The following is a 128867-nucleotide window of genomic DNA, read 5'->3' as shown; positions in this document are numbered from 1 at the left end:
CATCTGAAAATTTTCGTCATCCTCGTAATAATTCTCACAATCAGGTTGTTGTTCAATTTCCGCATTATAATATTCCGTTTCATAACATTCAGGATCATCATTCTCGGTTTGAACATTAAATAATTCTTCCGAATAAAATTTTGGTTGTTGTGATTGATCTGGATTTCTTTGGAATGTTCTGGTTGATATTGACATGGGTGTTTGTTGTGGTTGTTTAGAAGTATTCCTAGTCGAAATTGACATAGGCGTGGGTTTTGGTTGATTTTTGTAAATATTTGAACCGGGTTTGATTCCAAAAACTTCGCGATTCGTGGGGAATCTTTGATTGTTTGAAATCGGTTTATTTATTGAGTGGGGGAAACTTGGTGGGTTTCTAGAATTGTTATTAAATTGAGAATTTGTTGCTGGATTAGTAAAATTTGGTGGGTTTTTAAAATAATTTGGAGTGAAATTATTGTAATGATTTGAACGATTTGGATAATTTGATGGTTGTGGGCGTATGTGAATTGGTTTTTTAGGCGTTTCTTGTGATTTTCGTAGGAATTCACAATATTACCATTCTTGTTTTCTATTATCAAAAAATTTACATCTATTTATACATTCTTCGATGGTCTTTGAATCGAAATTACTTAGATAGGATCGATAAGGTTCTAGAATTCCAATTTGAAATGTTTTGAGGGCTAACTTTTGAATGTCCTGCTTTTTGTACAAGAGATAATTTGGGTCTTGAATATTTAAGGTCAGATATTGAAGGAGATCATTTAAATTTTTTGATAGCCTACTGTAAAAATCTAAATAATTTTCACTTCTATGTTGTACGCATTGACTTAATGATGAAATTAATAAATCTTCGTTATGTTGGTCTCCGTACCTTTGCAAGAGAACTCTTCTGATTGTAGGCCAATCAGAGGCATTTTGGAAAGCAATGAAATCTCTGGCTTCATTTTTCAATTTTGATCTTATAGAAAAATTAAACGCATAGTTCAAGTCAGGATTTAATCTTCCTTGCACATGTAGTAGTAAATTATCGACTTCATTGATGAATATCGATAGATTTTGACCAGGTGAATATTCTGGTATGGAATTCAATAGTAATTGTAAGTCCTGTCTGGACATTACTTCGGTAGGTATAACGTTAGTTACTTCGGTAGGTATAACGTTAGATGAAGTTTGGTTATTCATTTCGGAATGTGTTAAAGTTCTTCTACGATAAGGTTGAAATCTATTATTTCTAAACGATTGATTTTGTAAAAAATTTGCTCCTAGCTCTAGAATTTCTGAGTCTTCAGCGATAATTTCTAATTCTTGAGATGAGTTATCTGTCATTTGAAATTAGGACTGATGTGGAAAAATGAGGGAAAAAGGGGTTGATGGACTTACACCAAGATTTGCATCCTATAGTGGCTGGTCCTTCCTTCTGGATCGAAGTAGTTGGCTTCCTTCTGGGTTGAAGGGGTGGTGCTTCCTTCTGGATCGAAGTGGTTGGCTTCCTTCTGTGTTGAAGGGGTGGTTGATGATGGTTCTGGATATCACATCAAGAGTTGAAACTCAACGGGAGTTCCTTGGACACAATCCGTAGCGGACACTTATTTCAGTTTCGAACTAAAATCCCGTTGCGATATCCTGTTCGCAGCGCCAATTATGTTTTCCGTATCTTAAAGTCTGTTTTCAAAAAGGATTTATTCTATTTTGAATTAAGAATTACAACACTTGGATAAATAATTAATAATTCTACAGATTAAGATTTGGGAAAAACGTGAGTTACAAAACGAAGCTTGATGTTCTAAATCTGATTCATAACTAACTAAAGTCTGTCCTGAAATCTACAAAGAAAGCTTTATGAGTTTACAGAGAGAATTTGCACTTCAGCAGTATCGCGTACATTTCCAAGAACGGCGTTGGCCGAGCTTCTTCTATTATGTTGACTTGTGCTGTTTCGGTCGATGTGGATCTCATAATAATATAAAACCAAAACTGAACTGAAATTACATTCAGAAAAAACATTAATCCTGAAATGAATGCTTTGTGGAATTCGTAGTAAGAATAATGGAGAATCCAAAATAGATTCCTCAAGCGCACCTAAACTTCCTGAAAAGTTCGATGTTATTTTACCTTATTCAGTTATTTTTCCTATGTGACCGACAAAATTCCGCTGAAGTTTCTATGTAAATATGATCATTTTAATAAATAAGACAACTTACTTATTTAGTCATCTTTGTCTAATTTTCAAAACTTTTATAATGATATACCTACATATCAATATCTGCGTTCAGTTTCAGTTCATTTTGGGATCAAGCAATTCAATTTTAAGTTTTGTGAAATCCGTGGAGGTTAAAAATTTGATATTCTATTTGATAATCACTTCAATCATCTAGGGTGTATTCCAATTTGAAAATTCAGAATATCAATAAATGGAAATATTAACAAATAAAGAAGCGATAAATGACAATTGGATCAAAGAAGTGTCAATTGGATCAAAGAAGGGTCTAGATTTCATTACAATGCCTCAAATTGCTCGAAAAATTCATAAAAAAATATAAATAAGAATCAATTTTTATTCGGTATGGAATCTATTCATAAAACTAAACAACAACAAGGGGTTCAGAATAAGTAACATATGGTGAATAAGCGGTGTAGGCAGCAGCATATGGGGCAACATAAGGAGAGTAAGCGCTATAAGCCAATGGAGCGGAGTACGCTGCAGTATAAGCAACTGCCGGTGAAACAATTGGTGCAAAAACACTAGGTTTTGCTTCAGCTTTTGCTTCTGGTACTGGCTTAGCTTCTGGGAAAGCCAGGGCACATCCAATGATGAAGAAGAGAGCGAACTGCAAAATGAAATAAAAATATGAAAAAGAAACAATTGAATGAAAATTTATGTTGATTCTATTAAAGAGTAAACACTTCATATCCGTCTATATAATATGAGCGGAAATAAAGTGTTTCACACTTATATGAAAGAAAACTTTGAAACAAATTAATGGCAATTAATCGATATTTCGATATTTACTTACGTATTTCATCATTTTGATTTGATTGTTGGTCAGAATAGGACAACTGATGGTTCCAAATTACAGGTACTGGCTTTTAAATCTTTTCGTATCGAATGAATTAGGTGGAGTAATCGTCATTGACTCAATTAGGTACGTGATATGTTTCATTCTTTCATTGAGTACATCTCATTTGTATGTACAATTGCTCGTCTTCATTACCTTGTAGTGTATATAAGTATATGCATGATTTTAACAAGGTGTTCACTCATTTTCGGAAAGTAATAAACTGATCATAGTATTCGAGGGAAGGGTTGTTGAAAATTCGTACCTACAATGAAAGTTTTGAGAAAATGTGAATTTTATCACTTTATTCTTGTACAACAAAAAAATTATAGAAAAAGTTCTTCGGAAAGTTGAAAACACTTCTATAGAAAAATTATCTCGAAACTATGCAAAAATAATCTATATCACTCATATTATCATCAATGTCACGCTTCGCAGTTTTGATTAAAAATTATTCGTTCTGATATAGGAATAGGATTTTATGTCATCTAGTTTATTAAAAATGAATTGATTCTATTTGATTTTTTGATTTTTAATATTTAAAATTAATAAATTCGAAAAGGTCAATGATCTGAGCACGGTATTTTGTTCCAAATATCATTAAAATCACTACAACATTATCAGAGTGAAACTCAGGTCTCAAGTGAGTTGAACATTCAGATAGTGAAAAGCTAAAGCATATACTTTTCAAAGATGAGACAACAAAAAAATTTGTAAACTCAAATCAAAGAAGTATCCGAAAATATTGCTTAGCAAGAGAAGTACAATACTATTGATGGTTTTAAGATTTTCATCAAGGGTCAAGGGTCTAGATCTAGACTGTAGGTGCACTACTTTTCTCACTAGATTCCTCAGTGCAGATTCATTTTTATTCTGTGCGGAAATGGCTTCATCGATTATTCCAATTTTTGAAAGAAACCTTTGTATGACAGTTTAGAATAAACTCAAAGAATTTTTTTTCACAAACAAATTTGAATCACTTTAAATATTGAATAGTTTTTCAGTCGTATCTCGATTATGAATTCCAAAAATTTTTCATTATCATGGAACTACCAATTTTTTTTAAAACACTTCCTTGATCCAATTGTCATTTATCGCTTCTTTATTTGTTAATATTTCCATTTATTGATATTCTGAATTTTCAAATTGGAATACACAAGAACGTGTAATTTTTTTAAACTCTAAATGGCATGTTTTTATGTTTTCATCAAAAAGTATAAATTTCAAAAATGTTGAAATTTGTCATTCAAATAATTGAGACACGATTGATAAACCTTTCAAATGTAAAAGTAATATAAAACAAAAATTATAATTTTTTTGTAAATAAAATCAGTGAATTAAATCTAAACTGCCGATGCCTCACTCAGATTCTAATTCAAAATTGACATTTCCATTTCATTTTTTCAAATATGTTCTGTTTGGTAAATCGACTAATATAACAGTATGCAATACCATTCAAATTCCACATTCAGTGGGTCAATATGATGACAACCAATTGTTTACATTGATTATATTATGGTGAAACTCGTAAAAAAATCCACAGTCCAGAGAACGTTCATGACGTGATTTCACAGCTAAGCTGAATAGTGAAGACTGGGGACGGTTGATACATTTTTCACAGAGTTGTTAATAAAAATTAGTGTTGAACATATATACATCCATTTATGTCAGAGTGAAATTTAAGGACTTCGCTTAAACGTTTAGCAATATTTGATAACTGAAAATGGAAATTTCAACCTTGATTATGAGTTCTTGAAATTGTTGGTGCAAAGTGTCTCAAACCTCCCTATACATGGGAGGCTTGATACACTAAAATGGAGGTTTGATACAATAAGAAATAAGGTACAAGCAATAAGAAGAAATCAATTTTTATTATCATAACACAACCTAATTCCTACATAATTCGCAAGTAAACATTTTTATTTTACTACTGACACTTGCACAGGCTGAATGGCACTACATTTCCTGATGAAGATGACGATCCAGCTTGCATCTACTGCAATTTATTATTTTCGACGTTCATCAGAAAATTGATCTTCTTCATTTTCGTCCTCATGATCCAAGTCATCAAACACATTATTTTTGTTTTTGCATTTCTGTTTAAAACTTTTCTTTTGAGGTGAGATTTACTGTATCAAACGTCCCTAGAAGACTAATTTAGAAAATATAGGACGTGAACATAATGATATTCGATTGAAGATCTGTACTATATTCTAAATGAAATGCGCATCAAGAATAAAGTGATGAATTTCGTTAGTTTTTGTTGATGAAGAGATAAAGCCTTACGTTTATTATGAAAATTCTTACATCGAATATGTAGAAAACACACTTTGTTCGTGACGCGATCGTTGCTAGAATCAGACACTATTTTCACACTCATAGAGACACACTGCACGTGATAAGGCCTTCTTTGAAGAACCGAGGCGGATAATTTGAACGTGTATCAACCCTCTCCAGTCTCCCCTACTATTTAAGGATTTTCTAACCCTTCCGAAAATTCTGTTGCACCCTCTCACGTGCGTTATGTTCAAGTCAGATTTCCATCACTTCCAGATCAATTTCGGGACCAATCTCAAACTGACAGATACCTAAAAAAGAAATTAAGAAGGAAGCGAAATATAATTGCGGAAAAATTATAGTTCGAGCCAGGTAGTCAAGACGCATTTTGGAAACCTTTCACCTACTTCTTGCTTCAACGTGAAATTCCTACCAACAATATACAGGTTGTACCGTAAAGACCACGTCAAACCGAGGGAGAATGTAGATCAAAGGATAACCCACCTGCTATGACAAAATTTCCATTATAAAAATCTTACCGTTTTCGAGATATTTTTTTTTGAAAATATTGAATTTTTACCCCTTTCAATAGTTTTGTCCTTACGGTTGGTACAATTTTACACCTTTTTGGTTCATTTTTTCAGTAAATTATTGCTGAAGAATGATTTTAACGTTTACATTAAAAAAAATCGCGAACATTTCAAAGGGGGGCTGTGAGAAATATTTTTATTGAAAATTTTGGTAGCGGATTCTTCAAATGTACTGAGCTACTGCTGCACATTACACCAATAAATTGTCGATTTCATAGTGATTTCATAAAGGTATCACACAAGTCATTTGTTATTCAAAGAAAAAAGATATGGCTGTTTTTATCCAAATGGGTACGTTTCTGACAAAATAAAGTCTGTCAATTCTGTTAAGAAATCTTCGATGTTGCATTAACTAGTGAACAGTGGCAATTGTTTACGTGCAAAAATATTACTCGCATAATTATTCATCCCCACGAAAATTATTCCTCACATGCGAGGTGCAGCGGTACACCGGCCATTATTATTATTTTCAAAAAAAAAATATATATATCTCGAAAACGGTAAGACTTTTATAACGGGAATTTTGTCATAGCATTTGGGTTATCCTTTGATCTACATTCTCCCTCGGTTTGACGAGGTCTTTACGGGACAACCTGTATAAAATCATCACATCATGTTTACAAACATTGCGAGACAAATAATATAATGATAGCACAACAGAAAGGATGTTCCAAGAACGCACTAGGATCGTAGGAACTGCTGATAATAGATTCCATCATATGCAACCAAGCCTTCAAAAAACACAGACATGACATATTTTGACTATAAGAAGGCCTTCGACTCTATTCCACATGGGTGGCTGACAAAAATTTTGGAAATATACAAGATTAAGATTAATCCAAATTCAATAAACATGCAATGAAAACTGAAAAACGAATATCGAACTTTCTACGTCGAACATAACTACTAAACAGATTCCAATAAAAAGGGGATTATTCCAAAGAGATTCATTGAGTCCCTTATAGTTCTGCTCAGTCCAGAAAATGTTCATGATGTGATTGCACAGCTAAGCTTAATACAATTTCAGGAATTCTCTAACCCTTCCGAAAATTCTGTTGCCCTCACGTGTATATTTACGTGGAAATGCATGCGTTATGTTCAAGTCAGATTTCCATCACTTCCAGACAGATACCTCAAAAAGAAATGAAGCGAAATATAATTGCGGAAAAATTATAGTTCGAGCCAGGTAGTCAAGACGCAGTTTGGAAACCTTTCACCTACGTCTTGCTTCAACGTGACCGCGTGCGAACTTGTTTTTACCCCTGAAAGGATTCGCGCTTAAGCTTCGAATGACGCTCGCAGGGTGGGCGAACAATCAAAATAATGCGAAAATTAAATTAGGTTGGTGATTATTTGAGTCTTTGTACGTAGAAATATTAGAACTCTGAATAATGTTTTCTTTGAAAATGTCGGTCTCGAATGAATTAGATCCAAATTTGGAATATAAAAATAACAGCTTTTTGCTTGACTTATATAGGATTGTTTTTGTTGTCTAGGGTAATTGAATAGGAAACAGATGCAAACGAATAAATTTATTTTGGTGAGAAACACGAAATATTGGCTTAAACACTGGCAACTAACTAATCGATAATTATCATCCTCACTGAACAAAAATATACTTCGAAATACTAGGATGTCGGTTCACCTTTCACGTGATCGTTTATGTCTTCACTTTTATTAATAATTGCAGCTGACTGCCGATTGACTTTCCTCTTTTTTACCGTCACCTAGCAATGACGGGCTAATTAATGTATTGTGATATAACAGTACCTCTATGAAGTGGAATATGAAAAAACACACAAGAAACACCATCCGACAATTATTTTTTCATTTATTTTGTGCACTGAATAAAAATAATATTACAATGCATATTACTTTAAAATACGAATTAATAATAATTGCAATTCCTATTTTTAATATTATTGTAAAAGCCTTGATATTACTTGAGCTTGATATCAAGTCAAGCAGTAAATATTTCAAAGCCTTTGTTATTTGGGGTTATGGAGATTCATCAAGTCAAGTAGCTTGATATTTTAACCAACTACTTAACTTGAAAATTAAGCTCGTGAAAAATCACATACTTGAACTTGATTTGAGATATTTATTGCTTGAGCTTGACAAGCACGAGTCGCACGGTGAATATTTTTGCAAGCTCGTGCACGCTCAGACAAAATAATCATTTGCAAATGAAAAATAGGTGAGTTTGACATCGATTTCTTAAGTTTATTTAAGAAATCTTCTGTAAATCGAGCAGATGGAATGGCTTTACATTATGAAATGGACAAATCCCTGACCAAAACACCTGTTGATGGTCGTAGTTATGAATATATTTTAGAATGGTGGAAGAGGCACGAAAACGTTTTTCCAAACTTGACTAAAATGACCAAAGAGTTGGAAAATGAAAATGGCTAGAAATTTTTTGGATAATACTTTATTATCGGTCTATTTAGAAAATACTGTTCTGAAGAGCATCTTTCGATCACGTCATCAATTTTATATTTTCGAAATTATAAATTAAATATTATTATTATTATTAATTTATATTAAATATTATTAAATATACTAAAACTTTAATGTTGTTGTTCGCATGTGCTTAAGTGACCTACTAAACGTGGATCTGTTAATATTCAACCCATTGATTTTTTGTCACAGAGAAAAATTTATAATCCTGCAAACAGTTCGTTCAAATAGAGATATTCAAGGATATTGGACATGACCTAACCTGATTTGCATCAACAAAGTATTCGAAGTACTAAACTGTAGATTGCTTACATTATCGAAATAATTAAATCCAAAACCATTTGTTCAACTTTTAATTTTTCTTTATGTTTTGAGAAAAATATTTCTCTCATTAATATGAAAAATCCTATGTATTTTGTAATTGGAGTGAGGGCAAAAGACTGTTGAAAACAAGAAAATTTCATTCATTATCGTAGAGCTCTGATGAACTTGGTGAAATACGTAATCGTTATAATTATAATTATGTTTATTCGAGTTTCAGTCGTTATAAATGATTATTTATATGTTTATATACAACTTGATCCTGACGTTTTCATTTTATTCGCATAAATATAAATCTTTCACGAAAAAAAGAAATGGACAATATAAGACTTGAATCTTTTATTATTTGATATAGGTAAATCTATTTTTAAAACTAAACAATAACAAGGGGTTCAGAATAAGTAACATATGGTGAATAAGCTGTATAGGCAGCAGCATATGGGGCAACATAAGGAGAGTAAGCGCTATAAGCCAATGGAGCGGAGTACGCTGCAGTATAAGCAACTGCCGGTGAAACAATTGGTGCAAAAACACTAGGTTTTGCCTCAGCTTTCGCTTCTGGCACTGGCTTAGCTTCTGGAATAGCCAGGGCACATCCGATGATGAAGAAGAGAGCGAGCTGCAAAATGAAATAAAAATATGAAAAACAACCATTGAATTTATTCTTTGATATTTCAACGAGTGAATATGCACTAATGCACTTACGTATTTCATCATTTTGATACGATCGTTGGTTCTAAACTTGAAGAACTGATGATTCCAATTCATTCACACTTCCTTTAAATAGTTTATATCGAACGAATTCTATTAACTAAGAGCCAATGGCAATTACGAATATTTTATTTGTATTCAGAACGGAGCTTCAACTCTACCTCAATTATCAATGCATTGGAATATTCGAAGAAGTTGTTAGTTCATTTTTGGAGCATCATAATCATGAAGGGTAAACATTCTTGTTTCCTTGAAAAACAAGAAACCCAATACCAATTATTTCAGGTCAAGTCGAAGGTGATTAAGTCAATTTTCTCACGTACCTGTGCTAGGCGTACTCAGCACTCACTCTCTACTATCTTATAAGATTGAGGAAATCTCATTTGTATGACGTAGGTTGCAGTGGTAGTTGGAATCAGATCTCATTATCTGAGCTAGAGATTAAAAGCTAGCGGTTCTTTCCCACAAAGCTAGAAAGTGTTTGAATGATACTTTATTATCGATCTATTTAGAAAATACGGTTCTGGCGAGCATCTTCCGATTACATCATCAAAATTTATATTTTTGAAATTATAAATGAAATATTTTTTCAACCCTATATACAGGGTGTCTCGTAAAGACCACGTCAAACCAAGGGAGAATGTAGATCGAAGGATAACCCACCTGCTATGACAAAATTCCTCTTACTGTTATCGAGATATTTATTTATTTTTTGAAAATAATGATTTTTGCCCCTTTCAATAGTTTTGTCTTCACGGTTTACACCTTTTTGGTTAATTTTTTCAGTAAAATATTGCTGAAGAATGATTTTAACGTTTACATTAAAAACATTCTCCGAACATTTTAAAGGGGAGCTGTGAGAAATATTTTTATTGAAAATTTTGGTAGTGGTTTATTTTGTTCATGAAGTTTAGCCCATCGTAGTGGAAAAAAATTGTACCGAGCTACTGCTGCACATTACACCAATAAATTGTCTATTTTATAGTGATTTCAAAAAGGTATCACACAAGTCATTTGTTATTCAAAGAAAAAAGATATGGCTGTTTTTATCCAAATGGGTACGTTTCCGACTAAATCAAGTTTGTCAATTCTGTTAAGAAATCTTCGGACCTAGTGAAGTACTTGCCATCTCGCGTATTCATCCACCTGGCTTAGCCAGAGAACTCAACAGATGCAGTACAGCTGTGGGTCTGTGGTCTGTCATTCTTTGGCGCTCTGTGGACTCTGATCTGTTAATTGATTTTGACGTTATTCTGCAAAATGGCGGAAGCAAACGTTCCGTATACGTCGCGGGAATACGCTGACATGCATTTAATTTACGGAGAAGTGCGACTTAATGCTCGAGCTGCGGCAAGGATGTATTCAGAACGGCACCCCAATCGCCGACATCCCAACTATGAAGTGTTTATCCGTACACACAACGCTATTGCCGAAGGCAGAGTTCCTGGGCGTCGTATCAGTAATGGTCGGCCCGCAACGGTGGATGATGACATCGTTTTGGATGCAGTCGAAGAAGATCCATCAATTTCTACTCGAATGATAGAACGCCTTACAGGTATACCCAAATCAACTGCCAGTCGAATCTTGCACCGGACAATTATCACCTCTTTCACGTCCAACGAGTTCAAAGTTTGCTACCCAGGGATTATCCAACGCGAATTCAATTTTGACGGCAAATGTTGCGAAAGCATCATGCAGATCCAGATTTTTTTGATAAGATCATTTGGAGCGACGAGTCGTCCTGTACCAAGGATGGGTACATGAATATCCACAATTTGCATAGCTGGAATATTATAAATCCACACAAGATGAGAGAAGATAGATCACAATTTCGATTCAAGGTCAATTTTGGGCCCTATCGAACTGCCGCCATCACTGAACGCAAATAATTATTTGGAGTTTTTAACCGACCAGCTGCCCATTTTATAGGAAGATGTGCCACTGGCGCTACGACGTAGTTTGTGGTTTCCACATGATGGATGCCCAGCACATTACTGACGCGAAGTTACCGCACATTTGAATCGAACTTATCCCCACCGGTGGATTGGAAGAGGAGGTGAAATTTTGTGGCATCCTCGTTCACCTGACCTAAATCCTCTGGACTTTTTTTTTGGGGCTGCCTAAAAGAAAAAGTATACGCAACACCCATACGTCATGAAGCAGAATTAAGAGAACGCATCCGAATTGCTGCAGCGGAAATATCCGACATCAATTTGAGGACAGTGAAAAGGTCCTTTCCCAATCGATGCAGAGCCTGTATACGCGTAGGAGGTCGCCGTTTTGAACATGTTCTCTGATGAGTGTAAATGCTTTTCATTTCATTAAAAATATTAGTACCTACCCTAAATAATAACCGTCAAATTATAGTCAGAAACGTACCCATGTGAATAAAAACAGCCATATCTTTTTTCTTTGAATAACAAATGACTTGTGTGATACCTTTTTGAAATCACTATAAAATAGGCAATTTATTGGTGTAATGTGCAGCAGTAGCTCGGTACATTTTTTTTCCACTACGATGGGCTAAACTTCATGAACAAAATAATCCACTACCAAAATTTTCAATAAAAATATTTTTCACAGCCCCCCTTTAAAATGTTCGGAGTATGTTTTTGATGTGAACGTTGAAATCATTCTTCAGCAATATTTTACTGAAAAAATTAACCAGAAAGGTGTAAAATTGTACCAACCGTAAGGACAGAACTATTGATAGGTGCAAAAATTCATTATTTTCAACAACAAAAAAATATCTCGAAAACGGTAAAACTTTTATAATGGGAATTTTGTCATAGCAGGTGGGTTATCCTTTGATTTATATTCTCCCTCGGTTTGACGTGGTCTTTACGGGACACCCTGTATAACTCACAAGGCCACAATTTTGATATGTTCTTATTTACATATTGCTACCTCATTTTGAGGGTTGCAAGTATCTGTCAGAAGACATCTAAATTTGGTCAGAGTAGGGGTGTTTTTTTGACTAGCATATTTCCCACACAGCTAGAAAATATTTAAATAATGCTTAATTATCTGTCGGGGAAGAAAATTCTCTCCTAGCTGGCACCTCGCGGTAACGTCAACTTTAAAATTTTTGAAAATTTCAGAAAATGTTAAAAAAAATGTTCAACCCCCTCACATAAGGCTAAAATTTCAATAATGTTGTTTGCATGTGTTTAAGTGGCCTACTAAATGTGGATCTGTTAATATTTAACCCATTGATTTTTTGTCACAGAGAAAGATTTATAGTCCTGCAAACAGTTCGTTTCTAGAGATATTCACGGATTATTGGACATGACCTAACCTGATTCGCATCACCAAAGTATCCGAAGTACTAAACTGTAAATTGCTTACATTATCGGAATTATTAAAGTCAAAACCATTCGTTCAACATTTAATTTTTCTTTATGTTGTGAGAAAGACATTCCCTCATTGATTAAATATGAAATGTTTCCATAAATTTTGTAATAAGAGTCTGTTGAAAATAAGTAAAATTAATTTCAGCACTTAACAACTAAATATTCAGTGAGTAAATAAGAATGTTATAGGTTATTTGGTGTAAACAAGAATCATTAATGTAAGGCTTTGATGATAAACTTGGTGAAATTCGTAAGTTCTCCTAAAAAAAATAGTTTTTCTTCGATACCTACCATAAGCAAACAATTTCTGATTTTTTTCGGAACGTAAAATCGGTATAATTCTAGTTGTGTTTTTTGAATTTCAATCGTTATGAATGATAATTCATATATTGATATACAACTTGAACCTGACGTTTTCATTATATTCGCATAAATCTAAATCTTTCACGAAAAAAGAAATAGACAATATAAGAATTGAATCTTTTATTATTTGATATAGGTACATCTATTTTTAAATCTAAACAATAACAAGGGGTTCAGAATAAGTAACATATGGTGAATAAGCAGTATAGGCAGCAGCATATGGGGCAACATAAGGAGAGTAAGCGCTATAAGCCAATGGAGCGGAGTACGCTGCAGTATAAGCAACTGCCGGTGAAACAATTGGTGCAAAAACACTAGGTTTTGCCTCAGCTTTCGCTTCTGGCACTGGCTTAGCTTCTGGAATAGCCAGGGCACATCCGATGATGAAGAAGAGAGCGAACTGCAAAATGAAATAAAATATAAAAAAGAACTATTGAATGAAAATTTATTTTAATTCATTGATAGTTTAATGAGTGAATATGCATTAGTGCACTTACGTATTTCATCATTTTGATACGATCGTTGGTTCTAAACTTGATGAACTGATGATTTTACATCATTTACACTCACCTTTAAATAGTTTATATCGAACGAATTCTATTAACTAAGAGCCAATGGCAATTACGAATATTTTATTTGTATTCAGAACGGAGCTTCAACTCTACCTCAATTATCAATGCATTGCAATATTCGAAAAAGGTGTTAGTTATTTCATTTTTGGAGCATCATAATCATGAAGGGTAAACATTCTTGTTTCCTTGAAAAAAGAAAGAAACCCAATACCAATTATTTCAGGTCAAGTCGATGAATTCTTCAATGTTCTCACGTACCTATGGTAAGCATACTCAGTACCTACTCACTTTCCACCATCTTATGAGATAACTAATGAGAAGTACTGAAATAATTACCTATGTAAGTTGTTGATATGTTATCATTTGAAAAATTATTTAAAAAATGAGGAAAGCACTGACGTGAATTCAGGAACTTCAGAAAGCTATTCCGCTCTGAAATTCTAGGATGGACCGTTATTGAAAAGAACAACAAGAAAGTGATCAATAATTTTCATATTTTCAAAAAATATAAACGAGAGTAAAGACTACATGTAATCCAGAATATTGGAATCAAAAACTGAATTTTGCATTCCTTATATCAACCCTTTCTTATTCTATGAAGTATTCCATTACATTGTTTTGTTTTTGTTTAATAAAAAATAAAAAAAGGTTCTGTCATTTGACATTAAATATTTCTGTACTCGTGCAATCGTTCTGTGTTATGAAAGAATAAAAGTTCATACAGTCCACTCTATTATAATTTCAAGAACCAGCTATATCTCCATCACTATAAGATATGGACAAAATCAATTCTGAACACTGAACACCACTTACAATACATTAATATTTATAAGTTGAACCTCTACATCTAAGCGATGAAGAGATTTTTAAAAAAAAACTATCGATAGTTTCCTATAGAATATGTTCATTTTTTTCTCCGTAGCATTTTCAATAAGTGCTTGGTTATTTCTGAGTTGATTATTACGATTAAAAAATGGCAACGTCAAATAATAATAATCCTTTTTCCATGATAGAACGACTTTTGTTAGTTACCGCGTTTATTGCTAGATCTGTAGATAATTTTCACTCGTTGCTAAGAAAAACAAAAAAGTAAGTGAAGCACTTATCATTTAGCAAACGGTAAGTGAGAATGACTAAATATTCATTGAAATGAATGAAATAATCCAAAAAATTGTATTTTATTCGTAGAACGAAATAAGCATCAACAATACTTTCCATTAATTTATCTGCCTTTTCCTTGATTCCATTTCTTCAAAGTCTTGTATGTACCTACCCTAGTAACGAAGTTTTGATTTCTCGGGAATAACTGCAGAACAGCCGATTTCCCCTCATCAAAAGAGGGATAAAATCATTATGTATTTGACAAAGACGAAAACAACACTACTTTCGATTTCGAATTATTCAAAATCCGATGTTGACACATTCAACTAATGGAAAATTCCTACAATTTTGCATTCAAAACTAGTTAAATCCCAAATTTTTACAGCGAATCACATGTTTTTAATGCCAATTAGTTTTCGAAGCAAAACTGAAACTTTGCATGCCCTATTGCCCTTTGAATCTTGTGATAGGTCTTGGTGTAATATTAAATATTGAAACATTTCAATATTCTTCATTCACTAAAATTTATTTTTTTTTACACATGGTTGCAAGATCAGCGGGGGGTTATGTGGGGGGTCATGTTGTTATTGATCCTTGTTCAATAGGGGCGACGGAAAATTATTTGCTTCAGGCACCAAAATTACTTGCGCCTGCCCTGCATCTACTGCATGACTGTTGTACCTAATACGCTTCATGAAATCTTAATTAGAAGAATGGACGATCAAACAGTGAATATTTTTGAAACAATATAGAAATTAAATTCAAAACAAAAAAACGTGTCCATCATGAGTCTCTTTTCTTCAGAGCGAAAATGAGTATCAAAATTCAATTTTTTGGATATATAATCAGTTATAATGATAGACAATAAAGACAATCTTCTTTATTTCAAGTTTTACTCAACAATAGCTATTTAAAAGATGAAATAACGTCATAACAAAATATATGTTCATCACAGGAGTATAGACAATATTCGATTATAGACCGATTCACGAGACAGTACATGTAAAGAGGCATAAGTGAGTAGCGCTCACAAGTAACCCTCTTTTCAACATACGTATCCAGCAGAACGAGAATAATCATAGCCCAAAACCAATAGGGAAAATCAAACTTTCATCACATTGTTGTAGTTGGACTTGACAAAATTTGTTCATAATGTTTCATTTTCTTCAATGAAGAGCACTGTTCTCTTTTCCGTCAATCAGCATCAGTCTTGATAATCTCTTGCCCAAATATCTTGCCAACGAGCAGATTGTGAAAAAAGCCGTAAAGGCTTCCTTGGAGCAACGTTTTATATGTCTCTTGTTTGAATTTATTCTTGATTAGGTAGCAGTTGACATGATTTTTGCTCTACGATTTCGTGATTGTATAGTACCGATGCCATAACCCTTCTATAAAGCAATGGAAAATTCATGGCGTGATGTTCTCTAAAGCTGAGATCTAAGTGTTAATATGGTTCCTGATTAGCCAGTACTGATGAGCAGTGAATGAGCAGTACGTTCATCCATTATTTCAGAGCCCTGACAATGAACTTAGGAAAATTTGAAACATCGTCTTGAAGAAAATAGTTTTTTCTCCGATTGAGCGCAAATATTAATTTTGCAGACATATCAGCCAGCAATTTATTACTTTTCCTGCCTAGGCATCAAAATGATTATTCTCAATGGGAGTAAAATTTCGAAATATCGTTTAACCTACATTTCTTTTCCACCTCCCTTATTTCTGGAGGAGGAAGTACTTCTAAGTCGCTATCACTATCCGTTATATTTATTCATTCGATATTTTTCCAAGAAACTGTCAGATATTTCATGAATTGTCAAATTATAATAATTATGGACATACATATCAATAGCAACCAATCATTCCAAAAATTTTTCTGTCAAATTTCCTTTCAATTTATCACTATAGGAAAAATAAAAAGATTGTGGGAATTGTAATAATTTGCAAATACAATATTCTACATTGATCATTATAATCATTCGAAGAAAATATTATACGTTCAACTCGACAGCAAAGTAGATTAACTATTTGTCTGAATTCCTAGCTGAGCGTAGCGAACTATCAGCCGCGGCAGTCAATCTAATACTTTACTGCCTAGTAAAACAAATAACTATTCTTCGATAGCTCTAATCCATAAACAAACCATTCCCTATTTTTTTCAGATTCCTCTGTGAACTCTGTATAATTATAACACTGTTTTTTCAAGTTTCAGTTGTAATGAATGATACTTTTAGGATATCACATAATCCTTACGATTCCATTTCACTCGAATGAATGAATCTTTTTTATAAAGACAAATAGTGATATTAGAATCGAATCTTCAAAACCAAAACTATTTGTTCAACATTATTTTTATTAGGTTAGTACAAAAAAATTCAATATGAAATGTTTTCATATTAGTTGTTTATATTTGTAAATAAATAAAGTGAAGTACAATACGGTTGAAAATAAGTTAAATTAATTTCAGCGCTGAACAAGTCGATAACTAATGTTATGCGGTTGGAACAAATATTCGTTATCGTATGATGAACTTGCTAAAATTCAAAACGTCACCTCAAAGAAAAAAGTATTTCTTCGAAACCTTTCATCCATAGGCAAACCATTTCTGACTCTTTCATAATAGCTATGTTTTTCTGAGGTTTAGTCGTAACGTAATAAATGATAATTTTAATATTTTTGAACCTGAAGATTTCATTCTACTCGGATAAATTAAATGTCCCTTAACAAGAAAAAATAGTCAATGTAAGAATTGAATTTTTTTTTATTTCACACAGGTAAATTGATTTGTAAAACTAAACAACAACAAGGGGTGCAGAATAGGCAGCGTATGGAGAATAAGCGGTGTAGGCAGCAGCATATGGGGCAACATAAGGAGAGTAAGCGCTATAAGCCAATGGAGCGGAGTACGCTGCAGTATAAGCAACTGCCGGTGAAACAATTGGTGCAAAAACACTAGGTTTTGCTTCAGCTTTTGCTTCTGGTACTGGCTTAGCTTCTGGAATAGCCAGGGCACATCCGATGATGAAGAAGAGAGCGAACTGCAAAAGAAATAAAAATATGAAAACAAAAACATTGAATGAAAATTTATGTTAATTCGATTAGAGAGTAAAAGACTCCATATCCGCTGATATAATATAAGCGGAAATAAGGTGTTTTATTTTTTAATCATATTAAGATGAATTTTTGTCAAGTAGAGACCGAGACAATCAAGAATTATGTCAATTCATTGATATTTCAATCAGTGAATATGCACTAGTGCACTTACGTATTTCATCATTTTGATTCGAACGTTGGTACTTAACTTGAAGAACTGATGGTTTCATATCACTTACACTTACCTTTAAATAGTTTATATCGTAGAATTGTACCTATTAACTAATAGTCAATGACTATTACGTTAGATATTTCATTTGTATTCAGATCGGAGCTTCAACTCTACCTTCATTATCAATGTATTGCATTATTTGAAAAAGATGTTAGTTCATTTTTTGAGCATCATAATCTTGAAGGGTAAACATTTTTGTTTCCTTGAACGAAGAAAAACCCGTTACTAATAACTTCAATTCAAGTCGCTGAACTCTTCAATGTTCTCACGTTACTGTGTTTAGCATACTATTTTATAAGATAACTTATGAGATTTTCCTATGAAATGTATTATCCTGTTATAATAAGGAAAAACATTGAAAAAAGAAAGCACTGACCTGCATTTAAGAACTTTTGGACGTTTTTTTTGTTTATGAGTCAATTGCGCCTTTGGCGACCACATATAGGTAGGTATCCATATGCGATTGACTCATGAATGAACAAGCGCTCAAAAGAAGGATTCACGTCAGTGGTTTTCTCATTTTTTTTTAACATTCTTCTTTGTTCTTTCTATGGTTTTGAATTCTGATATCCACACATTCTAGATCCAACCGAATTGATCTTTTGCAAGTAACTATGAAATTTCAAGGCAGCTTTTAATCACACAAATTTATATTACTCACTATATAAAAACACTTTTCTTACTATACGGATATCAAATAGAGAGAGCTTTCGATTAGAATGCTAATTCTTTCGAATGCTTAGGGTGCTTTCAAGAAAAAAATTCCTATGATCCTATGTTTTAAACCATTCAACTTTTGAACTGAAGGAACGATATTTGTGTTTTCCAAATTTTGAGACTCCCTTATGACAAATTGGTGGTCAAAATTTATTCTGTCTGTCCGGTCCGATAGACGATAACTCTATGAACATGATACGATAAACCTACGAACATAAAATTCTCAGCATAAGTTGGTATGGGCATATCAGACAAGGGGTTCCGAAAATGTGCAAGAAAAATCATGATTTTATTCTCATGATATATGCAATGAGATCGATTATTTCATACAGGACCTCCACCAGGTCCGGCATACCTAAGATTTTGTCAGGGCGTCAAATAATATGGGTGCAAAGTCAATTAAAAAATCAAGACATACTATTTGACAAAAAAATGTTTTCTCAGTGGAAATACCTCTCTTCGTCGTAAAAAAAAATGGAGAGCGCCAATTTTATTGAAATGGAATAGGCACTCTCATCTAGTTATGAAAATACAAAAAAATACTAAATGCAACTCCGCGTATTTTACTAGAGAGTGTCGTATTTTTAAAGAATTCAGGACTTTTTTGACGAAATCGACAAAACATCCTTCGATAAGGGACTAGGCACCTGAATGTGTGAAAGATGGTTCCTGGTTAATGTCAAATATATTAGTGCACTTGTTTTTCGAAGACCTTCATGCTCTCAATAGAAAAAACTAATCAGAAGGCACTGATCCCAAGTTAGAGGGTGTTCAAAGTAAACATAAGGATAACAACTACAAACGTAAATTTGTCATAACTTTTGAACCAGGGAACATATTTGACTAATTTTTCATTACTTTGGAGCTGAAAAGTCTATTTATTATTCATTGATCGCTAAGGTTTTTCAATTTTTAAGAGTAATTATCGTCTTGTGCGTTACATGACTAGGCGAAAGATGTATCTGCTTATCTGTTTCGTTCATACAATGTTTAATTTTGATTAGGTATTCATTTATTATTTCGCCATTTTACTGAAATATTAAAGGCAAAAGAATGTAATAACATCATTCTTGAATGGCACCCTATATTTTGTAGGGGTACTTGTATTTATTGTCTTCACTTATATGAGTAAAATGACTAGACCGAAAACGTGACTGCTTATTAGCTGTTTTGCACATACAATATTTTATTTAAAATATACGTTTATCATTTCGCTATTCACATTGGAAGATTAATAAACATTGAAGAATATACTACTAGCATTCTTGAATAACACCCAGCAAGATTCTCTGCAATGAAGAGGGATTCAATCTGTATCGTCGGCTATACAATTGATATGGGTACCTTTGTTCCTTTTTGAAGCCTTTTCCAGATATATGCTCAAATTTGATGAGGCTTTAAGGTTAACTGGAGTATAATTGATTTTATGGAAAAATTATGTGGAATCAGGACATGTTAAATTGAAGAATAACTAACAGCAATATTTCGACCATGTGTTATGTGACATTTTTTGTGTGTAATAACTTGTATGATTTCCCCTTGAAGTTTGGCATTTTTGAAGAAAGGCACCTTGTATATCTTATTGAATCGTGAAACTTTGAGAATAAGTGCGGCGAAATTTTATTCTCATTCATCCCATTAGTCTGTCTTTTACTTCCTAGCTCAACTGAGTTGATTGAACAAAACACCACGAGAAGTATAGGAATGTGTGAAGCCCCTGACTTCACTGCAGTTATTTTCTCATTTTTCAATAATAGTTATTTATTTTACTAGGCAGCGAAATTTAGCTAAGGCAGTCAAATCTACTTTACTGCCGAGTTGAACATTCAATTTTTTTTCCGATGGTTTATAATAATATATGTTGCAAAAATAATAATAATAACTCTTTATTTAGTGAAAAACACTAGTTACAACAGAAAAAAGAAATAAAAATAATTCAAATCAGTAATATTTCCGTATACGTGCAATTAACATTCTCCTGAAAGTCCTATAATTAACTGAATCTTTAATCGTATGGGGTAGCTCATTGTAACAAACCAGACCCCTCGCCAGAGTGGATCCTGTCATCTGTCTGTACGGTAAGTATCAAGAAAAAAATTATCTCTGGATCTTGTATTGTGATCGTGAATTTCATGAACATATGTTAACTTCTGAGATAAATAATTTGGTTGCATGTTATTTCTAATTTTATGAATTAAATCCAAAGTTCTGAAGAAAAGTCTCTGTCTAACACTCATCAAATTGATAGCCTTTAACATCAATCTTATTGGGGTTCTTCTGCCACATTTTAAAACCACTCTCATGCCCCTATTTACAATTTTCTGCATTTTATCTATGCAACTGGATGACAAATTGAAGAAAAGGGATGTACAGAAATCTAGATGGGGCAACACAATGGATCTGAACAATAACACTCTAGCTTTCATATCAATTTTGTTACTGATTCTTCTAATAAAGTGAATCTTTTGCGCCATCTTTTTCATAATATAATATTTGATATAATATTTGATTACCCACAACCTTATTTGTCTTGTGGTGGTGAATTTAAACAGAATTTGATAAAATCACAATTGTTGGAATGGTTGATTGCCATGGAAATGTAAATTTCCATAATAATTTTAATTTGACATTAATAACAATCATTTTGCTACCTAGGCGGGAAAGTCTTCACTGTACTGCCTAGACAGGAAAAGTTATACTTTGCTGATTGATATGTGTTTACAAAATTAATATTTGCTGTCAATCGGAGAAAAACATATCGACTAGATTACGTGTTTTTTGGAAGAAATGTAACAATTTCTACTATATATTGCATATTCATTACTTCCGAGGAAGGAAATAATGAATCATAATAATCAGAGACGCAATGGTTCTGATGGTTTGTTAAAATCGGCAACTTGATACTTCCATGATGTCTTTAGTTTTTTTTCTTATATTTCTAATCGACTCCATATTTCACCAGAAGAATATCCCAATAAAATCAAAAAATTCGCAAGAATATTTATTTATTTGATAGAAGTCACTTGAAAAAAATTATGGGTTCAGAATAAACAGTGTGAGGATAGTGCTCGTACACTATGTGAGAATCAACATGAGTATCGAAATAAGATGGAATATAGTCCACATGTCCGGTGTAATCATCGGAATAGGCTACAGCTGGAAGAACCACACTCTCCACAAAATGAGGTTTAGCCGCGGGTATTGGCTGCGCCTTCGCATCAGCTTCTGGTACCGGGCTTCCTAATGTACACCCCAAAAATGCAATGAAGAGAACCTGAAAAATAAAAAAGATATAAAAATAAAAAAAATTCAACCTACTCTGGGCAAATTTTCTATGGTTCTTGTGGTGCTATCAACATAAAATTTTGTAAGAATTTCTGGTCTAATGGACAGAATTGAAAATGAGCAATAATTCACTCAAGTCGAACCTTATTGTTTGAGACAATCGCTTGTTCAAAATTCTAAAAATTAGGCGTTGTGACAAAATTACATAGCACTGTGTTCGGAAAATGAGAGTTAAAAAACAGCTAACAAAACAATGGAACAAACATATTTGAAGCCTATTATTATAATCAGTCTTTTTATATTACTAGGCCTATCTGTCCCTTTTTTTAACGCTCAATTGTACGATTAATGTCAAATGAAAGAAGAAATTGTTGTGAAAAATGATGTAGAGGAACGTAAGTACTCACAATTTTGAACATCTTTGTGTTTTGAGTATATGACAAAACTGATGATGATGTCTTGATAATTTCGTAATATATAGCTCTTGGAGGAACTGCTGAGAAGGGATTTGATATCCAAAAATTGTATCAAATCGATAAAGTTTGATATTGACACGTTTGAATATTGTCCCTCACGTAGATACCTAATCCGATGACCTCTTGGAGTATTCATAGGAATTTATGCGTTGCGCATACTAATATTCTCCCGAAATTCTTCGAATTGGATTTGACCAGCTCAAGAAGTACTTAATTATTATACCCAAATCAAACTAAGATCATTAATAATAAGAGTAATAAAGATATTATCTTTTTTGAGCGTTCGTTTTTCGAACTGTTCGCTCTATTATTTCGCCCTAATGAGCCGAAATTTGCCAAATTTTGAGGGTATAGTCACGAAGAAAAGGTTTGAATCACATAAAATAGCAAATCCGTCCTCAATTTAAATGCTGTCCATATGCACGATAACTTTCGAATGAAAAGACCTATAAATCTGAAATTTCAGAGTAGGCTCGGATATTGAATTCAATTCGTTAATAGATAGAATCTAGAATCTGACAACGGTTCAGAAAATATGGTCGTTCAAATGTTGTGTTAATTTCAAAACTGCAACTTCGATCACAATGAAAATTTGAATGTGTAATGACAATTTAGAGCCAACTTAATGCGAAATTCCATGTTTATCTCGAAATCAAATCATAGTAGGTAAATTGAAATATCTAAAAATTTCACTCAATATTTCCGTGACCGCAAAATCTGCGCAGTTGAGATTTTGGGTTTTGATAGAAAATAACAATATTAAACAGAATTTCCAGCTGATCACATCATGAGAACCATGGAAAATATGTGACAAATATTGGAAAAATTATACTAAATGTTGAATATTTCTATAATTACAGATAAAATAAACTTGAGTTATTGCGTATAGAGGTTGCTTTATTAGCTCACTGACAAGGTATGCCATATGGAAGGTCATTTAATTTCAACAAAAAAACATTATGAGAACATATGTCCGATTACAATTATTGAAGGAAATAAATGGCTTCAGAAATTTAATTCATGTCTAATCAATTGATAACAAGAAAGCAGGATTAAAAACAAGTGTAAATACATTAAACATTAATTCTAAGCTCCACGCTTTCAAGTTTATGGCATCATCAAAACCCCAAAAAATCTAAGAAGAATATTAATTGTATAACAAATACCTACCTACCCATAATATTTACACTACAGATCCGATCAAGTTGATAATCTTCCTATCTAGCGGGTTTTTCACCATAATTTGACACCCCCTTTAACTTTGTTACTAGAAGAGGTACAAAAAAAATGTTTACTACAAAAGTTTCACGAAATCGACAAGTGTTTTTTGAAATGATTTCACAAAACAAAATATGTACAGAGTGGGCAACATATTGATAGCAACTTCATTTTTTCAAGGCAACACCCTGTATATTTTTCTATATTTGACTAGCTCTTTTTCCCCTGATGTCGAATTTATAACATATGTTTGGTCTATCTCTCTTATTCTGAGTACCACAGAGTTTCAAATTCTAAGAACCACCTGACAAGCTGAGTAATTGTTTTCAATTGGAAGGCTGCGATATTCAAAATGCCCTTTTTTGAATTATCTCGTTGGCTACGAACATACGTTTTTCATTGAATAAAACTATTCATCGAATATGCACTAGACAGAAGCGGAAAAATTTGAAATATTTTCGCGTTATGTGGAGAAAATAAAATAAGAAAGCTACAAGGAGAGAATATATGGAGTTGCATCCAATTCCAATTTATAGTGAAAAAAGTATGTCATATCGTTGCCAACGAGATCACTCAAAAAGGGTATTTTGAGTTATCGCAGCCTTCCACTTGAAAATTGATTACTTTTGCCAGGTGGTTCTTAGAATTTGAAACTCTGTGGTACTCAGAATAAGAGAGATAGACCAAACATATACTATATATTCGAAATCAGGGGAAAAAGAGCTAGTCAAATATAGAAAAATATACAGGGTGTTCCATTTGAAAAAATGAAGTTGCAATCAATAAGTTGCCCACTGTGTATATATTTCGTTTTGTGGAATCATTTTAAATAACACTAGTCGATTTCGTGAAACTTTTGTGGAAAACATTTTTTTGTACCTCTTCTAGTAAAAAAGTTGAAGGGGGGGTCAAATTATGGTGAAAAACCCGGTACATTAAATAACCATATCAAGATTAGAAAAACATTACGTGTTGGTATCGTAACAACAAAATCGAAATAGAAAATTGAAGAAAATGTTTAAAAAAATTGCCTAATATTTTCGTTACCACTCAACTCATAGATTTGAGATTTTGTATGTTCATATCATAGAGTAATAAACATAGATAGAGGGAGTATAAGCAATTTTTACATGTCTCCAACATGTTTAGATTACATTGTTGGATTGTGATATATTTTCAAATCCACAATTTTACTATATCGTTATGAATGCATGTATATTATATTGAATGAAATATATTTATTTGAGCGATTCCCGATTGAATATGCAAATTTGATTATTTGGAATCCGATATTTTTATCATAATAATTTGTCGAATTTATAGTGCGCAGAATATTTATTATGTATTATATCTGTATGTACCTGCTGAAATCCTAGGTTTGCTCTCCTAGTGTCATCGGTTGTTTCACTTCATTTGGTGCGCTTGAAGTTTGTTTTCTGAATTTCTGATATATTTAGGTATTTATTTGAATATATTTCGAGTTAATATGAAACGTTGATTCACTATGGGACATAAAAAGTGCGCTCTTTGTGGAGAAATTCGCGAATTGAGTGAAATATTGTATCACTGATATGTTTTCACTTCCGCGCGCTTCATGTCAAATTTGATAGTTCATGTTGGGGACAAAATTTGCTTACTGAAAATGACACATGTTTTCTCTATCTAAAAATGTTTATTACTCTGAAGTTCATATTATAAATGAAAATTCAAGCAATGTGCAAAATTTCGATCATATAATCAGAACTATGAAAAATTCAAAAAAAATTTATTGGAATATGGACGTTCTGAATTTTCAATTTATGACGAAGAAACGATTTTTTGTGGAAAGTGATATATGAAATTTGATGCTCTTCAACTTTGTACAAGAAAAATTCTTCCGTTCAATGAGTTTTATAGTTAGAATAATAGTTTTCTTCCTCCCGAAGATATCATAAGGGCCAGGAGGTTAAAAACTGATTTCTTTTACTTCAAATTCCTTTTCAGCTCGACCTGTTTTTTTTTTTGACTTGGCACCTGAGGTATAAATAATGAATCCAGTATCATTTCGCACATATTGCATAAAGAATGACTTAAATATTTGGTTTCAATTGTAGAGGATCCTAAGCGGACCAGGACAATAACGAAAAACAAAAGACAACGCTCCCATTGAAAACAAACAGTAATTCGAAGCCATATGTTCAAAATGAAATTAAAATCCACTCATTCCTGAAAAAAAAATCAAAACGACCCACAATAATCCAGCAAGATTTCAAATTGTAAACGTGATGAAAAAACTGTAAAAATGCGTATGTATTGAATGTAAGAAATATGTATTTCCATCCACAGATCAGATATCCGCTGGCAACATTTATGTGTGCTTTTTCGTTAACGTTATAAAATCTCAAATTTGACGATGGATCGTTCTCAATATTTTGTTTTTTCAAAGAATTTATAATCATAAATATAAGAGATATGAGCATCATATTTCTTTCATCAAAATAATAATTTGGGTAGACTGAGTAGGTACAGTTGAAGTTGAAACAATTCTGCCTTCATTGGCTATAGCATTGTCATCACCATACCAAGAGCGGTTGAAACAGTGGTTGGGGTCAATTGAAACATACACAAACTTCACAAAAAATTATATTTTAACAAGTTTTATCATTTACGACCGTGAGAAGTTGAATGATGCCACTTTAGAAGCATCTTCAACTAGACCCAATTTGCTTTTCCTCTACTTAGGAATGTCATGCACTTTTCTGCATAGATCATGACGTTTAGTTTCGAATGTTTAAATTTCAGTAGATATTCTCAAACAAAAGAGATTCAATCTCTACAGCAGTATATTATGGACAGCATTAATTCATTGTATTCATAATTTTGAAGAACTCACCAAGAAGTATTTTCATAATTGCCTATTCAAACTTGCCTTCTCAACTTATAATGCAAAGGATGCTTCAAATTTCTTCCTCGCTTTTAAACCAATTCCAATAAATACCTTCTAGTACCTATCCACTTCTCGAAATATGTATAATTTTTCTTAAGATTAATGAAAATCGATAGGTTCATCAAAGTTTATTTACACATTTAAGATAGAAAGGAGTTAGGTCTCAAACATATATGAGAGGGGCAGAATATGCATCATAAGGTGAGTATGCAGGGTAAGTAGCAGCGTATGGAGAAACATATGAGCTGTAGGCAAAAGAAGCTGGAACATTGGCTGTATAAGCAACAGATGGAGCTGCAAGTGGGACCAACAACTCAGGTTTAGCCGCAGCCTTAGATTTGGGGGTTGCCTTAGCATCCGGTATAGGAGTAGCAATAGCACATCCAATGACGACAGCCAATATTAAAACCTGTCGAAAAATCAGTCAGAAGTGAACATTGAACATATAACCATTAAAGTAGTGTACATTGCAAATTTAATTTATTCAACGAAACAAGAAAGTTGATGAAAATCTGGGCGTACGCCAATGCGTATCTTCGTGCAGTGAAACTGTCATATCATTTATTTTCCTGTTTCTTTGAATGAATGTCGATAATTATCGCAGCGAAATTTATATAATTCCTCTCCTCTATTATATTCGTGAAACCCTCCAAAAAGGGTTATTTTTTGTATTCTTTCTTCACTAAATAAATTGGTGTTTGAAAGTTTGATTATTACATTGAGAGTCTTCCGTCAAAAGACAGCCCAACATCATTGTCAATTCTCAGCTTACAAGCCGAAGTATTTTACTCTCCTTGCTGTCAGACCTTAGTTCTTATCAACTTCGGTGCAGTAAGATTGGCTCAGCATAGAGCTAGGACTTATCTCTTCAGGGAAGTAATATATGAATTTGAAAAATTACATTCTTTATTCTTGAAAATTTATAAATTTCGGATTCACTTAAATAGGTATATTTCTATTTTGCAAAATATTGTATGTCAATTTTTCTGGTACCAGATATTTTAAAGATTCAAATTGGGAAATACTTGTGTAAATATAAGAAATGTTTGATCGACCTGGGTTTTTGTCCCTTCCATTTGGTGAATTCAGAGATCAGAACCAGGACTGAAAACAAACGACTTTTCTCGGGCATTTTGAGTTGTAACAAAGAGGTTACAGTAGGTTCACTTGACAAGCACTCAATGCGCGTTTTCAAAGTGTACACAAGCTAAAGCGCGTTTTTATGAAGCGCGCGTTGGACGCTGCAAATAAAATGCAAGCATTTGTTAACGTCCGTTGAGCGCTTGTCATGTTAATCTGCTCCTATTTAACAGTGGTTTCGTGATCAATGAGTAATAAGACGAGTCTTTCAAATACCATGTAGTACAGGCTGATTTCGAATCAGCAAGTGTGCACTCTGTAAAACTGCCTGATAAAATTATCGTTAATTAAATACTTATAGTTAAGTCTACAGATTTCTGCAAGTTTTTATTCAAATTAAAAAAAAAAGGAATAAAAAGACAAAAAAGGATATAAAATTTGGCAGAGCTGTGGTGAGTGCTAGACTCCTTGTATTATTTGAAGAATGATATTCAAGAATTACATAGTTCACTTCGATTATTCACAATTTGAACCGTGAAAATTTTGAAATAGATTCGATAAGAATAATCCAGGTTTTAAAGTTCAGGTTGAAATTTAAAGAATATAAATGAAATGATTGTTTAAACAATTCAATCTGAATGATATTCAATTCAAAATATGAAAACTCACGTTCTTAAACATGATGATTCTCTGTGTTACTCGAATGACAAGATCGTCTATCAATACCTACTGAGTAAATTTTTCGTTTATATAACTACAAGCAAGTTGATAAAAATACCGGAGGATCATTCTTCAAGGACAACAAATATTTTTGTATTCATAGACAGTTTCAGTGATGCAATGTTCTAAATTATTCGTCTAGATCAAAGGAAAAGATTGCATGTATTTTGGTAATCATTTACAATGCAGACTGTTAAGAGAAACATGGAATTCGTTTATATTCTTAGGGACTCGCTCTGCTCGCCGAAGGGGCTCCGCCCCTTGGACCCCGTCACTATGCCGGTAGATCCTTCACTGGGTATCCCTCTAGAAAATAAAAGATTTTTTTCGGAAACCTTGTATCGTTAGCTGATTTCAGACGATTCACTCGGTATACTATGCTGATTCTAGGGTGGAATTCTATATGATTTTTTTTCCTAGAACATACCGTTTGGCCCTTAAGCTCACATGAAAATATTTGATGCAAATAACTTTCCATGACGACAAATCAAGGGCGGTCCTAGCCTTAAATTTTGAGGGGGTTCGCCGTTATGGGCTTCGAGTATTTCTATAGGACCAAATCCCAGATTATACCGATATCAAGCCTTACCTCTCAAAAATATTCATATTTAGGTATTCATATGAATATTTATATAAGGCGTACAACTTTGCGTCCGCCGTTTTGCAATAGATGGCTGTAACGGTAAGTGGTAGTAGAAATAAATATATCGTAGATGTCATACAATAAGTTTAGGTATTTGTGAACATAACGCCATTGACATGTTAGCCGATTTGTGTCTGCATCTTAAAGTTATTCACGATTAACCATGTTAGCTTACGAGCCAAATTCTCGTCATTTGCGGAAGTTTCAATTTTCTACTAAAATATGAAAAAATCCGCGGCTGAAGTTCATCGAATGCTTTCAAATACCTATAGTGAGAACGATATTGGTGGAAGAACGTACCAACGATATTGTTTATGTCTAGGTTTAGTTATTTTCTGGTACATCTGTAAAATGGCTTGTTCCGTTTGATTAAATAAATTAAGAAATAGATGAGTGGTTTCAACGCTTCAAGAATGGTGATTTTGATGTCGATGACCAGCATCGCGGTGGAAGAGAGAAGTTTTTTGAAGATGCAGAATTGGAGGCAATAATTGATCAAGACTCATGTCAAACGCAACAATAATTGTAGGATCAATAGGAGTGACACTAAAAGCCATTTCAAAACGCCTGAATGTCATAGGAATGACACAGAAACAAGGAAATTGGGTGCGGTACGAGTTGAAGCCGCGAGGTGTTTGAACGACGTTTATTTACTTGTGAACAGCTGCTTGCAAGACAAAGACGGAAGGGGTTTCTGCATCGGATTGGGACTGGAGACGAAAAATGGGTTCATTACGATAATCCCAAGCGCATAAAATCATGAGGATATCCTGACAATGCTTCCACATCGACGGCCAAACCGAATATTCACGGTTCTAAGGTCATGCTCAGTATTTGGTGGGACCATTATTATTATTATTATATTATTATATTACCAGCTCGGCGTAGTGTATTATGACTGAAAGAATCACAGGCGATCTTTATCGAACGCAATTAATGCGTTTGTACCGAGCATTGAAAAACAAACCGTCGAAATACAACGAGAGAGAAGATGAATTGATTTTACTGCATGACAATGTTCGACCCCATGTTGCGAAAGTAGTCAAGATATACTTGGAAACGTTAAAATGGGAATTCCTATCCCACAACCCTACCCGACGTATTCTCCAGACGTTGCTCCCACGGACTATCACTTGTTTCAATTAATAGCAAACGGCCTGGCTGACCAACACTTCCGATCTTATGAAGAAGTAAAAACTTGAATCGATTCGTGGATCGCTTCAAAAGATGACCAGTTTTTTCAATTCGTACGCTGTCCGAAAGATGGGAGAAAGTAGTGACCAGCGATGGGCAATACTTTGAATTATAAATGTATAACCAGTTTTTTACAATAAAGCCTCGAATTTCGCAAAAAAAAGTTGTATCCTTATGTATTTGTTGTATTATAATAGCATTATTTACTAATCAGGGTTTTAACCATTCGGGTAGAAATTTTAAAAAAATTAGATTGTTTAATATGAAAAAAAGAAGACAATTGGCAACTACATCACAAAATCTAATTTGGTCTTTAAAACTTTGAACCCTTTGAAAACCTTGTAATCACAGCGTCCTCGTCAACATCAATGTCCCTATAAATATTCAGGACGTCAAAATACTCCATAAAAATGGAAGCAAACTACTAAATATGTCGTTTTCCACTGAATCTTGTCATCTGAATCTTATTATTATCCTCTATGATAGAAAAACTTTATTCAAATCAACAGAATTTTCTCACACCAAAATATCACAGCGATATATATCGATATTTTACTCTTACATATTTCGATACATTTCGATAGTGTCAGAAAATATCTATACAATATATAGATATCGATTGTTTTCTGACCTTTGCCCATCCCTAGTGTGGATTTGCCGAACGCAGTCATAACCATAAACAAAGATTTCTCTATGATCATAATTGTCAGTCAAACCGTCAAACGCATGTCTTAAAATTTTGTTCAAATATAAATCGTATATTGTATTCTTTAATAATGAATAAAAAATAACCGATATCAACCAAATTCTCAGATCTCATTTTTCCAGAAATGGCAATTTCTTTCTTTGAAGAATTTGGGAAAAATGAATAATCAAAATGTGAGCGTCAGTCTTTCAAGAAAGTTATTCATGCTTATAGGTTTGTAAAAAATTTTTAGAGAATATTGAATAATAATATAATCCCAACATTAAGATTTTAAATTAGCACATTTCTTCTTTATAGAGACATGTATGATGCATAAGTCCAAATTTAATTGATGATTGGGTGGGAAAAATTGACAAAAAAGTTTATGTTTGTTAGTTAAGTTGTAATCCTTTTTATGGTCCTTTTTTTTGTTTATTTAATAGTTACAATAGACAATTATTAGCATATTTTTCTCTGAATTTCAACTTTGAAAGAAAATTTGTCGTTTTATGTCTTGCCGATGAAAATATTGATATTCTTGTGAGTCAATTCGAAATGAATAATAGATATATTTTAAGGGCTATCATTCCATTGGATATTTACTTGTGAGGCCTAAAATGAAGTTACATTCATTCCATTGACTCATTAATAGAAATACTACCTGAAATAAAGAAATTGCATTCAATGTTTATTTTCAGTTTTAACAAATATTGAATTTACATAATCGTTTGATAAGATCTATGAAAAGACCTACAGTGAGATTTTGTTTTAGGAATATTCAGTATAGCTGTAATAAACAAACTGAAAAGAGGCAGAATGAATAATAGATCTACCTTTCGGATACCCATATCTGAGAAATCAGGTTATAAGAAGTCCCTCATTTCCAAGGTTTATCAATACATTTTTCAGTTGAGCAGCAAATTATTCTTCTATTCCATATTTTGTGAAGAAATACAATATAATTGCAACAATTTGAAGGACCTATTGGAAATTCCTGACGAACTAAGGAGTTTTTTAGTATCTGAAGATTGTATTGATGCTATGTTATAGAACGAGACTTGTGGCTCTGGGTTTTACTCAGAAGTGAATTAAACAGGGCAATTTATGTCCTATATAGTAAATAAAATTTTGATAGATATAAGTTTCAAAAGATCAACAATATTGATCATAGTATTTACATAAATCAAAAAATAACTGGCTTACTATTGTTGCATTGTACGTGGATGACTTTTTTGTTTTAACTAATGTTAATTCTGAATGAATTTTCTGATAGAAAATTTTATGAAAAAGAAATTAGGGGAAGCTAAAAAATGATTAGGGATGAATATTACTAGAAATTATGGAAAAGGTAGTAAAGCTATCGATTATATTCTTCAAATATGTATTGCAATAATTCAACATGTCTGATTATGAACATGTGAAAACTAAATTGAATTTTGATTCAACAAAAAAGAGTTGTAATGATGAACCATATAAGAAATTAATAGGTTTATTAACATCTTTAGCAGTATTAAGTAGTCCTGATATAGCATACTCTGTTAATTTCTTGAGTCAATTTAATAATTATCTCATTGTTGAACACTGGAAAAGTGCCAAACTCATTTCAAGATACAAAGATCATTGTTCAAATTTTACTTCAGTCAAAAGGAACTGAGTATTTGAAATCGGTACTAAAATTGTATCGGTCAATACTATTGACCCATATTAGTGGGTTCGATGAAATGGCCATATAGCACCTATTCCTATAACGATTAAAAGATTGGAAACTTTAGTGAACAAATAGGTAGGTATCTACATTATACAAATTTGATCATTCATGAAATGGAAATTTTCAATAAATAGTTGCTTTTTAAAGTATTTTATACCTTCATTGAATTGCTGGAAAATTGATATCAATTTCGAAAGTGACTGCCATGTTAAAATTCTTCATATACTGAATGATCCTTCAAAATTTATTTCTGTCGTAACATTTTGACTAGTATTTCAACTGATATATTCCATACGTTATTGAAATCAATATCTTCAAAGTACTATTCAAAAGACTTATAATGGAATTTAGAAGAATATGTCTTTCTCAATTTCATAGTCATATATGATATGATGCATAAGTCCAAATTTAATTAATTCACATCTAAAGTGAATGTTATTTTTAGAAATATTCAGTATAGCTATAATAAACGAACTAAAAAGAGACATAATGAATAGACTTGCCTTTCAAATACCCATGGCCTATGTTACCTCATAAGCAATTACCTATAATATCTTATCTTGGTGAAACCTTTTTGAGAAATCAGGTTATAAGTTTGAGAGTCTCTAATTTCCAAGGTTTATTAATACATGTTTCAGTTGAGCGGAAAATAATATAACAGGGTATATATAGTTGAAATTATTAGTATGAAAGATTTGACTTATTCATTATAAATTCAACAGCACTGCACTCAAATTCTTCAAAAACGGAGTGGTTACTTATATTTTTGCACTCCTCTGTCGTAAAAGTGTATATTTTAGATATTCAAAAAACACATGGAAACTTTTGACTATTATCTGACTAACTTGGCTCTTTTTTTCCAGTAATAAAGCCAATTGTGAATTATCTATAAGGAGTTTTTCTATCTGTTTAATACTGTTTCATAGTAGCATAACTTTTACTCCAATCCAAGACTGAATTGATGAATGAAGCTTCTGTTCTCTTTGGTAGTTCCATCTTCTGTCGCAATAAATTCAAATTCTCACGAAAGGGAATGTAGTTTTATAGTTTGTGGAAAATAAACGAAAAATTCCTGATATAAAGTAACATTCAACCAATTAATTCCAAATAATACAAACCCTTCAAACGAACCTGAGTTAAGGAAAATGCATTCGATGATGATATCAATGTTCATTTGCAAATTTTGACAAATATCTATCGAATTTTCGATTCGCCGAAGATTTTGCATTTTATCTGTCGGCATGTATTTAAATATTGAATAACAATTTTGGAAACTGCAAACTTTTTCAATAACTTTCATATATCGAAATGGAATATTTATTATTAACATGACACTGACAGCCAAATTGTCCACAGATACCACAGAAATATGGGACTTGAAATGTCAAAATGATCCGAAACACCCCGTATACTCGAAAACCGCGGGGAGAATCGAAGGTTTGGGATTTTTCCCGGGATCTCCAGACGATTTTGAGGGGGGTCTTATTCTTGTCATTTTTGCTCTAGATGGTCCCGTTTGGGCTGTGATTTTACGTTTAAAGTTTGACGTATATGTGCAAGCGGTTTTATATATACTTAGATACATGCCTGAAATATTCATTCCAAATGCCTCCATTCGAATACTTACAGAATAAGATCATCAAATGAATTATGAATTCGTTCTCAAAAACCAAAATTCAGCACATTCAGAGTTTTATTTCACACATAAAAAAAATTGAAAAATAAAACGTGGTCCAAAAAAGTCTCTTCCAGGAGATTTTTTAATCATAGAAGAGAACATTTTACAGGTGGTGTACATTATACAGGGTGTTTCCTAAACATGCGGCAAAAATGCAGGGGGTTGTTCCTTGGACTATTCTAAGAATATTTTGTCCTTTGATGATTTTTGAAAAACCTATTTGTTTCGAAGATATAGGGGAAACAAAATTTCAGATAATAACATTTTATTATGAAAAATTACATGAAAATTCAACTCAACCTACAAAAACTGTTGAAAATGACCACCTCTAGCCAGCATAAAAGCATCCAATCTTCTCCTCATTGACTGCCGAACCCTTTCAAAAACACCAGGATCATTTCTTATTAAGTTACACCCAGCAATGATCCGATTTCGCAAGTCTTCCACATTTTCTACTGGAGTGGTATAAACTAATGATTTTAGATGGCCCCATAGGAAATAATCTAAGGGTTTTTAGTAATTGGAATGTTGTTAAATAAATTTAAAAATGAATTGTACCTACTTAGTAAACACAGTGCGGTACGCATTTTTATTTAAACTATTATTAATTTTAAAAATATGAAAAATGTTGTTCGCCCTGTATCTTCGAAACAAAGAGGTTTTTCAAAAATCATCCAAGGACAAAACATGCTTAAAAGAGTCCAAGGAACAACCCCCTGAATTTTTGCCGCATGTTTAGGAAACACCCTGTATAATATACCATAGGTATAAAAATTTTCACCTTTATATTTCGTTCGAAAAATATGTCTCAATGACTTTTGAGAACATTTCAGCACACTTCAATTATTAATTTATGTGGGTCACATAATTGCCTCTTCATTGCTCAGGAGTCGAGCGAAGGCAGCAAGTTTATGATATTCTTTGTCTCAAAGTGTATTGAAATAAAATAAATAAATAATAGTTTATTGTGACATAAACATAAATCGCAGAGGCTGAAGCCTGTACGCGATATACAATTAACATATGAACAATATTACAATAGCCACATTTGAAATAAATCTAACTCTGAATAAAAACTGAATAAATAATGGAATTGATCGAATCATATCAAAATGAGGATAACTTGAAGTGTCGAGAACTCAGTGATGACTCTTTAGTGTTGTAACCTTGGTGACATGCAGTTGAGGATTACCGGTGCATCATCTAGAGGCCGATCTAAGGTAGGCAGGAATTCTTGGATATGAGGTTTCATCCATGATTCAACCATTGATTATGGATTGAATATATTTTCTTCCTTTTTCAAAAATCCATTTCCTTATCATAATTTGTTGTTTCTTATTGTGTCTTATGTCTTTCAGGTTCTTCGGGATCATACTATAAATGCGTGGAGCCAGGTATGTGAAGCATCTTTGTCCAATTCGCTTTTCTGCTCTAGGAATCACGTGAATTATCTTACTTCTTGTTTCATAACTGCAATCGGTTTGTCTTAATGTGAGTTGTATTCTTCTAGAACAGATGGCCGTTAATATCTGGGATACAAATAACTGTTGAGGATTCATTGCCCGCGATAAGAAGTATAATTCGTCTGAAGGAAACAAATGGGGCTTTCCGTAGATTACACGGAGCAACCATTTCTGGACCACTTCTACTCTTTTTATATGACATTCGTATGCTCCACCCCAGGCAATAATTCCATACTTTATCAGCGATTGGCATAGAGCATTATATATCTGCATTAGCCTTTCTATTTCCAAATACTTTTTAAGGTATCTAAACTTTGATAGAAGGCATCTAAGTTTTCTTACCAAATTGTCTATATGTAAGTTCCATTTTAGATGTCTATCGATGGTAATGCCGAGATACTTGATGGAGTCAGTTTCGGGTATGATTGTGCAATCGTTGACTTTCAGAGGACCCAAGTTCGGAAGACCTGACTCATAGGAAGTAAACGGTAAGTACTTTGTTTTTTTCACGTTCATTGTTAATTCATTCATCTCAAACCACTGTTTTATTTTGAAAAGGTCTTTTTCAGACTCAGATTTCAGTTCTTGCCAAGAATTTCCCTCGTACAATATGGCAGTGTCATCCGCAAAACTGATAACCTCACCTTTCTTCTCCATTTGTAATAAACCATTCATATAAACTAAGAACAATATCGGTCCCATCACTGTTCCTTGGGGTACTCCACATTCGATGTTCCTCACCTTACTAGAATAATCCTTTATTTTTACAAATTGGACTCTATCAGTTAAATAGCTTTTCAATAATTCATATGATTTACCCCGGAATCCGTTTCGGTAGAGTTTATCTAAAAGTTTTTTGTGTGAAACAGTATCGAAGGCCTTTTCAAGGTCTACAAAGACACACAGACCAGTTTTTCTACCATCTAACCAACCGTATATCCTCGCTATCATTCTCCTAATCGCATCTTCAGTCGATTTACCTTCTCTGAAACCGTACTGGTGTTCAGATATAATTTTATTTTTTTCTAGGAACTTGACAATTCTGATCTTCAATAATTTCTCTACAATTTTGGCTACATTCGATATAAGACATATCGGTCTATAATTTGTCATCTTGTCCTTTTCTCCTGATTTAAAAATTGGTTTGATAACCCCCACTTTGAAAATTCTAGGAAACCTAGCTGACTCGAAACACATATTCGTCATTAATACAAGGGGTTCAACAATTTCTTCTTGAATATTCTTCAGCAGTTCTGATCTAATTCCATCAACGCCAGGAGATCCTCCGTTTTTTTGTTTTTGTATCACTTCTTTCACTTCATTTGGACTTGTTGGGAATAGAAAAAATGTCTCATTACAAAAAATTTCACCCTCTTTCTTTTCTAAACTATAAGGTATATTATCTGCTAGCTTTTTACCTACTTCGTTGTAATATCTTCCGAATTCCTCTACAATTTGTTCCGTGTTTGTTACTTCCTGTCCTTCATTATTAATGATAGATTTTATTTCTGTTGCAGGTTTGGATCTACCGCAGAGGTTATCCACGTAAGACCAAAGTGATTTTGTTGCTGAAGTGTATTTCGTGACAAAGGTGTTCATGTAATCTCTTTTAGCATTCCTGATCAACTTGTGTAAAATATTTCTGTATCTTGCATATTGTTGTTTCAACTCAGTATTGTATTGATATTTCATCATTTCCTTGTATAAATAGTTTTTTCTGTTTATGGCTCTTAGTAATCCCTGAGTGATCCAGTTGCTTCTCCCAGATTTCCTATGGCTCAACTCAATTTTTGTTGTATGTTTCTGTGTGTAATGTTTTAATAAATCAATAAACAATTCTGCGAATGAGTCTACATCTTTATTTTTCATCAATTCGTGCCAATCAATTTCCTTTAAATCATTTTTTAATTTCTGATAATCAATATAAGTTTTATATTTAATAACTTTTTCGGGAGGTTTTTCTTTCAGGTTGAGGCATAAACTAATTGCATAATGATCAGTGATGTCCGTACGAATAATAAACGATCTATTCTGATTTACAACAGATTGGCGACATCTCAGAAATATATGGTCAAGGCAACTACCACTAGAAGGCCTAGTTACATTATTTATATAGGATTTATATCCAAAAAAACTGAAGACATTCATGTATTCATCAACTATTTCATTATTCGATAAAAGATCAATGTTAATATCTCCTACAATTAAATGATAATCCCACGTGCTATCATTACTTGTTGTTGTTCCAATGTATTCAGCTAAGTCTCTATTGAACTTTTTTGGACATCCTTTTGGAGAACGATAGATTCCTGTTATTTTAAGTTTTTTCATTTCGAATACAAGGTCTAGTTCCACCGCTTTAATTTCTCCTATACTTATTATCTTGCCGTTAAACATCAAATCGTTCCTGATATATATCACAACCCCGTCATTTTTGTTGAAAGTTCCATAATTATACATGTATGTGTATCCTTCGATTTTATAAAGATCCACGTTATCTATCATAAATGTTTCCGTTAAAACAATCACATGAAAATCATCTGTATATGTTCTCAACATTAATTTGAACTCGTCAAAATTCCTGTCGATACTTCTGATATTATTGTGAATGATTTTAAATTTTGATTCTATGTTATAATGTTTGAGATCCCCAATATAATCTATATATTCTGCTTCATGTGTTTCCCCCTCAAAATCCCTCAAGAATTGATCCATGTATATACAATTAAAACTTAAAATAGATGAATAAAGAGTAGTTTACCTTAGCTTTTCTAACCTCCCTTCTTTCCTTTCTTTCCACTGTTATCAGCTTTTTGTTCTTTCTTGGCAACTCCACTACCTGATGACTGCTTTGGTTCTGTTGTTACCAGTTTTTGCTCTCTCCTGGCACTACTACTCCCCGAAGACTGTGATCTCGTTCTGCTCTTTATTTCCCACTCCTTGGTCCTTTCCAGCACCTGATTAATCGTTGAAATCTCCTTGCTGATCTTAGAGTCCTCTTCCACTGTCAAGTGTTCGTGTTCAGTTAACATCTGTGTAATACGGGATATGGGGGCCGGACTATTAGGTGCGCTGCTTACTAAATCAGTTGGTATGCTAGATGGATTTTCCTCAATATGAGTCTGTAGTTCCAATACAGTTTGAGTCTTAAGTTGCTGCACAGAAAATTTCTCACCATTCACGACAAGGAGCTTTTGCCAGATGTATGCCCTCTGATTGTTCGCTCTTGCCAAGTTCAGTTGTTGGCGCAGTATTTTGAAATCGTCACGATCTTCTTCACAAAGGTCTTCGTTTATGAAAATACGGGATCCCTTTAATTTGTGTCGATTCTTTATAACCTTAGACTTGGCCAGGAAGGATACAAATTCGATTTTTACCACTGGTTTAGTTTTTCCCAATCTATATATATTATTAACTTCTGTTTCTAGCAGATTGATATTCAAAATGGCATTCAGTTTGGAGACAACGCACTTTACCAAATTGGAACTATCGGGTTCCAATCCAGAGATGATGATATTATTCTTCAACGATCTTCTCTTTATCTCCAATATCTCGCTTTCTACTCTGGAGAGTCTTTGTTCACAGTTTTCCAATCTTTCACCCGTGTCTATCCCCACCTGCTTTATTTCTTCTCTTAACTTCGCAAGTTCCTCCTTGATAATGATGGTTTGATTGGCAAATTCAGTCTTTAAAAACCTCGCTAGTTCCTCATTTACTGCCATCCTCCTTTTTCGATATCTCGACGTGTATGTTACGCTTTATAACTCTTGCTTGTGATACCTCCAGATGTCGTCTGATAATCAGGATATCCCGGAATGAATGATAAATTTCCACTCAAATAATCGCAAATACACGCGAAAAAAAATTAAATTGATTTGAAAATCACTCAGCCAAATATGAACTTTCTACTTGTATTTACTCTTTTATAATTTCGCCAATATTTAAAATATATTGCGTCTTTAATTCACGAAATAATATGGAGCACTCGAATTCACAACTTCCCATATGGCTACTATATTGACATCATTGAAGAGTCAATTAAATTTTTGGGAGTATATTTGGATGGTTTCCTTAAATGGTCATATCACATAGATTACCTGTCAGGGAAGCTATGTCGTGTAGGATTTGGAATCAGAACATTATCAAAGTATTTGAGTCTAAATAATTTAAAAACAGTTTATTTTGCAAATTTTGAATGCCTTTTAAGATATGGAATTATATTTTGGGGATCAAGCTCAGAGGTCAATAAATTGTTTGTGTTGCAAAAAAGGGTGATGAGGTATATTTTTAAAATGACTTCAATTCAATCATGTAGGGGATTATTTAAGAGAAATAAACTGTTAACAATTTTTGGTATTTATGTATTAGAATGTTTGCTTTTTTTTTCAAGAACAAAGATATTTTTTCAGTTCACACAATTAGAAGTAATTACCCTTTAAGATCGCAGAACTTACATTATCCTATACATAGGTTATCTCTATCAGAAAAGCACCCATCTCACATGTGTATTAGATTGTATAATAAACTACCTGATAGGATTAAACTGGTGAATGATTTTAAGAATTTTAAGAAAAATGTCAGAGATTATTTGATTTGTTTGAAACCATATTCTCTTTATGATTATTTGAGTTAATTTTAGTATTTTTGTGGATTTTGGCAATTTGACACTATTTCTTTTATGTATAGTACACTGTACAGACATACTATGAAATAAAGAGTATTATTATTATTATTTCAGGCTATCTGCTTGTTTGAATCTTCAATTTTGTATCTTTGTTACTTAATCTGAATACGTTGAAATATCAAAAAATTATCGAGCATTTGTTTTCGAGAAGAATGCAAGAAAAACATCACTGTAATTTTTGACGAACTTTTGTTCATTTTCTCAAAAAAGAGAATGAATATTTACGGATCCATAGGCAGTATCGTAAAGTCTTTTTTTCAAAAACCAACTAATCGCAATTCCTTCCTTTAGTATGCATCTTTGGAGGGAGTAGTTTCATATAAATTGAAATTTCAAAGTTGATACCTCGATCTACGAAGGGGTAACAACTACAAAATAAATCATGATGTAAGTCCCAAAAAAAGTTAATAATCGGCACAATGACAAGTTTTAAGCATTGATATCTCCAAACACTGATACATTCCACCCTGACTACATCCAGTAGTTTCAATATCCAAGAACTTTTTGAGGTGCCCAAAATCCTTAAGAACCATTCACACCAGTCATATCTACGAGTTTTTTTTTTGCAAATCGTGTTTCAACGAAATTTTTTTTTTGGTTATTATTATATGAGGTCCCTCAAATTCGATGCTCACTGAAAGTATCATGAGAATTATAAAACTTAGAGAAAAAATCTTCAAGACCAAGAACCTCGATCTTTGTTTTTTTGAAATGATAAGATCTTTTAAGAGTATTGAGTATTATTCAGTGTGGTCCAATGCAAATTAAAAACCTCAATTTTCCGGCTTTAAAATGAAAATGTAGACCCCCTAATTTCCCATTCGAGGGGAAACAACTTTTCCACTTTTCGCATCCTTAAAGAGTGAGTACAAAACCTTGATTTTGAATAGGGATGAAGAGTTATGTGATACCTCATTTTGAAGATCTTATCGAGTAATATCTGATCCTGAAATTTCCTCTCTGATTGTACACGATGCAATCTTCAAAATTAGTTATTGCAACACCCCTTATTACTTTTCAAAGTTAAGGGGTTGTGCTCACCCTCATTAGGGGGTTGGTATTACGGGGATGAAAAAAAACGGAAAACTTGTTCTCCCTCGACTCAGAATTTGACGGGCCTGAGCGATTTTCCACATTTTCATTTTGAAGGCGCAAACTCGAGGTGTAGAGCTTTCGTTGGTCCACACTGTATGATATTCATAACAGAACATGGAAATTATTTATAATTATATAAACCATAAAAATTACTTAAAAAAAGTTTTAGAATTTTTCTCGAGATACTCTCAGTGAGCATCATATGAGGTATCCCTATACATATTATTCATATGACTTAAGTATGTCTTATACAGATTCATCAATAGTTACTTCTATTTTGTTCTAAACTTTTTGAGAGCTATAGTTCTCCATACGGATCGCTTTTTCGATCATTCCATCACGATGTCTTTATTTTTAGAATTTTGGGCAGGAAATGATTACAAACTATAAGGTTCGACTCATTAATAAAGAATGCCTTGTCAAACTCAAGAATATCCGGCTGACCAGCAGTAAACACGATAATTCTCGAATGAAAAGACTTTAAGCCTTGAAAAATTCAGGGTAGGGTCAGATCGAATGCTGCAGTTTATGAACATAATCTGAATAGGGGTTCAATTGAATAAACATTACTTGAAATTTTGTTTTTCTGGTATTTTCAAAACTGAATCCCAATCTGAATGAAAATATGAATCGGGATGTAAAATGACAATTTCCAGCTTCTTGTCATTTTTCTTGTTGATCGGGTAACCAGAAAATTCAAGATGATTATCGAAAATAAATCAACTTATATTTCGTTGACCGCCAAACCAACCAAGTTGAGATTTTGGTTGTTGATATGAATTAACAATTCCGTGCTGTGTGCAGAAAATCGAATACCCACTACTTCCGTGATTACAAATCGGATCGGGTGAAGATTTTACGTCGTCAGAAAAAAAGATCATTCAAGCAGAATATCGAAAAAGAACTCAAGATATTTTAAGCGCTCGTTCATTAATGCGTCAATTACACCCTTGGTGGTTGTATTTAGCTAATACAGTATCATGGGTGTTATGGGTGTTATTAGCGCATGAATGAACGAGCACCCAAAAGTTCCTGACTTTACGTCAGGGCACTCCTGATTTTCAACATATAAATTCAGCACTATTAATTTTAAGTGGCTCCATTCTGAAGTTCAAAATAACTTACGGTCGAATTTCAAATGAAGAGCGACCATACGATTATATGCTTATAAATTCCTCAATGTCCAAGTTCAATTTCATGGGTAGAAAAAAGTATTCTAAACTATTCATATACCTACTTCAATATAGAGTTTTTTCGCCTATCAATTCTTTTGTGATATGAATCAAATATATATAATTTAAAAGTAAGCAATCATTCAAATTATTCTATATCAAATTTTGTGATACGGGTGGTGCCATCTATGTTTCCATGTTACCCACTATTGAGAGTAGGTGAGCAAACTGATATAGAAAGCATTCGTTGAATAGTACGTAATATTCGATAGTTGCAAAAGATGACTTCGAGTTAAAGAGTACGTTACCCTCAGTTTGTTTGAGTTAATTAATTCAATAATATATTTATGTAATTCAATGCAGTCTGCAATTTATACAGGGTGGGTCAATAGTGCTCGATCGGTAGATAACTCCTGTACCTAAATCCTAAATGTTGGCCTGGGAGAATGATTCAAATTTTGACGGAATCGATAGCGCATAAGCTTAAATTATGTTCGACTCTACAGGCTGGTCTGAAAGTAGTGAAACACGATACCACTTTGCTTTTTTTTCGAATGGAAATGTCCAATTTTCATATCATACTCATAATATTCATGAAATACCCCATTTGTTATCTTCATCTGAGGTACTTTTTGACGTAGGCCACTTTTTTCGAAAAATTTCATGGTTATAATGTTTCAAACTAAAGATCATATCTTGAAAACCGTTCGAGATAATTGTACGATTTATTTTTTATTGAATTCCCAAAAAGTATTCTTTCTGCAAGGTCACTCTAGAGGTGGTTCGAAAGACACTGCAATTCGAAAAAAATTACCTTTAAAAAATGCCTATAAGTGTCAAATGGCATGCCCTGATTTTTTTCGCTTGTCAAATTGACTAGTAAGTTGTGTTAATTTTTTGTCTAGACATGTTGTGCCTAAATTGAATTATTTTCAAAATGCTTCACATTTCATGTTTTGAACTGGTACTTTCAGTATAATTTTCACGCATATAATTTCAAAGGGAAATGATTACTAAACTCTTCTTAATATCTACTAATAATATCAATTCAAGATAAGCCTAATCAAAGAAATCATCAACATATCGGGAAACATTCAGGTTGACAAAATTTAAATTGAGACCACACGAAAAACCAGAAACATAATCTGAAGTTCAAAACGACTGCAGGAACATACTGTATAGGTATAGATGTAATCTCCAACACTAAGGCACAATTTATGGCAGATTTAGTTACCCACATTGCATGGAACTAAACACGTTTTTGTTGTTTTTATATAATTCTCTGATAGATAGATATTTAAATATAGTAAACATTGCAACTATTTTCCCAAATAATAATTCATAATATTCGATTGATACCAATTCGTTTTATGAATTGATGTAGGTACCTACTATAGCAAGTTGTGGATTTTCTTATGCCTAAGATTCAATTCAATTGTAATGGTTAATCAGTTAATTAGAAATAAACTATCTTACAATCTCTTGAACTTGAGCAGATATAATGAAATCGAAACATATGAAGGGAAATAGTAATACGACTCATGGTCATTGAGTTTTTCAATATAACGAGTCACTGTAAATAATAAATGCATGAAAAAATTCTGGTTTCATCAATTAATATTTTATGTGAATGTATAAAAAATTGTTTTCATCAAAGTGGGTAATCTTGTAGTTTCACAATTGAATATAAGAAGTGAAGAATATGGATTTGAGTTCATTAATACATTAAAATAAAAATATAAGTTATCTTGAAATAGTGGGAATTCCTTCAATAAAGATCTATATTTTTTTCGTAAGTTTTTATTCTTGACAGTTATGGTTCATTTATTCTTTTTATTTAATTCAGTACTTGATGCAACTATATGTTCACAAAAAAAAATCATATCTAAAAGTTATGATGAAAGATGTAAAAAAGAATAAATATATTCAAGATTTTTTAGAATTTGACATCTCACCAAACCACTTATCCTAACAAAAGAAAATTGTTCAAAATCAGTTAATAAAGTGCCATGACCAAACTATAAATTAAATATTTCTCTTTCTTCACCAGTAATAATAATATGATCTTGGAGGATATCGTACACGAACATTTACCCCTGGAGTATCATATACATATGGGTAAGTGCCGACCCTAACAATTGGACCATAATATCCATCGAGTCCAAAGTAGAATGGAGTAGGTGAACAAATAGATAAAGTTGACATTGTGAGGACTAGGGTTATCTGTAAATAAATTGAATTCAATTAATTAAATGACCCATGTTTCGAATTGCAATTGCTACAGCTTCCATGCAAGACAAAATGCCTAATTTTGTGATTACTGCAGGACTAATACTGTCGATGGCCAATTGGCCTTTGGTCAATAAATTGCGTTTGTTGTTGTTGTTGTAATTACAGAATTAGACATTTTGCCCATACAACTGTACCTTCTTCATCATCCTCAGAAACAAAATTAAATTAGAATATTTTCTTTGTGTAAAATACATAACGGTTTTCAATAAAATCCAAATCAAGCAGGATTCGAATTCTATTCCTTATCAAAAACTCTCAGCAATTTGCAAGGGGAACTTTTTTTCATGATTTCAATATTCCTCCTTTAAATTTCACCATTTTCGACATACAGAGTGTTGAAATGGAAGAAGAATCGTTTTTTTTTCGGAGCCTTTCATCGTACAGTAATAGTAATTTACGTAACAAGTCCGGAAAATAGGGTTTTTTTGGATGAATAAGCGAGTCCTGGAAGTCTGTGAGTCCAAAAAAACCATTTTCGGGCGTGTTGCGTACAATATTTTTTCGGCAACCATGTAAAATAACACTATCGCTGCTGCTTTTCATATTTTATTGCTATTGCGATAAAAAAACATGCAAATTTTTGACAACTAATTTCATATGAACTGTCAGCCGTTATCTCGGTTGCTATGGATTCTATGATTCTTTTCCGGCCTAGTCCGGGAAGTACGTACTTTCCAGACTAGGCCGGGAAATGCTACTTTCTCAGAGAAAAAGCGTCCGGAAAGTGAGCACTTCCCGGACGGTTGCCGAAAAAATAGATTTAGTAAGCATTTTCTAATCATATTAAGCTATGTTTTATGCGGATTTTTTTTTAAGTCTTAATTGGCGAATGTTTTGAAGGGATATAGTTGGTGCTCTTCTCCCCAATTACTACGCTTATGGAAAAAGTTATGCTTTTGGGATTTTGTTCATTGCTTTAAAGTTGACCGTATTCAAGAAAAATCAACATGTTGAAAAAGATATTCGACTGTGTGGAGATTTTAGAAAAGGCAATTTGACAGTTAGACCATGTTTTTCAACTTAAAAGTTGATTATTCTAGAAAACGGTCGATTTTTCAGCGTATGAGTTGAACAATTTTTTTTTTAAATCCTGGCGACAAAGCATTGACAGTGTTTATTTGAAGTTATCTATTTCTTCGTTATTGCGCTAGCTCTGAAATCGATACAAATGTACATTTAGCTTAATCCAAATGAGTCATCTGAAATCTTTGAACCAAAAAATGAATTCATTGAGTGTAAATTCTTCAGAAAAATGATAACCCCCAATCAATTTGTTGCCAATGAAATTGAATCCCTTTTAAAGCATTTTATTGTCATATGAAAGGTCTTGTCATTTTAACAAAAAAACATAATGGGATCATATGTCCGATTTCAATTATTTGAGGGAATACATTAATTCGATTTTCTTCTTGAATTTTCTACAGAGTTATAATAGTTGAGAAATGTCAAACAGAATCAAATTTGAGAAAGGATCAGTGAGTTGAACCCAATCGTTTGAGTCCATTCCTGTCACAAAATTCGAAAGTCTGGCGAAGTCATAGAGATCTACTATCACTGGTCACTAACTACAAATCAAAAATTTGCCAAAATACATTGCTACATTTCAAGGAACTTTTTTTGCAGATATGAATAAAACCAGGAAACAGACGGCTCTCTCGATTTCCGAATGCTGACCTGTATCTTATTTTATCCGGACATTTTTTCCAACTCTCCCCAATTCTTTGCTTGGCACGTTTTTCAACACTTCAGTGTAAAAATGATATTTCCTGAAGCTGGTTCCTTCTACATAATTTTAGAAAAATTCTCGCTTTCCTTAATTGGATTATTCTGTTAAATTATATGTAATATCAATATAATGATGCTTTAAATAAAACTGGCAGCGTGAAATTTTTCTTGCAATATTTTGGAGGCTTGTTATAGGTTGATTCATATGAATATTTTATGTTTGAATGTAAAACTCACTATCAATAACATTGTGTTCACCGACATTTTGCACATCACTATGACAATGTAGAATGAAGAAATGATTCTCGAATAAGTACCAAGTTGCACGTCAGACAAAAAACTAATGATTAAATATTGAAATGAATGTCCTCTAATTACTGGCTTTCAGTTTGAAAAACATAATTAAATTCATTTACGTTTCTGGATTTTCCTCTATGGATATTTGTCAAGGTGTACCTATATCAATTTATTTTTTATGAATAAGAGAATAATATTTTTCCTAGGTGAAAACTTTTGTACAGTCGACTTTTAATAACTCTGACCTTGTTAATTCGAAATCTTCGATAACTGAAATTATTTTCAATTCCCTTGAAAAAACCTGTCTAAGTCTAAAAAATAACCATGCTTAACTCGAAATTATTTTACGGTTATATCTCATTTTCACCCCCATAAGTCGAAGAATCGCAAAAATGACCTCTATAACACGAAGTCAGTACTCATTTCGAAACCCTGCCGCACAAGTCGGTTAATCGACTTGAGACTTGACAAACGGAAAAACAGCAATCTTTTTGAGTAGTTGTTCCCCGATCATAAGCGTAATGGCAAAACATATGGTAGCATCGAAGAACAAAACTAGCTCTAAACGACCCCACAATTCTCTACCTGTCATCCATAACCACATAGAGAAGAGACCTAGTGATCCTCAGACGACTTCGAATCGGACATAGCTCAGTAACTCACCACCACCTTTAGCGAAGGAAAGCCCACCACTGTGTACTATATGTAACACTCAAAGACCTGAAAATCGACACACAAGTCTGTTTCAACACATTAGCATTTGTAAAATCAATCAATGTGAAAATTTAATCCAGATAGAGCCAATGTTTTAGTTTGATAAGTATTATAATGTGCCATAACCGCATAAATTAATAAAATTAAAAAAAATAAGGATAAGAGGGATTTGGTTCCTTCCTCGCCCAGATATTATCAAGATTTGCAATCAAAGCACTGATTAATCGTCGGTCAAAATGTTCCCCCCCTGAACAATCAACAGCTTCGGATAATAATAATAATAATATTTATTCATGCTGTTTCACAATGTTTACATACGTCAAATACAAAAAGAAAATATATTTATACATATATACTCATGAAAACTCCTGAAAATCATTCAAATAATATTCATTCAATGAGAAGAAACATTTATTCAACAAGTATTTCTTCAAACAAAGCTTGAATTGTTTAGTAGGCATCGCCCCCACAGTGGGTGGCAGGCTGTTGAAGAGCTTAGGCCCAAAGTAAGTTACACCGCACTTTATCATATTAATTCTATGGAAATCAAGATGAATAAGATCTCTTTTTCGTGTGTTATGTTCATGAATATCCTGGTGTGTTGTATATTTCTCCTCATGCGACTTTACAAACAACAAACACTGAAAAATGAACAGACACGGGACAGTAAGTATTTTTTTTATCTTGAAACTCATGTTTGCATTCATCTCTGTAATTAAGTCTACCCAAAACTCTGATAGCCTTCCTTTGCAATCCAAAGAATCGTTTCACACCAGCATCATGACCCCAACACAAAATACCATATGTTATTCTAGATTCTATGACTCCACGATACACAGACAATAATACAGAATCCGACACAACCTCAGTTAATGACCGCAATGCAAAAACACCTGACGTAATTGAATTACAGACTTCATCGATGTGAGCATTTCGAGACAAATTACCCTCCATATGTACACCTAAAAATTTGATTGGTTCAAGTGAATTCATCCCTCCTAGATCTCTCATTGAAAAATACATATACTCTGTCTTCGTTTCATTCAAGCTGAGCTGGTTGCTATTGAACCATTCTGAAACAACAGAGGACAACTCTCCCAAAATGTGAATTATAAGCTCCCTAGACTGAGCCTTTTTGAGCACAGTTGTGTCATCAGAAAAAAGAACAAAGTCCGCATCAGGGTCACAGCTCACAAGATCGTTGACGTAGATGAGGAAGAGAAGCGGTCCGAGAATCGATCCCTGTGGCATACCGCAATCAACACTTGACAAGTCAGACAGATCTCCCCCGACATCAACACACTGCACCCTATCAGACAAATAGGAGCCCAAAAGTTCAATTGCACCCTGATCGAACCGATACCTCTTTAATTTATAAAGAAGATGCTCTCTAGACACGCAATCAAAAGCCTTGCTCAAGTCACAGAAAAGTCCACCCACGTATAAACCATCACTATATCCTTCATTAATTATTTTCATAAGCTCTGTGATGGCAGCTGTTGTAGAGAGACCGCTTCTGAATCCGAATTGGGAGCTATTAAAGAGGCAGTTGCTCTCAAAATAGGAGGTTAACGGTAGCTGCATAACCCTTTCCAAGACCTTTGAGAACAGTGGTATAATCGATATTGGTCTATAGTTGTTGACCAACTGCACTGAACCTTTTTTATGAAAAGGAACAACTCTTGCTACCTTAAGTATTTTCGGGAAGGATGAATAAATATGTAAGGAAAAGGATACTTCTTTGTCCTCGACCAAAAAATTGGCTCCAATGATGTAAAAAACATACCGCATAAAAGATATTCCTAGCTATTCGTCATGACATCAAACACAAATAAATATTTTACTGAGAAGGAATTTCAGGAAACACCAGGGTCTCACAGGTCATCAGCCAAAATCACCAAAATATCTGAGAACAGAATAAGAAAGAACCATAGATACACCAAACTGATTCGAATTGCAATGTGGAAGTATGTACCAGGGAGGTAAAGTTCTTCCTCTTCAGTTGCCATCTCATTTCAGAAGGTTGGCTATCAAAATGGCTACCTTCATCTTTGACACTGCAGCCCTAAACAACTCAACAGAACTGCGCTTGTATCATTGTCTCAAGTTGTTTAACCAGGAGATTCTCCTTCTTCCGATGTTCCTTCTTTCCTGTATTTTTCCCTGTGTCGCTATCTGCAAAGGTAAAGTTCACAATTACATAAATGAAATGAAAAAAAGTTAATATGCTAGGCTATCAAAAGAGCCTATTAGGCTGTTAGCAATAATGCTACTCTTCGTATTAACATTGAATGAACCATTAAACATTGGATATATAGGTTTTCCAATATGATATTCCATTTCGAATAGACCGCTAGGTTACACTCGATCTATACCCCCAGGAATCTAATCAACAACACATTGCTTCAAGCTTGTCACCAGATGTAGCAAGCTCGACTTTGGGGTAGATCAATGGAAGAGCGGCTCCACTGACCAAAAATATAAAATAATTCCATAAGAGAGAGGAAGGTGGATTCGGCCCGTCGCTAAATTGGTCAGGTCTTGATCTTAAATTTGTCTTCTATAATTTTTAGTATATTTTTTCTTGAATTCAGAGTCAAATTTGATTTCAAACTAGCAATAGTAAAAAAATAAAAGAATACACACCTCGTCAGTTGGCTCAAAAGCCAGGATTAAACAAAACAAAAAATTATTTCTACAACTTTGGATCTGGGAGATATCAGAACTACTAAGTAAGAACCATCATTTGAGGAGAAAGTATTAGTTGTTTTCGAATCTTTCATTTTGTATAAGGCCGAAACTCTCTTCTTGTTATTCTTTATTATAGCTCATAGTTTTTCATTTTGTATTTTCCAGTGCTCTGAAGAAGCTTTTGAAGAAGGTGAAACGTCGGTTTGAGAGCGAAAACTCTAAATGCTTCAATGATTCTTCATTAATTATATTTTTATTCAATTGAGTTTATTCCTAGCAAAAACGCATATAGGAATACATATTTGGGAGAAATGGGACTTTTTTTCCTAAACAAAAGAACAATAATGAGTTCTGATTGCATTAAACCTTCAAATCATTTTTTAATCGGCTCAATGTGATGATATTTTCAGTAATCCGACTGAGCCAATATTTTAGATTTACTGATCAGCTATGATGATGCAATAATCAATAGACATATCAATTCCTTAATTGGAACTATCTATATTTCCGTTTGATGGAGACCTGTTTCTTATAAATATGCATAATTCATGAATCCATTCTAGGAATGCCAAAAATTTTCTCAAACTGTGATTATTTTTGTGGCAATTTAATACCTCTGACAAATATTTTGGTTTTCCTGTACTTTGTGGCTTACCAGATTGCTTCGTCCTTTCACGCAAAATGTTCAGTTCAGTGGAATTCACAACCTATGAGTGTCTTGGTTTTTCACTCTCAAGAGAATGGTAGATACGTTGATATAAAAATGACAGCACAAACTTCAGATATATTGTCTTTGATTTTATTCCAGAGAGTGAAAATATATATTTATCTTAAGTAATCATGCAGACCTTTTATCTTGTGAGTATTTCAGTGCATATTTGATATATTATTCCAATCATTTCTATTATTATGCTTTCATTTCGCTGGATATCCAGGAAGACGTTCCATCTAAGATTATTATGTTCCATTGAGGATAATATACGTCTTCTCATTGATTTGAATGGTGTTTAATTTTAGAAGTATCATTACTGAATTAAATTTATTTAAATGTGTGTAATAACGGACAAGTTATCAAAATACAATTATTCAATGCGAAATATTTTGAAAACGAGGACTTTAGAACAAGGAGACTAAAAATATTATTCCAAAAATATAGAAAAATGCAGCTAATTATGCAAGAGTTTTTTATTATCTTTTTATTACGGAATAAAAATAATCATTCGATAAATAACTAACTCAATGTTTATTCGTTTGGAATTGCAATATCTAAGATCCTTAGAAACTATTACGATTCTGAATCCGTGGTAGATTTTCAATTGTTCAATTTTCAATTCTTTTGACATTGGAGGTTAGAAATTCCACGAATTGATTATGTATTTTTTTTTTTTTAAAAAATTCATTACTCAAAGGTGTTATTGGTATAGTCAAATGATGCATTTCATTCATCAAATGATTCCATAATCATTTCCAATCTGGAATGGTACCAATCGCTCTCATTTGCCTGAAATATATGAATTTTCCAATTTTCCTCATACACACATCATCTAATGTCTTGGCCTAGGTTTCCCAAGAAATAATTAATCTATGTTCTGGAAATGAGATGAATATTTTCTTCTATTTCAATTGCAATTTATTTGATAGGTAATCATTGTTTGTTAAGCTTTATGCAGGATAAGACAAAATAGGAAAAATGAAAACAAATCTAAATTTATCGATTATTGATTTTTGATAAGTCATAGTTACCCCACAACTGGATCCAAATTCAATAGTCCGTAGATATTACCACGTAGAGTTACTATTAAAGATCTTCTTGCCCTGAAATTTGAGGAATGCAACCGTCTCCTTATGAAGGGTGTTTTTTTAAAGCTATAGAACTTTAAATTGCAATAAAACAACGATGGATTATTCGATTGACATGAATTTTATCTTTCCGCAAGATAATCTTGTGGCATTACATTTTAAATATGATTTTTGGCATATGACCGCCACGGCTGGCTTGGATGTAGTCCAATCTGGACGTCCAATTTTCGATGACTTTTTCCAACATTTGTGGCCGTATATCGGCAATAACACGGCGAATGTTGTCTTCCAAATGGTCAAGGGTTTGTGGCATATCCGCATAGACCAATGACTTTACATAGCCCCACAGAAAGTAGTCTAACGGTGTTAAATCACAAGATCTTGGAGGCCAATTCACAGGTCCAAAACGTGAAATTAGGGGGTAACCAAACGTGTCTTTCAATAAATCGATTGTGGCACGAGCTGTGTGATATATTGCGCCGTCTTGTTGGAACTACAGCTCCTGGACATCATGGTTGTTCAATTCAGGAATGAAAAAGTTAGTAATCATGGCTCTATACCGATCACCATTGACTGTAACGTTCTGGCCATCATCGTTTTTGAAGAAGTACGGACCAATGATTCCACCAGCCCATAAAGCGCACCAAACAGTCAGTTTTTTTGGATGTAACGGTGTTTCGACATACACTTGAGGATTAGCTTCACTCCAAATGCTTCAGTTTTGTTTGTTGACGTAGCCATTCAACCAGATTTTGTCGACGATAAAATGGACGTAGTACGCGATACGTATTCCGCACAGAACCATTATTTTCGAAATAAAATTGCACTATTTCCAAGCGTTGTTCATGATGAATTGCCAAACCAAACTGGGAATAAATCACTTGACAGCTGTTAAATCGGTCGCCATCTTGAACAGTAATGCCAACTTAAAGTTATATACCCCGAAAAAAAACACCCGTTAGTATTGGTTGAGACAACCCGTCTAGAGGTCCTCAAAAAATGAATTCGAAGGCCTGTTAGAATTTCTGTTCGATTCCAATTTATTCATTTTCGTGTATTGATGCACTTTCTGTAAAAAAAAATGACTTCGAAGGCCTGTTAGAATTTCTGTTCGATTCCAATTTATTCATTTTCGTGTATTGATGCACTTCTGTAAATCTGTAGTACTCATTCCGTAATACGTAGACCGTAATACCATTATTCTAATTGAATAATTACTGCTAGGAACTAGCATGGGTTTCTGATCTATTATGCAATAATTATATAAAATTTCGTACAAAAGTTCTGAATGAAGATTTGTTTCCAGGTTATGCTCTTCGTATCTTACGGATCTGCTACACATTTTTTCAAGGCTATCGAGAACCTTCATCATGTCCCACATCATAAAACACACGTCAAAGAAGTTATTCCAGTGCATTATCCATCCGTCCCTCTTCATTCATTAAAAAAGCCATTTCCTCCTCCAGTGTTCCCTATTTTTCCAGTAAAACCTATCCACAAGCATCACGATAAAAAACCTAAATCAGTTGCTCCTCCTATAGTTAAGCCAGTGCCGGTGCCAGTTCCAGTACTTGTGCCTGTAAAAATTCCTCCTCCTCACAAACACCATGTCCCAATAGACATAACTCTGAAGCCATTCATTCCATTTGCTAAAGTACATCAGAAGATCAAAGGGCATGAGCACATCGACGAGAGATATTTTCATTAAAATAAGTCTTTTCAGTTTAATGTTTTTTGTTCTTAGAAAATAAATGGTTAAGGTTTTTCATGTTGTAATCATATTTACTAGTATATAATTTGATATAACTGCCATTAAAATGATCTGAATACTATGTGTTTAAGAGTTTTTCTTCACCGATTACTTGACAATTCATGCAATCGGCATAAAAGAGTGTAGAAGTATTTTTTTTACTCAATAAGCCAAAAAAAAGAGCAGAATCATGAGTTCTCCTTTTATTGAGACATTATGGTTGAATATTTTATGGGGGCCAGATCTGGAGAAGTTTGATGTTCAAGCATTTGGAAACGCAATAGGTTTAATTTGACTATGGTTAACATCCATTTTTTAACAAAAAGTATTATTTTGGTGGAAGAGAATTCTGCTCTTTCACATTAGATAATATTCCTTATCACTGCAATCAATAGATACAATAACTAATATTCACTGTAGATAGTTTTATTTATGTTGAGATTGTCAATGAACAGTATACCATGCACATAATCTTGTCAGCTGGTGTTTGAGATTTTGGTCATTTTGTGGATTTTTGGAACGAGAAAATACTTGAAAAAATTTAAATATCAAAAATCAGACTTTTTTCGTATTGTTAACAATAGAACAGAATATTTGAATTCACAGAAATTTGAATATCAAACCAGAGAAATAAAATCAATTTGCATTTATTGAACTTCTATTTTAAAATAATATTATATAGAGGAGACTGGGGAGGGTTGATACAAGGGAAGGTTTGATACTGTTCATATTTCCCGCCTTGGTTCTTCAAAGAAGGCGTAATCACGTGCAGTGGTGCAGTGCCTCTATAAATGTGGAAATTGTGTCTGTTGAAATCTAGCAACGATCGCGTCCCCAACAAGAGTTTTTAAGCTTAAAGTGTGTTTTCTACATATTCGATGTAAGAATCTGCATAACAAACGTAAGGCTTTATCTCTCTATCAACAAAAACTAACGAATTTCATTACTTTATTCTTGATGCGCATTTCATCTAGAATATAGTAGCCACTAGCCAGCAGTACAGATCTTCACTCGAATATCGTAATATGTTCACGTCCTATATTTTCTTGATTTGTCTTCTAGGGAAGTTTGATACAGTAAATCTCACCTATTATTATTATTATTATTTGAACTGGGGTCGTTTTGCTTCGGTGAGCCTTCCGGGAACTGCGACCATGCAGATCTTTTGTTCACTACCCTACTCATTCATAGAAACCCAGGGAGGTCGTCAACGACGTTAATAAAATTGACAACCTCCCTAGGGGCCTTGGCCATTACCTCTCTGGTATCCAGGACCGGCTTGCCCATGTGAATGGTTCTTAGGCCAGCCAGCTCTGGACACTTGCATATCAAGTGTTCAGAAGTTTATACTTCCGATCCACAGAGCCTGCAAATCTCGTCTGCTGACTTACCCATACGGTACAAATGATGTTTGTACCGACAGTGCCCCGTCAGCAGTCCCACCATCACCCGAAGCTCCGCTCGTGACAGCTTCAGGAGTTTTCTGGTGTAAGTAGGTGAAATCTTCACGAATTTCTTTGCCTGAGCAAGTCTAGGAGTGTTAGTCCAGTGGATTGTCCTACTGTTCAACTCCCATAACTCACCTAAAAAAAGTTTCAAACAAAAATGCAAAAACAAAAAAAAAATTGTTTGTTGACTTGGATCCTGAGGACGAAAATGAAAAAGATCAATTTTCTAATGAACGCCAAAAATAATGAATTGCAATGGATGCAAGTTGGATCACCATCTTCATCAGAAAATGGAGTGCCATTCAGCCTGTGCAAGTGCCAGTAGTAAAATAAAAATGATTACTTGCGAATTATGTAGGAATTAGGTAGTGTTATGATAATAAAAATTTGATTTCTTCTTGTTGCTTGTACCTTATTTCTTATTGTATCAAACATCCCTTTTAGTGTGTCAAGCCTTCCATGTATAGGAAGGTATGAGACACTTTGCACCGACAAGTTCAAGAACTCATAATCAAGGTTGAAATTTCCATTTTCAGTTAAATATTGCTAAACGTTCGAGCGAAGCTAAACATTTTTTTTTAATTTCCAACATATCTGTTTGTTTATCTAAATTAACGGAATTAACAGAATATGAAAAGGATCACGTTTCTACGCCACCTTTGAGTTAGTGTACTTGACTCTTTTTTTAATGCGGTTTCCCCGGTAGGCCTATTCCATGAAGCATCGGGATCCTGTTTGATCGAATATCAATAGAATTCTCATATGATTTTCAACAACTTCCATTCTTTGTTATTGAATTTCTATTCAATTTCAATTTTTTCATTGGTTTGAAATCTCACTTTCGATTGGTAAACCTTACAATTCAAGTATAGGAACAATATCGTTTGAATGAATGAGTATAATTATATATCGATTCACAAAGAATTTATTGTGAAAAATAGCCAAAAAATCGTTAACTTTTTACTTGCTCTTATCCCGCGGTGCTAGGTTGGTATATAGGCCCTGCCCATACCTAGTTTCAATCCTTTTTAAGTCTTTCACACGAGACGTGTAATTCTTTTTTATAACTTCACCCGATTCGCGCACTCCGAGCTAATCTATTTCTATACCAAAACAAATTCAAAACTTTACTAACTTTACTACTGTTTTCCTACTTCTGAACTCATCTTTTCTCAAAACAATTTCATCCTTTTCATTTTGAATGGATGAAGTTTTTTAACTCCTCTCATTTACTTATTTTCTTTTCTATTTTACTCAACCTCATTAAAAATTACTCTGATCCAAACATAAATTGCTTTGCTCTAAGTCCGGTTTCGCAACCGACGATTAAGTTCTAAACCCTTCTCAGTATAAGTCCCTAAGCGATACTGATCTTCTCACTTAATCCTCGTCAAACCTCGTAACCTAGTACTTATCCCTAGTCCGCCCAGAATAACACTCCCAGTTTATTCAATCGTGTGATATTTTAATCCTTTTCATTTTTATCTACAAACTCCGCCTTCAACCTCGGCTCAAGCTAGATTTTTTCTGCTGTCTCAGTTGGGAACCGAGCTTCCAATCCTACAGCAATAGTATAGTCTTCATTTGGATACATCAAAACTGCCAAATTTTGCCAACCACAATTAACATCTGCAAAAAAAATTGAATATTCTTCTCTTAATTCATTTATTTCGAATGTGCTACTGGACAAAACAACCTTTTTTATTACTTCTGTGTATTGGAGATAATAATATAAAACATTTTCTCCACTTCCATATCCGAAGCTCCACATATTATACAAATTCTTCTGTCTAAGATTTCGCCCAAAATGGAATCAAAATTTCTCACTATTTGCTATAAAAGACAATAATACTCAAACACCACAATACAATATCCAACTTTTTATATACCACTTTTTATCCGTTGTTGTCGATAGAGCCGGCTCTGAATATCACTCTTCAAGCCATTCCTTTGCTTAACCAGTATATTTCCCCATGTGTTCTCGAGCCAATTTCGAAGGAGCACCCTTTTTCTGAGGATTGAGATGTTTCATCCCGAGATCACCGATGGAATCATCAGTTTGACACACAGTGATCTCTCTTTCAAATACACTTTTCATCTTCATAATAGAGTATGGTGATTGGTGACTCTAAACTAGTGCGTTAGGTTTGACGTATCCAGCGGTGCCGATTATGAAAGTGACGCGAAGCCCATAGCTCCATCTCTCGGTCAAACAGACCGTGTACCGTGGTGCGTTATACTTTCAACACAATAATTAAGAAAATTTATCACTAAACAGAAAAATAATAAATGCTTGGAAGGCTCTAATTTTCACTTCGATATATTACTTTGAAGGGTATTAATTCAAAGATTATTCCTTTAAATTACCCAACTGATAAATGACTTAGGCAGATTTTATTAACATTAGCTTTATTACAGTGAGTCGAAATATTTACATTTTAACATTTTTGCATTGTTATACTCATCGATCTCAGTTTAAAGCTCAATGGAGACCAAGGCCATGACCACCATAGCTAAGTCCATGAGATGCTACCAAAACAGGGGCGGCAGCAACTTTAGTGATTACTGGTGCAGCATGTTGAACAATGATGGGTGTTGGATGGAGAGATATTTGGTTGCTATTCTGGTATGATTCAGCAACGTGAACAGCTGGTGCTGCTATGATTGCGCCATGTCCACCTATGAGACCTGCGTTCACTGCGCAGATGACAACAGCAAGAACGACGAACTGTAAGAACATGTATTTAGACTTTAGTCCAATGTGAATATCATGCAATGAAAGCATAACACATTGAAAATTTCAAATAGATTATCAGTTTGCTATTATCTTAGGTATCAGAAATGACAATTGCATAAAAAATCGGAAACAATAAGGAAGAATAATCTTTGTTCTATGCGGGTGAATGAATATATTTCGAGTCATTCTTGAAGTCATCTGAAAAAAGATTACTCCAATGTTCAATAAACAGCACTCAAAAGTTTTCCTCAAAAGTATAGTCTTAGTCATTGGGGTGGAGGTATACATTTTGTCCTTGTATTTTTCGAACATATATAAAAATCTGGAGCTTCTGAACGGTTGTTCATTCAGCCAATTGTTTTTGTTTTCAGGGACGCAATTGGTGTTAATGATTTCCTCATTTTTACCTCTATATTATTCTTGAACTTTCAATGATTGGGTTGTTGTCATCAGCAGGAAATATTGCAAGAAGCTTGAAATTGTTATTATTATTACCTACACGCAAAATTCCAACTCTGTTAGATCTGTTCCCACTTAAATATTCGGGTTTATTCATATTCTTCTCGAATTTTCTATGGTTTCGATGACACTATCTACACGACATTTTTGACGAAATTGGACATGGTGTTTCTGTTTATGAAGGATTTTCCAACAGAAATGATTCAATTTGAAATGGTATTAATGCAAATATTGTGTTTAAATTTTTGACATTTCTTCACTCATTTGTGTTCAGTAGGTCGAGTCATTTGTTCATGGAAAGATACATGCTTCAACAGAGTTTAGAAATTGTTATATTGTTTTATCAAAATCAGTTCTCATTTGTCAATATGGAGAAAAACAAAGGAAAAATTTATGGGCGACATTATTCAGTTAATAGATTCAGTATGCAAGTAGTACCAAGTATAGCCCTGTACTTGGTACTAGTACTCTTGTATCGTGTAAAGAAAATTCACTTTCAAATTCGTCACCAAAACGACAAATGCTGTTATACTGATAGGTTTACTATCATCAAAATCATCGTGAAAACAGTCGAAAACTTGGGGATAATCATTTCACAAAAACTCAACTGCATTCTCCATGTTACATTAGAAGTTCGAGTGCCTATTAGATGTTTCTGGAGAATTTGACGTATTTGAAATTTGTAAATTGAGATTATGATATTGTTCGACATTCTCTATCTAGCTGAAATATTCTTGAAGCCTAAGTACTTTCAATTATACAAGGAATGGAAATATTTTTTCTAAATTATTTTTTTTAATTTTTTCGTTTCTGATATAATCAAGTTTTCAATTTTGAATGAATTTCTATTCGAATCGTTGCATTCGTCAAATAGTTTTGGAATATATAAAAAAAAATTGAAAAACAGAGAAACAAGCGTATTCAGTAGGTATTATGCTTCTTATTCCTATTCTTAATATTTCAAGCATAAACCGTTTTCGCAGAAACGTCCAGTAACTCGATAACGAATCACGATATCATTCTATGACCTGCTTCCTGACATCTTATCATTTTGAAAAAAGAGATCGGGTGTCCCTGAAGAATTTTTCTCTAAATCTTATAGTTCTCGGAATGCTTTCAGTGAGCATAGAATTTGGGACACCCTGTGGAAATTTTCATGGAAACAATTTACTATCCGATACAAATATTCATACTAATTATTTTTATTATCCTCGATATGTAGTAGAATGGCATATATGAACATACCGAAAGTATTTGAAAAAGCTAAATTTTGTAGGAGACACTGAATGGTCATACCAAATTTCATCGAAATCGGATGAGAATTGTTGAAGTAGAGACTGTTAAAAGGATGTGCGGACAGTGCGACAGACAGACATGAAACCAAAGTTGTTCGGGATGGTTTTCAATGTTTTCATCCTAAAAATGATCACTACACTTCCACTACATTGAGTTGACCAGAGGATATACCATCAACCAATTCAGCACTTATCTTTCTCACTATTATGTTACCCATTTATGAAAACGGAAACAGAAATAATATACAGGGTGTTTCCAAATTAAACGTGAACCTTGGAGGACGTGTTAATATGACTCACTTGCTGTCCATTGAGCGATATTTAGTGAAAACCAAAAATCAACAGTTTTGAGTTCTTGTGATTTTAAAAGATTTCATACCGTACTTCATTTTTTGTCAATTTTTTCTACGTTGATCAAATTTGATAATAATAAATAAATAAGCTAGAAGTCCAGATTTAACACCATTAGAATACACGAAGCAGCGAGAAAACTGAGATTGAATTTCAGACGGAAAGTAGCAACTGAAGAAATAAGAAAGAGGGTATTTATGAATACATTATTAACCGAAATTTCGAGTTCGATTCCGATAAAAAAAGTTTAATTCATTACTTTCCTTCCTTTGCTTCTTTCCCCTTTCAAATCAAAATCTGCTAAAACAAAAGTAGTGCCTGCATTCTAATGAAATCTTTTTTAAGAAATAAAGAAAGAATTTGCCACGATTTTGTAATGATTTTGTCATACATAAATTGTGGAATTTGAAAGTTGCAGGAAAATTTATATTATGAACTGACTAGTTTTTTCTTCATTTACCAACTTTCAAATCATACTAATTCTTATTCAACATGTAATACAGTATAGTTTTGCTTTTTTCATACATATCAATAACCTTTTCTGATGAAAATAATCCAAAAATCAAACATGGCCAACGTAAAAAAAATTGACGAAAAATGTAATAAGGTGATACATTTTTTGAAAACACAAGATCTCAAATATTTCTGAAACTGTTGATTTTCGGTTATAAATATGGTTCAATCGGCAGCAAATGAAAACATATCCTTCAAAGTTCAGGTCTAATTTCGAAACACCCTGTATATTTGTTCTTTTGAAAAATATAATAGAAAACAACCGCACTTACCAACTTGAGCATGTTGAAGTTGAAGTAGGTAATGTAGTGATTGAACTATCGAGCAGTTAGTTGATGATATGACTAACATACCCCACTGCAACTGTATATATACTCACCTGCATGTGGAGCAAGGGCTCCTTTCGAACGAGTGAACCCAATTGATCGAAAAAATCTAGATTCTATCAGTAGCCCCAACACATCGAAATCTAGTTTCATATTGTTCGTTCTTTGATTTTTGCGGATGAATGCCGATAGAAATGTGAAATAAATTCAAATATATGCGTATTATTGATCATTACTCATGTGTTGAAATTAGTTTCATGAACTTGAGATTATTTTTCCTAAGAAGACTAGATTATCTGGATTAGCATGTATTTATGATACGCTACATTGCCTACCTCATTTTCGTTACGGATTTCTAATGATTATTTTATTGGCGTAGATTTATAAAAAAAATGATAATAAAACTTACATAAAAAGTTTATTGTCTGTGTTGAATCTGAAAAAAACTTTCGATTATCTCAGATTGAATCCAAAAAATTACAAGGTTATACTCGATGTACTCAAATCATATTTTCACGGAACAAAAAATTCGAAGCAATAACACAGCTGTGAACTACTTGCATAATTGTTTTCAGAAACACTTTAAAATAAGTTGAAAAAAATCTTTGTCTTTCATATACAGGGTATTTCCAAATTAGACATGAACCTTGAAGAAGGTGTTAACTAGTATCACTCATTTGCTGACTATTGAACCATATTAATACTTCAGGTCAACTTTTGCATATGGCACAGGATCGAGAAGCATTTATTCCATGCAAACAGAAAATTCAATAAAAATTCCATAAGAAAAAACATATTCTTGGTCTTTTTTGGTAGGTACATTTTGTGTATTTTCAAACAATTTTGAGAATGTAAGTAAGGTAGCTGTTATTGAACCTAATGATACAGTGTCGAAAAAATTTTCAGATTTTCAGAGCTTTGACCTCACATTCTTCATCAGTAAGTCGACCCAATGGTTTGAGACCACTCAGGTTCGAAAGTCACAAAAATTTGCGCTAATGAAATCGCGAAAAATTATGTCAAACTACTCCTTCAGCTACGATATTGGATGAACTCTTGAGCTCTGTTAATTTGTCAGTTCAGCCATGTCATTGAGCGAAATAAGTGTAAATTAAATATAAATCTGAACACTTCGAAACAATTGAATAATTAAATTCATTCGTGCAAGACTCCAATAATTTCCTATCATTATTCATATTCCATAATTTTCCGGGTTGTTTATCAGATTTTCTGAAGAGGAAGAAACTTGTTGGCGGTAATATTATGACTAACATTATAGAGATAATCCATAGGACTAGCGTGTTCCACTTGTTATAAAACGGACAGAAAAATTATGGTATAGCGATTGGAGAATGGTGCATAGTGATGAAATTCTTATTGCATCAACAATAGTTCTCTAGTTGAAAATATATGTATAGATACTTACACCAGTATATAGTTCAACATATCGATTTCGAATAACGATAATGTATTATTTTCGCGTGAAGAAAATAATATAATTGTTTGTTATCCACTATACATGGTTAGAACTATTTAGAGGGGAACTACAGGAATATCGTAAATCTTTAAAAATACAGGATGGCCTAAAATGAAAAAGTTGCGTTATTTGGGGATGAGTGTGTTGGTGAAAACAGATCCAAAATATCTTCGATGGTTCCCGAGATATAGCGAAATAACTTGAAATCGGAGTTTTCTTTTATCTTTATAACTCATTTGTTTCTGGAGATAACTTCACGAAATTCGGTTCATAGCCATTATCTAATATAGAGTGTCTTCTAGATTTTTCTATTCTCCATTGTTCCGTAGTCCTTACCCTGTATAATATCGAAAAACCTACCCATATCAATAATCAGCATTACATCTTCCTCTTTTATTTGTAACAATGGAAAGTTTTTGTTATGTAATTCTTTGTATACTTCTATAACAAATATTCTTACCCTTTTTCTATGCATGTTCACCTATGTTTTGAATGCTTTGCATCTAAGCAAACATCTAAAAAAAATTGGTTTTGCATATTTTAACGCAGTCATATTTTATTTAAACTCGATTACAATATTGCTATTCCGGTATTCGATGCTATAGGTATATTTTGTTGCTGACATATGTTGCTCAACCTCTCAAATCAAATATCTTGATCAACTTACATTTAATTAATCGATTTCTGGATTTGAAACTGTATAATTTGTTTTATTAATGTTTCGCTACATCTCTAATATATACTGCTCGGAAAAAGTTGAAGATGTGACCGTTTCAAAAGTTGCCTAAGCTTGTCCACTTATGAAAAATCAAATGTAGTCAGAGAAATGTTTCGAAATTTTTTCAAGTTAGAGATAACGTAGTTCCTGTCCCATCCATTGAAATCGAGAAATTGGAAACGCGACAGAAAGACCGAGAAGTGCGTGCCCAAGATTTACCACTCCTGCAGAAATTCGATTTCTGTCTGTCTACCCGTAGAGAGGCTGTGAGGTACTTTGAGACCTTTGAGTAGGTACTTGTCAAATCATGCAACAGCAGCTAGCGTTTTTTATTACAATTGAGACTTTAATCTACAATCTACTTAAATTTGACCAGCTATCATTGAGTCAAACCTTATCGTTTGAGAACCTTTTCGGTTCAAAAACCGAAAATTACAGACATAGTGTTATGAAGAGTGATCTATTCAGAGAAAAAGAGCTAAAAAAAGAAGAGGCTCTGGAGTATGAAGTCCCTGTAAGAATAAACATAAGAGTATTGCAGAACAGCATTAATGGTCACGAAGGTTTTATATGAGATCGTGATAGGTGACGTTATTTTTTTTCAAACAATGATATATACTAATTGCAATTGAACTTGAATCGAAGTACCTTCTCCCCATTGATAACAGTGATATTCAATAATGGACGGATTTTAAAAATCATGACTTCTATGTTTATCCAAGAAAGGAATTCGTACAATATATTAGCACATTATGAAATATGCTAAAGACAATGAATAAAAAGTACAATTAGAAAATTAATAGGAAGGAAATAAAAACCATACCTAGCAGTGATTAAGAACAAAGTACTTAATTCGAAGGTTAAAATTGTTAGTCTATATACAGGGTAATTCGAAATTCAGTGTTAAGATTTCAGGGGCATATCTTTTGTGTCAAATTAAGACTTTTGTCCATAAACATGTGCCCGCACATGCTTCGTTACCGAACTACAAAGCATTGAAGTTTCAAGATTCTTTCAGATTTTCCGTCGTAGCTCGTTCAGTTCCTCAGATATTAAGATTAAATTTGAAATATAGGTTCGTTATTTTTCTTTTTTTTTATAAAACTTTCAAGTTATATCACAATCCAAATACTTAGGGTTTTTATTTTCGTTGTGATAATAGGTTCCTACCTTTCGTTAAAAATTTTAATTGAATTTAGCGAATTACAAAAAATTATTTTACCTTTTTCTCGATAACGATCGCAGATGCGTAAGAATTACCAATGACAAAAAAATTTATGAACAAAATATGAAATTCATTTAATATGGTAGGATCCACCAGCGGCGTACTACAAACGAGTTTATGGGGCGAAAAAGGGCTTGATCCCTGAAAAAATATCTCTCTGTAGCTTGTTACAATATTTAATATCTCAAAACCAGAAACAGAAGGAAAAAACTAAAAAATCATGAATCTTCAACGCTATAACATATTTTAAATAAAAAAACTTGCATACCACATTTACCAAATATAGTTCTGTGATCTGCAAGGGCAGAATTGGCGAATGAACGAGATCTCAAAAGCTCCTGACTATCTATAAATACCTGAGCCATAGTAAACATATTAGGTTGAATTCAAATAACTTCCCACACCCTTTTGTTTTTTCTAATACTCAGTTATAGCTTATTATTATGAATTTGTGCGTGATGAAGTAAACCTATTTTTCGAGCAGGAAAACACAGAGACTTGTCCTCAATTTGTAAACTGCATATTATTCGATTGCCTCGATTACCAAATACTGAATCAGATCAAACGAACCATGAAGTCCAGCTATTGCCGCAGTTACAACGTTGCAATAGAAAGTATATATTTCCCTACAGGATTTTTGCCATCCGTGTGTAATGAATACGATATATGTCGGATTCGGACGTGTTCTAGCGGAACAATTGTTTAACTTGCATTCAAGAATTCACGAAGTTAGTTTTGGATATAATTCGCAGATACCGTATAAAGCTAGACGAGGAGAAGTTCTGCGCCATTTCATCAATCATTAATCTACTCGTCAATTTAAATTTCTCAGTGCATTTGAGATATTCTGTTACATAGGAGGAAACACCAAACATTGGTGCAATAATATTAGTAGGTATTCCATTTTCGAACTCTTACATATTTTGAAACGTAAATCGTGAAAATTGCAGAGAAATAAAAATAATTCCCTCGTCAAATGATTTTGGAAGGTAAATTGAGGACTTCTCATCAATTCTTTCCTATTTTTTTCGATAATCTTCATGAATTTTTGTTTTTCTCACCACGCTATTGAAACAAATTTTTGCTCGAATCTCTTAATTGTAATATTTCATACAATACATGAAAAAATTCGAATCGGTCGAATCTGTTACCACTGAAATATTAGTTTTTTTTTATATTATACTTAAATTCCTCATGATTCTATGACGATATCATCACGAAATTAAAATTGTTACCCTAAATATACAGCAAGTCAGAACAGCATGAGGACAGCCCTTTTTACAATACAAAGGTTAGCCTGTGTTCGTATCACTGGAGCTATGAGAACATGCATCACTAGGGCATTGGAGATCATTACAGATCTCATACGTCTTCATCTAGATAGAGAGAGTGGCCTATGAGGCCACTCTAAGAATATCTAGGAAAGATATTGGCAATAAAGAAAATTAGGAATCATAGAGCCTGATGCTCCCTGACTTATTACATACCATCTGAGAACTTTCCCAGTGACGAGATGATAAAGAAAATTAGCATCGAAAAAACCTTTATTACAATACTAAAAAGAAAAGAAGATTGGTGAAGAGAGTCCACAATCCCAGGTCTCAAAAAGAAAACCATCAAATGATGCATAGATGGTTCCAAAACCACGCCGGGGACTGATATTCGGTATTCGGGACTGGTACCAAATGCTCATTAATGTTAGGCCGATGTAAGTGTCTTTCAGGCAGAGATACTTGCAATTGAAATATATGTAGAAATTAACCTTGCAAGGAATTATCAGAAATTTAAAGTTGAAGGAAAGTCTATAAAACACTTATGTTGGTGGAACCTTGTATATTAAATCATCTGGTTACATGTTTCGGCGTATTCGCCATTATCAAACCAATGATTCTGAGAAAAATTTATACTCTTAAGCACAAAATATCAAGTTGAGCGAAAAAAAATGGGATTTTATGAGATTATATCAGAAATGTGATATAGCGATACATTCTGATAGTCAGCCTGCATTCGAAGCACTGAGCTCACACGCATGTAATCGATTTTAAAATGGCATTGGAGTGCAGAAGGAAACATATAAAATATGCACGAATAACAAGGTCTTTTCAGTTTGGGTTCTCGGCCACTCGGCCATTAGAGGTAATAAAAAGGCCAACACACTCGCCAGAAAAGGAGCACGAACTCCTTTCATCAGACCAGAACCTTTCCGTGGCATAGGCAAATGTATCTACAAGAAAGAGTTTCAGGAGAAGGAAAATACCGAAAGATAACCACTCTGGCGGAATCTTCCTGGTTTGGATCATTCCAAAAAGTTTCCTCGAAACTTTGACACTGCGAGATCCAAGAAGTATCTGGATCTTGTCAAGAATATGTAGGATTTCAAATATGCCTACTTATGCGTTTCGTCCCTGGCACACACACCGGACTCATCAGTGTGACTTTGGTATATTTGTGTATGCCGTGTCACAGACGCTTGGGGAATTTTTATTATTATCGGGAGCCGCCGGGACTCGAACCCGGCACCTCGTCGCATCTCGGTGAGTGAGTCTACAGTCTTAACCTCTTGGCCACCGAGTGCTGTATATATTTTTGCTATGTGGAGCTTTATGAGAAGCCGCCACAAATATACTACACCTCATCACTGGACTCCTCACAGGGAACGCCTTAGAAACCACCTCATGAGAATAGGTCTAGCAGAAAATGACGAGAGCAGATTCTGCGGGGAGGAGCAAGAAACTCCGGGCCACCTGGTGACGGAATACCTCACCATCGCTAGCCAACGCGAAACATTATTTGCACAAGAGACTTGGAGAAGTGAGGAAGTAACTTCCTTGAAGCCATCCCAGGCACCTACTGGAATTCATTAGAATTCTGGAACTGAAAGGCAAGCTGTAGATCACGTTATGAAAAGAATAGCTCTGATGAGGTGCATAATAGACCATTAGATCGGAGTGAAACGGAACCTCCTTAATTAAATCAGATACACAACATTTCAACCTGTTCGGATCTGTAATCACGGAAATATTGGGTGTTTCGTTTCCAATTTTCTTTTTGAATTTTGTATGGTTCTGAAGAAACGATCAGCTTGAAATTTTATGTGGAGCTTGAAATCGTTTTCAGATTATATTTGTTAATAAGAGGGAATACCACCACGTGACCCCCTGAGGTTTTCACATACTTTCTTTGAACAATTATCTACATTGTTGAATGACAATATTTTTAATTTGCGAATGAAAAAAAACTAGAAACTTCTCGTTTTTCGCAAAAGTATTAATGATATGTTCAATATACAAAGCACTGATATATTTTTGAAATATTCTTGAAGAAAAACCTATTTTTATCAATGACCTCTAACAGGTGGTCTCTAACAAGTTTTCAATATTCATAGAAAAATGTACTTCTTGAGTATCAGTACGAATCGATATTCTCAAAAAGGTTGTCTTCATGATATCTTTCTAGGGCGATTTCTCTTATCCCTGTAATCTGTGCAAGCGCTTTTATGAATATTCAATCTTATTGAATATTCCATATGGGTTATGATGGTTATATCGTGAACACCATCCGTGTTAATATAAACACATCAGTATAAAATTGAATTTCAAGGTTTCTGATTCCCGAAAAATGTTGACTGTTCTTTATTCGCCGATCATAATTAAACTGAGATAATAAATAAAAGAACAATAGCCATACATACTTCCTTTTAAAATATAAATAGACTGTAACCTCAAATGCTCTAAAGATTTCAAGATTAAATGTGAATGACTAATACTAATACCAATCCATTTTCTCACAGTGTAAATCCAAACAGAAGCCCCCTTCAAGAGAATGACCTTGCCAATAATTTTTGTCCCAAGATTGTATGGAACTGGAACACTTGCGGAATAGGAAATTACATCACGAGATGGATACAAACATGAGGAAAATGCAATACTATTCTATCCATTCAACAACTGACTTATCATTATCACATAATTAATTTCATTGTTTTTTTTTAATTCAACATACTTCAGATTCGAGGGTCATAAGCGACGCATAACGTTCACTTCTTTGCACAATTCCATCAAGGAATAAACATGCAATCTGAATCCCTATATAAGAATCATCTTTTGTAAATTCTTCAGTACACAGTAGTTCTTCGCTAAGTAAACAATTCAAGATGTTCAAGTTTGTTTTGATATGTGCCTCCCTCGCGGTAGTTAGTGCAGCCCCTGGGTACTTGCATGGAGGAATCGCCCTTCCAGCTGCTACCAGTTACTCCTCAAGGGTTGATGTGCATTCTCCCTCAGTGCCTGTGATCACCAAGAGCTACGTGAGTGCTCCAGTCCATGTTCCCGTGATTAGCAGTATTGACCATGGATATGGTGGCTTGGAATATGATGGTGTTCATGGTTTGGGATATAGTGGACTGGGTTATGGAGGAATCAGTCATGGATACTCTTCGGGATACGGTCACTATTGATTTAATTATGAATAGAGATTGAGAAAAGATTCGGATAAATACTTCGGAATATTAAACTTTATGTTCAACTGACTGATTAGCTCGAAACAAATTTGGAGAATGTAAATATGAATAGGTAGTTTATTCTGTATAAGTTTACTTTATATGACATCCTTCTTCTATTAAATCAATCCATGCCAGATTCACTATGTTTATTTATTTTCTTGCAAAAAAATTATTCAACTATGTATATTATAAAAAAAAAGAAAATACAAATGAAATAGCTCTCCCTAGTTTTATTTTTATTTTTGAGAAAAAAATGCTCAGTCGATATAACTTGTATCCTTCCAATTTTATATGTAAGTAGATGAACAATAGTGTTTCGAATCTTGGTACAGGTCATACCATGTTTTATTATTTCCTCTTATTTCATGAACTAGATACCTCACCTACCTCAATACATGAACAAAACAGTTCAATAAATATTATCCTACGAAATTGGAAATTGGGGAGTATTTTAAATTTTAATGTTACTTATGACGTCATTCTTTTTTACAGATTTTTTTCGAAGACTATACCCCAATTTTTTTTCTGATTTATGGGACCTCTTTGATTATGTGAAAGAATTGATACCGTAGATAACAATTCGTTCGAGAAAATAGCACATTTACGTTTATTGAATGAAATATTCATGAAAGAATATGTTTATTCAACCCAAAAAAAAAACGGAATTTAGCGCCAATGTTCGAATTTTGCTCTGTTAACCATTTGGCATTGACCGTTACGGGTGTAAACATATTGTACACTTCGCTAAAAAATTTCAAGAGTGATCTGCTCCGCTTTATCGCTAATTATTTGCCTAGTGCCGAAGGTGGATAGGACGTCGAGGTCCTATTGAGAGGCCACCGCGTGCCCCAGACTTTACCCCTCAGACTTTTTTTGTGGGCTAATTCAAAATCATTTATTATTTCAATAGACCTATTAATAGAAAGATATGGCAAAGAGTTCGCGTCGAAGAGGAGCAGACCACTCCTGAAATTCTTCAACAAAGTGTACATACAATGTTTTACATTCGTAACGGTCAGTGCCAAATGGTTAACAGAGAACGATTTGAACATTCGTGCTAAATTTCGTTCGTTTTTTGGGTTGAATACAGATTTTCTTCCATGAAAGTTTCATTTCATTCCACACACATTTCATTCCACACACATTTCATTTCAAACACAGTATATGATTTATTTTCTCAAAAAAAAGTTATCTAATTGATAATTTAATGATAATTGAAATATTTCATTGGCCACTACGGCATTAAATACAACGATCTATATATAAAGACCTTGCGTTATGAAACTACCAGTTCTTCTACTACTACTACTAGATATCTACAAGCCATTAAATTCTAACAACCATTGGTTATGTACAGGGTGGACAAATAAGCGGCGGCTATATCTCAGGATCCACTCATCGTAGAGACTTGCGGTAAAAATTTTTACTACTTAAGTGTACAAGAAAACACACTGGAAATTGTTTTAAAGTTCATACCTCTACCGCAAGGGGGCATAAAGGCTACCGTCGAGTAGAAAAATGGATTTTACTCGAAAATGTTTCATATGTTGAAGAAAAAATATCATCCCTGTAATCCTTGGAAAATTCTCTATCTTTTTGAATTACCACTTTTGATTTTACGACATCAAATGAGGGTAGGTGAAAGGGAGAAATCTGACTGATTGAAATGCCTGTAACTTCAGTTTGGCTCAACATTTTTGAGCAAATTAGATCTCATCTGGAAGATAATATCTTGTTGATTGAAGACAAAATATACTCATGATAAATTTGTTTTTCACTGCTTTCGATAGGGGGCGCTAAGTCAGAAGTTCATTGTTTTGTTCATTTTACTCCGAAATGATTGGATCATATCAAATCGGTATTCTATCTAAGAAATGCTAAGAAGCAAGAATATAAAACAAGAACGGCATTTCCGTGGTGTTCGAGTTGATGTCATTATCAATGAAATCTTGTATAAACATTGATTTAGCATTTTGCTACTGACTTTTTAATTTCAGTTCGATGTGATGGGTATTTTTTTAATTATTCGGAAAACAAGTTCTAGGTGTTTCCTGGATCATCGAATCGATTGTAAAATTCAACCACTTCATCTGAGATTTCGATATCTGTTAAGAAAATTTCTGAAAGATAAAGGAAGAAACACTTCATAATATTTTATAGGCATCCTGACAACACTGTTTGAGAAAAAAAATTTCATATTCAATATCATGAGACCAGAAAAAAGCGAGTTGTAAAATTCAGGAAAGTATGTATATGTAAATCTTCTTTCGAATAGAGTGATTTTTTGGCAGATGCTGTGATGCCGACTTTTTCTGATGCTGAAACTATGGACATGATTTCTCTATATTATTTTTCAATGGATCTTCATTAAAAATAATATATGCACTATCAAGGATTAGAGATAATAAACTATTGTGTGAAATTTGCAGCATTTTATTACATTAGTAAATCAATATATAACAGTATACATATATACACGAACTTAATTGAACATGGAATGTGAATCAGTTCCTAATTCTTCATTCAATTGCACACAAGAATATTTAATAGAGACTACCGTATCCATAACCATGTCCTAAACCATGTCCATATCCCAAATTATTTCCATAATATGATCCACTTCCATAGGGATAAACTAGACCACCATAATGACCTCCATAGTGACTACCATAGCCTAATCCTAATCCATAAGCAGGAACGACAGGAGCAGCTACTACAGTTTTGGCCACAACAGGTGAAGGATAATCGACTCTGGAGCTATAGCTTGTAGCTGCAGGAACACCGTAGCCTCCCAGTAGATATCCAGGAGCAGCAGCTACACAAGAAACAAGAGCAAGTACTAAAACGAATTTGTACATTTTGCAAGATTTTTCGTTATTGATGATTTGAAGTCGAAGAGAACTCTGAAAATGGAGGTTTGATTCCAGCTATTTATACCTTTTCTATCTTATGAAATTCTTCTACAAGTCTCCCCAAAATTGAACTTGATATTGAAAGTATTGACAAAAACAAAGTTAGTCATGCTTGGATAGCGGCCTTGAAACCGAATCTTTGTCTGAATAGTTAGTGCATTCATAAATATTTTCTGCTGAACAGTTATGTCTTTATAGAGTTAATTTTTCATGGTTTCTTGCTTCATTCCCAAACTTGTTACATATTCATTAATTAGCAGCCCCTTCATGAGGAAAGTGCTTCATTATTTTTTATGAAATAGTATTTCTGGGACAATTCGAATAACATTGTATTACCAATATCCTCTGTATGCTCTTGTTTCATTTCAATTATTCGTGCCTTATAAATATTAAATGAATAATTCGTTCTCTATTTGAAAAGTTGATTTTATTTTTCTTCTGCTGCTGTAATCATCATTCTTATAATTCTGCAACGCTGATGGAAGAAGAGGCCATTATTTATTTAGGTAACAACCAATTCATTCAAAATCATATTTAAAGAAGAATTTGAAACAACAATTCACTGTAATATGAGATTGTCCACTAAATGCATAGTCCAAAGAGTTTTGTTTCTCTCAAACATTAAGTGTAAATTGAAACGCTTGTTTTAATAATTGTAATTTTCAAATATTATAATGAACGGTTTCACCTCACTAAGTTAAGTTAGTCATCAATTTATTAACCGTTTCTAAATTTTTACAGTTTTAGATAATTTGTTTTTCCTTTGGTAGATTCTAATAGTCTTGGCACAAGTTTTGATATATGTAATCAAGTATCTGAAAACATGGCTAACATTATATTCATTCGGTATATTCAATAACAGTTCCTGAAAATTCCGTACCAACAGATTGGACTCGGTTGAAATTGAACTGAAAGTTTGTTTACTCATTTAAAATTTTGAGAGGATTGTTTCTTTAGAAAACCTCGTCTTGTTTAAATTTTCAGCGTAGATTTAGATCTCGAATGGAATGGTTAAGTTCGTTATTGATTATAATATTCCACTAAATAAACATACTAAATACTAAGTAAATATAGTAATTCGAATTTTATTTCTTGGTAAATTCAAAACTACGGTTTCGATAAGAAATGAAATGCAAAATAGGTAATGATGTCAAGTTCAATTCCAAATTTATTTTGATTTTTCCACCCGAAGCAGAGAAAATTCTAAAGCAAAATAATACACAGTATCTATTCTAGTGACAACAGATCTTACCGAGAATCTGCGTGTAAATATAAACTAACAATTTCAAATTTCAGAGCATAATTTGGAATTGGTAGTGAGCAGAACCATAAATAATTAAATCAAAACATCGAAAAAAATCTAATATTTCAGTGACAAAAGATTCGACTGAGTTGATACGTCTGCGTCTAGATATAAATAGAATTACAAATTCTAGCTTCTTGCAAAATTTCATGTTGATCATCATTAGACCATAGATTATATTAGATTAAGGAAATTAAGGAGGTTTTGTTTCACTGTGACCTAATGGTCTATTGTGCCCTCATCAGAGCTATTCTCTCCATAACGTGATCTTCAGCTCGCTTTCCAGTTCCAGAGTTCTGATGGCTTCAAGGAAGCTAATTCCTCACTTCTATAAGTTTCGTGTCCAAGGCAGGTTCTGCATGGCTAGCGATGGCGAGGCATTCCGTCACCAGGTGATCCGGAGTTTCTTCCTTCTCCCCACAGAATCTGCACTCGTCGTTTTCTGTTAGACCCATTCTCATGAGGTTTATCCTAAGGCGGCAATGCCCTGTGAGGAATCCAGTGAGGAGGTGTAGCATATTCTTACTAAGATCCAGATAATTCTCGGATCTTATAGAGTTAAAGTTTCGAAGAATCTTTTTGGAGTGATCCAAACCAGGAAGATTCCGCCAGAGTTTTTATCTTTCGGTTACCTCCTTTTCCTGAAACTCTTTCTTGGAGGTACATTTGTCTACACCACAGAAAGGTTTCGGGCCAATGGAAGGAGTTTGTGCTCCTTTTCTGGCAAGTGTGTTGGCCTCCTCATTTCCTCTAATAGAAAATTTAAATAAAATAATTAGAAGAAAAGAGATCCGACTGAGTTGAAAATATGTGTAAATGTGTAGATGTTTTAGATGTTTACCTATTACGAATTTCAAATTTTATGTTGATCGCAATACCAAAAGCATTGAAAATTCAAGCAAGATATTAAAAAAAAACTATTCAATAATTACTAACAGATCTGACTCATTACAATCATAACAAAATCACAGTAGTTCGTGCATTTCTTCTTGTGAAACACAAAAATTATTTCCCGGGTAAAATCTACGAAATAAAAACGGCAATTTATCTAGAGGAAATGCTCAAAATTTGTGATTTCGTTACTTTTGTGATTCATTAAATATACTTTGTTTTCTGATCATTTGTCGAAAGCAACCAAAATTCTTCATGTTGTTCATATTTTTTTATGGTATCTCTTGATGCTCTATGTCGATTAGAGGTCAATGTAGAGATATCTAATTAGTAATTATTCTATTCCAAACTCGATTGTTTTCACCACGAATATAAAAGAAGGAAATCTTCGTTCGTAAAATCAGGCATTTTTGGGAACTCTTGTAAACATTTAACACAAGTGAATATCACAGATGAGAATTCCCGATGTTTATCACTCCTAAGATTGAATGTATAATTCGAATTTTTCATCAGCATCCGAGTAAAAACGTAGGTATAGCTTCAATAATAGTTCCTGAAAATGTTATCCTTCTAACGTTGAAGACATCTTCCTGATCAGCCTGAACAGAAAATATTTTTCTCAAAAGTCAAATGACTGTTGAAAGCTTTAAAAAGTCATATGATCCTAGTCACATTAAAAATTTTTTACGAATTCAAAACAGTAAGAATTTATTGAGCATACCATTCGAAAAAAACGTTAGTTTGATAGCTACATCTGGTAAAGCCAAAAGTAAAAAAGAAATGAATTTGTCTCTATATCGGCATCAAAGGATCGAAACAGAAACTTCTGCATTCAATGAATTCGAACATTTAATTTTTTTTTTAGAATAATTGTGTTGTGCTTTCTTGCCATAAACCCGACTACACCCCAAAGATATTTCGTCTTTCTTGTATCATAGATATTCAGTGGTTCAGAGAGAATTGATTTCGACCTCGAATTCTTCATCAGTGAATCGAAACCTATAATCAAAGACTGTCTAGGTTCAAAATTCCAAAATTACAGATATTTGGGAAAAATGATAGCACCCTGGAACTATCACACAACAAATGAAAATGTACATATATACACAGATTTAATTTAAGATTTATATGTTTTACACAATATACAATTTACTCATATTAATATTCTTCATTAATTGAAAATTCATTAAATCCATGGATATTTTTGAATAATTTCAGTAGTAACTACCATATCCATATCCATGACCTAAACCGTGTCCATATCCCAAATTATTTCCATAGTATAGTCCACTTCCATAGGGGTAAACTAGACCACCATAATGACCTCCATAGTGACTACCATAGCCTAATCCTAATCCATAAGCAGGAACGACAGGAGCAGCTACTACAGTTTTGGCCACAACAGGTGAAGGATAATCGACTCTTGAGCTATAGCTTGTAGCTGCAGGAACACCGTAGCCTCCCAGTAGATATCCAGGAGCAGCAGCTACACAAGAAACAAGAGCGAGTACAAAAACGAATCTGTACATTATGATGAATATTTTGTTATTGATGACTTGATATTGTAGATAAGACTATGAAAAATATAGCTCCATTCTTTCTATTTATATCCGATGTCAATTTCTTCTAGAATTATCCCCAAATATGAACTTGAAGTTGAAAGTATCGGTAAAAAACAAAGTTAGTTATGCATGGATGACGACCTTTAATCCACATCCTATCTGAATCATATCGCTCTGAATATTCTCATGATCCATTTTTTTGTTGTGAATTCTTCAGGGTTTCTTGGTTCATTCTTAAGTTTATTGAATATTCAGACATTGACTAACCATTCCTTATGCCTATACCATGAATATTATAAAGTGAATATGTTGCAAATTATTATGTTAGGCTATGTGAAATAATATTGCTGGAATAATATACAAGGAGGTCCAGATTTTAGTGCAATAACTTTGGCATCGGATAGAAAAACTTATTTCATGAAAAAAATTCAAATGATTATATATCCTAACGATCTTCATTTTCGAGAAACAGGGTGTTAAAGTTTAAAAAAAAACTGTTTTTTAATTTATAACTCAAGTATTATTACCTATATTCATTGTTTTAATTTTCAGGTAGTGAAGTCTTGTTAATGTAATGTTTCGAATTAGGTAAGTATCTCCTACCAAACTTATCCAGAAGCGTAGATATAGGGGTGCTTTTCTTATTGAAAATTAACACCACTGTATTTTTTTCAGAAAAATTGGTTCATTCCTGAAATCAACAGAGCATCATTAAAAAGGTCTCTTCAATTAATATCATAGAATGCACCATTTTCGAGATAATCAATAATAAGATAATAATTTTCTCAAATTTTCTCATTGGTGATAAATGAAAGTACAAAAATTGACGTAGTGTATTATAAATTATAATGCCTTCAAATAGCATTTAATTGGACATTTCTGAAAAAAAATGGAACAATAAAACATTTTTGGGAATATTTTTTATTGTTTAAATGTAATTTTTTTTCTAAAATTTTCAATTAAATGCCATATGAAAGCGTTATAATACACTACCCCAATTTTGAACTTTCATTTATGGAAATGGAAAAATTTATGCATATTAGTATTTGCTTTGTACTCAATTATCTCAAAAAAGATACATTCTAAGAAAAATATTCAATTGACTTCTTTTTCAATGAAGATCAGTTGATTCCAGAAATGAAACAATTTTTTCGAAAAAAATAATGGTGTGAATTCTCACTAAAAAAAGGATCATCGCACACCTATATCTATGCCACTGGATAATTTTGGCAGAACAGACACTTACCTACTTCGGAACATTACATTATCAAGACTTCAATACCTAAAAATTAGAATAATGAATGTGATATTGCTAGAGTTATAAGACGTACAAAACTGATTATCGGAAAACAAACTAATATTTTACTAACAACAGACCGAATTTCGTAAGAAGCTTGAATATATTGTTAGCGTTTACAACATATTCAACCTTTTTACAAAATGTTGTCTAGAATGCGTCGTTGTTAGAACCATAGAAAATTCGAGCAGAATACGAAAAAAACTAATATTCCAATGACAACAGATGCAACCAAGTTGAGATTTTGCGTGTATATTCATAATAAAAATTTCAAGCTCAATGCAGAATTTTATGTTCATCAGCAAAATCATAGTACATACATGCTGAATATTGAAAGAAATAACCCAATATTTCCATAACAAAAATCTGACTAAATTGTGTTGCGAGGCGTTCCCAAACAAATTTTATGGTGCGCCCTCGGTTGAGGGGTGAAATCATTGCAACTCAGTGGTCCCTGCCAAATACACCTCTCGCCTTGATTGTAATGTTTTCGTAGAACAGTGGTCCAAACGATGAGTTCTGCCGAGAATCGCGAAGCTATGACGAGATCTCTGAGTTAGCAATAACTCAAAACAGTTTAAACTTGATTTATGTAAGATCAGGTGGATCGTTTAAGATCAACCCCTCATCTATAGAAACTCACATATTACATTCGAATAAATAAGCGCTAAGATGCTCCTGACACAACTACACAATTTTACAAAAAAATTATTCATTTACTCATAACATAGATTCAATTTATTTATTTACTTATTTACTTATTGAGATACAATTTTTCAACAAAAATTATCATAATTGATATGTATATTATTCAATATATTGATGTGCAGTTATAGACTATCATTTTTTGGAGTAAAGAGTAGTTTGAAGAAAAATGATTGTAGTGTGAGTATGTGTAGGTTTTTTGAATATATGCTTACTGAAGCTATGATAATTATTTAATTTCGATATTATTCTGTTCTACTTGATATATGAATTCAATTGAGAGCTGCCCCTTGTTGATAAATTTTGTAGATAAAGAAAGTTATCTTTAATTCGGGCAAATTCCCAATGGTCCAGTTAATTTTATAACCTCTGTAGTCAATTTTATCGTTTTTTCTTGGTACCATACACTTTATACTTATGTTAAGGCTCATTTTCACGGTGATAGTAACTATCGCGATAGTACTATCGTGATAGGGTCACACTATCACGATATTACTATCGTGTGATAGTCACTAGTGTGATAGTAAAGGATGTTTTTTTAGAGCTATAGAACTTTAAATTGCAATAAAACAACGATGGATTATTCGATTGACATGAATTTCATTTATCCGCAAGATAATCTTGTGGCATTACATTTCAAATATGATTTCTGCCATATCACCGCCAAGGCTGGTTTGGATGTAGTCCAATTTTATATTATTATTTATATCGGCAATAACACGGCGAATGTTGTCTTCCAAATGGTCAAGGGTTTGTGGCTATCCGCATAGACCAATGACTTTACATAGCCCCACAGAAAGTAGTCTAGCGGTGTTAAATCACAAGATCTTGGAGGCCAATTCACAGGTCCAAAACGTTAAATTAGGCGGTCACCAAACGTGTCTTTCAATAAATCGATTGTGGCACGAGATGTGTGACATGTTGCGCCGTCTTGTTGGAACCACAGCTCGTGGACATCATGGTTGTTCAATTCAGGAATGAAAAAGTTATTGATCATGGCTCTATACCGATCACCATTGACTGTAACGTTCTGGCCATCATCGTTTTTGAAGAAGTAAGGACCAATGATTCCACCAGCCCCTAAAGTGCACCAAACAGTCAGTTTTTCTGGATGTAAAGGTGTTTCGACATACACTTGAGGATTAGCTTCACTCTAAATGCGGCAGTTTTGTTTGTTGACGTAGCCATTCAACCAGAAGTGCCCTTCGTCGCTAAACAAAATTCGCATATAGAAATCGGGAACAACGGCAATCTCATTTTGGGCCCATTCGACGAATGATCGTTTGGCTTGACTTTGATGATCATTTGGCTTCAATTCTTGCACAAGTTGGATTTTGTAAGCACGCAAACCAAGATCCTTTCTGTGGATACAAATCCAATTCCTGTGCTCGATGGCGGATAGACTCATTCGGGTCTTCCTCAATGCTACGCTCTAAAGCAGCAATAGCTTCTTCTGTACGCACCGTACGGCGTCTCTGGGGATGCGAGTTATCAATAAGAGTAAACGTGGTGCAAAAACGTTCCATGGGTAATCGAATTAACTGCTCTGATGGACGATTTTGTCGACGATTAAATGGACGTAGTGCGCGATACGTATTCCGCACAGAACCATTATATTCGAAATAAAATTGCACTATTTGCAAGCGTTGTTCAGGCGTGAGTCTATTCATGATGAATTGCTAAACCAAACTGAGAATAAATCACTTGACAGCTGTTAAATCGGTCGCCATCTTGAACAGTAATGTCAACTTAAAGTTATATACCCCGAAAAAAACACCCTTTTCTATCACAAAGAAAATTAGCCCTTATATTATAATTTAATGTTGAATTATTATGTTAAAATACTAAAATTTAAGAGCTCCGCATTACACTTCTAGTATTCGATTAGTTTAAAGATTAAAAGAAGTAATTCCGTATTAGGAAGTGTATAAATTCTTAGAAATATTCAATATATCTCAAACAAACCTAAACGTACCCTGTTTTTGTTTCGTAGTTCTTAAAATTCTCTGATGAACAAATTCAGATATAGTTATTGATCATTAATACTTAGTGAAGAAAAATATGGTAATAAAATGCCGAACTCGACGGAAATGCCGTCCCACAAAAAGTGGCATCTAAAACAGTTGCCTTTCCACCCCTAGCGCTGACCCAAACCAATTTACCCCCTTTGAATATATTTATAAATATATTCTAATACACTTTAGTGAATTTCTCACACTGAAAAGCAAAAAATAATGAATGAATTCGAAATTAACAGTCGCATATCTTATGGTATCAGTTTTATTGGTTTATATACAGATTTACATGTAATTTGGGTCTGAATGAGTTGTTATTCATCATCGATTTCAGCTCGAAAATATCACAGAATTTTTTCAGTAAACACTTCCATATCCATGACCTAAACCATGTCCATATCCCAAATTATTTCCATAATATGATCCACTTCCATAGGGATAAACTAGACCACCATAATGACCTCCATAGTGACTACCATATCCTAATCCATAAGCAGGAACGACAGGAGCAGCTACTACAGTTTTGGCCACAACAGGAGAAGGATAATCGACTCTTGAGCTATAGCTTGTTGCTGCAGGAACACCGTAACCTCCCAGTAGATATCCAGGAGCAGCAGCTACACAAGAAACAAGAGCGAGTACGAAAACGAATTTGTACATTGTGGTAAATATTTCGTTATTGATGATTTGCTGTCGCAGAGAACTCTATGAAACTCTAGGAAGCATTCGTGATATTTATATCGAATATCATAAACTTCTTTCACAATTCTCCCCGAATGTGAACTTGAAATTCGAAACACTGACCAAAAACAAAGGCTATTATGCATGGATGAGGACCTTGAATCCGATTATTTGTCTGAACAGTTACTTCTACTAGAATTAATTCGACCCCTTCGATTTCAAAAAGCAAGAAGTGTACACAACTACAGGAATCTGATGTTTGTTAATTATTTTCAACTATTTGCTTGGAGGAAAATATTTTTAAACATCCCACAGCAAATTTTCCAGTTTAGGATTTGAATTCAATTCTTTTTCTGGGCAGTTACTTCTAGTAGTATTATTTTAATCCCTTCGATTTCGAAAAACGATATCTAAGTGTACCTATCGAGTGTTCCGAATTTATTGACTAGTGACTCTGAATCCCTTTGAGCTATAAAAAAATGAATGACACATTTTCAGGTTTGATTTTTGAGAGAATTAAAAATTATTATTAAAGAAATTAAAAAAAACAAATTTTGAATGACCTTCGTAATATTTTGACCATAAACACGGCATTCTGTTCTAGTGGCTTACACAAACTAACTCGTACCGCATCTGAGTCTGGATCCTACTAATTTATTATCGATTCATAGTTTGATGATCGGAAACACCGATTATCCAACTACCAATCGATTATCGGTACTTCTAATAATTATCAAACTATCAATCGAATCCATAATAAATTAGTAGTTAGTAGTACCTAGTAGAATACTCGGGAAATGCGAATATTCGTACCGCATCTGAGCCTGATCCTACCAATTTATTATCTACCGCGTTGGTTTTTGGGTTACGCTAAATCAGATCTCAATAAAACTCTTCGTCACTTACGTGTGTCATTATGATGAAGAATTATTAAAAAATTCAGAACTGGGAAATTAGTACTATTAGGACTTTGTGGTAGAAAATACTATATTCAATTTCATTGTATCATTCGAAAAATTAATAAGGAAAAAACATTTACATTATTTTATCTAGGGTCAAGCATTGTAATGCTGTAAAATCACTTTATCATGCCTCTCGTTGTATTGCAGCCGTTTGTCTTTCAATGCTCGGCTCAAACGCATTAATTGCGTTCGATAACGATCGCCTTTGATTGTTTCAGTCGGTTTTAATAACTCATTTTACACTACGCCGAGCTAGCCCCCCCAAAAACCGAGCATGACCTTGGAACCGTGATTATTCGGTTTGGCTGTCGACGTGAAAGCATGACCGGGATATCCCCATGATTTTCTGCACTTGGGATTATCGTAAAGAACCCATTTTTCGTCTCCAGTCACAATGCGATGCAGAAATCGCAAACAACCGCAGACAAGAATCGACTAATATTTCGAAGGCGTTATGTTTACAAATACCTAAGATTATTGTATGACATCCACGATCTATTTATTTCGACTAACACTTACCGCTACAGCCATCTATTACATAACGGTGGAGCAAAATTGTATACCTAATAATCATTTGAAATTCAAAAATCGAAGAGTTACATAATAAATGTCATTGTGTTGAAGATATATCTTTATTCTAATAATGCACCTTTAAACGTTCAATCATTACTATTGGATTGTAGAACAAGATTTTAATGTTCACGTTTTATGTTTCTCTTGAAAAAATCACTACTGAAAAAAAAAATCATATTCAGCTTCTTTATTGGTAGAACATGGTGACAAAATGCCATTTCTTTAACTCTTCAGCATAACAATCAATAAGGTTGCTATGATCTGACGTTCGCATTAATTTTATTTATTCAATAATTTTTTTTCTGAAAGAACCACATTGTGAGGAACAATAATTTTGTTTTCTGTATAAAAATGTGAAGTTCATCATTTTGGTAATAGAAATCTGTGAATTGTCCTCCTCCTTACAAATATCAGAATTTCCATCAAGTTTCCAACAATTGGAATCACCAACAATTGAACACAATGCAAGAGCAAGAAAAGGGGATGAAAATCCTCTTGGCATAGTTCTTAGCCTGGGACTCTTTGGAATATCCAGAGTCAAACAACTCAAACGAATATTGCAATTATTATGTAGCTCACCGTGAGAATGTCGGTTTTGACATTGAAGTCCGTGGCTTTATCATGGGATAGTGAGGATTTTCCTCATTACACGAAAGGTCAGACGTTACCTAATTTCCCGGTTGGAGCTTTCAATTAGCAATTAGTCCTGTCAAAAAATAACAAAAAAAAAATGAACAGACTTTCTTGTTTTGTGTGTTGGTCTCTTGACCTTATAACAACTAGCATGATTGATCTTCAAAAATTAATTGTCAAGAATCCTTATTAACGAATGCTACTTATAAATGATTAATTGAATCAAAATATACTTAATTCGATGCTTTTATGCATTTTAAAATTGAAATATCTATATTTTATATATCGTGAAATAAAAAAATGCATCCAGAATTTCTCCAATTAATTTGAAAAAAAATATCGATGGTAAAACATCGAACATTAAACATGTGAAACGAGTTGTTATAAATTATTTGAATCAAATCAATAATGAAGGGCTGACTTCAAGAATTTATTTTTCTGAACTGTTTGTTCTTGATCACGACAAAAATTACAGCATTCTTGAATTATGACAATCATTATTACCTCATATGTTTTATGGGAGATTGAGATAAAATCACACACGATTTCAGTCACCTTGTTTGTTATGCCTCTTAATTTGAAAGGTAATATTCAAAACAGCTAAGATTCCCTAAAAATAATATACCATTTATTAACCAACTCTTTCATGGTAATTTCACATTGTGCCAGCCTCTATAATGAATCGTAAGTTACCTCATTACATGAAATAATTCCAGAACTTAGATGATTCAAATCAACGAATCTTAGAAAGAATAGAAATATAAATGGTCCATTCAAGCGAGATAATTCCCAATTCAAATCTCATGGTTCATCATTCAAGGTCACAAATCATGCGAAACTTTTCCTTTGTATTTGATATTTTCATTAGAGAACAAAGTTTTGCAGAATTGTGAGGAGAGTCCGCAAAATTCGCAAAATTAACAACAATGAACAAATTGCGAAAAATTAAAAAATTAACTCTCACATCACATAACATTAATAACTAACGGTTCTTGTAAAAATATATATGTATAAAAACTTATTCATTTTAATGTATAAGTTTTTTTCAGTGCTCTTTCTTGTTTCTTGGGTAGCAGCAGCTCCGTGCTAGCTATTGGGAGGTTACGGTATTCCTTCAGCTACAAGCTATAGTTCAAGAAGTATCACGGATATGTATATTTGATGTAAAACGAATGACTTCTATTTAATTATTTATTGATATGCTATGAATTCTATAAGACCAGTGCTGAGTATTTTAAATACATTAAATTCTCTTCAATATGTCTGCTGTCTGCTGAAGCAATTGTTGGAATGTTTTAGTAGAAACTACCATTTCCATTTCCATGATCTAATCCATGTTCATATCGCAAATTATTTCCGTAATATAATCCTCCCCCATAGGGATAATCTAGATTACCATAATATCTTCCATAGTCTAATCCAGAAGCAGCTACTACAGCTTTGGCAACGATTGGTGAATGATTCACCAATCGTTGCCTGGTCTCATAGAATTCATAGCATATCAATAAATAATTAATAGAAGTCATTCGTTTTACATCAAATATACATATCCGTGATACTCTAGGATTGTTGAACTCATTTTCGAACCAAATTATCAGTTTTTATTTTCTTGGTTTCGTATGAATTATGATGTATACAGGCTATATCTCAAAAACTGATAATAAGATATTTCAATATTTTGCCGAAATTAAAAAAAAGTAGAGCCCTGCAGAAGAGCCCGAGTAAGTAACTGACCAACTTCCCGGCAAACTATTGAAGTAAAATAAAGGAGGAATGCATTTATTTTTATTGGAAAAATATAAACTTTGAATATCCCAAGTATCCATAACTATTTCATATTTACAGTTATATTTATGGTATTTTAACAATTATCTACTGATTTAATTATTTACCTTGTTACTTTTTATTGTAAGGTGAAATTTGATTTTAGGGTCATCACTGAATATATTCATTGCTTACGATAGAACTGTCATTTGATAGGCAACGTTTCGGGCAGTGCCCTTTTTCAAGCCTGTAAAATATATAAAAAACATACTCAATAAATCACTAAAATGGAACTAACAACAATCAAACAATTATATAATATAGGTAATTTTTTTTTTATTTATATTATATAATTGTTCGATTGCTGTTTGTTCCATTTTAGTGTTTTATTAAGTATGTTTTTTATATATTTTACAGGCTTGAAAAAGGGCACTGCCCAAAACGTTGCCTATCAAATGACAGTTCTATCGTAAGCAATAAATATATTCAGTGATAACCCTGAAATCAAATTTCACCTTACAATTAACAATTATCAATCTTTAAAATTGTATACCTGAAAAGTATACTGCCAGCCCACTGGGGCTGCCTTTTTTTTGTACTGACAAAAAAAAGCTCATTTTAGGCACAATTTGTCTGAACAAAAAATTATTCAGACTACTGACTAGGCTATCCAACAGGCAAAAAAAAATTAAGTGCATGCCATTTGAAGAGATACTTTTTTAAAGGTAATTTTTAAAAAATTCTACTGTCTTTCGGACTACCTGTAAAGTGACTGAAGACTCGAAAACTTTTCGGGATTTCAATAAAAAATAAATAGTACAATTATTTCGAACGGTTAGATATGATCTTTAGTTTAATCCATTGAAACCATGAAATTTTTCGAAGAAAGTGGCCTACGTCAAAAAATACTACAGATAAATGAGGACAAGTGGGGTGTTTATAAATCAGAATTTCATGGAGATTATGTGTTTAATATAAAAAAAATGGGCATGCCCATTTAAGACAACAAGGTTGTATCGTGTTTCACCACTATTGAACTAGCCTGTAGAGTCAAAAATAATTTAAGTTAATCCGTCGAAATTTGAATCATTTCTCTAGCCCAAAATTTACAGGAGTTATCGACCGATCGAGCATTATTGACTCACCCTGTATATAAATCAAGCGATATAAAGCTTACATTTTATGATCAAAATCGTATATCCATATTCAAAAGTCGTTGTGGAGAAGAAAAATCCTTGAACAATTCCTGTAGAAATAAAAAACTGTATTATATATTTTTTTATTCGTATAATTTGATTTAGATAATATATCAACCATTTTTCTTTCAACTTGCTTGTGCGTTTTATAATATGTAGGTATATCCATTTGAATTCACCATTATTATGTCCTATATTATGTCACTAAAATATAGGTAACGTTGTGTTCCTAAAAGTTATTCACATATACACGAATACTATATGCATTTATCTCGTCTTTCAGTAGTTACATTAACACACTATGGAAAAAACATGACAAATATTGTGACACACCTATATTCATCCATAATTAGTCTGAAAATTCCAACAAAGAAACGATTTAGGGGTCACCATCCATGCGTAACTACCATTTGTTTTTTGGTAGATATAATTTAAGTTCAAGTTTATATTTCGACATTCTTTTTTTTTCTGAAGATTCAGGTATTTTCAGCTGGGTATATAAAAGAGTCAATTATATCTTTGGAGTCAGTATCAATATAGTTATCAGAGTTGAAACATCTTAACACCATAACAAAATGTTCAAATTCTTGATTGTTCTTGCAATAACTTCTTACGTTTCCTCTGCTCCTAGTTATCTCCTTGGAGGATATGGCATACCAGCAGCTACAAGTTACAGTTCCAGAGTGGACTATCACACCCCTGTAGTGACCAAAACTGTTATTGATACACCTGTGGTTTCTTCCTACGAACATTTAGGATACGGAGGTGCATACGGGTCTCTTGGATATCCTTATGGAAATAACCTCTATTATGACAATGGCTTGACTTACGGACACGCTGTCAACCATGGACATGGATATGGATATAGTTCTTTGTACTGATCATTTGCAACGAATGGTTGACAGATAAATTGGGAATTCTCCTTTACATTAAGATATTTCAAAAACACAAATAAGAAATACCGTAAATTCTTGTGATATTCATCAAGATGATTTGTATAGACACTGTTTATGTTTGAACAATAAATTATTTGAATAATATTTAAATCATAATATATTTAATCATAATATAAATACAATATTTCAAAATTTCTATTTAAATGGTAGGTACTTCTTCGGTTGGTGCTTGATTCAAATGAATTGATGTGGGATCCATGAACCTGTATTCTTTCATTGTCACCCAAAGTTATGGTCTGAAATTGAAATTCATAAAAAAAATGTTTCAAATTAAATGCATTAGTTTTAATCTTTTTTCGTTAGATTTTTTTTTAACTTCGTAAAATACTTGGATATGCACAAGTTAGATAAATTAGGTTCTGAACTGATGTTTTTAGAATAGGATCTAAGTTTCGCGATGAAGTCTGAGTGCATTAATTTATAAATAAGTTTTTGAGAGTGCCATAGTTCATTCAAAGAGGAAATCATATTACCTGATAGTGGGTTTCATGAGACTTTTAGCGTGGTGATTTGCTCGATCAAATCATTTCTGCGTTCAATTTCAGTTCATTTTTGACTGTTCCCTAGATTACAAACTACAATCAATGAGTTGATCGGTCAATCAAAGTCGTTAATCATTTAATTGTTGTGTTGAATTGATCGATGTAGTATTCAGAGATTATAATCGATATTTATGAATATGATATGAATTTCATGAATATCTATGAAAGCGTTCAAGACCCGTTTTTAAAGCACCCTATGTAGGAATAGAATTCGGACATGCTTCAACACTGATTTCGATTATCCAATTTGTCCTGCATTCACAATGATGAAAGTATGAAGATTAATTTATGAAACACTCTATATAAAGTTCATTGATGAATCAATTATATAAAAATTCAGCACTGCAGCTTTTACACGGCAAAAATAATCAAATTTTGTAGATTTGGAAAGCCTCTAAGTCTCAGAATACCTTTCGGAGTACGTATTGATTTCATTAGTCATTTACAGGATGATTCGATGAAATGCCAAGAAGTTGAAAGATACAACAAGGGAGGAGTTTTTGTGGGGTGTAGAGTTCATGGCAGATACAAAAGACGCAACATTAATTTTCAAAATAATTTGAATTTCCATAAAAATATTGATTTAATCGGAAATAGACCGATAGATACATTATCATAAGGCTCCATTAGAGCTGTATTCTCAACTTGTTCCAGAAAAGAGTGAATGACCAAACATATGTTTTTTTTCTAATGGAGCATCCCGTTTTTTATTAAATTTTCATATTATTGTGGAATAAATGAACTCAAGTTTGTTCGAAGTTTCATATGCACGACACTCTATTTAGGTTAAGCGCTGAAATTTCCGATTTTTTTCTTTATGATTAGAGCTACATTCCCATATTGTTTTAAAAAACACAGGGTATTCCAAAAAAGTGTGAATGACCAAACATATGTTTTTTCTTATGGAACATTCTCTTTTTTATCGAATTTTCAGATTGCGTGGAATAAATGAACACAAGCTTGTTCGAAGTTTCATATGCTTAAAAAATATTTACCGTTTTTGAGATATTTTATTTTTCATGAATTGGATGATCTCTAGAAAAACCTTATAACTCTGAAATGAATGAATTTATATAAGATTTAGGAAATAGGTGAATCCTAAAAGAATAGAAGAACTGTCCACTTTTGTCTAGCAATCTTGCCGTGAAAGCCTTCTGCATTATAAATATATTCCAATTATAAAATTGACATAATTGGATAACAATTATTCAATTTATTTTTCAAATATAAACAGTTTCTATACAAATAATCCAGAATTTCTGGTATTTCCTAATTGTGTTTTTGAAATGTCCGAATGTAATGAAGAATTCCTAATTCATTTGTCCACAATTCGTTACAAGTGATCAGTACAAAGAATTATATCCATATCCATGTCCATGGTTGAGAGAGTGTCCGTAAGTCAAGCCATTGTCGTAGTAGAGGTTATTTCCATAAGGATATCCAAGAGACCCGTATGCACCTCCATATCCCAAATGTCCGTAGGAAGCAACCACAGGTGTATCAATAACAGTTTTGGTCACTATAGGGGTGTGATAGTCCACCCTGGAACTGTAACTTGTTGCTGGTATGCCATATCCACCAAGGAGATAACTGGGAGCAGAGGAAACGTAAGAAGTAATTGCAAGAATAATCAAGAATTTGAACATTTTTGTTATGGTTTTAAGATGTTTCAACTCTAATAGCTGTATTGATACTGACTCAAAAGATAAAATTGGCTCTTTTATATACCCATCTGAAAATTCCTAAATCTTCGAAAAGAAATGTCGAAATATACACTTCACCTTAGATTATATCCACCAAAATAAAGGTTGTTATGCATGGATGGTGACCCCTAATTTTTTTTCTGTTGAAATATTAATACTTATTATGGATGAATATAGGTGTGTCACAAAATATAAATATGTGAGGTGCGTCAAGTTGGTGATCCACTCCTCGAATTTTGGTATCAAATTGTTTTGGGTATTTTGTGCCCATTTTGTGCCAATTTTTGCCGTATGAAAAAAATTTTGTGCCCATTCAGTTTTCGAGATATTTCGATTTCTTCCCGTGAGTCACCAACTTGACGCTGTGACTCACACATGGAAATTTAAAATTTTTTTTATTTGGCTATTTTGTGCCCATTTTGTGCCAATTTTTGCCGTAAAAAAAAAATTTTGTGCCCATTCAGTTTTCGAGATATTTCGAGTTTTTACCGTGAGTCACCAACTTGACGCTGTGACTCATACATGGAAATTTTAATTTTTTTTTATTTGGGTATTTTGTGCCCATTTTGTGCCAATTTTTGCCGCAAAAAAAAAATTTTGTGCCCATTCAGTTTTCGAGATATTTCGAGTTTTCCCTGTGAGTCACCAACTTGACGCTGTGACTCATACATGGAAATTTTGAATTTTTTTTATTTGGGTATTTTGTGCCCATTTTGTGCCAATTTTTGCTGTATGAAAAAAATTTTGTGCCCATTCAGTTTTCGAGATATTTCGAGTTTTTCATGTGAGTCACCAACTTGATGCTGTGACTCATAGTAGATGTTACATATTACTTTAACATAGTAATATTCTAAAGTAGTAAGGGCAGAACATTTCTATTTTTCATGTTTTATTTTATGAAAAGATAACAGTTTTCTTTACTGTATTTTAAAGATTTTCAAATGAAGTTAGTGTTAATTATTATTATTTTATCAAACTTATATGTACCTCATTAATGGATATGTCAACATCTTAAATTAATCCCAATATATTTATATATTAGCTTAACTACTATACTGAATTAATCTTTCTAAGTGATGAGGTATTTCTGAAGATAAAAAGGTATTGAAACGACGACTCATTGAAATTTGAGTTTCCCCACCTCAACCCAATGCCTGCCTGCCAATGCAACAACTCATAATTATAACTAGGCTTCCGATAAATATGCATTGAAAAAATTCATACTGTACAGGGTGTTTCAAGTTCGACGGCCTATTAGACGTTTCTGGAGAACGGGGCCGATTTGAAATCTGAAAATTCGGAGTATGACATTGTTTATGATGCTCTATCCAGCCAAAATATTTTCGAAGTTCCTGCACTTCTGGTTATACAGGAATTAAGAAAAAAATTTTTCAAAAAGAACTTTTTTTTCATTTTATGTTCCAGATATTATCAAAATTTCCATTTTCAGATACTCTTTGCTAAAATTATTGCGTTAGTCCTCATAGCTTTCAAAATATCAAGAAAAAACCGAAAAAATAGAGAATTTCCTCAGTCACAATTACGTGAATTATTTTTACTGTGAATATCCTATGCGTATACTCAATTAACTTCCTCAAACTAGAATGATGTTGGAATATCATGCATATCTTGAATTTGAGAAATATCATCACAGGGTGTTTCAAATATTGTGCCAAAAATTGTGAACAAAATTTGATTATAACTTTCGATTTCCAAATTTGAACCCTATTTTTTTGTGATTTCGTTGAATTCTACGGTGAAAAATAAGGGTAGTGTCCGAACATGATTATGCTCTCAAATTTAATAATTCAGGAGTTATTCGAGATTTTATGAATTCATGTTATACGTTGGCCAATAAAACATTATGTGCTTCGCATCTTTCTTCTACAACCGTTGTTTGTTGTTTCATTTAATGATTAAAAGTTTTATCTTTATCTTTTCCTTACAGCTTTTGTATAGTGGCATTGTATAATGTCTGAACATAATTTTTTCGCAATAAAGATTCGTCTAGAGTATTTTGCTTATTATGTTAAAAAAAAAGTTGTAATTTCTTCAATGTCGCAAACAGAAAGTCCGCTGAAATTAGAGATTCACTCAATCCTTCAGTAAACGACTGAGACGACAAACGGATTCTAACGCCCTCATTTAAAAAAATATACAAATATATAAAAATACAAAAACATTGAGTAAGTATACAGAGTGATTTAAAATTCAGTTTCAAGATATCAGAGGCGTATTTTTCAGATCAAAATAATGCTTTTTTTCAATAACCTGTGCTCGCAAACGCTTCGTTACCGAACTACAGGACATAAAAGATTTTTTCAGTCCTTTCTTCACAGCTCTTTCAGTTTTAGAGCTCTTAAGATAGTAAGAATTGATTGTAAGGGAGATATTTTTTCGCCTCATACACTTTTTGCAGTACGGCGCTGGTGAATTCTAACATATGAAATGAATGTATATTATATTCATACATTTTTTGGTTCCTGTTACTTTTACGCATCTGCGATCGTCATCGAGAAAAAAGTGAAATCATTTTTTGTAATTGGCTGCATTTCATTGAAATTTTTACTAATGATAAGAACCTATTATTACATTGAAAACAAAAAACTTTTGGTTTAAGAGCAAATTACAAGTTTCCTTAGACATTAACTAAAAATAAGAACTTAAACGTTTTTGGTTCGGTAACTGAGCGTTTGCGGACATATGTTCATGTAAAAAAGTCTTATTTTGACCTAAAAAATACGCATTTGAAATCTTGATACTGGATTCTGAATCACCCCCACAATTATTATCTCTAGCAGGGCCGGCATTAGTGGTGAAACCGACTGTTTCGGGCGCCTCTATTCGAGGGGCAGCAATTTAGCCCAGAGTGTATTTCTATAAAAATATAATCTTGATTCTGAAAAACAACTTGAGGTTGGTCCGCTCCGCTGCGTTCATCAACATTCCCTGCAATAAAAATTTCCAGACCGTCTTTACTAAGCCGCCTGTTAAATAAATAACACATGGCAACCCAACCAATATACGCATTGACTATTACCCTAATTGAAAGAGGGATGAAATGTATTTCACAAAGACGAAAGAAAACACTATCTTCGCTTTCGAATTATATGGAAGTTGTTTACTCATTCAACATATTGGAAATTCCTACGATTCTGCATTCGAAACTAGTTACTATTAAATGCCAAATGTTTTCGGCGGAACATATGTTTTCTCATTTATTTTTCGAAGTTCTGCGTGTGATCGTACGCAGTTGATATTTCTTGTGTCTTGTGAATATGAAAATCAGATATATTACTTACAAGGGCGTAGATCTATTTTTTCCTGTGGGGTTTATCGTCGACATTGTTCACTTATATCTATTATGTGGGAAAAAGAGGTTTGATAACGTAGTTTGAACCAAATTATTCGAAATAATTTTGTTTTTTATTAATAATTGAATTGTTTCTATCTTATACTTATACTGGATGTTCCTGAATTGGAGTTATGAAGGAAAATGAGGAATTCCGATTTTTTACTGACGGCTTGTTTCCAAAGGAAAGTGAAATGATCATTATTGGTCCATTTTATGGAGAAATTTTAGTTCTTCGTCTGTACGGTTTGATTGATACTTTTTCAGCGGGGGCGCTAAAAAATTCTTCGCTTCAGGCGCCAAAATTGCTAGCGCCAGCCCTGGTACCTAGTGATTCAAAAACAATCTATTTTCATCATGAAATTTTGCTATAGTTTTTGAACGATCTAGGGTCAATTTGGCGCACTTGAAATATGCCCCGAGGAAAGCTCAACTTCCTTCCCACCCGGTCACTACGGCCCTGGGTGTGTTAGTTCTGTGCATAGATAAATTAGTTTGTCTATGGTTCTGTGTGTTCGATTCTTAGACGGTGTATTCAGGTATGCTGTTTTGACACATCGTTTGAATTCTCTTGATTTACTTTCAGTTTCGTTCAATCTGTTTTGCGATTGTTCGACTGTTTTGTTTTTGAAGTCGACCAAGTTAACATCGATTAGGTATGTGTTCCCTTGAAATTCTCACCAGATGTTAGTAAAATTAGCAATCGGGATAAATATTTTCTCCAAACACTTCATTCCTTAGAGGTTGAGTAGACAAAAGCTCATAAAAGTTGGTTGGGATTTGTCAAATATATTCTCGACGTACGGTTTTATTTGGCTTGTTTCTATTTGTTTGAAAACAAATTTTATTTTGAAAATATGCAGATGAAACAGAAAATTAGTAAATATGCACTGCAAGGCGAAAATATCTCATTCGAGCCACAAAAATGTATATTTATACGCATTAGCATATGTAGTTGAGCAAATGCAGATTTATCCGAAGCATAATTTTATAATACAATGCTCGTCGCTGAATTGTGCTACATTTATCCATCTCACTGAAATTACTACAAATATTTCGAAAACTGTAGGGGCTCAAAATCCATACGATACGCCACAAAACGAGCACAATTTATCTAAAGATGAAAATTTCCGTCCGACAAGTAAGTGACTCACAGGGAAAACTCGAAATATCTCGGAAACTGAATGGGCACAAAATTTTTTTCATACAGCAAAAATTGGCACAAAATGGGCACAAAATACCCAAATAAAAAAAATTGAAAATTTCCATGTATGAGTCACAGAGTCAAGTTGGTGACTCACGGGGAAAACTCGAAATATCTCGAAAACTGAATGGGCACAAAATTTTTTTTTACGGCAAAAATTGGCACAAAATGGGCACAAAATACCCAAATAAAAAAAAATGAAAATTTCCATGTATGAGTCACAGCGTCAAGTTGGTGACTCACGGTAAAAACTCGAAATATCTCGAAAACTGAATGGGCACAAAATTTTTTTTTTACGGCAAAAATTGGCACAAAATGGGCACAAAAGAGCCAAATAAAAAAAAATTAAAATTTCTATGTGTGAGTCACAGCGTCAAGTTGGTGACTCACGGGAAAAAATCGAAATATCTCGAAAACTGAATGGGCACAAAATTTTTTTCATACGGCAAAAATTGGCACAAAATGGGCACAAAATACCCAAAACAATTTGATACCAAAATTCTAGGAGTGGATCACCAACTTGACGCACCTAAATATGTGTCCCGATATTTGTCTCATTTTTTCATATTTTTTCAATGCAACAACCCAAATATCAACATATTCGGATATTAAAGACATGTATTTTATTTTATTTTAGAATTAATATTTTCGAAATTAAACGATCATTTCAGTGACATAATATTGTACATAAAGAAGACTAGTAAAAATCGTTAGAGATGGTGTACCACAGACACAACGCACCTTAGGAAGAGACGGAAAGATTCATCTTCTTCAGTATCTCAGGTGAACTGAGTGTTGGAGAATACAGGCCTAAGGCCTACAATATGTGGAAGAAGAAGAAGAAGAATCTTGTACATAATAAAAAACACATAGTTACTCCATCAATAAAATGGGGAGAAAATGTGTGTATAATTATAAGCTGGTGAAATGAAAATACTAAAATGGGTTCATGTATAGGTATTTGTTGATTTTGAAACTGTTTAGATGTAAAGATTGTTACTGTCAGGCACAAACCATTGGTTTAATTGACAGTATTTCTTGAAAATTATTGTACTAAATTTGATAAAATGAATAACATTGATTGATTGATTGATTGATTTTAGGTTTCCAATTCATTTTCAAAAAATAAATTATGATATCGATCTCACTAGATGGTGTATCCTTATCATAAGTATTCAAAAACGAAAAAACGTCTCTTTAATAATCCATTCAATTCCTCAAAATTAAGAACCGAAAATTAAAAAATTTCGATATATTTCTTAACATATTGACTTAAGACGTTAAGAATTATACAAAAATGTAGAAATGCAGGTTTTACACGAAGAAATAATCAAATTTTGTAGATATCGATATCATCTGCATCACAAAATAGCTTTCGGAATACGTATTGATTCCTTTCGTTATTTACAGGATAATTCGAAGAAATGCTAAAATGTTGAAAGATACAACAAGGGCAGAGTTTTTGTGGGATGTAGAGTTCATGGCAGATACTGAAGACGCAGCATTAATTTTCAAAAAATTTTAATATTTCCTTAGGAAGATTGATTTGATCTGAAACAGACCGATTAGAATGCAATATGTTCTTTTGTTCCATGATAAGGTTCCGATATACAGGGTGTTCCACCATTGATGCGACTCTCGATTACGGTTAAGCGCTGAAATTTTCGATTTTTTGTGACAAAATATCGTTAGGCTATAATCTCGAATTGTTTGGAAAAACACAGAATGTTTCAAAAAAGCGTGAATGACCAAACATATGTTTTTCATTAATTTTCAGATTGCGTGGAATAAATTAACCCAAGTTTGTTCGAAGTTTCATATGCTTAAAACATACTGTTTTTGAGATATTTTTATTTTTCATGAATTGAAGGGGCTTTGGAAAAACCTAATGACTGTGAAATAAATGAATTCATATGAAATTTTGAAAGTGAATCCTAAAAGAATAGAGGAATTTTTCACTTCTGTCGAACAATTTTGCCGTGAAATCCTTCTGCATTATAACTAGGTATATTTCATTATAAAATTGACACAATTGGATAAGAATCATTCAAATAATTTATTATATAATAAACAGTTTCTATACAAATAATCTTGATGAATATCACAACAATTTTCAGTATTTCTTAGTACAAAGTACTATATCCATATCCATGTCCATGGTTGAGAGCATGTCCGTAAGTCAAGCCATTGTCATAGTAGAGGTTATTTCCATAAGGATATCCAAGAGACCCGTATGCACCTCCGTATCCTAAATGTCCGTAGGAAGAAACCACAGGTGTATCAATAACAGTTTTGGTCACTACAGGGGTGTGATAATCCACTCTGGAACTGTAACTTGTAGCTGCTGGTATACCATATCCTCCAAGGAGATAACTAGGAGCAGAGGAAACGTAAGAAGTAATTGCAAGAAGAATCAAGAATTTGAACATTTTGGTATGATTTTAGGATGTATCAACTCTGATAGCTGTATTGATACTGACTCAAAAGACGAAATTGACTCTTTTATATAGCCATCTTTAAATTTCTAAATCTTCGAAAAGAAATGTCGAAATATACACTTGAACTTAGATTATATCCAACCAAAAAACAAAGGTTGTTATGCATGGTTGGTGACCCCTAATTTTTTCCTGTTGAAATATTCATACTAATTATGGATGAATAAAGGTGTGTCATAATATAAATTAATAAATATGTGTCGCAATATTTGTCTCCTTTTTTCATATTATTTCAATGCAACAACTCAAATATGAACATGTTCGAATATTAAAGACTTACGTATTTTATTTTCTTTCAGAATTAATCTTTTCAAAATTAAACGATCATTTCAGTGGCATAATATTATATGAGAGGAAGTCTAGTAAAAATTGTTGTGATGGTGTATCAAAGAAAAGACGCCCCTTCAAAGAGATGAAAACCGAGAGTTGGAGAATACATGCCTCTTGTCCAAATCAATTTTTGCGTTGGCTAGCGATGGCGAGGTATTCCGTCACCAGGTGATCCGGAGTTTCTTCATCCTTCCCGCAGAATCTGCACCGTCGTTTTCTGCTGAACTCATTCTCATGAGGTGCTTCCTGAGGCGGCAATGCCTAGTAAGGAATACATTGAAGAGGTGGATTGGAGCTACAAACGAATATTAGATTTTCCCGGGATAATTTTGAGGAAAAGAGTCGTTATTGATAATTCAATTTAAAGGATACATAACTTGATAAGCCATATAACTTTGATGGGAAATCTACAGAGTGATATTTTTTTCAGAAGCAGTGCCCGCTTTTGTCATTGAGATTTTTTTTAATGGACCACTGGTAGTTTAAAAGAATTTAAAAAGAAACTTCGATCTGGTTTTGAACTGTTTGAATTCTTGTAGTTTTGACGTATCTGCTACCGATTCTCCGGAAAATCAAAATATCAGAAAAAAGCAATTAAGAGTAATAAATAAATATTTATTAGTATTGGTGCTTATTTATTTTCAAAATTTGTAGCAGTTTTCATAAAGATTCGAGAAACGCATATAATTACCAGAAAGAGGTAGGACTACAATTTACAAGACAAACCTTCGAAAACTAAGCGTTTGTAATAGGTAATAGGACTTTTTTTCTTAAAATTATTCAAGAAATCTCATTTTCGTTGTTACCTTCAATTTAGAAACATCCTGTTGTTGTGTAAAATCAACAATTATCCCCCAACATAAATGAATTCAAAGTTTTGAGATCTTGGAGGTCACAAAAAATGAGGTTCTTCAAAATCGGCGAAAAACTTTTGAGCTATCAAAAAATCTTTTTTCTACACTTCTCAGTTACTTGGAAGTAAGCCAGTTATGATAAGTTGTAATGGACTCGAATATATTCCAGAATGGGACGCCATAGTATAATCTTATTTGGCTTTAATTACAAAATCAGAAAGACCATTTTCATTGGCTTAGTTGAGAATGTTTGGAAAAAACTCAGAACTCTTTGCTATCAATATATTAGGCCAATTGAAAAGTCTTCGGTCTGTTGTACAGTTGGCGGTGCTAGTATTGAATCCATGTGATTGTTAGTTAGTACCAACTTTCAAACAATACGTATAAAAATTTGACAGCAGTCCCACCATTAGTTTGTGAGATATTGCGTTGTGAGTGTAGCTACTTTTGTTATTTGAAAAAAGATGAAAAAAAAAGAATTTCTTGTGTTGATAAAATATTGCCTTTTGAAAGGAAAAATACAATTGAAGCAAAATATTGGCTTGATGAAGAGTTTCCGGGGTCTGCACCAGGAGAAGTTCAAACGTGGTGAAATGAGCACCGAAGACGGCGAAGGCAGTGGACGCCCAAAAGAGGCTGTCACCGACGAAACAATAAAAAAGTTCACAAAATAATTTTGGATGATCGTAAAGTGAAGTTGATCGAGATAGCAGACATTGTGAAGATATCATCTGAACGTGTACATCATATCATTCACAAATATTTCTACATGAGAAAGCTGTGTGCATAATGTGTGCTGCGCGAGCTCAAAATCGATCAAAAGCAACAACGTGTTAATGATTCTGAGCAGTGTTTGAAGCTGTTTAAGTGCAATAAACCTGAATTTTTGCGTCGATATGTGACAATGGATGAAACATGGCTGCATCATTTCACTTCGGACTCCAATCGACAGTCAGCTGAGAGGACTGCCCACGATGAACCAACTCCAAAGCGTGGAAAGATGCAACAGTCAGCTGGCATGGTTATGGCATCAGTATTCTAGGATGCGCAAAGTATAATATTCATTATCTCCAAAAGGGCCAGACCATCAACAGCGATTACTATACAGGGTGGCCACTTTTTCAATGGGATTGTATTGGTAACTTTTAAACCATAAGAGTTAGAAGGTCGGTCAAATGGAGAAAAAGTTGCATGCATAGAAGCATTATCAAGCAGTTCAAACAAATCGAAATTATCGGCCGGTTATTGAGATATCATAAAAAAAGTAAATTCTGTCATTTTGATTTTTCTTTTTTTCCCACTTTATTTCAAATATTATCAAAAAATGTTACAGGAATTTTTTATTCGACTGTAAATTATTCTCAATTTGACGTAATCAGATTTTGTATCCAACGTTTCGTGCTCTCTGGGCCACCCTCAACCTCATTTTTTCAATACGGACCTGTATATTTTATGACACTTTTCGAAATAACTTTTAACGCTGAATTCAACGATATATCATACAATGTCATTCGAAGTTGATTTTCAGGTGATTTTGACCCTTATCTAAATTTCTTTGGGTCGGATCTGTATTACATTTCGGTACCTTTATTTTAATTAACAACAAGCAATACATTTCGATGAGAAAATCAACTTACTCATCTTGAACTGAATGGAACATATCAGAATCAAATCAAGAAACAAGTAATAATTGTTTACATATTTCAATTCATAATAATTAAAGGAATTATCATTTAATGAAAGAAAAATCGAATGATTATTCGAAAGTAAATGAAAATGAATGAAGTAAGTGTTCGAAATGTCCACCATTTTGTGCAATGCACTTAACGGTTCTGGAACCCATACTTCTTATACATTTGCTTATTTCGTCTTCTTGAATACCTTCCAATACATTCTCAATCTTCTCGCGAGAAATCACTATTGTTGGATTTGTCATTTGTTCCAGAATCGAACTTTATTTTGATATCATTACGATATAAGTTTTGAAGGCTTGGTATTCAAATTTAAAATCATTGCATTCACGTCTCTTGACTATTTTATTAACAGCAGTTTTTGATAAATTGCATTCACTACAGATCCGACCCGAAGAAATTTGGATAAGGGTCAAAATCACTTGAAAATCAACTTTGAATGACATTGTATGATATATCGTTGAATTCATCGTTAAAAGTTATTTCGAAAAGTATCATAAAATATACAGGTCCGTATTGAAAAAAATGAGGTTGAGGGTGGCCCAGAGAGCACGAAACGTTGGATACGAAATCTGATTACGTCAAATTGAGAACAATTTTTTAATTTTTTGTTTAAAGGATGAAATCGTTAAAAAACCCATTTGAAGATAAAAAAGATGCTGTTTCATCAAGACAATGATACAAATCAGTGAAAAATGGCAAAACTGCATGAATTGGGCTTCGAATTACTTCTGCATCCACTGTATTCGCCAGATCTAGCCCACAGCGACTTTTTCCTGTCCTCAGACCTCAAAAGAGTGCCTGCTGGAAAGAAATTTAGCGCCAGTGATGAAGTAATCACCGAAACTGAGGCCTATTTTGATTCGAAAGAGAAATAGTACTACAAAAATGGTATTGAAAAATAAAATCGAATTTTGCCAAAAAAATGGTTTTATTATAATAGAACGGGGACTTTTCAATTGGCCTGATGTTATCTAGTCATCAAAATCCATCAAAGATAATTTTAATTCTGATACTGACTAATTTATATGAAACAAATAGGTACTGTACTGCATAAAAAAGCCATTCAACCCGTATATGTCTTCGACGAACAAATAATGTTTGTCACTCCCAACCTCTGAAACGACAGAAACAAAAAAAACGTCATAAATATTCCGTTCGGAATTTCAAGTAATGTGTACCAACGTTCTTACTTGCGGCCATGACAATATAAAAGTGAATTTGCTCGAAACAACTACACCCAACAAATTATATTCGTGACCTCGGGGTAGTTGAGTCTTTTAATTTCATTTGTTTTTGTTCCAAATTCTTGTCTTCAAATGAACTTCTAGGCCTCTAGATGTAGTAGCAATTGTAGTATTGGAATTATGTTTGATTGTTAAATTACCAGATCGTTAATAACTCATCAACAGTTTATTTTATCTTCATAAGCAACGGAGAAGAAAACGAAACATTGATGCTATTTAAAAAGGTTAAAAACTACAAAAAACAATAACATATTGTTAATTTTCTGTAAATAACTCAATTAATTTGGGTCATTTGTTTTGAAATCATTATAATTCATTTCGATCTTTCTACGTTTTCCACTTTTGCGCTTTTGTTATGAGTTATGTTTGAACTAGGACTGGGACTTTTAAGCCTTTTTGTATTCGATTATTCATTCTTAAATTTATTCGATTATTCTAATAATTCATTCAAACGAATATTCATTCTTGATTATTCATGAGTCGTCATGAATATTCAACTATTCATTGAATATTCAATAGACAAGTAGTCATTGATTATTCAATTATTCATTGAATACTACTATTCACTAAATATTCTATTATTCATGAATATTCGAATAATTAAAATTATTTGCAATTATTCGAATAAATATTCAATGAATATTTGAATATTCAAATCATTCATTCATGATTCCCAGCCCTAGTTTGAACCTTCCGATTAAAAAGTTCACAATGCCTGTAATTTTCGAATCTTGAGCCGGGAAAGGTTTCAAACGATAAGGTTCGACTCATTGAAAACAATCTCTAAGTAAAATTCAAGAATGTCGCAAATATAAACATACAGTATACACATCGTCGCATGAAGGAATCGAATTTGAAAATATCTGGTTGTGTTGGGATCATTTGACAGGATAGTTCAGCTGTAATTTTTTTAATGAACCAACTGAAAATAGACATGTAAAAAATTTTTTTGTTCGATTTTTGAAAAAACTTTCTCGCAGAAATTCTTAGAAAAATGAGTTGATTCAGAAAATGAAATTCAATTCGACAACTGAGATAAAAAATCTCGAACGTTACAGGTTTTCCGCCATTTTGAATTTTTTTTTCAAGATTGTTTTCATTTTCTGAATTGAGCACTCAAAAATACTCTGATTTGATCAAAAATCGTAACTTCAAAGGTTATGCATAACTGACAATATTCAATATAATATTGCTCAGAAATGATGTTGCATCTCGGTTTTGCTTCGAAAACGAGGTATATGTCATTAGGCAAAAATGATTCTTTCGGTATCATCTACATGACTATGTATGTTTGTCCGGTATAAAATGAAACACCCTGTATGTATGTCGATAGTGGAATAATTATTATTAATAGTGTTGATTTGGTTGTTCCTGTGACTACTATTGGCAATTCAGAGTACCTATTGTCACCGTCAATTGAACCGTTAATATTACTTTTTCAATAACTTCAAGTGTATTTCCTTTTACCTACCTTTATTTTAATTAACGTATTAAGTTATACCTTTCGTACACACGTTGAACTGTTTGAATAATAAAAAATATTCTATGTAAACGACGATATGTAAACGACTATTAGTGTAAATTTTTTTAATTATATTTTTTTCATTGAACGTGACTGGAGAAAAATGAATGTTTCTTATTTTGTCAAGTAATAATTCGAAAAGACGAGATGAACTGTTGTCTTTTCAGAGATGAACGCGCGAGCGGAGCCGCGTGTGAAAGCTGTTATAAAATAAGTAACTATTTTGAAAATAGTTTTGAAATGACTTTTTAGAGGCAACATTCAGAAATGAAAATATGTATATGAAATTTGGAGGGTTTTTCAGATAATAACTCATATTCAAATTGATTGATTTAATTGATAAATAATTTCATTGATCCCACTGAAAAGCTACATAATCATTCCAGACTAATATCTCAAAGGAAAAATTTGTTCGAAATATTTGTTGGAACTGAGAACAGAAAAAGAAAATATATTCGAATTAGCACATTATTTCAATTTCCTAACGGAAATGAATATTTTCAAATAGTATTTCTCTTATATCTATTGAAATATTCACAGTATATAATATCCTCGTATTTTCGTACGAACTACACTTATAAGGCAGTGAACCACAAAAAAACGTACTTGTTTCTGAAATTCCATGTAATCCTCGTCTGGACTGGTTCGCTCTCTACTACAAAGAGACAAGTTAACCAATAAATTGAAAAATCAACTCGTCCGATTTTAAGGACGTCAACAATACGTGCTCCTCATATAAAACCACGAACTCAAACGTATTCAAACAGTAACACAGACCTCTTCCAAGATGTTGAAACTGGTGGTGTTTTGCGCCCTCGCAACCTTAGTTGCATCTAAGCCCAGCACCCTCATTACGGGTTCTTCTTCGTCCGTTACTACTGAGGAGAAGACTGAAATTCGTCATCATCTTCCTTTGGCTGGAGTCCATTTGGAATCAGCACCCGTACTGAAAACAACTGAAATTCTAACACCAACAGCTGAAATCATTCAACCAGCTGCAATAAGCCATCAGTTCAGGAGCGAAATTCACAAGCCAATAATCAAAACCACCGAATTTATTACCCCTGCAGCCAAACTGGTTCATCCGTATATAGGAATCTCACCAGGAACTGTAAGTCACCAGTTCACAAGCGAGTTACTCAGGACCCCAACCATAAAAACTGCTGAAATAATATCCCCACTCAAGACTGAAATTATCGAAACCCAACCGTTGATCGAACTTAAGAGTGCACCAACATTAACCCATTCTACAAAAACGGAAGTAATCAGCAATCCTTTGCTCAAATCCAGTATTATTGGAACTTCCATCCTTGGTGGTTCTCCGCTGATCCAAAATTTGGAACATAGGCCACTCTTGAAGAAGTCCGAGATCACTCATTCCTATGTCGAATCCACAAAAAGTAATTTCTTGGGTGTGCCACATGGTGTTGTTGGATATACACCGCTCTCCAAGATAGCAATTGCTCCATATGCTAGATTAGGCGCAGAAGCTTTGCTGGTCCCCTCCATTGGGGCAACGGACTATTTGGTGCATCAACCTTTGGGATACTTGTCAAATATCTAAACTAGGAAATGAATGTTGTGAATACATTTTCTGAAATTTAAATCTCTTATTTATTGCGATACCCACAAACAATACCTCTATATGAATAATAGTATGAGTTGTTATATGTTAAGATGTCATTGTTGTCAGTTAGTTTATCTAGACGAAGGGATGATAAGTGATAATACCATTCGGCCTGAACATTCCAAATTGTCAACGACTAATTTTTCTGAATTTTTCGTATGTTGTAGAATAATGAACTCCTGAACAAGAAAGTCTATGGGTCCAACTCAATCATATGATTATTTTCGAAGTACAAGATATCGAAGTAACATTCCTCGTATGAAAACATATTGAATAAAACATTTCTACACGACAAATATTGCTTACCCTCTTACCCATAAGGTGATCATTTTAGACTAGTTTTCAATAAAATTATTGTTTGGTACGGGGTGAATCAAATATTATTCAAAATGCAATTTGTTTATTTCATTATTCACCCTGTAATGAAAAAAGTCGTCCGTGGAATTTCCCAATTTTTTGTCATTACTCTTAGTTCGAGCGCACACTTATAATGTCAAAAAGTTTTGACTTTGCTGTGACCAGTTTTTGAGACACACTGGGTAATATATTAAGAGGGGCGGCCATTATTACAAAAGTTGTCAAGAATCATGCTACTCGGAAAAGGTTCCGAAGCAATTGAAACAACTGGCTTCAAAATTCTCGATTGAATAACAAATTTCTCAAACATCAATCAGTGTTATCATCATCCACGTTTTTTAACTGATTTAAAAAAATTAATAAAATTATATGAAATGGCTTTAGAAACAGTCAACGAATAAATAACCCTTGAATGTGAATTCAATATGTGGAAGAAAGAATTAGCAAGAATTCCCAATTCAAAACTTATTGTTTCTTTCTAAATATGATGTGCAGTCATTACTTAACACATCTATATTACTCGGAATATTTTGTATGTTGCCAATAGGTATTGACGGCCACACCGAAAAGAACCTATTCTACCCTCTAGTAGAATGGGAAGTGAGAGATCGACTGGGCTCGACATTGTTGAATATTCATTATGATTTTGATTTTGATATTCTGTATTAGATATCCTAAGAACATCTGAAAGAAAACTGAATATTTGAAATTATTTATTTCTATTATACTGAATGCAGGTCATCCAGGCCATTCAGAAAAATAGCTCGTTTTGTATCTTGAGATTGTTAATTTCGGAGAAACAGAGTGATTTATGAGAATTGCCTAAATTTCTGATCTCCATAACTTGGGAATCAGAAGTCCGATTTAGTTCAAATTTTTTAGGTGTACTTACTTCATCCAACCCTTCGAAACGTTGAATGTAATTTCAATATTTTCATGAAACTGAATAATGTATTTTTTCATTGCAATAATGATATATATTGAAAACGTGTGAAAATATAGATTTCGAATTCTAAAGAAAAAAACTCAATAATCTGAGTACTGCCCTGAAATAATTGATATTACGTTCAATGTTTCGAAGGGTTGCATGAAGTCAACAAACCCACAAAATTCGAACAAAGTCCGACTGCTGATTCCCTGATGAGAAATGAAGGCCAATTTTCATAAACTACCCTGTATCTCCAAAACTAACAGTCTTAGGATACAAAACAATCTACTTTTCTGAATGGCCTGGATGACCTGCAATAACCATCTAGGCTATGGCCAGTCGGTATTGCTACACCCTGTAAAATGAATTTTACATATTTGATTTTTTTATACAACCGACAACCTACAGCCAAAATTTCAAACGGGCATATTTATCGAATACCAGATGGGATTACATCTATGGAGAATATTTCAGCTCCAGCAGTTAGAAGTGTAGCATACAGCTATTCTTTCACTTCAATCCATCTAATATTTTAACAATATCAATATTACAATATCAGTCATTTGAATTTTTGGGCTATATAATTCAAATAGATTTGAAAATTGACGTGATTGCAAAATAATAAACCATGTTCTCAAAGTTTGCAAATATTTTTTGATATTTTGAAGTGCTCTTTCTTCCATTGGTTGAAAATCTATCTCTGAATCAATTAAAAAATAATGTTCTTTCCTTAATTTGTTTATTTAAGATATACAACATTATAAAATATGCACAACGGCATTACTGCATTCAGTTAACAAATCAAATATGATTCTGAAACTGATAAAAAAGCAACGAATAAATAGTTTAAATAAACTTACATAACATAAATTATCAATTATAAACAAGAGAAACTAAGTTCTAGATTCTTATCACAATCTCAATAGATCTGAGTAACTTGTCGGATCCAGTCCAAGTAGTGGCCTACTCGAACATAGACTCCAGGTACTCCGTACTGTCCACATCCAATACCCCAACTGACAACACCGACCAACTGCATGGTTCCGCTCCTTTCGCACACCAATGGACCACCGCCATCTCCTTTGCAGGCATCTTTACCTTCTTCACCACCGGCGCAAATGAAACCAGGATGGAGTTTGAACTCATAACCTAATCTTGTTTGCTGCAACTGTCTATGGCACTGGGATTGACCAACGATTGGAACATCAACTTCCTTCAGAATGTTCTGGTATTTACCGAAATCACCGAAAGCGTCTTTTCCCCATCCGGTGGTCCAGCATCTTGTACCAGTATAGTCATCTCTGGGGTTTGGAAGGCAAGCTGGACTGATGTGAGGATACTTGTTGTAGTCTACAGGTTTGTCCATTCGGAGGATGGCGAGATCGTTGTAAAGAGTACCGGCATAGAATTCTGGATGAACTGTAACAGCAGCTATATCTCTTTCTATGTATGGATAGAATTCAACATCATGGTTTACGTCCCATTCTCCAAGTCGTACTCTCAGATCATAGTTGGTATAGCTGAAATGAAAAAATATATATATACTATAAAAAGAGCACTTCAGAATTAATATAAATATTATGAGACATTAAATGAATGAATTTTGCTCAGATAGAGAATGATTAAGTAGTCTGAGGAGAATTAAAATTAGAAAAAAGCAACAATACCATAAGATTTTGCAAGCTTGCTTATTCACAACTAATAATTTATCCTAAAGATGTCAAGACTTTGAAGCTTCAAATATCTAATAGAGAAAGAAAGGTCAATAAAAATATTTCACTCTCTCTTTCAGAATGCAGATGAAATTTCATTGTGTTGAAACCGATGAAAGGGTTTCATAGTTTTGGGAGCCAATATTTATTCAAATTGAGTTTTTCCATACAACAATCTACATCATCTCAATGATTGTAAGTTCAATTTTCACCAATTCAACGAAATGAAATTCATTTTGTATAAATAATACTCTGTAGTAATTGTACTTCCGCGTATAACTTGCCAATAAAACTTACGTTTTGACACAATGTGCAGCTGTGATGATATGGAGTGCATCAATGAGGGTTCCTCCACATACGTAAACACTTTCCTTAGGATCTTTCTTCAAAATAGCAACTTGCCATGGATACTCTCCAAATTCACTATCACCATCTACATAGGCTGGAGTCTTTATTCTACCATTTATTCCAGTTGAGTGTCTAACACCACATTGGCTAGAACCAAAACTGTTTATATGATTTTGTTGACGTGGCTTCCTGCAGCAAACATGTCTTGGTCCGCAGACTTGTTGACCACCAAAGTATCCTTGACGCTAGAAGAAAATTAACTGATGAACTTTCAAGCTTTCGATATAAGACAATGAAAATATAAAAACGCGTTCTATATTCAAGACAGAATGGAAAAATTGTAACATATTCAATTTATCGACACAAAATGATGGATATAAATGTATAAATTTCCTCAAATCATTTTCACGTAGTAGTATTTACAGGTTATAATAGGAAAAACTGTAAATATCGAAGCAATCGAAAAATCAATAGGTATTAAACCTAATTTTGAATTCCAAAAATAAATAACAACTGAAACTATCACAGACCATATTTTCGACAAATGATCTTTCAAAGTGTCAAAGTATTTTGAACTGAATACTGAATATATCTACTGGCCAGAGAAGAAATTTTCCAACTCAGAGATATTGTTCGTTCAATTTTCGAGTGAAAAATTAACAGTGCCTTAGTATCACTGAGAATGGCAAATTCTATACATAACATATTTGCCTACATTATACAAGCTCTTAGCTTCTGAGAGGTTTCACAAAAGCCTAGGTGAGTAGAGTAAAAACACTACAAAGATTAAAATAACTATAAATCTACAAAATTCGTTGGCCCAAAAGATTCATATTATTGAAATTTCTTAATATAGTCTATCGCATGAGAGTTCTCATGTTCAGTCTAGTCACAGTGTATTTCTATTTTTTTTAGGTATTGAAAAACCGTCATAAACATAAGAAAAAAGTAAGAACGTTGAAAGCTGTAATAAATCGAATATAGAAAAATGAAAATATTCAACATGAGTTTTCCTTTTCTGGGTTCGTTGTTGAATCATCGTCAGTTGTTAGGGTTAAGTTTAATAAGTATAAACAATTTCTCACGTCGTCTGAGCCTACCTTTTCAATTGTATGTTCAGTCTTTTGAGTAGTGTCTCGTCGTCTTCTGTTTATTGGAAATTTCACTGTATTCTTTGGTTGTAAAGATTTACCACGTCTTGAAGTATCCGATAAACTTAATAATCTATCAGGATTTTGTTCTGCCTCATAGCCATTTGAGAAATATTGTAATTGTCCATTATTTTCGCCATAGTTTTTCTGTCCGTCATAATAATTTTTGAAATACTGATCATGAATCGCATTACCATTTACGATTTTCAAGCTACTTATATTTATTGCTGTTCTGCCGTAAAAGTCATCATATCCAGAATACCCCCCACCATAATTTGAAGGATCATCATAATAAGACTCTGGATTATGCCCTCCATTTACAAAAGGCCCAGGATACTCATCAACAATTGGAGGTCTTCCAAATTCAGGACTTTCATGTAGATGATGCGGACCTTCGTAAACAGGCCCCGTTTCAAAATGTGGTGGATATGGCCTGTATATTTCAGGATGAGGTTGATGAACATATCCATAGGGCTTATAAAGAGGTTTATGATAATGAACGTGCTTATGCTTATTGTAGACATAACCCTTTTTGTAATGTATCAAGTCCTCGAACTTATGAACGAGATAATCATTGGGAGTAACATGAAGGTTTATAAATGGTTTGATTTCTTTATGCCCATAATCATCCTTCGTTACTTGTACAGAAATCAAAGGATTCACAGAAACCAATCCCAGATTGATCCCACCCCCACCAACAACCCCTCCATAAGGATTCACCAAAGGATTAGGACCATAAGGGCTGATTGGATAACCCCCAGCTCCTTGGTGAGGTAAACCGAATGAAACTCCAAACGTGGGCTTGATTTTCTTGTTCATAAAATCATTCATGATATTTTGACCATATTGACGCTGAAATATGAACGATGGAATATTATATTTGTTTTCAAGTCCGTCACCATAACTGTTACTTCTTCAATTACTTGTTAAAAGTAATCTTATTTGCGAATTAAAATGAAGCTTGTCTATACCACATAATCCGTAGTGAGAAACGATTAGTCTTGAAGCAACTTATTCGAATGAATACGTCAGCGAAATCCTTTGCGAAGTCAGCGATGAAAGTATTATGATTATTTTATATAATAAAGGTCATTGATGATGATTAATATATACTCGGAAAAGTATTGAAACTATAAGTTAGCATATGCATGAACGTTAATTTTTCGTTAAATTAGTAGGTATACTTACTGCTTCTGCTTTGGCTGAGGTTTTACTAACGGTACTGTTGTAAATTGGTGCTTCCCTCTTGCTGATCTTCTTTACTTCCTCAGTATTCTTTTTGTCGGCCGATAGTTCAGTTATATTGAGATTAGAACCTACTGGAACGGTAACCACCGTCATTGTTCCATTTGCATCAGTGATGACCCGTTCTTCCTCAGCCTGTATGTCACTCTTGATATTTCTTGGATCGATAGCTAAGTACAAGTCGTCTTTACGACCAATGACGTCGTGGTTTTGACATTGATTAATTGGAACACAAACGCAGTCATCAGAATTCCCAAATTGACTGTTATAATTGTCGGAATGGGCTCCTTGGAGATAGTTAGTAGTTAAAGAATTTCCGTTCAAGTTTAATTCTTTTTTATAGAAATCATTTGTGCTGTATTGACCAAACGAAGATCCATAATTGCTGGAACCATATTGATTGGAGCCGTAGTTCTGACCGCCAAAGTTCTCTGATACTGGTTTCACAATTCCATTATTTCCACTAGCGCCACCATAACTTGCGAGTGTTTGACCTCCATATGATCCTGAGCTGAATCCTGACCCGCCAATTGTCAATCCGCCTGAAGATTGTCCACCATATGAACCTGAATTCAAGCCGGAACCTCCAATAGTCAGACCTCCAGAAGACTGACTACCGTATAAACCGCTATTCAAACCAGAACCTCCAATTTGAACTGAAGGCTTGAATGCAAGATGAGTACCAGAATTTGTGTTGAAGCTCTCATAAGAGTTTGATGAAGATGATACAGGTACTGGAACTGGGACAGGTTTCACAATAACTGTTGGTGTTTTATCGGAATTCTCAGAGTCGTGGTGGTAATGGTGATGGACGTGTTGAACTGGAGCACCAAATGAGTCACTTTTCGATCCTGCCTTGTCTCCTGGGAATATTTTGTCTTTTTGAAGGGAAGACTGGAAATGTGATTCTGAATGACTTGATTGACTTCCAATTTCGAAAGCATATGGAATATCTTCTACAGGTGAGTAGTCTCCATTGTAAACTGGACTGGGAGGTTTGTTTCCATAGAAAGGTTTACTAGGTGCACCATAGCCACGACGAGGTGGTTTGTTAGGATTTGTATTCAGGTTGGGACCAAACCTATTTGGTGGAGCGAAATTCGGAGGAGGGTATTTTCCACCATTTTGAGGTACATGAACGGGCCTTGGTGGACCATAGGTTCCTCTCTTAGGGCCTCTTATTGGGATTGTTGGGATGGGTCTACCAATAGGATTAATTGCGACAGGTTGAGCATACTGTAGATCTTCGGGAGCAATGAATGGTCTTTTTCCTTCAATATCTTCCTCACACTATAAACAATTCACAAATTAAACATCAAATCACATAAATATTCACATATTCAATCAAAGTTTCATCAAAAATGGATATTTACCTGCATAAGTCCTAAATAGCAAAGCCTATCTTTGATAATATTCCTTGCTTCACCATCATCCCCCTTCTGCAGAGCATTTTGTACGTTTGGATCAGCATAAACTTCATCAAACCCGTCCAAACTCCTTCCTTGTCGTCCAGAATCCAAAATTTCGTCAATGATTTGACCTATTTGTGTGTCATTCAAATTTACTATGCTCTCTTTGTTTTCGCTGCCTTCTGGATGTAAGTCTTGATCAAACTGTTCGTTTATATTCATGGCTCCTTGATTCTTGTCGTCGGCCCAAGACCAAGATGCCTCTTCAGCTGTACTTCTGCATATCATAAACACTGCCCAGAGGGCTATGTTGACAGTGAAGTGCATTTCTGTAAAGTATGATATAGTGAAAACAATGAAAATTTCAAAAATAAATTTTTCTTATTATTGTCTTTTAATGTATGTCGAAGTTATTTAGATATAGAAAAGTTTTGAAAAAACTTAGCAAAGACATCACTATGAAATAACAGCTCAAAATGTCTTGCAAATGAACGTGTCGGCGTAAAATAAATTAATGATTTTAGAATAATGAATCAGTTGAATACTGAATACGTAATTTCAGATATAAAGAAAAATATTGCCATGATACTTTTTTGATACCTTTACCTACGTCTTGAGTTATGATATTTTAAAAATCAAATCGATAGATCTGGAAGTAACTGAAATATTTTCTTATCATCAAAAAATATACATTGACGATGAATCATGTACATTTAAAATCTAAAAGTGAAAAAAAAATAACAATGACGAAGTGAATATCAAGTGCAAGTATTATTGGTCCAGCAGATTTCTACAACATACCCATCGATGTCATAATTCATTTTTTAAATACAGAACACACAGGTAACTACTGTTAGTCAGCATATTAAGTAACCGGTCTATATGACATCATGCGCTGGAAGGAACTTCGAAGAAAGTTGAATACATTAGTCGCGTGACAGAAGAATGAAGAAAGTAAAAGCGGCAATAAAACACAGTTGTACACATAACATTATCTTCCCACAAGATGTTTGTGTTGTTTCTGTATTGGTGTCAATCCGCAAATTTCACTTTCTTGGAAAAGGTAGAAGATAGATCAAGTGCGAATAATTGGGCAGATAATGAATATCTACGAGTAGAAACTTCATTCACTGAATAGTATTATATTAGTTTTCATTATAATGCATTATAATTTAAGCCAAATATTATTTAATGATTAGAACTAATTGAAAAAATTCACACATTATTTACTGCATTTTCAATTTTTTTATTCTATTCGACAAAATAACTCAAACACAAAAATTAGAATGAATATTATGAGGCAGGGTTTGCACTTGATGTATTTTTATTGTCATTGCTGCCAAATGAAATCAAGATGGTATTGCTAAGAGTATCTACCTATTGGCCTGATGTGACTGAAATTTTCGTGAACATTCAGGATATTGATGAAAGTTATCCAAATTTTTTTTTCTATCATAGCTATGCTATACGTGAAGAGAAAATATTTTTTCATCTGTTCTTCACGAAACTTTGCTCAGGAAAATTTTTCGCAAAACTTTGAATTAACGATCTATACAATCGAATGATTTATGTGTAAAATTTCATTTCATTATTAGATCAATCATCATTAGATTCAAATTAAAATCAACGGGTGGGTCGATCAATCAAATTTTTGTTAAAATTATAAACGCCTGGATGCCTGGAAGTTAAACATTTCACATAAATTACAACAATTCTGTTAGCTTTATTTTATTCGTTAGTTTTCATAATTGAATGTAATTTTCAGCGAAGTAAAATATTATTTTACACTGTTTCCAAATTTTCATTGTGAAAAATTAATAGAAGATCTCGTAGGTCACACATTCACATTCGACAAATGTTAAAATGAAAGCAAAAAGGAGTTGAGTTTCTGATGATGTTGAACCCTATTGTCTTATTGTTCGAGAATGATTTCCTGAATGTGAGTGTTAATCAAGAGAAAATGTTTCAGAATGAATTAATTAAATGACTCGCTAATCAGCTACTGATTCACTTGTTTCAGAAATGAGCGAAAGCAGAGGATCGTTATATAGATCCTTTGAAGAATGAACCGTAACTCAACTTGCTTGAGTTAATAGACTTTCGCTGGGGTCACGGTCTCTGACAACACGTAGGTAAACAATTGTAGATACGCATGCTACTCTTATTTACTATATCAAAATTCAGAAAATTCTATCACTGATACATTTTTCTTCCTTCGGGTATTACAGAATATCTCAACTCGTGAGAAAATCATACCTACATAACTTATATTACTCTAAAACAAGTAAGACTAGTTCTATGCGGTAAGAAATTTTTGATTTCATCGACCAATATGAGTCTCCAATTGTATTATTGTATATCACCAAATCCTCGCGATTTTTTCATCTAATTTTTGGTTTTCATTTTTTCAACTTTCATGGATCAAATTCACGAGTAATGTTATGATCGATGCAGCATCGCAAACTTCATGCATAGTTCACGAAAAAACTCTTGGAGTATACGACGAATCAACTTTTTTCATTCAATTTTTGTATTCTGCACATTTTGAAACGACAAGTGAAACATTTCGAGAGTTAAAATTATACCCAAAAGTTAAAAAGTAAACCATTATTGACACCGAAGAAAATTTTTGTTAATTTATATTAAGATATGATGAGAAATAATCATTCTATGTATGCCTGAATAAAATATATCCATGTGAAAACCGGGAAATTTTTATGAACAACTTTGGAATATAAACGTTAGATAAAACAAATAAATAAACATGAAAAATTTTCTCATTTGAAATCTGAACTTTTTTGAGGTGTTCTCTATTTTCCCGAAACTCAATACTATTTTGTTTTAGATATAATTAATCTTTAAGAACTGACCTGAAGGTCCACAAGAACTGTAACTGAATAGATGAACTGCACTGTTGTACAAGAACTGAATGTTATCTGTCCGGAGAGAGTTATATAAATGTCTTCAAGGAGTGGGTTGATAAACACTTTCTAGCTTACTGTTGTGCACTCACTGACTGCAGAAGATCCATCTCTTTTGGCTTATATAGAAGTTGTAATGAACTCACGAGCAGGGATGAATGTCTTGGGTTTTTCAGGATTCGGAGGTTACAAAATGCCGGATTTAGGATCAAATAACGAATACTATTTGTTGGTCATTGATTGAAGCATGAAGTTCACATAATAATAGTTATAGAGATAGAGATAGATACATATGATTTGATTTTTAGCAAATACCTATATCTTTACCAATATCATATCTAAGTGCCTATTTTTTCCATATCAGTAGCAAGCAATCGTCACAACATATACCTATGAGTTCCTATGTATCCCTAAAAAATTATTTCCACGAATAAAGTGGACGTTTCTCATGGGCTAAACAGAACTTTTTCTAATTTTGAGCCGAAAAGGGTCTCAAATGGCTGAGTTTCACCGTCCACCATGTACACAATAACTCGAGCAGAATATTTTCAGGGTAGGTTCAGAATACGAATTAAATCGATTAAATCCGTTGATGAACAAAATCCCTTTTATGAATCAAGAGGGTGCCCGATTGAAATGTTTCTTAATATTTAAAAAAATTCCCATCCAATATCACTAGAATTGAGAAATCATTTTCCAAAAAGTTTAAGAATTATCTTGTAAAATTTCATGGGGATCGTATTATTCGAAGATTAGGAAACAATTTTTTTGTAAAATTTCAAAATTTATCGATCAGATTCCAATTAAATTTGGTGTTCAAATAAATACATTTCATCAATAAGAAATGGATTGTCCAAAAATTTTGCTGTGTAGCTTCTACTCTGGAAAAAATTTTATTTAAAGAGTATTCCGATCTTATTTAGCCCTGTGAATCACGAATATCTTCAAGTGAAAAGGCTGCTTTGTAGAGATTTTTTTCTTTGAATATTTCCAAGAAAGTTTGAAGTTAGGGGCAGCTACCACAGGGCTGTCAAATGTGAAAACTTATCCTATACATCATTGGGAAGGTACTTTGATGTTATTCAAATCAATTATTTATTATTATTTTATCAATTATTTTTTTTTTATTATTATCTTGGCAAATAAGCTAGATATTGCCTGTATACGATAACTTGGGACACCCGGTATATTATCTTCTTATGGTTGAATAAATTTTATTGTGCTTGTTTTCAGAGGTGACATAGCCATTAAAAAAACATTCAAAATGGCTATATATCTCTTTATTTAGGCCGCATCGTAATGGTAAAGGAAAACAGTCTTCCTTTTGACCTTAAGAATCCACTGTTAAAATATATGTAGGTACAAGTCAAAAACTCATCCTGTGTACCAGTGTACATATATGAGATGTGATTTATTATGATGTAATTGTTTTGTTGTAGAATAGTGTATATAGATAAGGGGTTAAGTTGATGCGTCATGTACATTTCTTTACTTGGTCAATGCTGCTAATGTCTAATTTTCATTGGGTATATGCATACCCATATACAGGGTGGCCACTTTTTCAATGGGATTGTATTGGTAACTTTTAAACCATAAGAGTTAGAAGGTCGGTCAAATGGAGAAAAAGTTGCATTCATACACGAAGCATTATCAAGCAGTTCAAACAAATCGAGATTATCAGGGCCGGTTATTGAGATATTATAAGAAAAGTGAATTCTGTCATTTTGATTTTTTTTTCCCACTTTATTTCGAATATTATCAAAAAATGTTACAGGAATTTTTATTCGACAGTAAATTGTTCTCAATTTGACGTAATCAGATTTCGTATTCAACGTTTCGTGCTCTCTGGGCCACCCTCAACCTCATTTTTTTCAATACGGACCTGTATATTTTATGACACTTTTCGAAATAACTTTCAACGCTGAATTCAACGATATATCATATAATGTCATTCAAAGTTGATTTTCAGGTGATTTTGACCCTTATCCAAATTTCTTTGGGTCGGATCTGTATTACATTTAGGTACCTTTAGTTTAATTAACAACATGCAATACATTTCGATGAGAAAATCATCTTACTCATCTTGAACTAAATGGAACATATCAGAATCAAATCAAGAAACAAGTATTAATTATTTACATATTTCAATTCATAATAATTAAACGAATTATCATTTAATGAAAGAAAAATCGAATGATTATTCGAAAGTAAATGAATATGAATGAAGTAAGTGTTCGAAATGTCCAACATTTTGTAAAATGCACTTAACGGTTCCGGAACCCATACGTCTTATACATTTGCTTATTTTGTCTTGTTGAATACCTTCCAATACATTCTCAATCTCGCGAGAAATCACTATTGTTGGATTTGTCATTTGTTCCGTTGAAACAAATTACAGAATTTTATTTTGATATCATTACGATAAAAGTTTTGCAAGGCTTGGTATTCAAATTTAAAATCATTGTATTCGCGTCTCTTGACTATTTTATTAACAGCAGTTTTTGATAAATTGCATTCACTACAGATCCGACCCAAAGAAAATTGGATAAGGGTCAAAATCATCTGAAAATCAACTTTGAATTACATTGTATGATATATCATTGAATTCAGCGTTAAAAGTTATTCCGAAAAGTGTCATAAAATATACAGGTCCGTATTGACCTGTATATTGAGGTTGAGGGTGGTCCAGAGAGCACGAAGCGTTGGATGCGAAATCTGATTACGTCAAATTGAGAACAATTTACTGTCGAATAAAAGTTCCTGTAACATTTTTTGATAATATTCGAAATAAAGTGGGAAAAAAAAAATCAAAATGACAGAATTTACTTTTCTTATGATATCTCAATAACCGGCCCTGATAATCTCGATTTGCTTGAACTGCTTGATAATGCTTCTATGCATGCAACTTTTTCTCCATTTGACCGACCTTCTAACTCTTATGGTTTAAAAGTTACCAATACAATCCCATTGAAAAAGTGGCCACCCTGTATACAGTTCTGTGATCTCCAAGGGTGGAATTGGCGCATGAATGACGCACGAATTTATTTATCCCTCCAACATTTGGTCACAAAGTGTGTTATTTTCGAATTTTAGGCCAAGGATGGTCTCAAACCATAAGGTTCGAATTATTGATAGCTGTCGAAGGAAAGGGGCTAAAAACTTGAAATTTTCAATTAATTGGTATCCAAGGGTGCAATTGACGACTAGGGAACCTAAGATCATCTTTCCAACTGCGGATCAAAATGATTGGTTCCATTTCTACATCAAAGATTTACGGAAATGGGAAAAAAGATAATAATATTACCATACGATTATTGTATGAAACTGCTTACTGTTTCATGACAGTCTTTTCGAGAAGATCAGAAATGAAATGGTCAAATATTTTCCACAATCGTACCTACTTGTATTTCGACCAAGAAGAAAATGGGGTCTGGGTGCCGTAGGTGACACTGTTGTAAGAATTTCTTCCAACATCGAAATCCAAAAATTTGTAGATTATTTTTTTCACATCTCTGAATGTTGTTTTCTATTCGCATGACAAAGGAATATATTCGTTAGGATCAGTGAAAAAGATCTCCAACAGAGAATTTGGGATTCCTGTACAGTTTTACCACATATTCTGACCATATAGGTGTACAACTTTGCATCCACCTCTTTGCAATAGATGAGTGTAGCGTGTAGCGGTAAGTGATAGTGAAAATAAATAATACAATGAGCTCAGGTGTTTGTAAATATAACGCAATCGAAATATTAGTCGATTTGTGTCTACATCATAGATAAAGTTATTCTTGATTGAACATGTCAGCCAAATTCCCGTCATTTGCGGAGATTTCAATTTTCTGCTTTAATATGAAGAAATTTGCAGCTGAGGATCATCGAATGCTCTCAAATACCTAGAGTGAGGCCGCTATTAGCGAAAAACCCTTTCAACGCTTCAAGATCGGTGATTTTGATGTCGAAGACCAGCATATCGGTGGGAGGAAGGTTTTCGAAGGAGCAGAATCTAAAAATATTTTAGGGGGAAATATCATTGTCTCAAACCCCAATATGCAAATTTTCAGCTCAAAATTATGATTAATTTTCCATGAACGTGTAATAGGCCATTCCGGTGGATCACCCTGTATAAAACCAACCGAATACAGGAAGTAAAATTCATACAACAACTACTTTACTTAAAATAATTCAAACATCGCCAAGAGTTGTGGTCTGCCGTATAAAAGGTTCTACCAAATGAGCTATGTGCCATCGTCTGAAAAAAAAATTCTGAAGAAGAATTTCGCAAACTATTTTTATCCTAATTCGAATTTTCGCTGGAGAAACGATTGCATTTAATACTTTTCGAGGAACTGAAATGTAGGTCAAAAACATTTGACATTGACTCATAATTCTATACACGGCTCAAGAATAAGTAAGTGTATCTGGGCTTTTTCAGTTATGTAACAATCTGGGTACTTACCAGACGATTATTAATATTCAAGAGACGAATGCGTGACGCTTGTTGACTATTTTCACAAAATATAATTCAGAATGAATCATAAGAATCAGTTACGATTGATCATCTAATAAGCAATACATATATAAATATACAGGGTGTTCCACCATTGACGTGACATTCTATTACGGTTAAATGCTGACATTTTCGAATTTTTTTCGACACAGTATCGTTAGGATCCGTTAGAGCTACATTCTCAAATTGTTTGAAAATACACAGGGTGTACCAAAAAAGTGTAAACGACCAAACATATGTTTTTTTCTTGTGAAACACCCTTTTTTTTCGATTACATAGAATAAATGAACCCAGGTTTGTTCGATGTCTCATTTGCTTAGTGTTTACCGTTTTTGAGATATTTCGATTTTCATAAATTGAAGGGTTTTTGGAAAAATTTATATCTTTAAAATGAATGAATTTATTTCAATGGGATTTTGAAAATGAACACAAGAAGAATGGAGGTAAGTATTGACTTTTTGATAATCATTAGGAACTCTAATAGGTGTTCAAAATGAAACAATTCGTTGATGACTTATTCAAACTTAAAGTTTGGGCTTATTTCAAATGGCACACCGTATTTTCCTATTTTCATCAAATAGAGAATTTTTCGATGATAATAAAATTTGCTGCCTTATAAAAAAATAAAATACAAGGTGTGCCATTTGAAATAAGCAAGATATATTAATGAGTCAATAATGAATAGTCTCATTTTGAAGTTTTTAACAAACAGGGTAGGGTGTTGGTGAATAAATGCTACAAACTTCAAGAGGAGATTCTGCATGAAAAAATAATGACTGTTCGAAAAATAATTACAGTTTGCTTACATAATTTTTGTTCAAAAAAGTTTTGTTTCCGAGATACGGGGTGTTAAAGTTTTTCTCAATTGCTCTGCTATTAATTGTACTAATTGCTGCTATTAGTTGTTGTGATCCCAATCGAGATATTCAAAAGAAATTTGGTGGATTTCAAGAACTTATGCTTTTATTAACATGCAACTAAGAATTTTATGTTCATCATTGGCTAATCAACATACAAGTAATGATACGCCACTGAGATATTTGAAGCTAAAAATGAGTTTTTTAATTCCTCGTTCAAACAAAAAATCTCCCATGTCCTTTTAATGCAAAAACTATGAAAGAATTTACAACCCGACCGAAATAAACATACCATTTCTTGTCAACACCATACAAGTAGTACGCAAGATATGGAAAGACCGGGGAATCGAGAATAAATATATGCATGATATAAATTTCCGAAAAATTTTTCTTTTTTTAAGTATTTCCATATAAAAACATTATACAAAAAGTCTTGTCAAAAGATGAAAATGCGGTTTTTCTAAAATTGGAAATGAAGACCTAAAAAGGTGTTCTGTATTATTGCATTTAGTAGAAAAGGACGGTAAATCAGAGGAACGTTTGAGATTGCTTCACACTCTTCCTGAAAAATAGTGGAATCTCAAAAACGTGGAGGAGAGAGGGGTAGTTAAACTTTGGCAGATCATGAGAATGCCACGTGGTATGAACCCCTCTTAAGGATATGTGCACAAAGAGACCCACATAGTCAGGCAGGCACGAAACCAAAGCTGTTCAGGATGGTCTTCAGGTCGTGAATGCATTTTGAGAGAATAAAATTTGAAATCGGTAACCAAAATTGTATTAATCCAAAAAGTGATCACAATGCTTCCTCATTATTCCTTCGGATCACTTAATGACGGAATGCCTCACCATCACTAGCCAACGCAAAATCTTCTTCGGACAAGAAACTTATAGAAGTGAGGAAGTAGCCTTCTTGAAGCCATCCCAGATACTGGATATCATTAGAACTCTGGAACTGGAAGGCGAGCTGTAGATCACGTAATGACGAGAATAGCTCTGATGGGGGCACAATAGACTATTAGGTCGCAGTGCAATGGAACCCTCCTCAAATTAAATCGATGTAGATCGAGCTGCTACACCTTTGGTTGGATAAGGCCTTCATACGATCATCGCCTGTCTATGACAGGCCTGTATACTTTCGAGAGGCAGAAGCTTCGAAATGACTTTCCGCATCTTCAACAACTTTGTCAACTGTGGTTTATATCCTCTATTCTCTCTAAATAGTGATACTCGGTTGCGTAGTCATAGCCTGCAGTTAGGAAAAGAACATTTCATTTCGACGTCTAGGAAAAATTTTCTTCCAAATAAAGTTTTTGAACAGTGGAATTCCTTACCCCTAGTGATGTGAGTGCGCCATCAGTTAACAGTTTCAAAAGCCTTCATGACGCTCTTTTGTTTTGTTTGGTGGAATTTCGATGGTATCTTTGTTTGTTTCAATTATTTTTCTGACCTTAATTTTTTTTTCTGCAATTGCTTTGTTCAAACATCATTTTTTTTCTGTGAGCAGCTATCACCACAAACTGTATAGTATATCCAAAGTCACTTGGAGGAAGCCAAAATATTTTTATTATATAAGGGTTGTCCAAGTTTCCAGAAATTCCTTTGAGGTCACAGAATTTATTGCTTTACAATACTTTCAAATAAAACCCGCTAATTAGCGGATCGTGGTACATCTGGCCAAGCGTTTTTATAAACTAGTTCAAGTGTCTTTGGATATACATACATATAATGTGTATACAGTGCGCGTCAAAATTATGGAACAAATTCATTTTCTCAGAAGAAAAATATTTGGCAACAAAATCCTGAAACAGAGCATTTTTGTTTCACTTTTACCAAATTTTTTTGCATTTTTGAAGGATTTTTGTTGCATCCTGTGCCATCTCCATCAACCTTCTAAATTTTCTGAATAGGGAAAATGGGTCATGTAGTACTTTTTCGTCTTTGTATCTTCTTTACAGGCGTGCAGAAATTTTCAAGAAAAAAAATTTTTTTTTAATTAGTTGGTTCAAAGAGGTTTTCAGTATGTGCACTTTGTGATGGCTCATTTACTTTGAGAGGATGGTACCTATTGAAATTTGTCACCGAAGGAAGGTCGAGCATTACCCTGTCCTCGAATCAAATCATTTTTAATAATGATAATATTTAACCGAATAAGAGTGTCTTGTATGAATTGAATGATATACGTTTAGGCAGCCTTAGTATTGAATGAAATCTGCTCATCATACCAGTGGTGATAACTAAGCAATGGATTGTAGGTATTGATGAACCGTTAAGCGTCAACAAACGAAGACGTCCACTTTCGTTTTCACTGAATGACTTGGTCCTAATCGTATATTACTTCAGCGGCATATTGAATAACCTTGGTATCACGCAACGTCGACTAGGGATTCCCGAAAACAATTTCTGAAACAGTTACAGTCTCGGTATGGTTTCGATTTCGTTCACCAGTTCCTTGAACCCGCTCATATATATTCAGCGAAAGTATTCTGCCTGAAAATACGGATTGCAGATCTTGTTTCGCAGAAATGTAGGATTAAGTTTTTTCTAAGGATTGATTCAATTGGAACAAGGCCTGATGAAAGATGAAATAAAAACATAGAAAAAAATTTGGAAAGAACTGATGTGAGGTCTGAAGTTTTTGATCGCTCGTTCATTAATGCGGCAATTGCATTCTTGGAGCCACAAAAATATGTCGGTACATTTATGGGCCACTTCCATAATCCATGCGGAAGGAATCCCTTTGGTGGAGACCGTTCCTTTAAAAAGTCGTCTTTACAGGGAGCTTGAAAGTGGCTCCTGTTTCATGAACTTAATCCGACTGCAAACAGCAAGCTTCCTTTTATTCATGACGTAACTGGTCTAGGGTTGGCTATTTTGAGAACTAGTGAGTTATTGCTTTAATTGGTAATATTTCATCTTCTTCTTCTTCTTCCACATATATAATATTTCATAGCAATTGAAATTTTGTTAACAAAAATAAAAATTGGTAGAGTATTCTATGTATAAAGTAGAAGGAAGGTAATTGACCAAATAGACCCAGGTTATGTTTCGTAGTCATAGAGCATGCGCAAACAAAAAGGTTCCTTTTTCTTATCAAAAAGGTTCACTATCCGAACTTTATGATGAATGACACTTTGAAGCCTTCTTTAAATTGGCTTATGGAACAGGTTCAATTTGTAAGGAAGACTTTACACAAAAAAGTAGACTTTACTTTCTATTATGGAACTGCCCCTAAAGATCCAATTTTAAAATGAATGAAAAACGCTCAAATGTTCATCCTTGCTGATCCCGATCGAGTAGGAAGTTTTGAAATAAACAGGAAAATAGATTTCCAAATGGTCATATTTACGGAACCCCTAGTCAGAATATGCCCATCAACAAATTTAACCGCAACATTCGAGATCCGAACCTACCCTGAAAATTTGAAGCTCAAGTGCCCGAACGATAGTTCGGGAGTTAAAGTATTTATGGCTGGTTATAAACTTAATTACGCCATTTCCGGCTCAAAATTACGAGACGGAAAAATCTGTTCGATGAACTAGTGCTCAAAAATGAAAATGGCACTGACAGATAATCAGGAGCTTTTTAGCGCTTGTTTATTCGTGCTTCAATTTCATCCTTCGATATACATATTAAGTGTACATTTTTGCTTCCGCCATTTTGCAATAGATGGCTGTAGCGTTAAGTCTAGTCGAAATAAATAGATAGAAGATGTCATACAATACACTTAGGTATTTGTAGAACATAACGCCAACGAAATACTTGTCGATTTGTGTCTGCATTATAAAGTTATTCTCCAGCTCACGAGCCAAATTCTCTTCATTTGCGAGAGGTTTTAATTTTCTTCTTTAATATGAAGAAATCTGCGACTGAGGCTCCTCGAATTGGTAGGATCATTGAAATTGACGCAACAATTTCAAAACGCCTGAAAGTCATGGGAATGATTCAAAAACAAGGAAATTGGGTGCCGTACGAGTTGAACCCGAGAGATGTTGACCATGCTTGTGAACAGCTGCTTGCAAGGCAAAGACGGAAGGGATTTCTGCATTGCATTGTGACTGGAGACAAAAAATGGGTTCATTACTATAATCCCGAGCGCTGAAAAGCATGGGGATATCCCGGCCATGCTTTCAGCTTTCACGTTGACGACGAAACCAAATATTCACGGTTCCAGGTCATGATCAGTATTTGGTGGGACCAGCTCGGCGTAGTGTATTATGAGTTGTTAAAACCTGCTGAAACGATTACAGGCGATCGTTATCGAACGCAATTAATACATTTGAGCTGAGCATTGAAAGACAAACGGCTGCAATACAACGAGAGCTATGATAAAGTTATTTTACAACATGACAATGCTCGACCCTGTCTTGCGAAAGTGGTCAAGACATACTTGGAAACGTTGAAATGGGAAGTCCTAGCCCATCGGCCGTATTCACCAGAAGTTCCTCACTCAAACTACTATCACTTGTTTCGTTGTTTCGATCAATGCTACACGGCCTGGCTGACCAGTCTTATCAAGAAAAACGGCGGAAGCAAAGTTGTACGCCTATTTATATACAGCCATGTGGTCTCCTTGGACGTTATTGGCGCATGAATGACAAGGGCTCAAAAGCTCCTGACTTCACGTCAGTGGTTTCCCCTTTTTTTTCGATATTTTGCTTAAATTATCTACGGTTCTGAATATGAAATGGTGCACGAAGCTTGAATATGTAGATATAATGTATATAATGTACATATACGTCCGTACACGATAAATCTCAACTCGTTAGGATCTATTATTACTGGAAAATTAGTTTTTTTTGTTGATATTCTGTTCGCGTTTTCGATGGTTCCAACGAACAACGCTAACAATAAGAAATTTTGTTATTCTATATACTTAGACGCGCAAAAATTCGACCCGAACGGATTCATTTTTACGAAAATATTGGGTATTTCATTGGCAATGTTCTTCAGGAATTTGATATGATTCTGATGATGCTATCAGCTTGAAAATATTACTTCATATCTACATTCAAAATATCAGCTCTATCGGTTTTGTTATCATGAAACTATTGAGTTGTTTTGAGCGCTCATCTCCGAACCAATCGCTCTATCATTTCGTCACAGAAACGCCCTGTGACTCGAAAACGAATCAAGATATCTATGATCTGCTTTCTGATATCTTATTATTTCGAAAAAAGAGATCGGAGGTCTGAGTCTGAAGATTTTTTCAAGAACTATAGGACTTTATAGTGCTTGAAATGCTCTCAGTGAGCATCGAATTTGAAACACCCTGTACAATGTATCTGATTGTACAATGACAAATAACAAAAAGTATACGCCAACATGTCTCTTACCGTTACTCTTTATGAAATTTTCATTATACAGGGCGCCTCATTAAAAAGTGTCCACCCTCAATAACTCAACAACGAATCAGAATTTGTGAAAACGCTCAGACTGGTCGATTTTTGATGACAGGGGGACATGATCTGGGATACAAAGCTTGTATCTACTATCAACCCCCTGAAGAGGGTTGAATCCCATTCAAGATGTTACTTTAAAGAAATGCCATTTTCGAACTTCGACACCCTCTATCAAGCTAGTCATTCAATTGAGTTGGACCCATAGACTGTCTTGCCCAGGAGGTCATATTCTACAAAATACGAAATGAATAATCAGAAAAATGAACCGGTGACAATTTTTCCATAAGGCTGCTGCCTTGTCCGTTGATGCAAATAGTTCTCATTGTTTCCGAAAAATGCTTTAAAGACGACGGTTTTGTGTTATTCGATTTTTGCATTCTTTCCATTCCAAATGTAAATTAAATTAATTAAATTTCATCGAGAATTATTCCCGCGACGTTCAATTCCAATAATGTTACTGTTCTCTTGGTCCGAAAGATTCTCCATTCGTCTCAAAGAACAATCAACCCGTTAAATGCGTAACTCAAGGATATTCCGAGTATTCAACGCAATTTGTGAGGCACTGTGTTGTAACTTCCAGTGCACCAAAGTTCGAGTCGAATCCGGATCCGGGAGAAAGTGAAAGAAATGTATCTCGAAAATAAACAGATAGGTAGTTCTGCTCCAACTCAATTCAACCGGCAGATTACGACATCGAAGCGTGGTTAGTTGTGAACTTAACGGTACTTCTGGCCATGGAATTTTAGGTAAAAAGCTCAAAATTCGCACATATGGTCTATTGACTGATGTTCAATCTTTTATAGTCCAGTCAATTTGTGCGCACAAGGGCCCCTCACGGGAAAGTTATGGGGTAGTTTTGATTTCTTCGATTATACAGGGGTCCCTTAATTAGACCGACAAGCTTCTAGTGGATGTTCTAGACCAGCGTTTCTCAAACTATGGGCGAGCCCCCTAAGGGGGGCATCTACAGGACCAATCATGTCCGGGCGCACAAGAAATTGAAAATAAAAAGATGAAGATAAAATGCTAAAGAGTTTTGAAAAATTATACAGGGTGTTTCCTAAACATGCGGCAAAAATTCAGGGGGTTGTTCCTTGGACTATTCTAAGAATATTTTGTCCTTTGATGATTTTTGAAAAACCTATTTGTTTCGAAGATATAGGGGAAACAAAATTTCAGATAATAACATTTTATTATGAAAAATTACATGAAAATTCAACTCAACCTACAAAAAGTGTTGAAAATGACCACCTCTAGCCAGCATACAAGCATCCAATATTCTCCTCATTGACTGCCGAACCCTTTCAAAAACACCAGGATCATTTCTTATTAAGTTACACCCAGCAATGATCCGTTTAATCTGTATTCCTTTACCATCTGCACTTATCAATTTTTAGTCAAAAAACTGGCCGTTTTTAGTAATTGGAATGTTGTTAAACAAATTTAAAAATAAATTGTACCTACTTAGTAAACACAGTGCGGTACGCATTTTTATTTAAACTATTATTAATTTTAAAAATATGAAAAATGTTGTTCGCCCTGTATCTTCGAAACAAAGAGGTTTTTCAAAAATCATCCAAGGACAAAACATGCTTAAAATAGTCCAAGGAACAACCCCCTGAATTTTTGCCGCATGTTTAGGAAACACCCTGTATATCGAAATTTCATTTAACAATGACAAAGAAACATCCCAAGACTAACTAATGGCTAACATGAGCTTACTTTGAAGCGCACAATTTATCTAAATTTGATTCCGTGTTAGAGATGGCCACTCTGAGTTATATTTCTACTTCGAATAGTTCGACTTTTGAAAGGTCCTTGATGAAACATCTATCATTTATTACTCTTGTAGTCCAACAGGTCTATTAGAAATAGAATAAAATTCCTAAGGCCATGGGTAGGAAGCAAAATTTTTCGAATTACAACAGGGGGCGCGAAGAGCAAAAGTTTGAGAACCGCTTTTCTAGACATTATTTTAGACACTTTCATCACAATTTATTTAATGCGGAAATGCTTCGATAAGGAGCTAGAGCCCTCTGAAGATAACGTCCAGCCAACACTTTTTGACACATATCTCCAAAATGGTGTCACTTAAAGTGTTGTTTTTAAGGTGAAGCTTAATCGTCAAAAGTCTTGGCCCCACCTATCAACTCTCAACTTGTTGAATCTAACATGACAATTTTTGTGTGTGGAATCTTCTCTATCTTATCATTTAAATGAAAACAATAAACCAGCAAAACATGTTTCTTGTTTGGAAGAATACAGGTGTATTCGAAGTTAATCAGTTTTCAGCGAATAACGAGAGTTGTAATATGGAGAATATTCCATGGAAAATGCCGGTACATCCAATCTCTCAGTTTGACCGCGCAAGAATAGTAGTCCTACATCAAGAAACTTGCGCAACGTTTGAAATAGTTTTACTCGAAGGAATTGAACGGTATCTGTAGCAGTCCTTCGAAGTCATTTTTTGAGGACCTATAAACGAGTTGTCTCAAACCAGTACCATAAGGAGACGGTTGCATTCCTCAAATTTAAGGGGAAGAAGACCTTTAAGAGTACCTCGGCTATTACTTGGAGATAGAGCTACCCGGCCGTAGGCAATGGGCAGAAGACCACCAAGACTGGCTTTTACCCCAATGGCGCAACCTACTTTTTTCGGACGAATCACGATTCGGTTTACAAAGTGATAGTCGACGAGAAAGGGTTTAGAGAGGTTCGGGCAGACTTGAGCGACTCAAATTCTACCGGGAAGTTGTGCCCTTTCAAGGCGGATCAATAATCTACTGAGGAGGTTGTATAATGTTCGGTAGCCGTACCCATCTTATTATCGTTAAACGAACAATGACTGCTGCCACCTACGTAAAAAACATCATTGAACCATAATCATTGTTCCTCTGCGCATCAAATTTGGGGATAATTTCATTTATCAGGATGATAAAACCTCACTACACGAAGGTTTCAAAACATTCTTTAAGGGGACAATATCCAGAGAATGAACTGGCCAGCAAACTCACCATACATGAATCCAATAGAACACATATGGGATTACTTAGGGAGAGCAATATCGCCAATATCTAATCGCCAAAACCCACCTTCAACTTTTCAGGAATTGAGTTTAGCCCTTAAGGAAGAATGGAATGATATGCCTGAAAATTTCATTAATGACTTGATTCGTTGGATGCCTAGGTTAGGAGATTTTTCGAGGTCGTTCACCATTCAGTGTGATGCTTCCGGTTATGGGATTGGTGCTGTCTTGACTCAGCAACAAGAGGATGGAGAAAAGGTGATATGCTATCTTTCTAGGTCTTTAACCCGGTTAGAACGCAATTACACAACTACGAAACGTAAATGCCTTGCCGTTCTATGGGCGATAGAGAAGCTGCGACCGTATATTGAAGGGTCACATTTCTCGGTTATGACCGATCACGCTAGTTTGCTCTGGCTGGATGGACTGAATTCACCTTCTGGAAGATTGCCCCGGTGGGCTATCAGACTCCAACAGTATGACTATACCATTATCCATCTTAAAGGTAAAGATAACATCGTACCTGATACCTTATCTAGGGCGGTACCTATCATCGATACTGTTGATACTCCTCAGAGTCATTCCTCGGATTTGTGGTATGACAAACTTCTAGGAAAAGTGACTCATGCCCCTCATCGGTTCCCATCCTGGCAGGTTATTCAGGGTAAGCTTTTCAAAAATATAACACCTCGAATTCCCGAACTAGCCTCTGATTCTGATTACTGGAGAGAAGTTGTTCCTCGTCCTCAAAGAAAATCTCTAATTAGGCAGGTCCATGAATCTCTACTTCATGTGGGAGTTTTCAAAACATATAGTAAGTTGGCACAAAGTTATTACTGGCCAAAGATATGACGTGACTTCGTTTATTCGCTGCTGCAGAACCTGTCATGCCATTAAACCGAGCCAGGGGAAACCTTCTGGCCTCATGCTATCCAAACAGATCTCAATTTCTCGACCATTCGAGCTTCTGTCTGCGGATTTGGTTGGTCCTTTACCTCGGTCTCGCTCCGGTTACCAATATATTTTTGTCGTCGCGGATTGTTTCAGCAAGTTCCCTCTTCTTTTTCCACTGCGTACGGCTACCGCGTCAGCCATTGTAAAATTACTGGATACACTGATACACATGTCTTTCCTGTCTTTGGGTCACTTGATTGAAAGATGAGGTGCTAATACGGACTAGTGAATTTGGATTCAGTTGTGAAATAACTATAATAATCAATCAAAAATAAATAATCGATAAATTTAGATTTTTCTTATTTTGTCTCATCCTGCATAAATCAAAGAGGTACAAACAAAGATTTTATACCAAATATATTGAGTTGAAATAGAGGAAAATATTCATCCTATTTCCAGAACATAGATTGTTTATTTCTTGATAAACCTAGGGCCAATACTTTTGACGATGTGTGTAATTTAAATCAAGTTCAAGACATTGATATTTCACTTACTTTTTTATGAATCTTTAGATAACGAGCATTGAGTAGCGAACAGAGAGAAAATTTCAAATCAATTTTTCTGAAAACCGGTGCAACTGCAGGGTGATATCACACACGAGCACCTTTTCCCAAGAAAAATATCAGAGTTTATGAATTTGATGTATAATTGTAAAATAATGAAAGGTAGAAGCGTTATCACTAAAAATACCCTTCAACATATAACTCAGAAAATATCAATTTTTCGTGAACATCCTTTCCATACAAAAACAAAGTGAATAATGTTTCCTAAAAATTTCTTTCATTAAAGTTTTTCGTCAGATAAACCGTTCAGGCTCAAACAGTTGAAAATTGGCGTCTCTGCAT

The 128867-nt window shown here is 33.7% G+C and overlaps 6 protein-coding genes and 1 long non-coding RNA gene across 8 annotated transcripts; 1 reads left to right on the top strand and 6 right to left on the bottom strand.

Moving 5' to 3' along the window:
- Positions 1-13236: 13236 nt before the first annotated feature.
- Positions 13237-13717, bottom strand: LOC123674187. The gene is made up of 2 exons (XM_045609106.1): positions 13629-13717; positions 13237-13531 (listed from the first exon to the last, which is right to left on the bottom strand). The coding sequence occupies exons 1-2, from the start codon at positions 13638-13640 to the stop codon at positions 13286-13288; spliced, it is 258 nt and encodes an 85-aa protein (XP_045465062.1). The 5' UTR covers positions 13641-13717; the 3' UTR covers positions 13237-13285.
- A 3827-nt stretch (positions 13718-17544) lies between these two features.
- On the bottom strand, positions 17545-28561 carry LOC123673255. The gene is made up of 5 exons (XM_045607728.1): positions 28498-28561; positions 26915-27157; positions 21918-22117; positions 18067-18121; positions 17545-17839 (listed from the first exon to the last, which is right to left on the bottom strand). The coding sequence occupies exons 1-5, from the start codon at positions 28507-28509 to the stop codon at positions 17594-17596; spliced, it is 756 nt and encodes a 251-aa protein (XP_045463684.1). The 5' UTR covers positions 28510-28561; the 3' UTR covers positions 17545-17593.
- Positions 28562-44777: 16216 nt separating this feature from the next.
- On the bottom strand, positions 44778-47365 carry LOC123674186. The gene is made up of 2 exons (XR_006746598.1): positions 47125-47365; positions 44778-45093 (listed from the first exon to the last, which is right to left on the bottom strand). It is a non-coding gene; the product is annotated as an uncharacterized LOC123674186 (long non-coding RNA).
- Positions 47366-51291: 3926 nt separating this feature from the next.
- LOC123674184 (proline-rich protein 4-like) lies at positions 51292-54221 on the top strand. The gene is made up of 2 exons (XM_045609105.1): positions 51292-51447; positions 53696-54221. Exons 1-2 carry the CDS (start codon positions 51430-51432, stop codon positions 54095-54097), a joined length of 420 nt encoding a protein of 139 aa, XP_045465061.1. The 5' UTR covers positions 51292-51429; the 3' UTR covers positions 54098-54221.
- A 3758-nt stretch (positions 54222-57979) lies between these two features.
- LOC123674183 lies at positions 57980-61366 on the bottom strand. Its single transcript, XM_045609104.1, has 2 exons — positions 61215-61366; positions 57980-58315 (listed from the first exon to the last, which is right to left on the bottom strand). Exons 1-2 carry the CDS (start codon positions 61224-61226, stop codon positions 58070-58072), a joined length of 258 nt encoding a protein of 85 aa, XP_045465060.1. The 5' UTR covers positions 61227-61366; the 3' UTR covers positions 57980-58069.
- A 10246-nt stretch (positions 61367-71612) lies between these two features.
- Positions 71613-80565, bottom strand: LOC123674182 (probable peroxisomal membrane protein PEX13). The gene is made up of 2 exons (XM_045609103.1): positions 80258-80565; positions 71613-71764 (listed from the first exon to the last, which is right to left on the bottom strand). Exons 1-2 carry the CDS (start codon positions 80532-80534, stop codon positions 71733-71735), a joined length of 309 nt encoding a protein of 102 aa, XP_045465059.1. The 5' UTR covers positions 80535-80565; the 3' UTR covers positions 71613-71732.
- Positions 80566-105213: 24648 nt separating this feature from the next.
- LOC123674181 lies at positions 105214-113382 on the bottom strand. 2 transcript variants are annotated; one of them, XM_045609101.1, is made up of 6 exons: positions 113227-113382; positions 110321-110685; positions 108891-110237; positions 107652-108554; positions 106501-106796; positions 105214-106011 (listed from the first exon to the last, which is right to left on the bottom strand). In XM_045609101.1, the coding sequence occupies exons 2-6, from the start codon at positions 110681-110683 to the stop codon at positions 105411-105413; spliced, it is 3510 nt and encodes a 1169-aa protein (XP_045465057.1). In that variant the 5' UTR covers positions 110684-110685; positions 113227-113382; the 3' UTR covers positions 105214-105410. The 2 variants fall into 2 exon arrangements, with proteins under 2 accessions (XP_045465057.1, XP_045465058.1); XM_045609102.1 differs by lacking the exon at positions 107652-108554.
- Positions 113383-128867: the final 15485 nt, after the last annotated feature.

Source organism: Harmonia axyridis, chromosome 2 (genome assembly GCF_914767665.1).
Source record: "Harmonia axyridis chromosome 2, icHarAxyr1.1, whole genome shotgun sequence".
NCBI lineage: Eukaryota > Metazoa > Arthropoda > Insecta > Coleoptera > Coccinellidae > Harmonia > Harmonia axyridis.
This window is presented reverse-complemented; position numbering and strand designations above follow the sequence as displayed.

What these genes read in the sequence shown, in the direction of transcription:
- LOC123673255 (XM_045607728.1), bottom strand. An exon ending in CTGCCCCTCTCATATATGTT is followed by an intron (nt 22,118 to 26,914) that starts TGAGACCTAACT and finishes TTTATTTTTCAG; the next exon opens with GTTCTCTTCATTGCATTTTT. An exon ending in GAATCAAAATGATGAAATAC is followed by an intron (nt 17,840 to 18,066) that starts GTAAGTGCACTA and finishes TTTCTTTTGCAG; the next exon opens with TTCGCTCTCTTCTTCATCAT.
- LOC123674182 (XM_045609103.1), bottom strand. Translation starts at nt 80,534, where the DNA reads ATGTACAAATTCGTTTTCGTACTCGCTCTTGTTTCTTGTGTAGCTGCT. An exon ending in GGGATATGGACATGGTTTAG is followed by an intron (nt 71,765 to 80,257) that starts GTCATGGATATG and finishes GACATGGTTTAG; the next exon opens with GACATGGTTATGGATACGGT.
- LOC123674181 (XM_045609101.1), bottom strand. Translation starts at nt 110,683, where the DNA reads ATGCACTTCACTGTCAACATAGCCCTCTGGGCAGTGTTTATGATATGC. An exon ending in CCTCAGCCAAAGCAGAAGCA is followed by an intron (nt 108,555 to 108,890) that starts GTAAGTATACCT and finishes TTCATATTTCAG; the next exon opens with CGTCAATATGGTCAAAATAT. An exon ending in CTGAACATACAATTGAAAAG is followed by an intron (nt 106,797 to 107,651) that starts GTAGGCTCAGAC and finishes ATTTTCTTCTAG; the next exon opens with CGTCAAGGATACTTTGGTGG.